General features: G+C 36.2%; 5 protein-coding genes and 1 pseudogene across 9 annotated transcripts; 3 read left to right on the top strand and 3 right to left on the bottom strand.

Annotated features, from left to right (window-relative positions):
- Positions 1–8,261: 8,261 nt before the first annotated feature.
- LOC144449226 (DNA repair protein RAD51 homolog 3-like) lies at positions 8,262–13,265 on the top strand. The gene is made up of 8 exons (XM_078139736.1): positions 8,262–8,379; positions 9,312–9,573; positions 10,066–10,232; positions 10,904–11,034; positions 11,149–11,280; positions 11,804–11,940; positions 12,524–12,584; positions 13,092–13,265. Exons 1-8 carry the CDS (start codon positions 8,262–8,264, stop codon positions 13,263–13,265), a joined length of 1,182 nt encoding a protein of 393 aa, XP_077995862.1.
- A 1,314-nt stretch (positions 13,266–14,579) lies between these two features.
- LOC144449225 (putative tRNA (uracil-O(2)-)-methyltransferase) lies at positions 14,580–21,753 on the bottom strand. The gene is made up of 9 exons (XM_078139735.1): positions 21,339–21,753; positions 20,613–20,742; positions 20,066–20,285; positions 19,194–19,370; positions 18,596–18,774; positions 16,706–16,889; positions 15,671–16,262; positions 15,132–15,248; positions 14,580–15,037 (listed from the first exon to the last, which is right to left on the bottom strand). Exons 1-9 carry the CDS (start codon positions 21,751–21,753, stop codon positions 14,778–14,780), a joined length of 2,274 nt encoding a protein of 757 aa, XP_077995861.1. The 3' UTR covers positions 14,580–14,777.
- A 664-nt stretch (positions 21,754–22,417) lies between these two features.
- On the bottom strand, positions 22,418–57,055 carry LOC144448808 (transcription elongation factor SPT6-like). 3 transcript variants are annotated; one of them, XM_078139112.1, is made up of 33 exons: positions 56,925–57,055; positions 55,012–55,150; positions 54,159–54,388; positions 53,052–53,189; positions 50,695–50,773; positions 49,992–50,073; positions 49,217–49,328; positions 45,971–46,150; positions 45,068–45,169; positions 44,043–44,168; positions 43,273–43,362; positions 42,013–42,403; positions 41,670–41,799; positions 40,074–40,224; positions 39,119–39,273; positions 38,524–38,710; positions 36,969–37,108; positions 36,537–36,731; positions 35,706–35,841; positions 35,130–35,267; positions 34,283–34,450; positions 33,017–33,144; positions 32,136–32,343; positions 31,340–31,636; positions 31,016–31,156; positions 30,261–30,456; positions 29,437–29,552; positions 28,958–29,080; positions 28,230–28,581; positions 28,012–28,092; positions 26,942–27,096; positions 26,327–26,538; positions 22,418–26,038 (listed from the first exon to the last, which is right to left on the bottom strand). In XM_078139112.1, exons 2-33 carry the CDS (start codon positions 55,097–55,099, stop codon positions 25,879–25,881), a joined length of 5,187 nt encoding a protein of 1,728 aa, XP_077995238.1. In that variant the 5' UTR covers positions 55,100–55,150; positions 56,925–57,055; the 3' UTR covers positions 22,418–25,878. The 3 variants fall into 3 exon arrangements, with proteins under 3 accessions (XP_077995238.1, XP_077995237.1, XP_077995239.1); XM_078139111.1 differs by having other exon boundaries at positions 55,012–55,158; positions 56,925–57,052; XM_078139113.1 differs by having other exon boundaries at positions 54,159–54,385; positions 55,012–55,158; positions 56,925–57,052.
- A 1,873-nt stretch (positions 57,056–58,928) lies between these two features.
- Positions 58,929–59,847, bottom strand: LOC144449315 (dynein light chain 2, cytoplasmic pseudogene; annotated as a pseudogene). Its single transcript, XR_013482159.1, has 2 exons — positions 59,698–59,847; positions 58,929–59,463 (listed from the first exon to the last, which is right to left on the bottom strand). The product of XR_013482159.1 is annotated as a dynein light chain 2, cytoplasmic pseudogene (transcript).
- A 10,774-nt stretch (positions 59,848–70,621) lies between these two features.
- LOC144449013 (uncharacterized) lies at positions 70,622–85,407 on the top strand. Its single transcript, XM_078139409.1, has 6 exons — positions 70,622–70,944; positions 73,120–74,254; positions 76,462–82,426; positions 83,381–83,474; positions 84,243–84,336; positions 84,938–85,407. Exons 2-6 carry the CDS (start codon positions 73,297–73,299, stop codon positions 85,000–85,002), a joined length of 7,176 nt encoding a protein of 2,391 aa, XP_077995535.1. The 5' UTR covers positions 70,622–70,944; positions 73,120–73,296; the 3' UTR covers positions 85,003–85,407.
- Positions 85,408–87,531: 2,124 nt separating this feature from the next.
- LOC144448928 (Golgi SNAP receptor complex member 1-like) lies at positions 87,532–110,870 on the top strand. 2 transcript variants are annotated; one of them, XM_078139300.1, is made up of 8 exons: positions 87,532–87,568; positions 93,527–93,685; positions 96,746–96,848; positions 98,946–99,033; positions 100,296–100,567; positions 104,220–104,249; positions 104,603–104,685; positions 105,308–110,870. In XM_078139300.1, exons 2-8 carry the CDS (start codon positions 93,562–93,564, stop codon positions 105,430–105,432), a joined length of 825 nt encoding a protein of 274 aa, XP_077995426.1. In that variant the 5' UTR covers positions 87,532–87,568; positions 93,527–93,561; the 3' UTR covers positions 105,433–110,870. The 2 variants fall into 2 exon arrangements, with proteins under 2 accessions (XP_077995426.1, XP_077995428.1); XM_078139302.1 differs by lacking the exon at positions 93,527–93,685 and having other exon boundaries at positions 87,545–87,568.
- Positions 110,871–112,500: the final 1,630 nt, after the last annotated feature.

The following is a 112,500-nucleotide window of genomic DNA, read 5'->3' as shown; positions in this document are numbered from 1 at the left end:
ACTTTAAAGTCCACGAATATCATTTAAGTGCTCACTTTGTCAGCGATTCAGTAACGAGGAGGAGTAACAAACCCAACCTAAGGGTGAAAAGGATATATATAAGAAGATCATCAAGAGGTGAGTTCAATCTAGCCAAATTTGTTTAAATTCAAAGTTGATTGGATCCCTCTAACAACCAAAATATGACTGTATGCTATATTTTTCACATTTAGCGATCAACGTGGTGATGACAAATAACAATTCTGACAAAAATGTTCGTCAAAACTGATAATTTCTCAACTCTCAAAAAGCGTCAAAAAATTACGGACAAAACGAATGATGTTGTGCTAGCTATATATGCGGAAAAAATTCTAACTCTAAAAACTATCATGGAAAGAACTATCAACGGACTTCACTCTTTGTAAAGTCCGTTAAAATTGTTATTTTATGTTGTCGAATTGATTTTATACGCCACCGTGGCATATTTTGTCCATAAATTTCGTTAAGATACGAAAAACGCATACAAATCGGACTAAAGCTAGATGAAAATATGTCACAATTATGGCCATTTTTGTTTGAAATTCTTGTTCTTAATTTCTTCAAATTTTGAAGGAAAGGACGATTACTGTCTTCAAAGTTTTAAGTTGTTGGTCAAGACGTTCAAGTTCATGTACCATTGCCAAGTTTTCAAAGTTTATGTCATTGTGTTTTACCGAATTGTTTCCTAATGTACACTTTACAGAATCTATAGTGATTTAACTGTAAGGTCCAATCCCGTTCGCGACATTTAGAGATTACATGAGTGCGAGGCCTAGGTGCCTTCCTAGGGGGGGGGGGGGCTTCTACAATATGTTACAACTCTATAGCGTGTCGTACGAGTAGGGATGCGAAATCTTGAAGACAAGTTCTAGAGAAACTGATTTGATAAAGAAAGGGACCTATTAGCATGCAAAGAATAGGTACAGCAAATGAATAAAACGATAACTAAGAGGTATGCTAAATGGCTTGTTTTACATTTCTAACGTTTAATAAACAAATACATTATTGTGACAAAACAGCATTCTATTGCAACAAAATGGGCGTGATTTGTTGTCTGTCGACAAACATTATATGTAAAACATTGTCAGTGTGATATTTATCACCTTAAATCAATAACGTTAATCCATTATATTCTAAAGTGTAAAACTAATTTGCAAACATCATAAGAAAACACGGCATGTGTACAGTGAACACATTCTATTCAACTGATCAAGTTGGGAAAACTTGATGGTAGAATGGAATATTATGTTTACACGTTTACATTTGAAATTAACAACCGACATACCTACACACTTTAAATTGAACGAACGAAGAAATACAAATGTAGTTAAATATTATTTTATTTATACTGTGAAAACAATTAAACAAGAATTATTAGACTTGTCTATATGGCAAGGTAGACAATACAGTGAAATAATATCTTTAAAATTGTATGTCCACTGCATGCAAATGTTCACCAGAAATCGCGACGCTGTGGGCGTGAATATATAGTGACGTTGTCACATGTTGTAGGCGTGGATTAGTGATGTTATTGCCATGGATTTGTCGTGTCATGAGCGAAAACATGTGACGTAATAGGCAGGAAGTTGTAATGGCCAAGTATGACATTTGATGACTTTGATGTATCTATCTATTTATGTAACTCTAACCAGTCACATTTACAGCTAGACACTCAAAGAAGGCAACATATTGATTGCACCATCGCCAAGAACTTTAACTATTTCCAAATTGTGGCGAGAAGTTTGTCAACTTTGCGTCGTTTCATGTTTATATTATTGGTTATCAAATTGTAACTTATTTATGTTATATATTTCTCTTCAGATGGATAGATTCATACTTTCAGCCGTTTTCCTCCTGGTGTGTTTTGTCGATGTAAACGTCGCTACTACATGCGGTAAGAATTTATACATTTAACGAGTCTTGATTTCATAATGAACCACACTAAAACCATAGATAATACCGACATATGAAACAGAGACACATATGACATTCAACTATATACGTCTTCTTGTATAAAAACTATTCCTACATATAGCTATAGGATTTAGTTGAATGTTGGGATATGTAAACCAAGAGTTATAAACTGATTACATTATCGTTAAAACGTAATACATGTTAACTTCGAGTTTTACGTTCAATGAAGTTGGGTATGTATTATTTGGACAAGGCGAATAGTTGATATGATATTTAAATTTTTAATATCATGCAAAGTTTCGTGATAAAAAATAACCGCGAAGAAAAAGATGTATGGTCGAGCCATTCATCGAATCATGGGCCGAATATTTCTTTAATTGCTAGGAAACGTATGCATATACGTTTTGACTTTTTTGTTAATAATTTATGATAATACATTATACTTTATCATAATTACGATTTTTTACAATATGTTGTCACAAACTTCTAAGTCAATACATCACGAATATTAATTCCCCCTCTTTTTTTTCTCTCTTTTTTTTTATATAGATCTATCGGTTCTGTCAGTGTCAATTTCCAACCCAGACCCTAACGATGGTGCAACATCATACGTGTCTGGTGTTGAAACATTCACAGAACTAACGGTGGCTGTATTCAATTTTGGAGGTGACACTTTACCGAGTAATTCGGATGGTAATTTTGATCTGGTTCTGAGTTTAGAACATTCTGATACTAACTTACAGTATGGTTACACCTTCAACTTAACATTCAGTGATAGTGATGAGGATAAGAAAGGGGCTTCACTGAATACAGCTGGTTCAGAAACCTTCTACCCTAATGCTACTATCACAGTACCAACCGAAGTATGTGGCAATTTGTCCTACGTGTGTGTCACACTAGAACAGAATAGTGACGCCAGTTATACTGATGACGATTCTACCAATGATTTTGCATGTATTGCGTTCGGTGATGGTTCAAGTGCAGCTGGTATCAAAGAGTGCACTGCAGGTATGTATGTATGTATGTATGTATGTATGTATGTATGTATGTATGTATGTATGTATGTATGTATGTATGTATGTATGTATGTATGTATGTATGTATGTATGTATGTATGTATGTATGTATGTGTGTGTGTGTGTGTGTGTGTGTGTGTGTGTGTGCATGCGTGCGTGCGTGCGTGCGTGTGTGTTCAATCTGTGTGAGTCTCACTTTTAGCTATGGCAACGTTATAATCTTCATCAAAATATACTAATTAGTTCACTCACACTGGGATGAACATGCTATATGCATAGCATCAAATCTTATTCTAAGTTATATACATCAAGTGATCGCCATCTAACGTGGACCACAGGGGCGTGTATTATTGCTTAGATTTCCGTTTTCTTAGGAAAATATCATACGAATCTTGCTGCTACAAATGTATCGATCTATAGTACTACGTATACTATAACCTCTCTTTCCCTATACAGGTAGGAATATATATTCAAAAGGTTGTTATATTTAGTCTGTAGACCTGGAAAACAACAATCTATGCAATATTACACGCCCCTGTGACGTGGACCATTGAGGATGCACCTCAAAACTAACAATATATTGGTTCTTATGTTTTCTTACTATAGATTTAAACCCCAACAACTTTACAATCACCGACCCAAGTAATAACTTCGCCTACAAAATCAACGGCGACAAGACAATTACTGTGGACCTCGAAGTATACAACATCGGTTCGGAAGCCATTAACGAGACTGACGATGGATCAACAAACTATGAATTCGCTGCCTACATCTCAGATAGTGACGATCTGGACGCATATAACGCCACCTTTGTTGAATTCTCAGTCGACACAAGTAGTGCATACAATCTATCATACGGAATTGCTGCTGGTGATAGCATGGTGATTTATAATTTAGAGACTGACATCAACTTTCCCATCGACGACTGCGATATATACGAGTATCTTTGTTTCAAAGTGACAGCGCCCTCTAACGTGGACTACACAGACGGTGACACCACCAACAACGAAGTGTGCATTCAGTTTGGGGACGTGGAAGATGGTTATGCCGGTAACTCACCATGCTCAGGTTTGTAGTAGCTTTGTTCTCTAGTATACAAATACATATACAATAAGTGATTTTATTTATGCATACTTTTGTTTATAGGCGTCCTTATTGGTCGAAAAGTTGTTGTTTTATGAATATTCAAATTCGATTATGCAATCCCATCAGAGAGAGAGAGAGAGAGAGAGAGAGAGAGAGAGAGAGAGAGAGAGAGAGAGAGAGAGAGAGAGAGAGAGAGAGAGAGAGAGAGAGAGAGAGAGAGAGAGAGAGAGAGAGAGAGCACAGTCAGATGGCATCCTCTAATTTCGACTGTTTTTGTTTCATTATATCCCACAGGATGTGCTTTGAAATTTAGTTTGGGTCTACTTTTGGCAACAATGATGACCACACTCTTCGGCTACATACATTAATGGATTGGAAATTAGAAGCCGTACCCGTACAGAAGATTGACTGGTCCTTATGTTCTTTAATCTTAGCATTTATCCAAGACAATCCTTTATTTCCTCTTCTATAAAGTAATCAAAGAGAAAATTTTGATGGAACGACACAAACAAGACTTATAATACAACATAGGTTATGGACAGTTCACCATGTAATCTTTAAACTTCACGTGACCATTTCTTTGTAATTAAACCGAAGTTGAGACTCATCAGTATGTCATGAAGTACTTACATAAAATTGTGAATTATTGAAAAAAATGCATTTTTTTGTATTCGCTTTGACTTTTTTTCCAACCTGAGTACAGCTACTGCCGTTGTCGTGTAATACACACGAAATTAAACGATGGATGTAAATGTTTAGGTTAGCTCTTTATTTGAAAATCGTATTATTTTTACAGCTTTTGGTGAATTGTAGGAATGTCTTAACGTTTTCCCAATGTATGATGGGTATTACATAGAGAGTACCTTTTTATCTTTCGTCATGATGACGTAATCGAGGTCAGAGTTAGTCTTGGTTACCCAGACTCTCACCGCTGGGGTTCTACTACGAGACCACCCAGACGAGATGGGTGGTATCATAGTAGAGCCCCAAGCTGAGGGGCAAGGAGTTTGTATCAACTACCAGAAATTGAGTAAAAACGTTTAGGTCCAAGTTGATATTACAATATTACTGAAAGATTACTGACAGCTATGACATTTTGTCTAAAACCGTTTTCATAATGATGGCATTACTGAATTTAATTCGGTATTGATTTGTTAGAAACATAACAAAGTGGAACATGTCAGCCATCCGAACGTAGAACAAATTTAGCAAATGGTTGTTCTAATCTAAGCCGATCTGCCTGCACATGATTCATGTGATTGAATATTTACACCTGAATACCTTTTGTTTCGTCATTGCCTTACAGTTACCATAGTTACCGTAGATTCAAAATATATTGCATACATAGAATATATAGAAATGACATCAAATGTACATACTTATGATTTGGACTTTGTTGCAGTCAATTCCGAGTCAGAACCGTTAGCAAGTGCAAGTCCAAATTGAAAGCGACGACTTTTAGAATGTGTTCGGATAACTTTAATTTAGCTGCATCGTTGGTGTGTTGTTTTTGATAGTTGTGTTTCTTGCATGGTAGATCTTGTACATTTTGGGAAAGATTTTTGAGCAGCTTTCTACTGCGTTTTGATGTAGGTGAAAAAATAGTGAATATATGCAAATTTGAAAATGTTTACATTTACATTTGCATATGATTTGAATATAATTTGCATGTACATATCCTATGACAGATGTGTTTCCCCTTGCATAGTTTCTTTTGTTCCAGTCCATGACTGATTGTAAGTTTTTAAGACTAAGAGACTCCCTAGCTTCTTATTTATGTGTTACTTGACGCGTTCATCGCATGGCAGATGCGTGTAAAACGTATTATGCTAGGGTGTTTCATTTATGATGGCGGCAAAAGATGAGATTCATTTTTGAAAAAAAAAGTTTCAGTATATGGCATTGCAGTCAGAAATTATACATAGTAGCAAATTTTTCCATCTGAAACTATTATTAGTTTTCAAAGGGGATTATTACAGCGAAGTACATGAGATGGTGTTGCCATGGTGACAACCTTAGAGTCGACAGATGTTAGTAATTTGAGACTATGTGTGTCTGACTTACAATCAAGAACGTATTCATTGGAGTAAAATATTATATTGGAGTAAAAGAAAGCAAGCGGTAACCATGGAAATCAAAGTTGATTCTGTACAACTAGTACTCATGATGTGTTGTTTGTTTGTGTGTAATTTATTTATTTAGTTTCTAACCGTTAAAATCAATATTGTGTATATTCAAAATGAAGGCAAATCACGGCAATAAAAATATCGAAACCACTAAATTTTGTTTATTCCATGTGTGTGTTTGTTTGTTTGTTTGTGTGTGTGTGTGTGTGTGTGTGTGTGCGTGCGTGTGTGTGTGTATGTGTGTGTGTTTATATATATACAATATATAATGTATGTATGTATGTTTGTGTGTTTATATATATATATATATATATATAATATATGTATGTATGTATGTATGTATGTATGTATGTATGTATGTATGTATGTATGTATGTATGTATGTATGTATGTATGTATGTATGTATGTATGTATGTATGTATGTATGTATGTATGTATGTATGTATGTATGTATGTATGTGATCGAATGTGTATGTATGTATGTGCGTTATCAGATCAGATAATTAAAAATCACAGCAAACTTGGACTTGTAAGGAAACATTTCACGATATGTCTAGCCGACACCTTCTAAGTTGTGAAAAATTGAAGATGAAAAGTGAGCAAAACAACCTCCATCAATAATTTCTTTCAAAACCTTCAAGTTGGAGATTATTGAATCACAAACGACTTAATTACAGCGTTTACGTGCATGTATAACTTTGTACTTGAGACGAATGAACCGTATGGGCTCACCGAAAAAATCTCGTGGAATTAAATGCAAACATGTTAAATATTTTAAAGATAGCAATGTGTTATTAAATTTTCTGTAAGGTGATCACTTCCTGTAAGTCAAATTGAATGAATTATTTCATCTTGATAGCGTAAAGATTTTACCACCTGGCCAAGCTGCCCATCGAAAACTGATCCGAGACAGCTCACACCCTTGCCGCGGCCGCCCGCGCCTACAGTCTGCACTGTGACACGAAAATCGGAAACGATTTTACCACTAGATGGCGATAGACATAATTTTACTAAACCGGAGAATCTCGGCTCTCCCGGTCACTTGGATCCTAATTGGAGTGATAAATATGTCGATGATCCTAACATTGCTATTTTTAGTCGTTGTAAAAAGATGGATACTTGTTTACTTGAAAATGAAATACTCGAATAAACAGAAAAAACAAACACACACACCTCAGCAAATTCTAATCGCACAAAAAGGATTCCAGGGTCACGGTGGTGGCTTTGTTGCTATGACGACTGCCTCGGTAATTACAGTATCCTTGCTTGTGATAAATTATTCGAATACCTTCTCAGCAATATTCGTACATATTTAGTCACAGTCCAAGAACAACGGGGATTGTTTTCATTTTGATAGCCTAGCCTAGCCGAGCCTCATTTTGCTAGCCTAGCCGAGCCTGGAAGGGGGGGGGGGGTACTCCCGCCTATTTGGTATACGTATATGTGCCACCCTTGGGGTGGGTTTTTCACCCTTTGGTCTAAAATGGTAATGTATTTAGATAAGGAGTCTAAAATGGGTTTTCTAAAAACTTGAATGGTCTAAAAAAAATAGGGTATTGGTTTTTGGTCAAAATGGGTCTAAAATTGGGTCTGGGGTTAATGACAGTGGCCGCACACCCCTGCCAAACCTGACCAGTGATACAGCACCCCCATCCCCACCCCACCCCCACCTCCGCCTAGCCCCACAGGGGCGTGTAATATTTCTTAGATTGTTGTTTTCCTGGTCCGCTACAGACTAAATATAACAACCTTTTGACTATATATTCCTACCTGTAAGGAAAAACACTAAATATTGTTTAATATTTCTACTAGTATAGAGATTGATACATTTGTAGCAGCAGGATTCGTACGATAATTTCCTAAGAAAACGGCAATCTAAGCAATAATACGTGCCCCACCCAGTGCATAGCCCATCTTGCCTTGTCAATGAATACCTAGTCTGGTAAGAGAATCCATATCGAAGCCCGCCCCCTTGCGGTTGGAAGACGAACCTAGTCTAGCCTATCGTTCAAACTTCAGAAACTTGTTATGGTGCTCCCTGGGTATTTTAGAAGGTCAAAGTTCAAGGGTTGCAGCCGGGCCAAACAAGATTTGTAAAATATGCAGCGAGATGTCGCCACTTTTCCTTTCCCACCTGATCAAAAACGAAAGCTACAGCAAGCAGGATTCCAGACAGTGGGTGATCTGTTGGAAGTCTCTCCTGTCGAATTGAGCAAAGGTTTGCGTCTGTCAATGATGGCGGGCTATTTGATTTGGTATTCACAGACTCTCTGCACTGTGTAGTTCACCTCAGGGTGTAAAGCAGGAGTGTGGGTTTCATTGGGGTTGGTTTTTTGTTATCAAAAACAGACTTCTTCTGGGTGGCTCCAACTTCAAGGATCAAAATGTCACATGATGAAGTTATTTTTCCACTTCACTCAATAACAAAACAACAACAACAACAACAACAAACATTTACTTAAAAACATTAACAGCATTTAAAAAAACAAAAACATTTTTGTAATCTTGGACTATCACTGGAAAGTATCTAGTCTAGGTCCTGACGACCGTAATTAATATGGTCCCTGTCAGGACCTAGATTAGGAAGTATCCAAAACAGTCCAGAACACATTGTCATTCACTGTTGTACTTATTCGTTGCCATGGATAACTCCTTTGTGTTCCTCGCTGAAAATCAGTAACTTTGGGGATGCAATTTTTTTCAATGAATTGAAAGTTTATTTGATTGTCTCGGCTTCAACACTTTTAATAGACTCTGTTTTAAACTGACATCCATAGATCAAAGTGATGATTACAACACCTGAACATATCTCAAACATTGTACTCCCAAACCCCTTCTGACATCAAAGCAAAATCATTCTCATTCTCGGTATAAAAGGTTTATATTTGTTTATTTCTTGAAGTGACAAGTTCGTTGTTAGTGTTAGCTGGATATAGCATTCTCACAAACCAGAGGGGTTATTTCTTCTGTGACACTGCAAAATAATGCACCTCTCTTGGCAGTGTGTCTTGGACGATGCCGTAAAAGAGGTTGTGGTTTACGAAGATGTGGAATGAATGAATAAGTGAGCGAGTAAATGAATGAATGAATGAATAGCTACATAAATTAATAAAAATATTAAACTACCACACATTTATTATTTTATCCCAGAACTTGATGTAAGTAAAGAGGAAGCATTAGAGATTTTACAATTGGTGAGAAGAGATGACAACTGTGTTGAAAATAAGAGTACTCATTCAAAGACCTTGACAAATAAATCAATGACCGCTTTAGAAAAACTGAAACAAGAGAAAAATTTGCCATGTATTATAACATTCTGTGAAGAGCTTGATGAAATCCTAGGTGGAGGTGTCCCACTTACTAAGATAACAGAATTCTGTGGAGCTCCTGGGATAGGTAAAACTCAACTTGGGTGAGTATGGCTGAGTCTGAAAACTTGGCATCAGAATCAGAATCACCATAAGATTCAAATGACTTAAAACTGAGTCTGGTGTAAGTATCGGATCAGAAGGATTCCAATAAATTCATGACGTACAACCAGTCAAACACAATAATACTGTTCCAAAAAAGTCCATACTCCTTGATATGCAAGGAATAAGTCTGCTAGTACCATGTTGCCCCTGACAAGCAATCCACGTAGGTTTGAGTGTCAATGTCGGTGTATATGTGAAAATAAGAGATGGCAATGTTGTATAATGAATATCAAGTCATCACCACAAAAGTAGCCGAACAGTAGGGCTTCTTTACAAGACTTCAAAGTCCAGTATGTTGTCAAGGTGCTATTTATCACCCCAAATCTTACGTTGATAGCAGTAAATCGAGACAGGACTTTTTCTTGACTCTACACTCACCTTTGCATTACTTTACTCCTACTCTAGTACCTTATATTTTCCTACAATTTCAGTATTCAGCTGTGTGTGGATGTACAAATACCATCACTATTTGCTGGTGTAGAGGGTGAAGCTGTTTACATTGATACTGAAGGTAGTTTTATGGTACAAAGAGTTATGGATATCGCTAAAGGCACAGTATCACATTGTCAGCATATCACACAACTGGAAAACACCCCAGGTAATCACTACTTCTTATCATATACAAAGTATAGACCACACATCGATTCCAGGTATTAATTTTCCATATCACACCCTTGCACACTTTCCCCAAATATGGTAAGTTGTGTACTTGTTGATATCTGTTCACTCAGTGATTTGTTTTTTATTTTTATCTCAATATCTTTACATTTTTGAGCATAAAATAATGTTTCCCTCTCAATTGTGGTTATGGGATATTTCTGTGTCACAACATAGAGTATATGATAACATCTTTACAGTCTGGATATAGGTTTTATAGACAAATAGTATGGCTTATTGGCCCTCCTAAAGTTGGACAGACCCTTCCACTGTATAACCTCGGTCCGTAAAACTCATCTGGGCCGTAAATATTAATATTGTCAGGCAAGTTTTCACATTGGATGATGCTTCATGAAGGGTAGAGTTCATACAGAACTGAAACTTTCATAGAAAATGAAATGACAACTCCAAAAGTGGGTTCCCTTTTCGTATGCATGTATAAATGTTGTATTTGGTTTAAACCATTTATGATTCTGATGGATAGAGGTGATTTATCATGTAATGGGGTGGGGTGCAGATGGGGGGTGGGGGGGGGGGTGGGAGTGAAATATAATATAATAAAAAGTTCAGAAAACTTTATTTTGAAATTTTTGCTTTCCTTTGTCATTTCAGAACAAAAAGAAGCCCAGAAAATGTTTACAGTGGAAAGTATACTGTCTGGTATCTATGTGTTTAGATGCAATGACTATATAGAGTTATTAGCTACCATCAATTTATTACCAGAGTTTGTACAACAACATAAGGTATGTGGTACAAGACATAGTCCATATAGAGTTGTTAGCTACCATCAATTCATCACCACAGTTTGTACAGCAACATATTACAACACATAATCTATCATGTTGTTTGTTTTGTAGATAAAACTGGTAGTGGTAGACAGCATTGCCTTCCATTTTAGACACAATTTTGATGACATGGCATTAAGGACAAGACTTCTGAATGGTTTGGCACAGAATTTGATACGAATGGCGTCACAGTACCAGTTAGCTGTAAGTATTGACATTGATATGTGTGGATGGAACTTTCCAATAAACAGTGCCCCCTAGAGACAGCTTACATGAAACTGATTTTACATAAATTGACCTTTACTATAAACAGTGCCCTCATAAGACATATCTTTGATGACATCCACAAGATATAACACTGCAGTCAAGACTTCAATGACATCCATGAGTTTATAAATGGACCTTTCTCATGAACACTGCCCTCTATAGTGATCATCAGTGTGTGAAATATAACAAAGTTCCCCAGGTATTTTCACCAGGCATACTTACCGAAATTAGAGTACAGAGTGTGAAATTCTATGTAAATTTCAATAGATTTCCATTCTCTGTTATTGGGGTCTTGAACCTACGCAAAACTTCTTGTTTTTGAAATGAATTGATAGTACATGGAATGTTAACAGATGAGTTGATAACACAATCAGTACTAAGTAGTAGTATACTTCCTGATGTCCTATTATGCCTCACACCAGACATTGTCCAAGGACATAATGCTTTCTTAAACTTGCAGGTTGTTCTGACCAATCAGATGACAACAAAGATAGCATCAGAGGGCAAAGGTCAATCCCATCTAGCACCTGCTTTGGGAGAGAGTTGGGGTCATGCTAGTACCATCAGAGTTGTCTTGTTCTGGCAAAACAACCAAAGGTTAGTAACAAATACAGTTACCGTAACATCTCCATACAAACTTTGATAATGTATACATGCTGTTCTAACAGACATGTCCCATGAAACCAAAGAACACATACCTCGCTATAATTAACTTCAAATGAAAATTTCTAGTCACAGTCAAATAATTTTTTGGAAGTGGCTCCCAAATTTTTGCTGACATATCAGGGGTTGACTACATATACAATGGGCTGTTATCACGTGTCTTGGAAGATGAACTTCTTTTACTGTTTAACATGCATCAGCTTGACTTGTGCAGGGTCTGACAAGAAATTTCATTCTTGCAAAATAATGAGATTGGATTAGTATAGAGAGAGTATTCCTGTACATAAAGTTGATCAGTCTTACAATAGCCTGAACAGATCTAAAACTAATAATTCTATGAATGTGTTGATTATTTGTATATACATTCTATATTTCAAAATTTTAGGCCATTTTTTTGCACTTGTGTATGTATACACCCACTATATTGTAATCTTTTTATTTACTGCACCTGAGTAAAAATTGCACCATATCATTTGAAACAGCACTGTGAAATCTTATTTTTGTCCTTTGTTTACAGGTATGCCAGATTATACAAATCACCAAGCAGAAAGGACGCCACTATACCTTATCAAATAACAGTATGTACATCTACCATTGGCAGATTCTTCCTGAATATGAACTTCTTTCAGAAGGAAAAGCCTTTAGCTCAATAGGATATGTGTTCATGTGTGTACTGGTGTGTATGTGTGTTTAACGAAGAGTTTACACATATCAGTGTGTGGATACAACTTTTACAATATATTTTTTTGTATTTGTCTGTGTGTGTTTTGCACAAATGCATTTTCTTTGTGTATGTGTATGTGTATGTGTATGTGTATGTGTATGTGCATGTGTATGTGTATGTGTATGTGTACAGATGTATGGGTATCTGTGTGACAGTACGTACCTATGTATGCAAGTGAATCTGGTTATACATGTAAAACTGCTGCTCAGGAGATCTACTTACCACATTGTCTGAAGTATAATTTGGAAGAATACCTGTCCTTAGTTTGATTTAGAAACCATTTTAAAAAAGATATCTGGTTACTCAAAGAATTTATGTTACTAGCAATTCAGAAAGTGTTCCTTTCATTTTGTGAATGCAGATGAATGGTATACGAAGTGCCTGTCTGGATCCAACACAGCAGAACATTACCACAGAACAACTACCAGTCACCACACAACATCTACCAACAGCACAGCAGTGCATTCAGCATGACAGAGATAATGAACTATCTTCAAGTTTTAACCCAAGGAAGCGACTAAGACCCGATGACTGAATCGATCACATATAACATGATGGGGTATGATTAGAACAGGACAGCACAATCATGAGATGATCTCGGTCTTAGAAACTAAACAAGAGAGTGAATTGGTGATGGTACATGCTATGTATGTGCGTAGACCCTCTACCAACATTGGTGGAGGGTCTATAGTATATGGTTGGATTTTGTGATAAACTCTGCCAGTGTGTTACATCTTTTATTTGTAAGAGATTGCTATCTGATCATGCAAGTATTCCCCAGTTTGTGAGAGAGTGGTATTGCTTTCTGACCATCCTACAATCTACCTCAGTAAGTGTAATGGAGACAACATGAATTAATAGAAAGACTTTCAACATCAGCAAAAATGTTGATATCAGAAAATTTTGAAAAAATAACCACAAAGAGTGATCCATATTCTTCAAATATGTTATGGACTTCTGTATCAACAATAGTGTGAACACACAAGCAGACCGAGTGATGTAATTACATACATTTTAAAACTCTCTGTTAGTCATTACAGTCTGTTTAACAATGACAACAGTTACCAATTCTACCATATGCCTGATAATCACTGTACATGATGCCCATGCTGGTATTTGCAGTGACCTTGTTCATGGCCAGGGTTTCAGTCCCATGTTGTGGTATTATACTACCAGTGGAGGCATAAGAATTACATGTATCCTACTTCTGTTCATGACAAACTTTTTTTATAGTTTTGCCAGAAAACTGTTTTTCTTACCTAACTTTCAATGTTAATCTGACTCTGGGCCTTCTAGAGTTGTTCTTGAAGTATTTTACAGACATACAACATACATTGAAAGTTCAAAATGCAAAGTTGACTTTTATTTCACAGAAGTATCAGAAAGGTCTTTGTAAATAATAAATATACATGATTTTTTTTTACAATTCTGGTATGACTTGATTATTTATTTATTTGTTGTTGCTGTGAGATCTGTTTGATGCAGTAGAACAATACTGAGAAAGTACCAATGAAGTGTACTTCAAATTACAGACTTCTCAATAAACTGGTAAGGACTAGCAAAGGGCACTGCAGAATAGGTAAACAACCGAGGCCCCCCCCCCCCCCCCCCATGATTATAACACATGTTCTATAATTTTTTGAGGGGGGGTTATGTAAATTTGGAAAGACTACCATTGTAGGCTAAAAAGTTGAAGTTGTGTATTAGTCTTTATGGTGCCAAGAAACTGATTTTTCATCAGCTGAAGACAATACATTATGTAAAATTTATAAAATATGAACTGACTGGAGTACACTTGTATTCTTGGAGGATTCCTACATGTACAGTGGAAGTGACAAGGTTTGTAAATACCTAGGTTTACAATCATAACCTAAATATATTTTGACATAATGTAATAAGAAATTGATTTTCATCAGCTGAAGACTGTAAATACATTATGTAAATTTGTATTGGCTGAAGGATTCCTATGGTACAAGTAACGAGGTTTGTCAACACCAGGAAAAAACTGACTTCGAGATATTACTACAGATGCAACCAGTATATCCTATTATTTGTCAAAGCTAGGTCTTTCTCTTAATTCGTTTTCACCATGTGCAAATTGACAGGTCTCAGCTGATCTAGGACAGCTGTCAGGATGATTTGAATAAAACCAACATAACTTTGTCTTGTGGAGTCGTACTGGGTCTTTTGCAACTGTACTGTGTGATTTCATTGGGTTATTGGTTTTTCCCTTCCCTGCCTTTGTTTTATGTTTCCTGATTGGTTCTTTTCTTGACCAATCACGTAGCTGGACCACACCACCAATGACTGCAAATGTAATAAGAGATATAATGAAGTATCTTGAACACTCGATGACTGTTGGAGAGTATCTGGGTGGACATACTTTGCACTGTAAACTTACCTTGGAACACTTGATGACTGTTTCTGAGTAATGTTTGCAGTCCACCACATTCATTCTTTAATTGTCCAAGTATAGAATGATCAAACATTGCTGCAACCTGTGGTAATGGTAGTTTACCTGGAAGTAGAAATAACAAATATACAATGTACACAAGTTACACAATTATTCTCATAAAGCCTGTATTTCAATTCCATGCCATGTGTTTATCATTGTAAAATTCTTGTTTGCAATTGTAGCTGTGAAGTAATTATTGAGCAACCCCCCCACCCCCACCCCAAGTGATTGGATATGTGATACAAAAATGAATGAATTGAAATTTTGATTTTGTTATCTTTGAAACCGTGCCTTAGGTACAACCCCAAAAGTAAGTGCTGCCTCAATTACAATCCAGTAATTTTGCCTTATATCTGGTAGAAACGCTTTCGGGAAAACGTGTCTTCAAGTGTGTCTACAACTCTAGATAATTAGTTACCAGTGGCTAAAGTCTAACCTTCCTTACAATGTGTATATATTAACATACTGTAGATTAATTCACATACCTCCTTTATTCCAGTATATTGTATTGCCATCTTCCCATTTCACTTCTATCTTGTCTTCTCTCCCTCGCAGCTCTATCAAAGTGTTGGCAATAGTATTGGTGATATGATCTCTCAAGGCATAGTCCACAGCTGAGCAGTTTCTAACTACTTCTGTCTGACTTCTTGGTTGAAAATTTTCCACCCAACTGGCAGTGGAGCTTGCACCCAATCCACTATCATTTGTTTGTTTTTGAATGCCCACTGTATCTAGAGATTCCATCTTGTCACAGAGTTTACTGACAACATCAATGTCACTTGATTCACTTGGACAATGTTCAGAATCATGCGTCACATGCCTATCAGGTGACATATCTTGGCAGTCGTGTGTCACATGATAATCAGGTGACACATCCTTGCAGTCTTCTCTACATCTGTTTTCCTGGCTGTCACATGATACATGACCAGGATGGCAATGTTTTGAACCAAGTGATTTCATCAGATGTGCTGATGATAGTCCCTGTTGACATCTCTGACTAATGAATTCCTGTATGCGACTTTCAACATGTCTGTGTTCTTCAATATTATATGTCCGTATAGAACCTATTTGACATACCTGTGTACACGATAGGGGAGGGGAGGGGCAGGCAGAGAAAGAATGAAATGTTAGAAAAATCAAGGTAATATACAGATAAAAAATATGAAATTCATTCTATAGTATATTATAACTATGGACATGTTTCTGTATTAATTCTGAACTCCAAGCATAAATAATTGATGTAATATATTCCAGCTAAATCACTCAGCCTCCTTCAGCTGTTATCATATTTCGCGTAGACTTATCATATGTCACATGTCATAGGTAAATCTGAGTTTGGAGCTAATATAAAGTATGATTCCAGAGCAAGGACACATTTTTGTTGTATGGACATGATCAGTACAGAAGGGGGCATCAAATACATAACAGTTTGATATGTATGTGTACCAAATCATATGGTCAGAGTGTCCAATAACCTTTCAACTATACAATTTTGTATTTGTTTCCACATGACAACTTACCCTTTTAGTGGATGGAATTCTCATAGTGTCTTCAATGACTTGAAATCCACACACCTTACCAATGTCCATAATGTAATTAAGATATGTTCTGTACTGAGGTAGTCCTGCATTTGTCCTTTTAAACTTGCCATTGAAGTCATGGAAACAGCACGGTAATACAAAGTAACGGTTGTTAAAACTGGATCTGAAACAAGAACAAGGGTGCAATCATAGTCTTTGCTTGTAGTATCATAAAACAGTATGCTACACTACCTACAAGATAGCCCAGTGGTATTACAATAGCTGGTATTACCACAAATAGTATGCTACACTACCTACAAGATAGCCCAGTGGCATTATAATAGCTGGTATTACCATAAATAGTATGCTACACTACCTACAAGATAGCCCAGTGGTATTATAATAGCTGGTATTACCACAAATAGTATGCTACACTACCTACAAGATAGCCCAGTGGCATTATAATAGCTGGTATTACCATAAATAGTATGCTACACTACCTTCAAGATAGCCCAGTGGCATTATAATAGCTGGTATTACCATAAATAGTGTGCTTCACTACCTACATGTACAAGATAGCCCAGTGGTATTATAATAGCTGGTATTACCATAAATAGTGTGCTTCACTACCTTCAAGATAGCCCAGTGGTATTATAATAGCTGGTATTACCACAAATAGTATGCTACACTACCTACAAGATAGCCCAGTGGTATTATAATAGCTGGTTTTACCATAAATAGTGTGCTACACTACCTACAAGATAGCCCAGTGGTATTATAATAGCTGGTATTACCACAAATAGTATGCTACACTACCTTCAAGATAGCCCAGTGGTATTATAATAGCTGGTTTTACCATAAATAGTATGCTACACTACCTTCAAGATAGCCCAGTGGTATTATAATAGCTGGTATTACCACAAATAGTATGCTACACTACCTTCAAGATAGCCCAGTGGCATTATAATAGCTGGTATTACCATAAATAGTATGCTACACTACCTTCAAGATAGCCCAGTGGCATTATAATAGCTGGTATTACCATAAATAGTGTGCTTCACTACCTACATGTACAAGATAGCCCAGTGGTATTATAATAGCTGGTATTACCATAAATAGTATGCTACACTACCTTCAAGATAGCCCAGTGGTATTATAATAGCTGGTATTACCATAAATAGTATGCTACACTACCTTCAAGATAGCCCAGTTGTATTACAATAGCTGGTTTTACCATAAATAGTGTGCTACACTACCTTCAAGATAGCCCAGTGGTATTATAATAGCTGGTATTACCATAAATAGTGTGCTTCACTACCTTCAAGATAGCCCAGTGGCATTATAATAGCTGGTATTACCATAAATAGTGTGCTTCACTACCTACATGTACAAGATAGCCCAGTGGTATTATAATAGCTGGTATTACCATAAATAGTATGCTACACTACCTTCAAGATAGCCCAGTTGTATTACAATAGCTGGTTTTACCATAAATAGTGTGCTACACTACCTACAAGATAGCCCAGTGGTATTATAATAGCTGGTATTACCACAAATAGTATGCTACACTACCTACAAGATAGCCCAGTGGTATTATAATAGCTGGTATTACCACAAATAGTATGCTACACTACCTTCAAGATAGCCCAGTGGTATTATAATAGCTGGTATTACAACAAATAGTATGCTACACTACCTTCAAGATAGCCCAGTGGTATTATAATAGGTGGTATTACCACAAATAGTATGCTACACTACCTTCAAGATAGCCCTGCTGCACTATCATAGTTTGTCATACTTACAGTGATCTACAAACGTAACTGATACATATTTAACTACTAGTATCTAATCAGCTCAGGCAATTTCACATGTGACCTTTAACCTCCTTACCTAGCAGCAATGACTGGTATCCATGGCGTTAGTTCATCAGAGTGGTTACCAATTAACCAATCATAGTCGGGGAATAATGATGTATCTGATGGAGTGATGGTGGTCTCTTCAAGATGTGTATTAGAGCCATATAAATCCCATATCTTTCTTTTCCTAACATCGATACCTTTACCAGGATGCTGCGCAAGACACAAACAAGCTGACACTTATGACCATAAACATGTCTATGCACCATAAAAATGTTAGTTAGTTTTTGCTAACAGCAATGTCTAACACTCATAACATTTTAATGAATATTTTTATTTCCTCCTTATGGATTGAATTCACCTATGTATCATGTATGTATGTGTATGTTTTTTTGTGTGTGATGAGTGTATGATGTTATGATATATGTCACGTGAGTGTACAAGATACATGTGTGTGTGTGTGTGTGTGTGTGTGTATGTGTGTGTGTGTGTGTGTGTGTGTGTGCATGTTATGTGGATATGCGTGCGTGTGTGTGTGTGTGTGTGTGTGTGTGTGTGTGTGTGTGTGTGTGGTGATGTGTGTGGTGATGTGTATATGTGATGTATGTGAGTGTGATATCACTGCTACTTACCCCTTCTGAGTTAAGTAAATGTACCAACAAACCATTGCCACAACCAAGATCTACAAAAGACTGCCTCTTGGAAAGCTGTTTCTCCTCTCGTTCTTGTTCCCATAGTAATAATAGGTATGTTGCTATGGCAATGTCCTCAAACACAAACTTTTGTGGATCAGTATTCTCTGGCCAAACCTTCAGAGTAAACGACAGAGAGGGAAAAATGATCAATGAACAAGTACTACAGTATGTTGATTTCATTTTCATCATTTTTGCTAGTCTGTTTTTTCCACTAAATATACTCATAGTGAAAACATTGCTTACTCAAAATACAATGCATAATTTAGGTCCAAAACAACTTATTTTTCTTTTCAGTGACTTTTCAATCCCTTGAAAAAATATTATTCAAATAGTAACCAAATCCACCCATTTTGAGCAATTCCTTATTTTAGAGGGAAGGTTACTGTACAATTATGAATTAGATTGATGGATACATCATTGTTTGTATGCCACGCAATGCTGTCACTTACACCAACCAACAGAAGTGTAGAGCGCCCTCAACGATGAATCCATCAGTCAGGTTGTCAGAGGCCAAGTGGTCAGCTCATATGCCTCTTACCATGGCAACCTTGGTTCAAACCCACCTGGTGCCAGCTGGGTTTGATTTAAAATTAACCAGGTCTGTACGTCAGAAGGGTGACCCTGCCAAACAATGCAGGTTTTCTCTGGGTACTCCAGTTCTTTCTATTTTTCAACACAAGAGCATTAGGGTGCTGCTCAGTGGTGACATTCAGACCATTCAACAAATGTCCAAATTTATTTGAATGAATAAAGATTATCATTATTATTATCATTTAGTCTAGTGTACAATGTACTTATGCCATACTTACTCTGATCATATCCGGGCCATATTTCTGTTTGAGTTGCTGGTACAGTGTAGTGTATTTCTCAATGTCTAATACTGACTTATTACTGACAGGCGTACTGGGATCGCTTACTTCCATCCAACGTACAAGTTTAGGAATAAGTTGCTGTAGAAGCCAACATGATGTAGGGTTGGTCACTCCATTGATAAACTCTTGTTTGTTGTCATGCACACATAGTTGCACTCTAGGAATTGAGGAAGACACTTTATTAGATTACTCAGGTATGTATCAGAATATGTCAGTATTATGTACAAACATAATACTGCCTGTCACCATCACTATTCAATTCTTTACCCATCCTGAGTAAAAATTATGTGATGTGAAATCATGAAATGACTTTTCAGAACCCAAAGTTGATGAAAATTTCCTGGAGTGGCGTTCCTCTTTAACCAATATTGAGAATTGGTGGTTTCAAGAAACTGATGATTAATTATTCAAATTGAAAGAGAATAAAGATGTACGAGCTAAAACACAAATATCAAATAAAAGATCAATATACATTGTTATTTACCTTGCACAGGAATTATCATCATCACTTTCAATAAATGATATCTTGTACGCATACACAATAGAAGGTATACTCTCCACATCAGGTTTTGACTTTTGAAAAGATAAAAACGTTGCAACTTTCAGAGTTTTGTCTAAAAAAGATATAAACCAACAAAATGAATTTTATTGAATTTTGTTAATGATTATCTGGAGTGATAAATTTCTTAACAAATATCTACACATATTTACCTCTGAGTTTAAAAGTTCTAGCCTACTTACTTTACATTTTCAGATAAAAGATTTTCAGAAACTTCCATCTCTAGATATAGTTCACATGAACTGCTTGCTGATGGAGTATGTTGGGACTAATTCTGACATCGCCCCTTTCCTTCTCTGGAGAAGTGGGTGGGCAATGGACATGCGCATGTATGCATAATGTCATTTGTACTATGTCAGAACTAAAGTCCTGACTTTTAGTAGCTCCATGCATGAAGTCATTTGTATGATGTCAGAACTAAAGTCCTGACTTTTAGTAGCTCCATGCATGAAGTCATTTGTACTATGTACATTTGTACTATATATATATATATATATATATATATATATATATATATAATCAAAATGGGCTTAGAGTCTGTAATAAAGTTTTAAAAAATAATAAAAATAATATTCAACATGTACACAAAAATATTTTTAAAAGCAATTCCTGAAATACTAAAAAGAGAAATAATTGCAGCTACATATTTACCTAAAATGACACACTCATTTATCGCTTGGTTTCTGTCCAACTGTTTTGGTAATAACTTTCTTATGCAAAATTCCACGTCTCGTCCATTGCCATGGTTACTACATGTTACATCATCATCGTTTTCTGATTGTTTTTGCCCGTCATAACTTCGAGGGCAAAGGAGATGGTTCGTCTCTAGGGATTCCTTGGTCAAACTTTCACAAACAAGAAGTATTCGCTCTTGTCGTAGAAACGTCAATGCAACTCCATATGGCAAAATTGTCCGATACAAAACTGCAGTGCCACAGAGTCGTCTGTTCACAACGTGTGGTTTTTGTAGCCAGATTTCGATCGCTTTCCAAAAGGACGCAGTTTTTCCTTTGCTTGTTATTGCACCAACTTCGTCCCATGCACTTTCATCAATAAAATCTTCCATAATAGACCACCAATTCACGTAAAACTAATTAAAATACAGTTGTACATGTACGCGTGTATCACGCCGTGCATGGATGTTTAAATGGAAGTCGCCATTTTCACCTTTGACATCAGCAGGATGTACAAATGCATTATGGTAGTACAAATAATGAAAATTAGTCAAATTTAATAGAATGCGTGGATCTCGTCTAAAAATTAGATCTACTTTCACTCCAAAGAATACTTTACAATGATTTTGATTTTATGGTCAACATTTCTATATCTTCCACTCCACATGCTGTATATAGGTAAAGGCGTGTGAGAATAAGTTGCCCTTCTTGTTCAAGTTTGACCTAGTGAGGTGAAATGCTATTAATTGCTAAATAGATATCACATGACTAATGTGGTTTTTCTGTTCGCTAATGTTTTGTCTTTTGTTAAATAACTGAATACAATCACTTCCTGTTCATCCATTTTACCTATTAAATAACCCCCTATACTCAGATTTGTTTCCAAATAAGTCTTGGCATGTATTGTGTATTTGCATTTTGTACGCAGATTTAGTCCAAATGGGGACCACAGTGCCATTTTTTTTCAACTATCCATGAAACTTTTACAATCATCTCAACTGCAATTAAATTAACACAACTACACAATCAGGAATAAAATCAATTGTTCTTTATTGTCTAAGATTATACAAAACAATACAAAGTAAAGGAATATTTGATGTCATTATTTTGAGAGTAACTATAGTCAGGCCTTACATCTCAAGGTCAAATCCAATATTACACAAATCCTCTGTTTGTGCAATATAGTGCAAATGACAACTGAACATGGCCTCTTGAACTGCCCATTTTTTCTTAGTCTAGGATAGTTCTCTTATTTCCAAACTTGAGGTGCACTCTTAAAAGAAAGCTCACTTTCCATCAACTTTCATGAAAATGTAGACTAAAGAAATGATTCTCCTCCATTGTCTACATAAATGTATCATTTCTTTAATCTTATAGCCAATAGGACTATACGACAGTCATTGTGAATAAAATCAACCATCTTGAATAGTCAGACACTTGATTACAGTCAGCCATTTTGAATAAAGTCAGCCATATTGAATCAAGAATATCTTCTGCTCTCTCCTAGACTTGCAAAGGATGATGACTCATATTTTCCAACTCTGGTACAAACTGTACATTGTCTTTCATAGTTTCACAAATTTCATTTGGTTTCATATTATATCTTATATGAGCACATTTCTATTTTGCACAAAATATTTATCGAAATTAAAGTAAAAAATTTTGATGTGGCAGAAAAAGCAGTAGGGTAACTGCAAAGCATGACTAGGTAAAAAGGTAGTTGAATGAACACAGTTTCATGTGATATCAGTCAATAATTCATGATGGAAAGCTCATGCATTTATTTGCTGAAAATTTGGCAGTTTTAATAGAGTATAGAAAATATTCCACAAATACAACTAACTAATGGAGTATACAACATTCAGAATACAAATATTTCATCATATTATCAAGGTTGAAATAACCAACAAGTGTACACGTCACACTATTGCCACCTTCTTTGCAGTTAAAGAAGAATAAATCGTGACTCTAATTTGACACTCTATGACAGAACAAATCTAATATTGCTCAACTACTCTGCCATGTGTGACCTTTGACCTATGATGTCATACACAAGAATCTGGTCACCGACATTCTAGTCCATAGAATTTAAAACAGATATACAGTATCATACTTCCAATAAAGTTCATCAATGTTGTACGTTAACAGCCAGATTTGCATTAAAGGGGCAACTCAGACAGGAGACTATAGGCAATTGCAGACTGCAAACAGGAAATTGAGAATACAGCGCCCTCACTCAAATTGGGGGTATCATCACCTCAGAGTACCATTTCTTAAGAGCTTTATCCCTTGGTATTCTGTAGAAGTGTAAATCAGGGATGTTTTTTGTATTGTTCAGACATCAAGGAACAGCAGTGCTCTATGATTAACCAAGTAACCTATACCATGTATACCCCCAAGGTACACACAGACAGGAAGTAGAGCGCCACCAAGGTACACACAGACAGGAAGTAGAGCACTACCAATGCAAATTTTGAAAAGGCCTAGTCAGGTGATATAAACATAAATACCAACTTAGTTTGACCCTATCAAACAACACAGGTTTTCTCCAAATACTCTGGTTTGACAGATACTCTGGTTTCCTCCTGCTTTTCAACACTAGGGTGCTGCTAAGTGGTGACCATTCAACAAATTTATGCATTTATTTGGATAGATAAATATTACTATTACTTGGCTAGTTGGGGTTATTCAAGTAAAAAGATTAAAACCAGTAGTACTCCATGTCACCACACAGTCAAGATGCTCCCATAGTTTTTAAGCTACCCCTTTAAATACATCCAAACTTTCTTCTCATTTCAAGGTTACAAGATTCTCATCTCATTTTGTGAAGTTTTGGAGTTTTTCTTCTCAAAATTACATCACAGTATCAATTTATCATAATGAAAACAAGAATTGGGGTTGTTTTTGTTTTTGGTGGTTTTTTGTTGTTTTTTTTTTTTGGGGGGGAGGTAAAATTGTACAGTTCACAACTTACAACATTAAGGATCATAATAACGTAGTCTACAGAAACCTGTACATAATTTTTTTCCATATAAAAGTTATCAAATGTGAAATAAAGTCAATCACAACATGGTGTCAATGTCACACTATCTCACTCGTGTTTGACATTTGTCTTACAAAAGGAGTGTATACATCACCATCATTATGTCACTTTGATCACATAAAGACTTTATGATCACAGACCATATAGACATATACAACAAGCTTCCACAGGTTGTTGTTTCATAGCCATTAATTCTGTACTGACAAAGATAATACACAACACTTTAGGTACTATTTGTATCTCATTGTACAAACATCAAATGCCATGAATATGTGGCAATCATGTCAAATCTTGTGTACAAATGTATTGAAATGTCTTGCATGTGTACACTGTCTGCATTCTGTATACAAGCATCAAATGCCATGAATATGTGGCAATCATGTCAAATCTTGTGTACAAATGTATTGAAATGTCTTGCATGTGTACACTGTCTGCATTCTGTATACAAGCAATAATAGTACTTGTTATGGGAGGAGCAAATACACATATGTTGGCATAGGTAAATTTTGGACAATGTATAGCTGCTATTTAGCATTGATCCAACAGGTCTTAAAAACTCATGGTTGTCCTTAAATCTAATGTCTATGGCTTATCAAAATTAACAAAACTAAAGTTTCTCCTATTTGTATATAGAAATAACTATTTCTTGCTAATTTCATCCAAATAACTAACTAGTGACAAAACCTAGTGCTAATTCCAATACATGTATATTGCAATAAAAGAAAGTCATTAGTGAACGACATTGAAATATACAAAGAATCATGGAATGGCAAATATGCCAGTCTTTGAAATAAATAAATTATGATAAACATTGCAGTCAAACTCACATGTCTGCCTTCAGAATATACAAGTATGACGACGCAATGTTTACAATGACAGCATTTAACATTTACTAATGTCAGATGCATCACATTCAAAATGTTGTCTCAGCTAACTAATCCATACTTTGTTTGTTTGTTTGTTTGTAATATTATACTAGTCACAAATGTGTTTAGTCTTTAAACTGCTCCATGGTTTGTATGTAAGTGTTCATCTTTGCAAACAATTCCACATTTGGTACATCATGCTTTACTAGTCAGACAGTGTTTGTCTTTACACATCTTGTATGAAATATCATACTAGTAGACACATGTTTGTCCTGGTAAACTTCACATTTATATGTAATATTACACTGGTCAGAAAAGTGTTTTGTCTCAGCAAACTACTCCACAGTATGAGTGCAATATTATACAGGTTAGAAAAGTGTTTCATCTCGGCAAACTACTTCATAGTTTGAGTGCAATATTATACTGGTCAGAAAAGTGTTTTGTCTCAGCAAACTACTCAACAGTTTGAGTGTAATATTGTACTAATCAGGAAAGTGTTTCATCTCAGCAAACAATTCTACATCCTGTATGCAGTTGTATACTAGTCAGAAAAGTGTTTTGTCTCAGCAAACATCCTGTATGTAGTTTTATACTGGTCAAAAAGGTGTTTATTTATCCTGTTCATCAATCAGTGGTGTTGCATCTCCAGCAGCTGGTGTACTTTCTATCATTGGACTAGGTTCAGTTTTCTCTTCTGCTCTCTTCTTGGCCCACTGTGCTGCTGCTTTAGCCCAGTCCATAGCTGGTGCTGCAGATGCAGGTGCAACCCTGGGTATACAGAAAATATAACATCTTGTAATGACACATTACTCACAAGTGATTATATATCGTAACACTTTCTTTTTCCCTAATACTGGTTGTCTTTGTGCAACATTTCTGTTGAAAAGGTCTGCCAAATGTGTATAATTGAAATATGACATACTCTTATTGAGAATAGTGAGTCAGAAATACTACATTGAGACAAGAGAGAAGGGGGATAGCACCTTTAAGTGCTGCATAGTTGGGGTTGGGTGGGTACAGGCTGTACATTGTAAGATAGAATACAATATATCTTACCTTTGTGGAGTACGTCTAGGTGCTGGTCTGGGTTGGGTGGGTACTGGTTGTACATTTTGTACAGTATTGGACGTACTAGCAGCTGATGACCAGTTTTGTCTTGGTGTGGGTTGGTACTGTGGTGTCTGTATTGGGTTGGTTTGTGGTGTTTGAATTGGGTAGGATGGTGTCAACAGTGGTGTCTGGATTGGATTCTGTGGTGTGGCAAATGGCTGAAATAGACAATAATACAATTTAGTTAAACTGTGTAATTGCCAGCACTACACATGGTAAACAGCCGATATAGACTTAGTCACTTTTTAAATTACACAGCATACATTTCTACATACAAGTGGTAGAACTAAAGGTGAGAAATGGATGAAAACACAATGTTACCATCTTTTTAACAGCACATACATTCTAACAAAGCCTCTAACACTGGATGACTTGTCTATATGAATTATTACTGTAACAATTCCATACTAATCACCCAGGGCTTCTAACTCCATTGCTAGTGTCCTGACATAACCATTGATTTATTGGACTCTCCTTGTATCTACCTAATCAGGTGCATAACTCTTGCCATCTGTTAAGCATCCAGTCAATAACACAGTGTCTTGATAACACACAACTTACCTGGTTTCTATATCCTGACACAGAGCCAAACTGACCACCAGCTACTAACTGTGGAGTAGCATTGGGATTCTGTTGTCCTGTCATGTTGGCAATGGCAGAGAAGACTTGAGATGGGAATGTACTGATAGCTTTCTGTAATAGACTGGTGTCCACGTCTATAAGACAAAATAACATAATTATAATTTAGAATCTCTCTTGTTTAACATGAATTATGATATATTCTGAACAGATCTGGGCGGGGACTCCCTTGGGTACCTCCCGAGATCTATAATATAAACTGTATACACAAAGATATTAACCCCTTCAATACTGAAAACATTCCCACCAAAATTATTTGAACAAAATTCTTGTTTTTATGTAAGTTTTTGGCATACATCAACTTCATTTTAGACCGAAATTAAAGAAATGTTATTTCGTAATAAAGTAATATTATTGTAATTATGAAAATATTTATATAAATTGGGTCCCCATATTATTTAAAACTCGTCTCTAGTCATGAAAGGGTTAAGATAATGGTTAAAGCCTTCAAGGTGATAACAATATCATACTAGATATGAACTCCTAGTATTTTGTCACATTGATTCTATATTGTAACATTCCTAACTATAATCATGTCCAAGTTACCATTCTTTCATCTGAGTTCTATAACATGCTATGGTACACAATACATACAACTGACCCAGTGTTTAGTCATCTTTGCTAGATCATCTTTACAACTGCAAACTGAACGATGTCTCCTCAAATGATGCAGCATACTTCAAGTTTCCTTTAAACTTTTTAACATGTGTATCTAATATTGTGTATGTCAATGAGAAGTGTTTATATTTTGTCAAGTAGAATAGAATAAAGTACTGGGTTTGTATTATGCTATAAACTGATGTGAGAACAGTTGTCAACATTATACATTGACTTTTGTAAAGACATCCGGGGTCTAATCAAAAAACATCTCATCTGGGTTATCACTGCACTACTTAGTAAGGTGGATGTACAGGAAACATTGTGTAATACTTAGATAGGATATAGCGTCTCTTTGATCTGTTAAAATGAATTCTCCACTTCTATGTACTTACTAGCGAGATTGAAACCTCTGCTACTACTTGGTGTATTCTCAGTATGTGATGACATAGGTGTGTGGTTTCTTGGTGTAGCTCCTGCAACAATAAAACGCACGGGAGATGATTACTTTCAAAATGGGTTTATTAGAAAGTTTTCAATAAAGTCTTTATTCATTTTGCACTTTAGAAATTACTACAATGACTTAAATAGATTATTTTAAATGTTTTCATACCTGGAATTGGGTCCCTGAAATGTTCTTTGAACCACCTAAGAAGTGAGTTCAATGATGGTTGCATTCTTTGTCTGTATCTGAACCCATCTGGTGTAACGGTTATATACTCATACCGTTGTTTTATTCTGGGTTGGTAGCCTAGCATAAACTTTCCAGGATAATCTTTACTAAGGCTCATAAAATAGGGAATCTTTGAAGGGGCTTTCTTCTTCTCCTCAGACAAAATCTTTTCCATGACTTCCCGTTTTCCACCCTGTGTATCCTTGTAGTATTTGTGGGAAAGTACATCTCGTACAAAGGAAGCCATGGGTTGAACGTGTCTGGCAATGATTTCATCCAGGTCTTCAAACTCCTGATAAAGATACGGATACAAATCAGACGAACATTTCTCAATGAAAACATGATACACAATGTACCTGATTTTCCTTCAGTGTCACGATGGGATAAAACGATTTGCAAGTCATCAGAATTTGTGCATTAGAATTCACCATTTTAGTTACAGGAAATACAAGACTTAGTGTAACTATTTTTTTAATGAACAAACATCACAGGTTTTAAAATATAGGAAAACAGTCAATTTGTATTTCGTGTTTCATAGATTTTATTTGAAATAGTGTCCATACAGAGGGCCAGCATATAACAAGTTTAAATGAACAGGATTAGTGAACTCAGTACATTGTGTGTTAAGTACAATCATCTTGCTTTACGAGTACATAAGGTAAACTGACCTCATTGGCAATCCAGAGAGACTGTCCAAGGCTGAACGCATTTTCTTTGCCTTCTTCCCTGACATCAATATGTTGATATATTCCATCATTTACTTTCCAGGTCACTGTTAAATGATTCTGACCCTGCAAGACAACATCATCAATTCAAAAGTTGAATTATGGAACTTGCAATCCGGACTGAGCATGCTCAGATGCAAAGGACTATGGGATTATCTGTGGTTATCGTATTACCTAATCTGGAGCTACCGAAAAAATAAACCTCCCACAATGGTCAGGGTAACTATGAATTGATCATTTGTGGTTGCAAACAATGTAACAGTATTGTTTACGATACCAATTCATTAGTATTTATTATCACATTTCCCATGATGCAACATTCAACATGGTGGGTTTCCAAGTTCCCTATTGGCCCCCTCAGATTGGGATCGAAATTTGGTTGAGAAAAACAGTTGTTATTGAAAAATACATCAAACACATACCTTGCTACTAGGCCTGACAACAACTTCTCCTTGTTCCATGTTTGTCATCATCTTTTCTGTTTCTTTGTAATTTATATTATGGAACGATGGATGTACTATAACTCTTTTGACATATGCTGGGGAAAAAAATTATCAAATATTTTAGTTGTTATTTGCAATGTATGTGAATGAAAAATAATTAAAACTACAGATGAAATATAAGAAATACATTAATCTTATGATCGGTAGTGCTACCATTCAATAGTTAAATAGTTTTTCCATTCAATATTTAGTTGAAGCTGCAGCACACACCTTGAGAAATTTATAATATTGAACCTTAAAATGTACCTTCTTTTCAGATCAAAATAAAATGATAAAATTGTAAATTTAATTTATTACTCCAAAAATTTGCTTGAATTAATTCTATATTAGTTTTGAACTTAGAGTGTTAATTTTTACTTAGATATGATTCCAGAGGAAGAAAACAATATTTTTGGTTGCAAGAATTAGTTTGATAGAAACCTAATTTTGTTATTTACTATTATTTGGGTAGTAGAAAGTATAATACTGACACCATACATTTGGTGACATATTCCTATCTCAGTCATTTTTCTGATAAACAATATCTGGGAGTCAGAAATAGTTGCTTTCATATCTGTTCCAGTCAGGATGTATGACTGCTGAGATTTGTTTTTATACAATTCACATCACTAATGAAAACGGTGGGAAAACATTGGATTGGAAAAATGTTTTGGAGAAAACTAACTTAAGGTAGATTTTCTATTCATGTAGTACTCAGTAAAATATGCTAAAGTCAGGAAGAAACTGAAGAGTTTATAACGTACTACTCCTGTTCTTTTTGCTTTTACTCTCTTCTTCAGCTCTCTTTTCTTTATATTCAGCTTCGTGATCATAGTAGTCATCTTTGGTGGGTAGCCATTCATTGTTTTTATCAGCTAAGTCTGATGATTTACAAGTCAGGTCAATCTGTATCTTTTCAATGTCTATCTTTGTGATTCTACAATGGAGTGACATTCCATGCTGTAAATAACGACACAATCTTAGTTGGTTATGGGTTTCAAAAGTCAATCAAGTACCATTTGTTTCTGAATGAGTAAAGTTCCTGGGCAAGATCTGAACTTTGACTGTGCCCCAATCAACCCTGCTGTATAAATGTGGACCTGGTAGGATAGTGGTTGCGATGTGAACGCCGTAATTGCATGAGCTTATAAGTTATAGAGGCTGTAATGGATTGTATGCTCCCCAGGGAGGTGTGCCAACATAGATCTGTGCCAGGGGAATAATTTTAAAACACTGAGAACAACATAGGAAGGCACAATATAAGAACTTACACTATCATTATTATGGTACTATTACATTTTATGTCACATACATAAACTTCAATGATGAGTATACAAAAATATCACTTGGCAGGTCTCGATATGAATTGTATTTATGATTAGTATACCCATATAAACATCTATTTCCTTTGACTTAACAAAGACAGTTTTTTAGGATAATCTTTCATGTTTCTGGTGAAGCAATAGTATTAAAACTGAGTGTCTTCACATCATTGTTGGTAGAACTAGATAATTCATACCTTGACTCTTTCTTCAGGGTTCTTCACATGTTTATCACTGATCATTTTAGTGGGTATGAAACCAGTGACTCCATTGTCAAGTCTTGTCTTCACACCTACAGCCTGGCCAGGACATTTGTTACCATCAAAATGACTCCATACCTGTATACATAAATGGGATACTACTAGTCAGTACACATTCCAACATCTTCCAACCACACACAGACAGGTTTGGATACGTGTCAAATGCATGAATATCAGATGTCAAATTTTAGAGACCAAATTTATCATTTCATTAGTAAAAATGAATAGCTAAGGAAAATACAAATGACTGTGAATACAAACCTCTGATAAGTCAGGGAAATCATCTTGCAGACAGAAAGGACACTGCCATAATCTTGTTTCACTGATCTGTACTGGATCAGCTTGGTCTAATTGGTCACCTCTAGGTCTCCTATGGGCAAACCCTGTCACTCTGCACATGATCATTTTACCAACATAGAAAGTTTCTGGGGTTTCTTTGGTCAGCATACCAAATCTCTCATCACTGGTAGGAGAGTGGAAAGGTACACGTAGATCCTTGTATCGGGAATTCAGTTCAGCACGTATGTCATACAAAGTAATGCCTTTGTTACCATAACCCTGTCAACAAAATATATTTGTGTGATGAGACAATGTGGACCAGTGGATCCTGTCATGTGTGCAGTAATGAAAAATATAACATCATTTTCATACAGCCTTCAGTGATTGGCTTAGATCATGTCACCAGATATCGACTATTGACCCATAGTGACCTCAATTTGCATAGCGAATGCACTTGTCATATCCTATTTTTCCTAGGACAATGATCATGTAGCAAAGGAATCCTATCAGTGATATGCTTTGACAATGGAAAAAAGTATGTGTCTGAGAATATGATGTGTTATAAAACACTTATTGCCTGGCTTTATTTGGGCACTAGTAGACATCATACTGCCCCTCATGTTGTTATGTACCAACTATTTCAGCCTTGGGGAAATAGTTGCAATGTAACAACCCTTAGGGTAATAGATGTCTACAAGTGCCCTCATAGTCAGGCAATAAGTCTCATAAAGTGTGTGGTAAATAGAGTAATCTTCAACCAAATAATTGATGGACCAACCTGTCTTTCCAACTCCTCAGCAAATGCATCTAAATCCAGATCTTTCAACTTATCTGGATTTTCTAAGATTTCATCCAAAGCACCAGCAGGGTTATTTTCTTCTGCCGCTTCATCATATTCCAGGGCATCAACTGCCATTTTACGAGCCCATTCATATGTCTCAGGGTGTACACGAGATCCATCTAACACTTCAATGTATGAATCAGTGCTGTAGCAATACATAAAATAAAACCAAGTGTTTTCATACTTATCATCTCATGGACTGACTGAGTCAGTCATACATACATACAGACACAAAATCATGACCTCTGCCAGGCTGAGTATCATGTCTGTATATATATATACAATGGTGATAGCTATCCAATACAAACAATATAGGTATTTATTAATTGCATCTTAAGAAACTTTTCCATGACACTTCTAAGTATTAGTATCAAATTCTGACACCTCCTGGAAGTATCACATGTCAGGATAATTTACTATGAAGGGGTCAGAATTGTTTTAAATTCATACAGACATTAATGACACTGCCCTTGCTCTTAGTCTTACCACAGGGTTTACATTACATCTCATAATTTGTCCTTGGACTCAAAGTAATATTTTGCAGCTGAGCCTGAACTGTGTGCAACAGATATGAAGATTTAACAATGTCTAAACAACAAACAGATTACATTGCTTCTATGGCTATAAAATATCAGTGATCTATTTTGCCAAGTCTGAGAAACCCCTATAACAGAGAGACAAGGCAATGTGGTACAACTGGCATACAAATTTGTACCATAATTTTGTTTGGAAACCATGGTTAAAATAACCAAGGAAATTGGTAGATTTTACAGTTATCACCTTAGCAGAAATGCTGAAATGTGTAAGCATAGCCTTACCTGTCACCCATAGCATTGGTATCTATTTTGATAAAGCCTGCACAGTTTATGAACACTTTAGGTCCCATGTTACATGCTGTCACCAGCTGAGTTCTGTTTTCAAGTCTCATGTTATTGGACTTTAATTGCTGTAAGAGAACATAGGACCATACCATTAATAACTACCATAAAAGAACACAAGACCAGACTATTAATAACTGCCATAAAAGAACACATGACCATTACACCATTACTAATACTGTAAAAGAACACATGACCATACCATTACTAATTGTTTTAGAATGGACATAGTTCAGAATATTGTGGTTTATATGTTATCTTAGTTCAAAATGGAAAGTGATTTATAATACTGTTCTCATCATTAAAAGTGTTCAATCATTGTTTGTTATTTCTATATCAGTTATGCTACCCCACCAAGAGTGTGACAATCAATTTTGAATGTCTATTTGTAGATTTCAATGGCAGAGTTAGTTTCTTTCTGTTAGTTTACTGTATGGAGAGTGCAAATTTTGGGGGAGCCCATTTAGTAATGACTAAAACAGTTTGAGTCAATTACCCGCACGGCATCCACAGGTGCTATGCATTGCCGAGCCCAGGTGACTGGGTTAGAGTTAGACTGGGTAAGTCTGTGGAAAGCCAGTCCCACCGCAATGCGATAGCAAGCATGTAACTTGTCACATAGTCCAAAACCTGAATGGAGTTCTGTACAAATGGGTGTATATATGTGTGTCTTAAAAGAAAAATTGATGGGAGCAATTCCAAGCACAAAAATATGTTACACCCAATCTGTGAAATTGCTCAATTCATGAAATGGGTAGGTAACTTTGCCCAGTTCATGAAATTGGCAATCATGTTGCCCAGGTTATGAAGTGGGTATGGTAAGATATGCCCAGTACATGAAATGAGCATCTTTTATAGGACACACACAAAAAAGTATAAGAATCAAACAACTTTATTATCCTGTATTTACAAACTCATCACTTCACAATTCTTATTTTATTATGATTCAGTGTAGCTTGTATTTTTAATAAAGTTTGATAATCAACACCCCAGTTCAAAACTATTGGCCCCAAAGTTTAATTTGGCCCCTTTTAGATCGTAATCTATACTCTCATTTGCATACGGTTGACCATTCCATGAACTGGGCAAAGTTACATGCACATTTCATAAATTGGGCAATTTCACGGATTGGGTGTAACATACATATTAAAAAAAATAAACATAAGCAATTAAAACGTTTACTGTAGCCATGGTAGAGGTACTCACCCTGATAAGATGTGTACCTTTTCTTGGTCCAAGTCCACAAACAAACTGTGCTAGCTGTGCAGTATGTGGATGATTGATAGCTTTACTGATATCCATGCCAACCTCACAAGTACGGTATACAAATTCTAAGTAGATATTATACAGGATGTCTTCCTTGGCAACGTGATCCTGAATAGAAAAAATGAAAATAAAGATATTGAAGTCCTGAGTGGAAAGATTAAAACATTGAGTCCTGAGTGGAAAACTTAGAACATGAATTTGATGACAGTAGACAAGACTATGAAATTGTCCATTGAAAAGCAGATGTAAATATTCACCATCACAATGAATTAGAGTTCATGAAAGTTACTTTGAACAGGGAACCTGGAAGAAAAGAAAACTGGATAACCTTTGCAATACTCGACACTACAAGCTCTGAATATCTGGCAAAATTTTTACTCTGTTCGTAGAACTTCATAACATCAATAAAGTGTTTTTAGTAAGGATAGCATGCAGGTAAAATCTACCTGCTTCCTTAATCCCTCGCCTCAACACAGACGAAGCCATGGTGGATACCTGGTGAAAGCTTTGGTAAGGGTAATTAAATTTTGGTGCAATACAAAGTTAAATCTATGAACTTTTGCACAGGTGAGCTTTCATCGCACTTTTGAAGAGAATCATTACCCTTCTTCTGCCATTAACGTTGCACATCTTACTTAACACAATGGGTATTGTGTATAGGAATATTTCTTACATGGATCATATTTCTCATATCAATCATATTTCTTTTCTTGTCAAGTTTGAAGGAGAAAAACTGAAAAATAATTATCAACATGTCTTAGACAGATAGAATTACTACACAACTAACCTGCAATGGGTGCATTCGTAAACACAGGATGTCTTCATCGGAATTACAGAGTCTGGAAAACTCAATCATTGGGTCTTGTAATCGACGTGCAATGGACACAGCTTGACGTAAATAAGTAGGGTATTCGCGGTACTCACTCTGCAATAAAGACAAAGTGTAAATTATTCAAAAAAATATCTAATATCAAACTTGCAAATCAACCATCTTGAATGGTGCATTATGGGAAATATGTCAGGTATTCACAGAACTCAATCTACAATAACAGCACAAAGTACAAATCATTCAAATAAAGTCTAATAGAAAACTTGCTAATTCATCCCATCTTGAATTATCTTGAATGGTGCATCATGGGAAATGTGGTATCATGTCATTGATAAATGTGAATTAATCAATTTGTAAACAAATCAGTCCTAGAATTTTACCACCTAGGAGCATCATCATAAGAATACCAATCACTGGATTTCTTGATTTATCAAAGACTTCCACTCAATATGACTAGTGGACTGCAGTGGGAACTAGGAGCATTTAGTGTAGAATACCTACTGAAAATACAGCTACTGGCCAGATATAACTCACCTCACACATCTTGGAGTTAGCATAGACCACAGCTAAACTGTTGTCTATTAACTCTACATTGATTGGCGCCATTTGTTCTTCAGATTCTAATTCTGCTACACAATTCTTGATATCTTCAATCACATTAATAGCATCTCTGTAGTAATGAAAGGTTAACATGAGTTCTACTTTGGAAAGGAATAAAGACAACTAGCTGTGAAATCAGAAATCTACATCCATCGATTCATAATCTCTATAGATTCATTTTATTACAGTGTAGAAGGGAATTGTCTATTCTCATTTATGCATAGTGTTTTTGCTACAGGCAATGAGTCGGCGAAATCTACCCAAGTTCCCCCATAACTTTTAATACCAAGTTTACCATCCAAATTATGGTATAATGTATGAAGAAATGATGTCATTTTCACATTATTTCTCACTTCCTGTTACAGGAGTTTTAAAACCTTTAACACACACTGTGTGCCATAATCATGGATATATCTGATTCCTCACCACAACACGAAATTGCACCCCCCCCCCCAATAAATTACAACTAATGCAAGAACTTGGGACATAATAATAGGCCTTTAAAAAATGTCACACATTTTGTTACTACTAGTTTTAACACAAGTTGTGCAGAGTCAATACAGATCTCTTTACATTTGCATCACTCATTTTAGTATTCTGAAGAGTATGTCTTGAGGTCTCGCAATAACTCAACAAATATAACTATCTCACAATACAAATGAAAGCTTGTACATTATACTAAATTATTACATTGGCAATAAAATAAGATGAATTGTATCAACTTGTAAAGAAAGACTACCATGATAAGTTTGAAGTGATACTTACCTAGACTCTGCACCTACAGCTACAACATGTGGTTTTTTCTTGGCAATGAAATTCTTTAATTTCTCCATGTCACCTTCTTTCAGCTCTCTTTCCCGTTTACGGTAACTGTTCCTTCGAAGCATGATGTTAGGAAGTCGTATGAAGTCCTGCACTTCCCCATCACCATCAATGATAACACCAAATGCTGGTGTGTTTCTGTTGAATCAATGTACAATATTTAGTAGTCTGGTAGTAGGTCTTTTACCTATTGTATTGCTACTAGGGCTGGTACAATTACGTTAGTCTCCAATATTCAGCAGGAAAATACTCATGACCTACGGGTTGTCCGTATGAGTCGCTAGATGAGTAGTGACAATGGCCCCTTAGGTTACTCATCTTTTCCTTGGCTGAAAGAAGAAAAATATTGGGGAATAATACCTAAGTAAGACTTACTTGTCATCACAGTATGCAACTCCTAACACCTTAAGACCAACTGGTCCTGGACCATCTAAGAATTCATCATCTTCATCCATTTGCTGGTCAGCTTGGTATGGTGCAATTTTTATCCAGTTGAACATCTTCCTTGATATGTTCTATAATTATAAATGAAATTAGTTTATTTTTTGTATTTCAAAGCTATCATCTCAAATGCATGAATGGGTGTGTGTTGATAAACATGAACTAATCACTGTTATAAACAATCTTCTCACATTGTCTGCAACTACAAATAATCTAGTCTTGGTTACCCAGACCCATGCCACTACAAATAATCTAGTCTTGGTTACCCAGACCCATGCAACTACAAATAATCTAGTCTTGGTTACCTAGACCTATGCCACTACAAATAATCTAGTCTTGGTTACCCAGACCCATGCCACTACAAATAACCTAGTCTTGGTTACCCAGACCCATGCCACTACAAATAATCTAGTCTTGGTTACCCAGACCCATGCCACTACAAATAATCTAGTCTTGGTTACCCAGACCCATGCCACTACAAATAATCTAGTCTTGGTTACCCAGACCCATGCCACTACAAATAATCTAGTCTTGGTTACCCAGACCCATGCCACTACAAATAATCTAGTCTTGGTTACCCAGACCTATGCCACTACAAATAATCTAGTCTTGGTTACCCAGACCCATGCCACTACAAATAATCTAGTCTTGGTTACCCAGACCCATGCTACTACAAATAATCTAGTCTTGGTTACCCAGACCCATGCAACTACAAATAATCTAGTCTTGGTTACCCAGACCCATGCCACTACAAATAATCTAGTCTTGGTTACCCAGACCCATGCCACTACAAATAATCTAGTCTTGGTTACCCAGACCCATGCAACTACAAATAATCTAGTCTTGGTTACCCAGACCCATGCCACTACAAATAATCTAGTCTTGGTTACCTAGACCCATGCCACTACAAATAATCTAGTCTTGGTTACCCAGACCTATGCCACTACAAATAATCTAGTCTTGGTTACCCAGACCCATGCCACTACAAATAATCTAGTCTTGGTTACCCAGACCCATGCAACTACAAATAATCTAGTCTTGGTTACCCAGACCCATGCCACTACAAATAATCTAGTCTTGGTTACCCAGACCCATGCCACTACAAATAATCTAGTCTTGGTTACCCTGACCCATGCCACTACAAATAATCTAGTCTTGGTTACCCTGACCCATGCCACTACAAATAATCTAGTCTTGGTTACCCTGACCCATGCAACTACAAATAATCTAGTCTTGGTTACCCAGACCCATGCCACTACTAATAATCTAGTCTTGGTTACCCAGACCCATGCAACTACAAATAATCTAGTCTTGGTTACCTAGACCCATGCAACTACAAATAATCTAGTCTTGGTTACCCAGACCCATGTTGGATAGGAGTGATCGCCTTCCAATCGATAATAGCACAACTACAAATACACAAAATCCACAGTACTGAGCATACTCAGCTAGCTACATTATGAATTGTTTACTGTGTCACATAACATACCCTGGCAATTCCTTCCTTGGATTCCTGTAACACTTTCCCTCTTAGCTCCTTCTCCATTTGTGGATATAGTATTTTGGTAAGTGCCATCTCAATGGCCTCAATACGTAACTTGTTCCACTCCTGTACTAGATGACTGAATTCATCTCTGTAGTACAACTGTTTGATTTCATCAAAGTAGGTTTGGTATCTATATACAAATAAAACAAACAGATAAGTTGTGGATAAAGAAGCTAATCCAATACTGCTGAGTAAACTACAATACGATGCTACCTAATTTTAGTCTCAAAACTTAATTTCCATACCTTGGATGGCAAGACAACTTCTGAAATTGAAGTTTTTTAGAGCTTCTGGATGTAATGAGGTGTAATCAAGAAATAAGATATTTGACATTTCAAGACTTGAAAAAATTCTCATGAGAATGATTCTCATTTACGTTTTATAACTAGTACTGAGAATAATAAGTAATAGCTCATGCACAGATGTGCATTCACACAGGCACAAAGACAGGCACATGGAGACAAAACATACTGACAGAGAGAGACAGACAGAGAGACAGAGATCTTACAATCATGTAACCTCCATGTAGCAAACTTACCCTGGGTGTTCATCCATATCAATGGCCATGGAACTCTTAAACAATCCTTCTTGCTCACACAGACTGATTTTCAAGTATTGTTCATTTTCAAGGTCTTTTACTGGTTTGTGTTTTAGATATTTCATAGCAAAACAGTAGTGATTCTCATCAATTTCCTGCAGACCAATCAAAATACATGTTCATTAACATAATGACTTCATTTGCATAATCAAACTGTCTGCCATATGTAATCCTATCAGCTTCAATAAGGGCACATTTTCAAAGCAATATCCACTGCATATAGCAATGCTATAACGAGCTGATTGTTAGGAAAGCTATCAGAGTTACACATCAGCACCACAGACTGGCAGCAAGACGTGATCTAGAATTTTCAGTCAAATTTGTTTTTGGGATGGTAGAATAAACCTGTGATTTTTCTGTTGTTTTCTTTCTTTCCAATGTTCATTGGTTTAATAAAGAATATCTTCCAGTCTTCTTTTTCAGCTGAAAATTCACTCTCTTTATTGATAGAATAAAGACACCTTGTCCATCTTTCCACAAATACCATATCCTATTATCTAACTGCCAACATGTTTGGTCTTACAATTACTAAGGTATGTTACTATGTTATCAGTGTCAACGCCTTTGGCACTTTGTGACCTGTGGTTGCTTTTAAAGTTAACAGAATTGCCTTTGGCACTTTGTGACATGTGGTTGATTTTAAAGTTAACAGAATTGCCTTTGGCACTTTGTGACCTGTGGTTGATTTTAAAGTTAACAGAATTGCCTTTGGCACTTTGTGACATGTGGTTGATTTTAAAGTTAACAGAATTGCCTTTGGCACTTTGTGACCTGTGGTTGATTTTAAAGTTAACAGAATTGCCTTTGGCACTTTGTGACATGTGGTTGATTTTAAAGTTAACAGAATTGTCTGAGGGTGTAGCACCTAGACTATAGGTGACAGTACCCAACTCACCTTCAATCCTTTCTTTGTTGGTTTCAGTGACAGTTTAGCTCTTTCACGATATGTCTCTCTAACACCCTGTCTGACTAGAGGGTCATGTGCTAACTGCATAGCTACCATGTAGCGTGCTCCTTGTAATACTGCTTCAGGGGTAGGAAATTGCCTGTGAAGTGAAAAAAAAATTAAATCTCACAACATGATTTCATAACATCTACCAGTATTCATAGTGGATACTGAAATACCACCAACTATGAAGCTCAAGAAATCAAGCCATTCTCCCCTACATATTGGCATACATAATCACTAGTTCAGGGCCTAAATCTTTGAAGTTGGCATCACAGTACTTCAGATTGATACAGTTGGAGGTAGGTAAGGGCACAATGACACAACATATCTACTAGGTAAATATCTGACATATGGATAGGAACGTCAGAGTTTACATTACACCTATAACCAGAGTAAATTTAGAGAAATGTAAATTTGTGTCTAACGAGTTAGTTTCATCTGTATCAGCCTTGTAGTTCGCATTTTCTCGGAGTTAACAACTGCCATACAAGGATAACTTATGGACACACATGCTCCTGTGCAAGTTTTCTAGGGGGTTCTATAAAATATAACTTATGGACACACATGCTCCTGTGCAAGTTTTCTAGGGGGTTCTATAAAATATAACTTACGGACACACATGCTCCTGTGCAAGTTTTCTAGGGGGTTCTATAAAATATAACTTACGGACACACATGCTCCTGTGCAAGTTTTCTAGGGGGTTCTATAAAATATAACTTACGGACACACATGCTCCTGTGCAAGTTTTCTAGGGGGTTCTATAAAATATAACTTACGGACACACATGCTCCTGTGCAAGTTTTCTAGGGGGTTCTATAAAATATAACTTACGGACACACATGCTCCTGTGCAAGTTTTCTAGGGGGTTCTATAAAATATAACTTACGGACACACATGCTCCTGTGCAAGTTTTCTAGGGGGTTCTATAAAATATAACTTACGGACACACATGCTCCTGTGCAAGTTCTAGGGGGTTCTATAAAATATAACTTACGGACACACATGCTCCTGTGCAAGTTTTCTAGGGGGTTCTATAAAATATAACTTACGGACACACATGCTCCTGTGCAAGTTTTCTAGGGGGTTCTATAAAATATAACTTACGGACACACATGCTCCTGTGCAAGTTTTCTAGGGGGTTCTATAAAATATAACTTACGGACACACATGCTCCTGTGCAAGTTTTCTAGGGGGTTCTATAAAATATAACTTACGGACACACATGCTCCTGTGCAAGTTCTAGGGGGTTCTATAAAATATAACTTACGGACACACATGCTCCTGTGCAAGTTTTCTAGGGGGTTCTATAAAATATAACTTACGGACACACATGCTCCTGTGCAAGTTTTCTAGGGGGTTCTATAAAATATAACTTACGGACACACATGCTCCTGTGCAAGTTTTCTAGGGGGTTCTATAAAATATAACTTACGGACACACATGCTCCTGTGCAAGTTTTCTAGGGGGTTCTATAAAATATAACTTACGGACACACATGCTCCTGTGCAAGTTTTCTAGGGGGTTCTATAAACTATAACTTACGGACACACATGCTCCTGTGCAAGTTCTAGAGGTTCTGCAGGATATTGTTCAGTGTCATGTCTTTGATAGTTGTCTCTGAGATTCTCTCCAAACTGTTCTGGTGTTAGACCAAACTTCTTGGAAATTCCATCTGAAAGTATGAAATCAAATAGTAATGAAATGATGTGTACATACTTGTTTGTGAGCTGTGTTTTGTGCATGCATGTATGCGTGAACACAAAACAAAACCAAAATTTCCATATGGTAAATACATTTGTATCTTTTCTAGGTACTTCAATATAAAAACTTACCTAATTCAGCCTGTTCACATAGCCCATACATCCCTTTCCATATCAAAACTTACCTAAACCAGCCTGTTCACACAGCCCATACATCCCTTTCCTAGCAGCTTGTTTAATCTCTCTACTTGTACCACTCAGATCTTCAGGCTGTTCTGTTTCACCACCTTCAACTCCTTCTCCACCTTCCCGTTTCTGTTTCTTTTTCTTTTCTCTCTCAGTATTCTGCATCTTTGGTATGTCTCTCCCATAGTACAACAGGAAATGCATGTAAACGTCTCTCAGTTCTTCATGTGTCTGTACGGCATCTAACTTTTCCATGTCTGATTCTGTCAATGGTCTGATATTCTCAGGCAGGCTTAGGTCAGCATCGTGTGGGATCAACTCAAACTGGTAATTTTGCATCTTTTCAAATAACCTTTTCAGATTCTGCTTACGAGTCCTCAATTGTGTCCACTATGAATTAATCAAATTGAATCATTTTATTTCAATGATTTCTACAGAGAATGTGCAAGCTATGAATTCAACTTTCAAGTGTCATACATAATTTTAGTGTTGTGTACCCGTGTATATTAACCAAACCAAACATATCTAATCCATATACAAAGGTAACAGTACAAGAAATTCCTTATCAAACATGTTTCAGATGGCCGAATATCCCTTACTAGGTGGTGACTTGCAAGAAAACCTTGTTTTTATCATTTTGACTCACAACAGAATGTGTTACATGTATAATGGGCAATGGACATGGATGGTAAGTTCTGTTTGATAAAGTGGCAGGGTTGTTTGTTGGTTGTGTACTTACAAAACCTGTTTATCAACACTACTGGAGTTCACTGTCCTTAAAATTCATCCTTTACATGCCAATTATACAACTTGCATGATATGGGAAAGTAGTACACGTCCACAAAACTTACTAAATTTGTTAAAGTGGCCATATGGATGAGAATTTGGTATTTATTTTGGATTTGTATTTGATAAAACAGCTTCACTATGTTTTTCTACTTGAAAAAAATAATGTGAAAGAACATTGACCAAGTCCGTGTTCATAACTCAATACATTGCAAAACGATGCACAAAGTGTAAAAAGTTTGTTATTGTACGTACAATAACAAACATTTTACACATTGTTTAATGTTTTGCAGTTTATTGAGTAGCGAACATGAACTTGGTATATGTTATTTCACATTATTTTTTCAAGTAGAAAAACATGGTGAAGCTGTTTTATCAAATACAAATCCAAAATAAATACCAAATTCTCATCCATATGGCCACTTTAAGCCTCATGTACTTTAGTCAAAAAAATTTTGATTATAAGAACTGACCTTCTCATCCCAGTGATAAATTTTCCATAGATCGTAAATATTCAATTCTGGTTCCACATATTCTTTGCGATAAAATGATATAAAGGGAACCTGCAAGATACGATACAAATCGATAAAATATTAATATTGAAATAAAAACAAACAAAAGATGGGTAAGTCTATGTATTGTCTGACTACAAGCTGACTAAAGAATTTTATTAACACAGTCTTAATTCTTGTTTCATCTGTCTTGTATCTTTGCTTTTGTAAATAAATAAATTTGTTAAATATAAAAAAAATGAGTGAAGAATTGGCAAATGTAGACATCTTCAAATAGTATCACCAAATACTATATACTTTGTTTGTACAAATCCTCATAGTTTTACTGTTTTTGAAAATATGTGTTAATCAAAACCAAGATATCTAATTCTTTTCTATCCAGAACATACCTAACAGACACTAACTATTTTCCTTCAATGAAAGCACTTATGACTGAAAAGCTGCAAAGAATATGATGCATAATTGAAACACACTAGAGGGTGGCTTCACTGAGGAATAATACTCAACACCTACAAATCATTTTACCTTACACTATAGGGTCAAAATAAAACAAGAAAGTAGACTTATTTTGATGTGTGCTTATTGTAATACATGTATATGTAGTTAGTGGAGCTGAAGTCATACAAATATTCAAATGTGATCTTTTTCAGGTAAGGACAGTTAGATGAGACAATGAAAGGGTGTTGTTTGGTACATTGCACAAAACATGGAGTATGTTTCTTGAAACTTACCTCAAACTGTTGATTTCTGATAAAATTCAGAGCCTCCTTTATCTTTCCGACAGTCTCTGGACTTTTATTGTTGTGTAGAGTGCCACCAACCTGACTGGCTTCAGAACTCAAAGGGTCTGACATGTCCTGTAAAAAACACAAAGAGAGTTTTAAAAATCTCGTCTATTTCTGACTTGCTATTGGCTACTTTGTACCAAGAATAATGTACATTATGGCAAGCTTATAATGAACAAGTTAGGGGGCACTAATTTGATTATGATCCAATTATCTACTTTGCCCTTGAAACAACCACATCAGTTTGACCACGTCACTGTCGTCAGTTTCAATAGGAGATTATCAACACACTATCACACTGGAGTACAACATCCTTATGGTGATATACACACTATCATACTGGAGTACAACATCCTTATGGTGATATACACACTATCACACTGGAGTACAACATCCTTATGGTGATATACACACTATCACACTGGAGTACAACATCCTTATGGTGATATACACACTATCACACTGGAGTACAACATCCTTATGGTGATATACACACTATCACACTGGAGTACAACATCCTTATGGTGATATACACACTATCACACTGGAGTACAACATCCTTACGGTGATATACAGACTATCACACTGGAGTACAACATCCTTACGGTGATATACACACTATCACACTGGAGTACAACATCCTTACGGTGATATACACACTATCACACTGGAGTACAACATCCTTACGGTGATATACACACTATCACACTGGAGTACAAGTATGGTGATATACACACTATCACACTGGAGTACAAGTATGGTGATATACACACTATCACACTGGAGTACAACATCCTTATGGTGATATACAGACAAAAGCCAACTTTATCTACTTTAAAGACACTTCAGTTGTAGAGTTTGCCAATGGACGAAGACGTGGTCAAGGGTATCGGTGTCATAAACATTTCAACCCAAAATGTCCGCTATGTATAAAAAAACTGGCATCATTAAAACTGTGACATAAATTTTACCTGTTGTGTAACTGGAAGTGTCACAAAAGCATGTTTATGGATCCATTCTGCTTCCTCATCTAATTCATATTCTTCAGTAGGTCTAACTGGTATGGCACGCAGCTGAAATATAAACAATGTTAAGGTCAGAATGGTCATGTAGCTGAAATGATTATCGGAATAATATTAAACTTTCAACTTGGTATGTTTATTCATAAAAGCTTATTCTTTTCGTATTCATTTTGGACTGAGGACATCTTATCTTACAGCTGAAGTACTCTAAATATATTAGGTACCTGGACTCTTTTTGGTGTACACAAAAAGCCATCAGTATGTCAAATGTATGTCATATTATCCATAATTCCATAAGTGTATGAAAACTTGAATCTACCAACATGATGGTTTACACATGACAAAAACATGATGGCTATTTTCAATCCTTTTGGACCGAGGATATTTTATCATTTTATCCTGAAAAACATTTTTATGGGTAGTATTATTACATATGTAGCAATGATTACTTGCACCAGTGCATACATACTAGTGGTATTTGTACTGTGCAATACCAAAAACATTACTATTGTATGCAAATGATATGCAAATGATATGCAAATGATATATAAAATAAGGACACAATATTTCCTTGCACATGAAATCATGTGATCACACAGTATGATTTTTATGGAAATTTGCTGTTTCAGATGAACATACCCGGTATGTAATATAATAACAGAGAATACTTGTGGAAAGTTCAACCCTAGAGAACACTGCAAGCGTTCAAGCAAATTCCCTTGAGTACATCATGGCACACTTGGACTCGTATGTCTTGGTGTTCTGTCCTACTAGTGCATGCATGATTCAACACAAACGAATTTGTCTGTTCTTTTGTAAAGCACAAAAGTAAAATACATAAACCACACTCACCTGAAACCTTTCTGGTATGTCAGCTGTTCTGATCTCATTGTCCAAATCTGTGAAATGTCCTCTCTCCAATTCACTTGGTTCAAACACTTCATAGATACTTTTTTTGGCTGCTTTCTTTTTGGCAGTCTTCTTGGCTTTGGGTTTAACCTCAGTTTCTCCTTCTTCTTCTACCTCTTCATACTAAGAGGGTAAAACATACAAATGGATTAAAATAAAAAATTTACTCTTACCATTTCATAAGACTACAATATACTCTTACCATTTCATAAGACTACAATATACTCTTACCATTTCATAAGACTACAATATACTCTTACCATTTGATAAGACTACAATATACTCTTACCATTTCATAAGACTACAATATACTCTTACCATTTCATAAGACTACAATATACTCTTACCATTTCATAAGACTACAATATACTCTTACCATTTGATAAGACTACAATATACCCTTACCATTTGGTAAGACTACAATATACTCTTACCATTTCATAAGACTACAATATACTCTTACCATTTCATAAGACTACAATATACTCTTACCATTTCATAAGACTACAATATACTCTTACCATTTCATAAGACTACAATATACTCTTACCATTTCATAAGACTACAATATACTCTTACCATTTGATAAGACTACAATATACCCTTACCATTTGGTAAGACTACAATATACTCTTACCATTTCATAAGACTACAATATACTCTTACCATTTCATAAGACTACAATATACTCTTACCATTTCATAAGACTACAATATACTCTTACCATTTGATAAGACTACAATATACCCTTACCATTTGGTAAGACTACAATATACTCTTACCATTTCATAAGACTACAATATACTCTTACCATTTCATAAGACTACAATATACTCTTACCATTTCATAAGACTACAATATACTCTTACCATTTGATAAGACTACAATATACCCTTACCATTTGGTAAGACTACAATATACTCTTACCATTTCATAAGACTACAATATACTCTTACCATTTCATAAGACTACAATATACTCTTACCATTTCATAAGACTACAATATACTCTTACCATTTGATAAGACTACAATATACCCTTACCATTTGGTAAGACTACAATATACTCTTACCATTTCATAAGACTACAATATACTCTTACCATTTCATAAGACTACAATATACTCTTACCATTTCATAAGACTACAATATACTCTTACCATTTCATAAGACTACAATATACTCTTACCATTTCATAAGACTACAATATACTCTTACCATTTGATAAGACTACAATATACCCTTACCATTTGGTAAGACTACAATATACTCTTACCATTTCATAAGACTACAATATACTCTTACCATTTCATAAGACTACAATATACTCTTACCATTTCATAAGACTACAATATACTCTTACCATTTGATAAGACTACAATATACCCTTACCATTTGGTAAGACTACAATATACTCTTACCATTTCATAAGACTACAATATACTCTTACCATTTCATAAGACTACAATATACTCTTACCATTTCATAAGACTACAATATACTCTTACCATTTGATAAGACTACAATATACCCTTACCATTTGGTAAGACTACAATATACTCTTACCATTTCATAAGACTACAATATACTCTTACCATTTCATAAGACTACAATATACTCTTACCATTTCATAAGACTACAATATACTCTTACCATTTCATAAGACTACAATATACTCTTACCATTTGATAAGACTACAATATACCCTTACCATTTGGTAAGACTACAATATACTCTTACCATTTCATAAGACTACAATATACTCTTACCATTTCATAAGACTACAATATACTCTTACCATTTCATAAGACTACAATATACTCTTACCATTTGATAAGACTACAATATACCCTTACCATTTGGTAAGACTACAATATACTCTTACCATTTCATAAGACTACAATATACTCTTACCATTTCATAAGACTACAATATACTCTTACCATTTCATAAGACTACAATATACTCTTACCATTTGATAAGACTACAATATACTCTTACCATTTGATAAGACTACAATATACTCTTACCATTTGATAAGACTACAATATACTCTTACCATTTCATAAGACTACAATATACTCTTACCATTTCATAAGACTACAATATACTCTTACCATTTCATAAGACTACAATATACTCTTACCATTTGATAAGACTACAATATACCCTTACCATTTGGTAAGACTACAATATACTCTTACCATTTTGTAAGACTACAATATACTCTTACCATTTCATAAGACTACAATATACTCTTACCATTTCATAAGACTACAATATACTCTTACCATTTGATAAGACTACAATATACCCTTACCATTTGATAAGACTACAATATACTCTTACCATTTCATAAGACTACAATATACTCTTACCATTTGATAAGACTACAATATACTCTTACCATTTGATAAGACTACAATATACTCTTACCATTTCATAAGACTACAATATACTCTTACCATTTCATAAGACTACAATATAATCTTACCATTTCATAAGACTACAATATAATCTTACCATTTGGTAAGACTACAATATACTCTTACCATTTCATAAGACTACAATATAATCTTACCATTTCATAAGACTACAATATACTCTTACCATTTGATAAGACTACAATATACTCTTACCATTTGATAAGACTACAATATACTCTTACCATTTCATAAGACTACAATATAATCTTACCATTTGGTAAGACTACAATATACTCTTACCATTTCATAAGACTACAATATACTCTTACCATTTGATAAGACTACAATATAATCTTACCATTTCATAAGACTACAATATACTCTTACCATTTCATAAGACTACAATATACTCTTACCATTTGGTAAGACTACAATATACTCTTACCATTTCATAAGACTACAATATACTCTTACCATTTGATAAGACTACAATATACTCTTACCATTTCATAAGACTACAATATAATCTTACCATTTGATAAGACTACAATATACTCTTACCATTTGATAAGACTACAATATAATCTTACCATTTCATAAGACTACAATATACTCTTACCATTTCATAAGACTACAATATACTCTTACCATTTGGTAAGACTACAATATACTCTTACCATTTGATAAGACTACAATATACTCTTACCATTTGATAAGACTACAATATACTCTTACCATTTGATAAGACTACAATATACTCTTACCATTTCATACATATCTTCCTCTTCCTCCTCATACTGATCTTCACCATACTTCTCAAATTCTCGAAAGTCAAAATCATCAAGTCCAAAGATATCTTGAGCTTCTTGCAATGCTCTGTAAACACAGAAAAACAAATTGTGGAGGAAAGGTTAATAATTTCAGTGCATTATAGATTGTACAGCACACTATGTAAGTGAATTCCTTGGCCTGAAATAACACTTACTGTCTATGTTAAGTTTTTGTAGAGCTAAACACATCATAGACCAAGACTTTTTGTGTATCAACTTATGTTGAACTTAGTACAAATATTACATCCACCGCCATTTTGCTTCCTCAAGTATGTACATATGTCATTGAATAATATTTACCCTTTGTTTTTCCTGATATTAACCCATATGATATCAAAGTCTAATGTAAGACCCACATGGTGTAAGGGTATATGGTAACCCATACGATATCAAAGTCTAACGTAAGACCCACATGGTATAAGGGTATATGATAACCCACACGATATCAAAGTCTAAAGTAAGACCCACATGGTGTAAGGGTATATGATAACCCATACGATATCAAAGTCTAACGTAAGACCCACATGGTGTAAGGGTATATGATAACCCATACGATATCAAAGTCTAACGTAAGACCCACATGGTGTAAGGGTATATGATAACCCATACGATATCAAAGTCTAACGTAAGACCCACATGGTGTAAGGGTATATGATAACCCGTACGATATCACTTTGTTTATAATCAGAATCATAAAATTTTTACTTACGAGTCTGTATATCTGAGTCTTCTTCTGTCTTTCTTCTTCCTAATAGGTTGCCCATCATCATCAACTATGAAATCATCGCCATCTATCAAAACAAGAAAATGTTCAGTGACAAACTATCCAAAATACCATGAAATAAACAATGTCATGATGTAATTTTGCTGGGCCATTGACATATCATTCCACCATAATTTTGTTTGAGTACTCTATTAAATTGACTGGGGAACCCAGTTAGATTTTACCTACTTACCACCCTTAGCAGAGACACTGGTAGGGAACCCTGGTAAATTAACTGGGGAACCCAGTTAGATCTTACCTACTTACCACCCTTAGCAGAGACACTGGTAGGGAACCCTGGTAAATTGACTGGGGAACCCAGTTAGATTTTACCTACTTACCACCCTTAGCAGAGACACTGGTAGGGAACCCTGGTAAATTGACTGGGGAACCCAGTTAGATTTTACCTACTTACCACTCTTAGCAGAGACACTGGTAGGGAACCCTGGTACAGTGACTGGGGACCTCAGGTAGATTTTACCTACACATGTACTTACCACCCTTAGCAGAGACACTGGCAGGGAACTCTGGTACAATGATTAGGAAACCCAGATAGATCTTAGCTACTTACCACCCTTAGCAGAGACACTGGTTGTTTCTGTGTTATCTATGTTGCAATAAATCTACATGTATAGGTAACACAACTAACCTGACTCTTCTTCACCTTCAGAGTCTAAATCACCATAAAGTTTATCATCTTCCTTGGCAGTGGTAGGTGCAATAGGAGTCTAGAGAATCAAGTGTACACATATGTGTTAGTAAAATAATTTGAGTAACATCCACCAGCTATATAGGATAGAATTCTTGGTACCCACAATAGCATTTCACTTCATGCTAGAGGGTCAAAATAGAACAAGAAGATTGACTTATTCTCAGTACCTGCATTACCTGCAACAGCATTTTACCTCATGCTAGTGGGTCAAAATAGAACAAGAAGGTTGACTTATTCTCACTACCTGCAATAGCATTTCACGTCATGCTGGAGGGTCAAAATAGAACAAGAAGGTCGACTTATTCTCAGTACCTGCAATAGCATTTCACTTCATGCTACAGGGTTAAAATAGAACAAGAAGGTTGACTCATTTTCACACACGACTATAGAAATGCATGTGAAGTGTGTGGAGTGGAAGTTATCGTGTCAACCATGAAATTGAATGTTCATTACTTTTATGATGTGCCAAGGCAGGTACCAAGAATTACATCCTTATTTCTAGTTCTCTCTCTCTCTCTCTCTCTTTTTTTTTTTTTTTTTTTTATAAATTACATGTTCTAGATTTCTGATAGCAAGGGACTTTGGCTAAGGTCTTAGACTACCAGTATTACATCTATCTTAGTAGTGCCATCAGAAGTATCGTAAGAATTGATGGTGTTTGTACCTCTCAGAGCTTACCATACTTGACTATGTTAGAACCCTTCTTGTCAGGACAAGGGGTCCATCCCATTTTTCCTGATCAAATTATGAATAGATCACATATGTGAGCATGGGCCAAACCCTGTATTGTGTTACAATTGCAATGGTTTGTCAAATAGTGTGAACAAATTGCTGGGGACACATGTTTATGAGTGAGGCAACATTATAAATAATAGGATATGAGATCTTTATCAAAGCTGACTGGTCATCCCCACTGAATGACACAATAACAGCACACATAGAACTACAGCCAAGCAAATAAAAATATGTGTCTCAGGAAAGTGTTCGTACTTTTTGGCAAACTGTTGTAATAAGGCCCATCATTTTCTCAGTATGATTACATAAATGCAGTTATCTATCTATACCTGGTTAATAATTTCGACAATTAATAAAATCTATAATGGTTTATATACACATTTATATACTATTATATGAGATAGAGAAACTGCAAACTTCAAGAAGACCTGTGCGAGTTGAAAGAGTGGGCAAAGAATCCACTGCTCCGATAACATTGCACCTCTGTATGTTTGTAGAGTTATGGGAAAGGAGTCTGCGTTGGGTCTATAAAGTCAGACCCCAGCCGTGTTGACAGATTTGAATCATTACATTCTGTATGTACATACATGATGTGTATGTATTATTACAAATGCATCTTGGGAAATATTAAACATACACATTACATACAAATGACAGTCTGGACCACATACTAAACAGACCCCCTCAATATCTACAGTTTACAATGCAATCCACAATATATAGGAACAAACATACATAAGACGAGGTTAATAAGAAAATGTATCACAGGTTTATACACAAATTGAACTATATTTTGCTAGCTTACAAGGTTAATAACAAACTTTATTACAGGTTCATACACAACTATATATTGCTAGCTACTATATTTCAGAGTAGTTGGATAGGACATTGTGTATATGTTAGGCAAAAAGTCTAGACATAGCACTGGGAAATAGCCTACAAATAATCGTTCTTATACTGAACATTACAGCGCTAGAAGCATGTGTTTACCACCTTGCTCCCATGGCATACATATTTTGGTGAGTCTGACATATTTGTACATGTAGCAGACGTTTACTTTTAGACTATACACACCATAGCCCGCTTACTGCTTGCCAAATCTTTGGTGTGTCTCCAGTTCTAATGCAGTTAAGAAGATTGAAGTTAGTGGGAAACATGTGGAAAATAAAGACAAAACAGAGAAGAAAACCTCAAACATAAAACATGATTAGTGTACAGAAGATAGAACAAACAAGAACATAGGATGTATTATAGCAAGATTATTGTAGTTAGCTTTGATGCATTTGTCAAACTCAACAGTTCTTACAGATCCCAACACCACGACTGAAAGTGTGCATACGTGTAATTTAATTAGAGAAGAATTGCGGCCAAGTTTGAAATCAATGATTCTAAGCAAACTGAAGTTGTAAACACATGTAGATGTGTCAGATGCTGAAAGACTACTTTCTTAGACAATATTCTTTAGATTAAGGCCATGAAATTGCTTCCATTCCTAAGGATGTTTAGAGATGTTCATTTTTTATTTGATATATACTGATAAACAGATTTACAGTACTTACCAATTCCTCTTCTTCATCAGCACCATCAAATAACTCGTTAGCAATTTGTTCTCTTTCATCTACAGGGACTGCTTCCTCTTTCTCTTCTGTTTCACTTTCTTCATCACTTGACAGCTGTTTCAACCTCCGGAATTTTTTCTGTGCAGAGAAACAAACAATAATCTTTTATTTATACTTTAGAGTTCAAACCCTGAATGGGTTCACACCCCGACTGCAGTGGTAAGAGGCAAGTCGTTTAACCACTCGGCCACCGACAACCCTGAATGGGTTCACACCCCGACTGCAGTGGTATGAGGCAAGTCGTTTTAATCACTCAGCCACCGACAACCCTGAATGGGTTCACAACCCGACTGCAGTGGTAAGAGGCAAGTCGTTTAACCACTCGGCCACCGACAACCCTGAATGGGTTCACACCCCGACTGCAGTGGTATGAGGCAAGTCGTTTTAATCACTCAGCCACCGACAACCCTGAATGGGTTCACAACCCGACTGCAGTGGTAAGAGGCAAGTCGTTTAACCACTCAGCCACCGACAACCCTGAATGGGTTCACACCCCGACTACAGTGGTAAGAGGCAAGTTGTTTAACCACTCGGCCACCTACAACCCTGAATGGGTTCACACCCCGACTGCAGTGGTATGAGGCAAGTCATTTTAATCACTCGGCCACCGACAACCCTGAATGGGTTCACATCCTGACTGCAGTGGTAAGAGGCAAGTCGTTTAACCACTCGGCCACCGACAACCCTGAATGGGTTCACACCCTGACTGCAGTGGTAAGAGGCAAGTCGTTTAACCACTCAGCCACCAACAACCCCAATGGCTATTTCCAAATTTCATACATTCTCATGGTCTTTTACACATGCATATATAGTAAATTATATACAATGCTCTCACTATTCTTTTCTCACAAGATGTCTTGGAGACTGGTACCATGGTAACACCTGTACTGTACATAACAGTCAGACATCAGGAAGGGAAAATCTGGGGTTTGGTGGCTGTTTTGATGATGTTTTTGAAAACTTACATGTACTGTTATTGTACATGGTTTGGGACATACCGTACTACTCAATAAATTAAGAGGACACCATAAACTTGTACAAACTTACCCTTTCAACTTTGACACCCAAGTTTTCTTCAATCAAATCATAATCATCATCTTCCAATCTATCATCAAAATCTCTTCTCCGCCTTTTCTTAGACACAACTTGTTCCTCATCATCATCATCATCATCGTCGTCATTGTCGTCTTCAGAATCAGAATCAGAACTGTCATCATCTTCCTCTTCATCTACTGGATTATCATCAATTAGATCTTCTAAGTTTTTATCATCATCTGCTTCATAACAAATCACACCAAGATATCAACTGTTAGACCATCCATACAATGTACTCTCATCATTATATGTACATGTATATATGTGTGCACACTACAAAAACTACAATACCATGCAAAAAGAACTTCAAGTTCTCATCATCACCTGTATTTGAGCACACCAATATTACTAAACTGATAATATACCAAATTATCATCTATTAGATACTCTAAAATTCTCCTCATCACCTATGTTGAAGCACACTGGATACTATTAGATAGTCAGCAATTACATTAGGTGTACAGCTTAAGTTAAACTGACCAAGATTTTCTATCTCATTCTTCACATTCAAGTCAAACATGTACATAGGAAACCAGTTAGTCTTACCACTAAAGTACAGTGCAGTGAAGTGAAGCACAGCACAGCACAGCTTGCAGAATCCCTTTCTGATTACAAGCCTAGCCTAGTGTTAATATTGGCATGGTGCAGGCATTAGTGCTATCACTGTTTGACTTTCGGTTGCTAACATGGGTTGGCAAGATGTTGTTGTTGGGTGATGCTAACCCAAAGCATAAAGGTATTCAGAAGCTGTACTATATCTATGTTACAGAGGTTCTGAGAAAGCTGAGAAAGAGTGTATGCCAACCTTCGTCATCTTCTTCATCACTGCTGGCTCTAAATTCTTCGCCTTCTGACACTTCAGCTTCTTCTTCAAAGTATGCATCAGCACTCATGCTGACTAGCTGTGACTTTCAATATATATATAACAGCTGTGATTTCACTACCTGTAAATCTAAAACAAGCATGTTGGTCAGCTGAAATTCTCTAATTAAAGAACACCTCTGTTTTCACTACCTGTAAATCTGAAATAAGCACACAATCTATATCATCACATTAGTGTAACAGAAGTTTACTACAGACTGAGATAAATGTGGACTACAAAAACAGCATATGCCAGTTATCCAGTATGAGTTGACTATGAGCACTGTTTAGAAGCAGCAACAATATTTAAACCAGAAGCAATTTCACAAATAGTTGAACCATAGACCCTACAAGAAACACTGTGGCATACAGTGCAACCAATTAATAATTCATGGTGTTTCACATTGCACTGTCATTCATAGATACATGTATGTCTCATTGATCATGTGATTTAGAATTACTTGGGATAAGGCCTTCTCTGTTGACGTTTTTAAAACTAAGATAAGGAACACTTTACGGAAGACTCAAAATGGCATATGTGACTAGCTGTGAGACTTAAAATGGCATATGTGACTAGCTGTGAGACTCAAAATGATATATGTGACTAGCTGTGAGACTCAAAATGATATATGTGACTAGCTGTGAGACTCAAAATGGCATATGTGACTAGCTGTGACACTCAAAATGGCATATGTGACTAGCTGTGAGACTCAAAATGGCATATGTGACTAGCTGTGAGACTCAAAATGGCATGTGACTAGCTGTGAGGTGACACAATCTCTTCAGTCACTATGTTCCTGGATTTAGCTACCTACAAACATTTTGTACTTCCAGAGAATATAGAAGTTGAGACTGAAACAAACTTGGCTAGGGGAACTCCTACAGTTCTGTCCTTCTTTTTGCCATGATTTAATATACAAGTAGTAAATACAATGTACATGTACAATCTTACCATGGCACTTACTTTTACATTTGTTGATGGAGACTATATTGTCCATAGTTCCAAGAGTCATTAGGTCAGTAAAATATACTTACTTTGGAGAGGTAAATTAGAAATTGAGACAGACATTTAACATTGAATAATTAAATCATTGGCATTATCAAGGTCTGTAGAGGATGGATCGAAATGTCACAATTAATTCAAATTTACCATACCAAAGTAACTTTATTATACTTTCCTTATTTCAATACTTGTTGATATTTTCAGCTTTAATGAGGTACATTGTATGATTGGCAGAAATATGTACGTCTCTCTAATCAATGTATGTTAAAAACATGAACACCAGTATAATGAATTGACTAACTGTTCAAAAGTGATATACCATAACCGTAGAGAGTGGTTTCTCATTGGTCTATGCAGACACATACAATTTACAAATCAAATACATCTTTACAGTCATTACATAGTCCATCACCAACCATATGATCATTGAATTATTAGAATTTCACATGAACAGAGTGACTCGTCTAGCACGAGTTCGAGTACCTGGCCTAGTAGGCTATACACATAGTCACCACGGTAAAAGTAAGGTGTATTCATACTCCATTTTCGTAAACGGTTCTCAGAAAGAAGAAGTGTCACCTATTGTTACTTCGCTAAAAGGACTTATTTTGATGGCGTGTTGGTAAATCGCCGACGCTGCTGAACAACTACACAAACACGTAGAGACTATATTTAGATGCAACCAAAAGATTATATTAATGACTCGTGTTTCCGATACGTTCAGCACGGTCACAACTTCGAAATTATTATTATATTACGACAGTCGGACAACGTGCTAGTCACTAGCGTCAACAACGAGCTTTAATTTGCGGTCTACATTCAACTCACAGAAATGAAGAAATCAGTGTACTCACCTTTTGACCAGGAAGAAACAGGAAGCTCTCGCTACCGTGTTTGGCCCAAGAACGCTAGTTAATTTATATCATTTAATGTTATATTCCAAATTCAGACAAAAATAGAAAGATGTAAAACCCCAACTTCAGCATAAAATGGCGTATGTCAAAGTGCGCATGCACGGAACATTTGTTAGGTTGAGTTGACGTAGATGGCGCTCTACTTTCCCCCAGGTACAGCGGGGTAGGACCAACTCGGCCCATTGCCAACTCGTCCCATCGCCAACTCGGCCCATTCACATGCCAACTCAGCACATTTACATGCCAACTCGGCCCATTTACATGCCAACTCGGCCCACGCACGTCATGACGAAAATGTTTCTGTCATTTTCAACGATTAATAAAAAAAGATCAACCCATTTTAGAGTGCATGTCGTGTCGAAGTGGGCGATACGTTAGTAATAAACGCAATCATTTATTTCAAAGTGTTTCGGTTTTGAAGTTACAATCACGTCGAGTTGTACATCTTGACTATTTACGAATTGACGAATAGCGGACTAAATATCTATAGTCAAGTTGGCAGAGAGTGGGCCGAGTTGGTGGGCCGAGTTGACAGAGAGAAGGCCGAGTTGGTGGGCCGAGTTGACAGACGGTGGGCCGAGTTGGTGGGCCGAGTTGGAAATGGGCCGAGTTGGACGTGCACCGGTACAGCGACTCGGATAAAGACTGACGCTCTGGACTGACGCATGTAATAGTGAATTTAAAAACGTTGTGCGAACAATTCCAAATTGTGAAGGAAGTTTTGCACCTTGAAGTTAACTATATTAGTCTGGCTCTAAACGTCTGTGTTTAATCATAACTTTAGTGACTGTTTTTACAAACCACTTCAAACAATTGTACAGTGTAATTTATACTCACCAATAAACGTACACGCTTACTAACCTTTTGTGTACGTACCGTCTTCCTTCAGTTCACTTTGCAGTATTTTACTTTATAATTCTGTCAACAGAAAATCTTATTTTTTTGACTGACTGACTGACTGACTGACTGACTGACTGACTGACTGACTGAATGAATGAATGAATGACACTCACTCATCACCCATCCCGACACTCTCCCTCTCTCACTCACCACTCCCATGCAGGCAGCCACGCACGCACGCATGCATGCATGCATAAATGCATACATACATACATACATACATACATACATACATACATACATACATACATACATACATACACACACACATACATACATACATACATACACACACACACACACACATACATACACATACATACATACATGTGTGTGTGTGTGTGTGTGTGTGTGTGTGTGTGTGTGCAATACCCTTACAAAATGACAATTCCATGGAACACGTGATTAAGAAGTAGTGCTCGGGCAGTTGCTACCAGTTGTAGCTAAGGGTCAACAGGTTAACCACAGACGGACATATAACTAAACAGTAATAAAGGGCGTCTTTCAACTACCGCTCAATAAACTTAGAAGGTACGGTGTTTGTCCCAGCAAAGTGACACACCCCAAGTAAACTACACGTCTTAAAAACTAGACTGTAACATTCAAATGACTTTGTATTTTGTTTCATGGATATACTTCCAATGTTCATTTCTGCAAACTCGAGAGTTAAAATGCATGATATTGTGAAAATACATAATAAACGATTGCCGACAAAATTGACAAAATGATTTCATTCAGAATAAAATTGAAAGCATTTCATATATTGCAAAGTAAACATGACACTATCATCTGGTAACGTACAAAACCACACTATTCTTCAACGACTACAGTTTTGCAATGGCCTTGCCAAGGGAGAGCAGTTCAAATGCGAACTGTGTTAGTTACTAGTATTTTGTGTCCGGTATCGCACTTGCCACCATGAATCGATCCAAAACCAATACAGTCATTCACCTTCTTATCAGGACAGGTGATATCACCCCAACCCCCACCCACCCCACGACATGTACCACCACAACCAAAAACATAGGAATGACAGAAGAGAAGTAATCAGACAAATCATTTTTAATAAGATAGTTGAGTAAAAGTACAAAAAAATATAAAGAAATATACAATAGGTACTTTGCCTGTAAATTGTTGGCAAAAAATCAAAGAGTCAACAATAGCTTGTATAGGATAAAAGCAAGGCTTGTAGTTTTATCAGCATCTTTCAAATGATCAGTTCAGGTTTAATAGTCCCTAACAATGTAGACCAAGTCGATCCGTAATCATCCTTGAAGACTGACAACATCAAATCTTATCCGGACTTAAAAAGAAGTACAGCAACTTGACCGAGGTAGAAGTAGATGAAATTTTTGGTCTCGTGTGTCACATAGCTACCAAAGTTACGACCAACAATACAATGCCAAGTTGGGTTATACTTCTTGTCGAATTCTTTCTTGATGTAGGCAGCGATGTCTTTCTCAATGTTGTATTTTTCCAGGGCCTGTGTTGCACAGTCCACGGCGTCTTGCTGCAAGTCCTCCGACATGTCAGCATTCTTGATGACGGCTTTTCTGTCAGACATCTTAATCGTTCAACCCTGTAGAACAATAATAATATGCATTTTTCAAACTTATTGTGTTATCATACAAAAATCTGACAAAATGTCACACAAATCGATTTGAATAACATCTACAGTGCACATTGGACCCACATATGAAACGTAAGAAAAACATATTCAACTAAACATGCGATTCTGTGTTAGTAGTCATATTATTCGACTATCATGCACAGTTGACATTATCGGGGCGTGCAGACGTAGACAGGTACTCACCTTTCGCTGAGCCAGACGAATAGATCTTGAGAAATTCGGTTGTTTTGCAGTAATCTGTCAACGATCTAATAATATGGTGCTGGTGACAAGTGTCTCTAAGTGTACTTACATTAGTATATATCTAATCAAAACATAATGTTCGAGAACGTCTTGTCCTAAACTCACTGATTTGTTCGCTAATGTTAAAGCGATGTTCTGATTGGCCAAAAGTTACTGTACTTCTTCGGCGTAATATATCGACCCTTGCCAACTTATAGTGAGCACGCACCTCCAAAGCTCTAAAGATGACATATGAATGGGAACGTCTACGTCAAAGAAAGTTATTGACCCATCATTGACACCTGCATACAAGAATTTAAAAGAAAACTTGAGTATACTTAGATTGAGCCACTGTATTAGATACAACTGTCATTTGTGTCCTTTGTTTTATATTTCAAACAATAAGTAGCACATTTTACACTAGATTTTAAAGTTGTCACCTGGTGGAAATAATGCGTTGGCCGATTTGTTTCACTATATAATGTAGAACCTATAGAAAGTATGCGTGGTATACACAGTTGAAAGTTCGTTCTGCGTGACCGATGTCTAAAGGCGACATCTTCCTGTAAACACACCAACCATATACAACACAACGTACAATACAATGCACAAAGAAAAACTAAAGAAAACACAACATGTAAGACCTTTACAACACAACACAACACAACACAACACAACACAACACAACACAACACAGCACAGCACAGCACAACACACCTCAATACAGCACAGCATAACACTACACTACACTACACTACACTACACTACACTACACTACACTACACTACACTACACTACACTACACTACACTACACTACACTACAGTACACTACACTACACTACACTACACTTCACTACACTACACTACACTTTACATCGCCAATATACTGACAATACATGTTGATCAGCAAATATCACTAAGCTTATCACATGATTTTAGGCAGTGAGGCAAGGGTCAGGTAAAGGACAAAACTGTATCTATGAACTCCTGCCAATGCAACATCTAGAGAGGGCGCTCTCAGTTGCCCGATAGAAGCTCCACAAGTTACATACATGTACCTTTTGTCGCATCTCCGTTTTACATGTCTTATATTCCATGTAGTGTCTACGAGTCAAATCGCACAATTTATATCAAGTAGTCGATTTCTGCATACTAGACAATTACATACTTGACATTTTTTGTTATTTATCTGTAATGCTATATTTTTGCTGCTGAAATTAATAGAATTAAACATGGTGCGCGTTGGACGTTCGATGAAGTCAAGACTGATTTAATATTATATTCATATGTGTTCGAATCTTAAGTGAGTAGTACACATTCTGTATCATATGTATAGAACAGAGAATGTGCACTGTGCAAGCTGATTATTATATCGCATGTTATGGGTTATATATGTGTACATAATTAGTAATAAATAAATAAATATTTCAGAAGGTTTTTTTTCAGGAATACGACAAAATATGACCCGTGTCTGAATACAGACTAGTGGACGAACTGTAGTCACTCCCCCTGTCAATAGACAGACTACAGATGCAGTCAGTAACTTGACTTTACAAATATAAATCATAAATCTATCCACTGCCGGTCACTACAATCTAATATCTAGATAGTCGTTTCTGTGAATTATGTCTTGAATAAATCCAGATTTTAATGCGGCATAGAAAATGTCTATTGAGTGAATTTTGAGTAAAATTTGAAAGGCGACGGAGTAATGCCCTGCCAGCATGAATGCTACTTCAACTCTCTGTCGAGTTCAATGTCGTATCGTGGCCCTTCGTAAAAACACTTTGAGTTGTCTTAGAAACGATTGTCATCAGAACACAATGCACATATCTTCAAGGTTATATTAGATATCGGTATCATCTCGGACCACTATAGATTCTTTATAGTGCGGGTCTGAGGTAAAATCACGTGAACGTGTAGTCCCTTGACATTATCATTACCATGTCCTCGACTTTGGCCATGAAAAGCGTCACGGTGAACTTTTTTATGGCTAAATGTACCGGACCTTGAACAACTTTATCATAGTATTGGTTTGTTTCAACATGGATGTATTAATGAAATACAATAAACCCATATGGTCTACATGCTCACAAACCAGAGAGACCTCAGAGCTGACATTTCTTCAGCGACACGTACCGCTTTACGGTGTGTCATTCATTTTTTAGAATGAATAAAATTCTCAAAGAATGAAAAGATGGCGAAAGTGGGCCATTCATTGTGTGTACACTGCAATAAAAGATATAAGACAATATGGCCACGGTATTACGCTCCTATAAAGTTATACATTCAAGTGTGAACCGTGAATGCAAATCGCCAGGAGGAGTTGAATGGAACGGTGTTTATTGTTGTTTATTGGACACGCAAGAGAGACGTCGATAAAACTTGGTGGCGTGGTTACTTTTCATTGAATATATATCACAACTAAGAATATTCACAGGCACTTTTAAACCCGCAATCTGAGTGATGCTTTTGAGTGTCATCACCCAGAATTGAAATGATGGTAAAGAGATCACACTTTTGGTTAAAAAATAAAACTGAAATTACAAGAATGACGATTTCCGGTGTATATCTAGACACCATAACCTAAAAAGTTTGTATATCACAACCTGTAAAATTGCTTTCTGGTTTCCTATCAAAGTTAACAAAATTGACCAAAGCGTTTTATTCACCTACCAATCAACAAACAGGACAAGAGGACACTCACTCAAGATTTTTAAACCAACTGTCAGACTGAATATCAGGAAACACGTCTTTTCTCAACGTGTTGTACTCCACTGGAACAATTTACCAGAACATGTCATTGGAGCAGAAACTGTTAAAGACTTTAAAATTGTCTTGGACCAGTACTGGAACACTACAGGGACTACATAGGCCTTTAAGGCTTTTCTCCCTTACTTGCCATGGATGGATGTTACCATGGCAATCATATTAAATCATATTAAATTAAATCAAAGTACAGCAAAGGTTGTGGCCTTAACACATAGCTGACTCTTTTCAATATACACTGTATATCATTTCAACAATCGTAGCACAGGTTTTAAAAATTGTCTTTTTTTTCAATCGTGTCCTTGTCCGTTATCCATTATTTTGATTTGATCAAAAAGACCCCAACTTCAAACCTTTAAAGGTAGACCAGATACAGTGGACTACGATGGGTCTATAAAACCCTAATTCCAAGACAAAACAATACTAATGATAGGCCTATACAAACAAGCAAGGTACATAGCACAAAGGCATCTCAATAACACAATACGTCTGTAGTCTACACTACGTGTATCTAGTCATGGCAAAGCGTGGTGACAATAAGGTTACAGTTAGTCAACAACGATGAAAATTAATACTCTAATCTCACAAAACACGAAGATATAAATAGGCGGGTGGGTGGTGAATGGCTAGATAGACAGACAGACAGACAGACAGACAGACAGACAGACAGACAGACGCAGGCAGGCAGGCAGGCAGGCTGACAGACAGACATACAGACAGACAGACAGACAGACAGACAGACAGAGATAAATAGATAGATAGATAGATAGATAGATAGATAGATAGATAGATAGATAGATAGATAGATAGATAGATAGATAGATAGATAGATAGATAGATAGATAGATAGATAGATAGATAGATAGATAGATAGATAGATAGATAGATAGATAGATAGATAGATAGATAGATAGATAGATAGATAGATAGATAGATAGATAGATAGATAGACTTAGACCGGAAATTGCCTGGAATCCAATGTTTATAATCACGACTGTAAAACAGGTGTTTACCTAAGGATAACCTGTCATACCAAAAGCCTTGGAAAGAATGGTACAATGTGTTTTTAAATCGACTATATAGTAAACACGGTAATGTCTGTAGTCAGTTCATATTGTATTAGAAGTTTGAATTATGTAACTGTCAAATATAAATATGAAACACGGAAGCAAGGTTTCATCTCACAACAGGTTGCCAGCGATACGTACATGCTATAAATAACGTTGACAACTCCCCTTCCCAGGTAACAATGGATCGATACTATCATAAGACAAACATTGATTATCAGCCCAGTGACAACTCAAACTTGGAGAAGAAACAATCAAATTTTCTAAATATTAATATTTATTTTAACACTATTTCTTGCATTATGGTAGAATTTCGGTTGATGCGAAAATTGTGACATGACAGAAACTCTGTTCTAGGATTATTTATCGACATTTTGGATAAAGTAGCAGAGGCCTTGCATCATTACTTCTAATTGCCTCACGTTGCATTATTGTGGTGAGTCACCCTTTGTTACCATGGCCATTGTAAACAAGACATGAACACATGGCGAAACACATGGTTATGTCATTTTTTTTCAATTAAATATGTCGAAAGGTTATTGAAGTGCTCAGTGTTTTATATGACAGCATAATGAGAAATCCTCATGCAATGGAAAAATCATGTTATTTTATCAAAAAAAAACACAACTGCCATACGGTGTATTTGAAAAATGGTCATTTTAAAACAGTTTGTACTTCTGCAGAACATGATTTCATTTGAAAATCAACACACCAAATTTTCCAGTATAGAAATAGATGTATCGCTTGGTTTGGTGAGTCAATTGACAACCAAAGCTACTTCCAACGATGCAAACCCAGGCTGGCTTGTACTTCTTGTCAAGTTCTCTCTTAATGTGGAAAGACATTTGGCGTTCGTCTTCATACGTTTCAATGGCTTTTAAAGTACACTCGATGACATAATCCTTCATTTCATTTGGCATGTCGACGTTACCAATAGTTACTTGTTTGTTTGCCATGTTGTAAGGATGGTGTTAGTCTTCTAGACGGTAGACGGTCTGAAGGACTTGTCGATGCTTGTTTGGACCGAAAGTGAGTCCCCGTTTATAAGGTGTAGTGTCACTGTAAATAAAAAGTATACAAACAAATAACAATGAAATATACATATGGAGGTTAATAAAACTCTCCAGAATTACAATAAGTATCATAAAGTAAAGGATTTTACACTCACCGATTGCTAAAAAAAACCACTTTGGTTGCCAATGTAAACGTTACATTTGACGGTAACACTTCGACAGACAACAGCCTGTAAATATAAGCTTAGTTGTGATGTATTGAAAAGCTGGTAACCACACCACCAGGTTTTATCGACGTCTCTCTTGCGTGTCCAATAAACAACAATAAACACCGTTCCAGTCAACTCCTCCTGGCGATTTGTATTCACGGTTCACACCTGATTGTATAACTTTAGTCGGAGCGTAAAGTGTACGTTGCCTTATATCTTTTATAACAGTGTACGCACAATGAATGACCCACTTTCGCTGTAATGAAAGAAAGGGGACTAGCTTGAATAATCAACACAACGAGCAAAAATCAGGAAAAAGAGGAAAACCAAAAAAGTGATCTTTTTCAACTTTATCATCATTTGAATTCTGGGTAAGGACACTCAAAATCATTACTCGGATCGCGGGTTCAGAACCTAAGAACGCACAGACTACAAAAGAACTCCCTTGTCCCTTTCATATACAATCTCTGTAGTAATCGTTGGATATTGAACTCAGAATGACCAGTCTTTAAAGTTGTGTGTACCAAAGGCTTTTCATACAGTCCGCTTTAACAAACACACACACACACACACACACACACACACACACACACACACACACACACACACACACACGCACGCGCGCGCGCACACGCACGCACGCACGCACGCACGCACACACACACACACACACACATACATACATACATACATACATACATACATACATACATACATACATACATACATACATACATACATACACACACACATACATATGTATACACACACACACACACACACACACACACACACACACACATATATATATATATATATATATATATATATATATATATATATATATATATATATATATATATATATATATATATATATATATATATAAAGACGTCTCTCTGGAGAAAACAGTGTTCAAGTAATGCAATAATATTAGTGCAGAGCAGAGCATAAAAGACTTAATCCAAGGAATTAGGAAGTCATAAGACATAACTTTAGAGGTTTGTGCTTTTGAGATCATCAGATAACTGAAATTATAGTTTCTCATCAGGGACGGTTCCTTTTCACGTAGAATTGAAGTCTATGACATCTGTCGTCTAGTTCAAGGCTTTAGTACGAAATAATAACAATGGCGTTTATCTTTTTCTTCCTTTGTGACCATTGGTGCTACCAAATGTATACAGAAAAGTGACGTTGGACAAAAGAGCTACTTGAATTGACTGACCCACGAATACACCCACCCTCCAGAAACAAACAAAGAGTGTACATTATCGTTGACACTATACCTATAAATACACCCCCCTGTAGTCAACACTACGTATATCTCGTCAAAAAAACCTGGCCTGTGAACTGCTATAAGGTCATGGACAGTCAACAGCAATGACAAATAACGTTCTCATTCACATTCACAAACACACAATATATACCTACGTATGTAGTAACACAGACAAGTAAGAAACCTGTTTACGACGCTAGTGGTACTCTCACACTACGAGAGGTTTTAGTGGTCTGAGCTACCACGTAGCGCCGTAAATAGGCTACATATTGTTGCATCCGAGTCAATCGAGATAAGGCGACGATATGTTGACGATATATGACCACAAGACCTGAAAATACCCCACTTAATATGTTGTTGAGCCCTAGTACGAGTTTCCACGACTTGTTGAATCTCTCCGTTCAACTATTTTCAACATAATATTATATTACATGTATAATGGCGATTAACAAAGCTACACAAACAGCTCAACTTAGTTACATGTAATAATATTGAGAGCTATAAGTTGACCTCCTTGTGTGTTATGATCTTTATAATTTAATCTACGTATACTAAGCTGATGGATCGTATTGGATAAAATGGTATGTTGTGTAATTAATCATTTGGCTAGAAATAGCAAAAGCTTTGCAACGAATTGTCAATTCTTTACAAACTCTTTACTTTGAATACCAGGTGATCAACGAGTACTTTTTACACCTATGGTCGTAAACATTATATCGTACCCACCCAACAACTGAACAGAAGCTCCTTTTTAGATCAGCCCAACGACAACTTGAAGGAGGTGATATTCATTTAAATTCTTTGACGTGTTCTATCACAGAGACTTGTCTGTTGTTCTATTGACATGTTAAAGATTTTCGCACAACAAAGTCCTCGTGTACTTTCTTTGTGTTTTTAATAAAACTTGTTCATATTCAAAACAGAAATATCATTTTTCGTAATTTCACTAATTAAATAATTAAATAAATCTGTCCATAAACTGCTTTCATTTCAATAAATTAGTTTGCGCTTAGAATGCAGAGGGTTAATTGTTGCATGATGTTAATTATCTAATGTGTCCCGAATGTCATGTTATACTGCGAGGGTACCTCATACACTGACCATTAAAGTACTGTATGTACTCGTCGTTGAATCAAAATAATTGTCACTTGAAAATCAATATACCGCGGTTGCCAATAAAAAAGTACATGTATCTCTTAGTGTGGTGTGTCAGGTAGCAGCCAAAACTTTTTCCAACGACACATGTCCATGCTGGCTTGTACTTCTTGTCAAACTGTCTCTTGATGTGGAAAGAAATTTCTCTTTCGTCTTGACCCGTTTCCATGGCCTCCAAAGCACATTGGATGGCATAATACTTCATTTCATCCGGCATGTCAACGTTACCGATGGTTACTTGTTTGTTCGCCATACCATAGGGCGATTTCTACGTTCTTGACGATAGAAGATCTGAGAGACTTGCTAACAGAGAAAGCAAGCGTCCGCTTCAACTCCAATAACTTTCTATTGGCGTGGTGCCAATGCTGTAAAAGTACATACAAATAAATACAAAATGTAACAATTAGCTATATGACGGTTAAAAAAACACATCTGAATTACAGTAACTATCATACAATAAAGGATATACACTTACCGATTTGCTCAAATACGCTTTGGTTGTCGAAGACAGGGAGGGACACTCTAAAAGCTGAACAGAAAACAGTCCGTACTAGAAAAAGCGATTCGTCGGTTATTGTATTGTGGTAACTACACGCGTATTGCTGCTTCTACCGCATGTCAAGTAACAACGTTAACAATATACCATCTTCGAATTCATTCCTCTGGACGTGTATCAAAGGTCTCACGTCCGAATGCGTGACTTTTCTATTGGAGCGTATACACCTTTTCACAAAGAGTAGCCTACTTCTGTTCCATCACAGCGCCCTCAAAGGCCAATTCTTTGTTTCGATGTTACAAATATGTATGTATACAAAGGTGTGGCCTGAAAATGACATGTGAAATCAACTCATACGGTAGCTTATGTCCTATCACTAGTTGTCATACCTATTGCAATTCCCAATACCGTTCATTCGATTCATAAACAGTTGGTTGCAAAATCAAATTTACGAATTTATCCCTCTCACCTGATCATTGCGTCCACCTCAATCTCCGAAGTATCTCGTAAGAGTTTATTACACTGTACAAACATTTCCAAGCCTGGCCATGGTAACGTTAGAAAGACTACATACTACGTACTTGGTGCTGACGTGACATGGTAGTACAGATAAAACGGTATAAGATATGCTCCGATCATCATACTGACTCATCTCCCTAATGAGTTTAACACAATTATAACTTTGTCCTGCATTACCTGCGCGCAATTGTGACATTAAAAAAAAATAACCAACGATCTATCCACTAGAAATTGGTCAATTACCAATAAAAACATTGTATCTGTTAATTAGTTATAAACACTATTTGTAGGTAGTACAGTGGTAAGTTTAACTCTTGAGCGAAAGCTCGGTTTTGAATCTGTCACCATGTTAAAACTGCTACAGTACCAGTTATAACTTGAGTATCGTGTTTCGACCTGACAACCACTGGAAATAATTAGACATTGTATACATGTTAATTCAATTCAGTGGTCGATATTATCCATAAGCAGTACAGAAACAGGTCGAAATCGTTTTTTGATTTTTGGGTGCGGACTCTGACCCCAAAATCACTTTGATTTTATTTATCATGTATACAGCTACTAAGAAAAAATACGTTTATAACCACAGGTGATGCAATACTGTCCTCGGTGTACGATATTACGAGTAAGTTATTGTACCTAAAAAAAATTTTAAACGTTCTGCAGCTGGAGCAGCATTAAAGTGAAGACCTCTTTTCCACTATTAGTTCAGTTTACAAGTACATTATTAATTCAGTGTACTAATTTTATGAAATGATAGAGTTGTACTTACACGTAACTCTGATGTTTAAAACAAAAACAAAAACATTGGTACGCCGATTATTTCATAACATATCCAAACTAACCAACTCACAAACAAACCCAAACTAATCAACTAACAAGCCAATTGTGAATTTTTCTCGTCACTTAAAATCAGTAAAATTTCGTTCCTTCATATTATTGTTCTTGTCAATTACAATGGTATTACGTCATTCATGATCATGACGTCATGTTGAAAAGAATGGATTTCTGTCCATCTTATGTTAGTACCCTTTCGAACACTCCCCAACGTGATTGACAATGTATTGTGTGTGTCTCAAACAAGGATTGTGTGTATCTCAAATAGCCAATTGCTAAGCTTTTATGACAAAGAGTGTATTTATGTTTTCAACTTTCGGACACGAACCTAAAACATTTTAAAAACTAAATACTATGTTGTTTAATAACTTTGGACCGTATAACACCATTTAGGTGACTGTGATAACACATTGTACACTTGGGATGGTATAATCTGGTGTAAACGCGATCTAACGCGCAGAATTGCATGATGGTAAAATCTCCTCTTAGAAAAAAAAATACATAACATAAAACATTACAACCGGTTGAATTAGATATGAAAGTAAATTAATAAAAACTAAATTGAAGTTACACATCGCTGATCTCCATCCATCCAATATTAAACATCGTTCCTCATCGCAATGTTCAGAGAAAGAGAAAAAAAATTATTAGGCGAGATTTTCAATTTTAATTTGCTCCATGTCACAGAAATCACCATTGTGGAAACATCTCTGGAATTAAAATACGTAATATGTATAGTGACTTTTAGACTATCGGAATGTAATTTCCTGTATTTTGAGTGTTTCACCATCACTGCTCATTTCAATTCATAATTGAAAACATTCTTAACATAACACCGCATGTAATATGTAACTTGAATCCCACTTGGGTGACACAATTGATCACAATGTGATAATTACAATATCACGTGACAAATCCTGATATAAAACTCTCAGCGCTCTAGACTAAGACTATGTGTTCGACCCTCACCCCACCCCTGAGTAGGCCTAATCTCTTTACAAATTCAAGTAAAATATCTGAGTGGTTTGCAGTAACGATTTATGTAAGACAGATTCTTTTAGTAACTATAAAAATAAATCAGTTTATTTCCAACGTATAAATGAGTCATAGCCGAGACATCTTATTACAGGAGAAAAGATTATTACTTTCAAAATTTATATATGCCGCGTACATGCCATTTCACCACAGGCACTTGTGAACTTGGATATAGATACGTTATTGATAATATCAATGTCGTTTATTGATAATCAAGGCATGCAAAGCTATGTAGACTAAAATCATTGGCCAATCGCAACCTGTCAAAGACGTCTACACAGTGATTATTTATTATAAGCATATACAAGATCACAAGCGCCTGTGTAATTTCTAGAGTTTCCAGACAAGTAATATATCAATATCTTTATCGTTCCCTTGGTACATTATCATATTAATACGTCTGTCCTATTATTACCAGTGCTGGCCATATTTTCATATCAATAATTAACATGTCTACATTTCCTCTTAAACATCGACAAGACATTAACATCTGCCATATAACATTTCATCGTCACGTTCCAGCAAATACATACCATTCACGGACTGTAGAGCACGTACATTGACGGAGCTATTAGTAGAAACCTAAACCCATCGTCAAACTTGCCCTAGCACAAGTATGCAAAGCATGTCTCGCTGATATGCATGCGCCGCGTTGAGAGGTTATCGGGGGACACGTGGGGTGATATGCTAGGGAAAGCGTCGAGACAGCCACAGCGTTGATGTCTGTGGCGATGACGCGCTCTAGCTGAATGTCATACAGCATTTCTGGCGGTTTGGTCGATCCTGTTACGGCATTTCAACTGTTCGTACAACGACACCATCACTTGTAAGGTAAGCCATTCTTCTCATCTCTACATGTCTATAATCTGCTTATCAAAAAAAATCATTTTTTAATTCCAGTATTATAAACTATAGAAGGTTTATTATTTAATTTTCCCCATGTATCTTGTGTGCTTATTTATTTAATAAAATCACATATATCACTAAACGCTTGCAAAAAATGTCTATTTGATATCATCGGTTAAATGCAATGCCACGTTTTTTCTCGTCTTAAGAGACCCATTTTTCACAATACGTAGAATGCTACAGAAAACGTTGGCAGTCTCAACCCTTCATATATTAACTCGGCTATGCTATGTAACGGTTTCATGAGATTGTAGACAATCCAAGTTGGCCATGATTCTCAATCAATTTAAAAGATTTACTCTCATAAAACTAATGATTATGAATCAATAAATGGAGCAATAATGATAAATTTGAGCTCGCAAATATTTGTAGTATTCGCCATGACGAACAGCTGTAGAATGCCAATGATGTCAGTCAGTACAGCGCCACCAAGAGGTCGGAAACGATGGCTAATACAATTAATCACAGCTGAGGGCTTAGACACCATGCATCACCTGCACTATACTAGTATACACATAGCAGGGGAGGGTTTGGGGGAATGTCGTCCGTCAAAACAGCTGTGTAATTCTGCACTACCCTATTAGATATCAACTGTACACGATTACCTCATAAAGTAAATCTTCCGATTGCAATTTCCTGGTTTCCCATAGGTATGTTTTCCTCTTTTCTTTTCAATTTCTCTTCTTTTTTTTTACCGAACTACAAAGAATGTCACAGTATATGTAAAACATACTGAAATTTAAGCATGTAGACGTATTTCATAGCCTCTTTAGCTTTCCCCCCGACCGTCGGTACAGACCCCTTCTGTTGAGGAGTAGAAACACACATATTTATATTGCTCATTGATCCTTTTAATACTAGTTTTCAAATTCAAATTTCCTATTTGTGTACCAAGACAAACGTAAAACCCGGAATGATATATCATAATTATATGTCATATATATATATATATATATATATATATATATATATATATATATATATATATATATATATATATATATATATATATATATATATATATATATATATATATATATATATATATATATATATATATAACTCGGTGAGTATCAATCTGCTAAGACAGTGCTCTATACCGCAGTGGCAGAGCGTAATAGTTTTGGTAGTACTGGAACTCTTTCTTGGTTGTAACTCGGAGTTTCACGCATGGCGCGATCATCAGACAACTTGTCTGATGATCGCGCCATGCGTGAAACTCCGAGTTACAACCAAGAAAGAGTTCCAGTACTACCAAAACTATATATATATATATATATATATAACTATATATATATAAATATATATATATATATATATATATATATATATATATATATATATATATATATATATATATATATATATATATATATATATATATATATATATATAAACACACGTTGAAATATTTGTGCTCGGTATTACAGGCCTTAATTTGTACACGCGTTAAACACGTGATGTCTGCTGCATTATCTTTCATACCGACAGCCTGAAAATATGCGACGTATGTTGTCAAATTGTTTTTCCAAACAATTAATTTTCTTATTAGTCCGCAACTTCATAATAATTCGTACCTACACAATATATTAGAGTTAATAACAATAAGTCAAACCCAAACAACAAAAATGATTATAAATTGCGAACCAAGTAGTGTGTATTCATAGTACATGTATTGTATTCAGTATTGGTGAGAATATCAATTTCCAACTATACCGAAGTAATGGCATTTTATACACTTTACTGAAGGTCATATGACCAGGAATCATATACGGCTCTTTAAAGTAGTACTGACAGATACAGTCATGCGTAACATTCCAGCACGTGATAAAATTGAATGTTGGTTTTCATAGCGTCTAGTCATAGTCCTTATCCTTGTCATCATTTTCGGAAGCCACAGTAATTTCTGCTTTAGCGAGAGTGTACTACCATTGCCGTAAAGAGAGCGTACTATCATTGCCGTAAAGAGGCTGGCAGTTTACTTTTGACTTTTACGACAAACGGCTTTCAGGCGAAAAAAATTTGACCGCCTTGCAATTGTATGCCCTGTAGAAAAGCTTCTGTGACTCCCTTCTAAAAGTTTTTTTTATTTCATTGCAGACATCGTTAGAGAACAAGTTCGATTTTACGTCTTCTAGTGGAATATTTGTACTTGTGAGTCTCGACAGAATTATTGATATTTGATCACTTTATCAAATATTATATATATGTACATATTGCAGTTTGGCGATTCATTTTGTAAAGGGGGAAAACGTAAAAAATTACTAAAATACAGATATGAGCAAAAATAGTAGCCAGGATACGTATGACACAAGTAGTGTGTCGAATACCGGTGATACTGACATGGGGTCAAAGTGTTGTGGTGCAAAGTCAAGCAAAGTTGAGCCGAATGTTGAAGAAATGGACAAACGGCCATCACCGTCAAAATTGATGGCACGAAACCGAGGACAAACATCAACGACAGATGATGTCGACGAAACTATTGAACTTGAAGATTTTGTGAGCGACCTAGACCCTGGAATTCAAAATGGCAATGATTATGCGGATACAGAGCACACTGGGCTTGAAAGTTTCCCACTTTTAGAACAAAATACGAGAAACTATAAACGACCAAGTGTAAATTCAGGATCCGATGTAGATAACGAATTAGCACCACTAATGTTACATGATGAGAGTTCGACAGTATTTGTCGAAAATGAAAATGCATTTGCGACGGAGGCTTTAATGAATACCTCACCTAAGGAAGGAGCAGTCGAACGCACTTATTTGACCACCACTCCCGCGATAAACGGTAAAGCAGCTACTGAAGAAAACGCGCCAACAAATCCAGTTCCAAGCGCCACATGTGGTGACTTCGAAAATTCGAATCTTGTGAACAGTACACTTCAAATGCAAAGTAGCACTAATTCTAGTATGAACTCGGATACTAATGGAAATGAACGGAACGCCATTCTTTGTGACACATATAGTGAAAAGTACCAAAAACGTGCTATACCTGTTACTATTAGTGGCGCAATTATAGGTCACACACTCGGAAAGCAGAAGAGCCCTGGAGAAATGATAAGCCAACCAAGTAAGGATTCTGGTATATTAGAAACAGGCTGTGGAGATGCAAGACTGACATCTGGAAACGAAATTACGCATGACAAGAAAGATATTAAAGGAGAAAAAGAAAATAGTGGAAAGGAACAACGAGATGAATCAGATTTAAGTTTTAGCACAAAAGTGGATATTGGTGAGTTCTATATTTATTATTCAGTTGTGCGTACAGCTTTTATGACCTAGTGACCTAGATTCCTTTTTTGCAAGTAAAACAACGTTTGTAGTTCATGTAACCGTTTAAAATTATGATACTCAGTGATCAAATACTGACTTTGCACCAAACATTTTACTAGGCCAATTGCACACAATTGTCAAATACTGACTTTGCACCAAACGTTTTACTAGGCCAATTGTACACAATTGTCAAATACTGACTTTGCACCAAACGTTTTACTAGGCCAATTGTACACAATTGTCAAATACTGACTTTGCACCAAACGTTTTACTAGGCCAATTGTACACAATTGTCAAATACTGACTTTGCACCAAACGTTTTACTAGGCCAATTGTACACAATTGTCAAATACTGACTTTGCACCAAACGTTTTACTAGGCCAGTTGTACACAATTGTCAAATACTGACTTTGCACCAAACGTTTTACTAGGCCAATTGTACACAATTGTCAAATACTGACTTTGCACCAAACGTTTTACTAGGCCAATTGTACACAATTGTCAAATACTGACTTTGCACCAAACGTTTTACTAGGCCAATTGTACACAATTGTCAAATACTGACTTTGCACCAAACGTTTTACTACTAGGCCAATTGTACACAATTGTCAAATACTGACTTTGCACCAAACGTTTTACTAGGCCAATTGTACACAATTGTCAAATACTGACATTGCACCAAACGTTTTACTAGGCCAGTTGTACACAATTGTCAAATACTGACTTTGCACCAAACGTTTTACTAGGCCAATTGTACACAATTGTCAAATACTGACTTTGCACCAAACGTTTTACTAGGCCAATTGTACACAATTGTCAAATACTGACTTTGCACCAAACGTTTTACTAGGCCAATTGTACACAATTGTCAAATACTGACTTTGCACCAAACGTTTTACTAGGCCAATTGTACACAATTGTCAAATACTGACTTTGCACAAAACGTTTTACTAGGCCAATTGTACACAATTGTCAAATACTGACTTTGCACCAAACGTTTTACTAGGCCAATTGTACACAATTGTCAAATACTGACTTTGCACCAAACGTTTTACTAGGCCAATTGTACACAATTGTCAAATACTGACTTTGCACCAAACGTTTTACTAGGCCAATTGTACACAATTGTCAAATACTGACTTTGCACAAAACGTTTTACTAGGCCAATTGTTCACACTTGTCAAATACTGACTTTGCACCAAACGTTTTACTAGGCCAATTGTACACAATTGTCAAATACTGACTTTGCACCAAACGTTTTACTAGGTCCAATTGTACACAATTGTCAAATACTGACTTTGCACCAAACGTTTTACTAGGTCCAATTGTACACAATTGTCAAATACTGACTTTGCACCAAACGTTTTACTAGGTCCAATTGTACACAATTGTCAAATACTGACTTTGCACCAAACGTTTTACTAGGCCAATTGTACACAATTGTCAAATACTGACTTTGCACCAAACGTTTTACTAGGCCAATTGTACACAATTGTCAAATACTGACTTTGCACCAAACGTTTTACTAGGCCAATTGTACACAATTGTCAAATACTGATTCAGAAGGTAATGAAGTTTCCTTCAATATGATCGACGATCGTCTACTGTAATATATTTACAAACTTTACCAACTACCATTCAGAACAGACATACCGTATTACACTCAGCAATGAATTTTTTACATGATAGATTTATAAATTACTTCTTTGTGTTGCAATAAGAAGATGTTGCGATGACTCAACTCGACCTGAATATTTTCATCATGGCCTTTTAGAAAACGCTACTTTCTATAAAACAGCCTTGATAACAATGCTTTGTACATTAACAAACTCGTGCAGTTTTTATTCAATAAAGTCCCTCCTTCATATCTCTTTGAAAATATTTCCAACTTCTTCGTTTAAGGGATAAGTAAGGGGTTTATTGCAGTCATCCGGTGACAGTTTTATGAATTAACGCATTTGACCTCTCCTAGCAGTATTTTAAAAATTCATGAAACTTGATTAAATACATCATTCGGAAAGACCTTATTTATATTGATGTTTGAAAGTAAACAATTTCATTGACGACCAATGTATATACTTGGCCAGCATACATATGTGACTGACTATAAGTTTAAAATATTTACTACCAATGCTTGTATATTGATTTTATAATTTGCTCTAACAGAACAACACGAAGAATCAACGAAATGTGTTATCAGTAGTGACAAAGGCGAGGCATCAGTTGCCAGGAATGATAATGTGGTAACCAATCAAAGTCTGCAATCTACTATAGAGTCAAAACCAGATCAAGATGTACAGTTTGAGAGTGGGTCACAGGGAAGAGGAAAGGTTGATGAGGACGACGAAGTAGATGAAGTAGATGACTTTGTTAACGCTATTTTGGCTAGGGTATCTGGAGAAGGCGAAAAGGCACAATCACAAGAAGAAAAGTTGGTTACACCATCCAATGAAAAGGGTCAAGAAGAAAAGGTGGCCCCGCCCCCGGTTCCGCCATCCAATCAAAAAGCCGAAGAAGAACAGTCGATTTCACCATCCAATCAAAAGGGCAAGGCACAACAGGTGATTCCACCATCATATCGCAATGAAGATGACGGTGTTCGTAGCACGCCTGATATGAAAGGCCAAGACTTCCAAGATAATGCAGAGAATAATGTAGAGATTTCGAAATCCGACAACACCATGGAGAAAACTGACACTGACCCCATACTCCATGCAGAAAATCAAGATGGTAATGACAATGACAGTAAAGTTTGCAAGAATGATAAATTTTCAAAAGAAAGTGGTATGAATTCTATACTTGTTGAAAACATGGTTAGTAGCGGTAATAACGTTGATCAAGGTACGGGAAACGAACGTATGTCTGCAGTGCCTACAGGTAGTGGTATCAGTGAATGCATAACTGTCAGTCATGAAACTGAAAACATCGGACAAGATATGACTGCCACTGATTTGGGATCACAACAATCCAGTGAAATTCCATCGCTGGATCCTGGAATTTACGAAGAGCCTATAAATGAGAGAAAAGTTGACGATGGCGTAGGTGAAGTTGTAGAAAAAGTTGGTGAGTTGATCAAACATATTAATGATGTGCAATCCAGTGCTGTTGTGCATGGTGATGAAAATATCAATGTCACCAAGGAGAACCGAAATACTTGTGTACATGTAATTTCAGCTGACGAAGATGAAACAAAAAATAGGAGTGAAATACCGAACGAAGATAAGCAAGCCGATGATACTCAATCTGATACAGTTAATCCAGGAATGACCGATATGGGATCGGAATTAGTATTGAATGAATCTTGCCAAGCGTCTACTGGTTGCGAACAACAGACGAACGTTCTTACTGCTCAACATAAGGACCACGAATCGTCAAATTCCGCTGCCTCCCTAGATTCAGCAAGACATACTATGTCTGAGATGGTGGTCGCGGACACGTCTGGTATTACTGGCATGCAAGAAGTGAATGAAAAACGGTCAACTCATAACGATGATACTGATGAAACAAACGATGTGGTTACTGAGTTTCCTACCACGTGTGATTCCCAGGAACCTAGGGCACTATCGCGAGAAAACACGGGAGTCGATGATGCAGATGATACTTCAAATGAAAATACAAGTTGTCAGGGGAACCAAGTACAAAAATGTGACACCGCAACTATCGATTCCAATAAGCCTGGTCTTACTGAAAGTAGCGGCACCAGTCATACAGTCGTTGAAGATTTGAACAACATGGCTAACAACAGTACCCAAGATATCATCAGCCCTGTAGGTTTTGATAATGAACAGAAGACGGCAACTGAATGTATAGAAACTACCACAGATAACAGAACTGAACAAGTAGAGATAAACCCGACAAAAAATAGAACTGAAAACGTTAACGAAGATGCCAAAGAGGGCTATAAAGAAACGCAGCTTGAGAAAGATCTGACGCAAAGTGTACGTGCAAAAGATGAAATAATAGGGATTATCAATATAACTAAAGATAACGAACATATGCATAAAGATATCGACGGTGAATTGAAGTGTGCATCTGTTGTTGGTGAGGTTACTGCGAAAAGAGAAACTGGTTCATGTGTTGAAGTCAATACTCCAAAAGCGTCAGCTGATCAACACGAGTCATCTAGTGAAACACAATGTGGCGATGAATCATTAACTGAAAATGTTGAAAGAGAATCGGCTGTGCAAGAAAAGCCTGGTAACTCCAAGTCCAGTCAAGTATTTGATGATGATAGTAATACGCAAATTGACCAGTCTGAGCGCAATGACGGGATGACCGAACCTCAGAATAGCCAGTTGCAAAGTCCTGAAGACGCTACACAGACAGAGACTGAACCAAATAAGTTTGAAGACAACATATCACAAGAAGTGAGCGACCTGTCACAGCCACCTGTTGAAGTGACTAGTAAACAAAATGAACCCATCGAGTCCAAAGACAGTGTCTCCAAAGAAGAGCGTTACGAGTCTCAATCCCCTGTAAAAGTGACCATTACAGATGACGAACCTACAAAGTTTGAAGAAGAAAGTGACCAGTCTCAGTCCCCTGTAAAAGTGGTCAGTTCAGAACGCGAACCAATTAAATCCGAAGACACGTTGTCTTCAGGAGAGGATGACCACTCTCAGTCCCCTACTAGAGACCAGTCCAATGAAGAAAGTGACCAGTTTCAGTCCCCAATTAAAGCGACCAGTACAGAAAACGAAGACAAGATTGAAGATAGTGTGCCTAAAGAAGAAAGTGACCAATGTAAGTCTCCTGTTAATGTGACCAACTCAGAAAACAAACCAACTAAGTCCGAAGACAATGTGTGTTCAGAAGAGAATGACGACGCTCAGTTCCTTGGTAAAGTGACCAGTATAGAAAACGAGCCTACACAGATTGATGACAGTGTGTCTAAAGAAGAAAGTGACCAGTCTCAAACATATGCAATAGTGATTAGTACAAATGAAGAACCAACTAAGTTAGCAGATAATATGCCTGAAGAAGAAAGTAGCCAGTTTCAAACCCCTGTAAAAGTGACCTGTTCAGAACACACACCCACTGTGGTTGAAGAAAGTGTATTTAAAGAAGAAAGTGGCCTGCCTCAACCCTTCATTGAAGTGGCCAGAACTGAAAACGAAGATAAGATCGAAGAAGAAGAAGAAAATGACCAGCCTCAGTCCCCTGTTAAAGTGACCAGTTCAAAAGACGAACCTAATGAGGTTGAAGACACTGTGTCTAAAGACGAAAATGTCCAGTCTCAGTCCCCAGTTGAAGTGACCAGAGCCGATGATGAAACCAAAGAGTCCAAAGATGCCGTGTCCAAAGACGGAAATGAGCCGACGCCATCTCTTGTTGAAGAACCTGTTGCAGAAATTGAACCAGGTAAATCTACAGATGGTGAGTATAATGAAGACAGTGGCCAGTCAAAACCCCTGGTTGCAGTGACCTGTACAGAAATTGAACCCAGTAAATTTGAAGAAACCATTAGTAGCAAAAAGTCACCTTTTCCTGAGCAAATTACCAGTGCCGATAATCAAGTTACCAGCGCCGATAATCAAATTAACAGCGCCGATAATCAAGTTAACAGTGCCGATAACAGTGTCGATAATCAAGTTAACAACTCTAAAGAGTCTGACGAAAAAAGCGGCAAACCAGAATGTCCAGTAGAAATGATCGATACAGAAAATGACCCTTCTAAGTCTGAACACCTGATATCCAAAGAAGAGTGTGGAGAAACTAAAGCCTCAACTCCGTGTAAAGATCAATCTGAGTCTAGCCCTGTTGTTGGTGATGGTGATCACCAGATTCTACCAACTGTCGAAGGTGAAACCGAAAACGAGAGAAGTGTCGCAACTAAATCAAATCCAACTGATAAAAGGACAGAAATTGAGCATTCTGAGAAGTCAAAACTAGAGAATGACTCTGACGTCATTCCAAACCAAAGTATGCAAATTGTTGAGAATGCAGCAACTAAGGATGATGACGCAACCATTGAGACTAAACCAACCAACAACAATGCGTCTGTTGCTCGTGTTCAAAACAAAGCAATAGAAATAGTAATATCCAAATGCAGTGATGACAACGAAACAACAACAGATAAAATTGGTGAAACCATAAACGAGACAGTCAAAACAGAAGAAAATGAAAATGACGTCACAATGAGGCAACATTATAATAATCCTCATCACGGCGAAAAGAGAAGGTCAATTGAAATCATCGAAGAGGGGTTTGTTATGGTGGTCACCGATGCTGACAAATTCGATGAGTTTGATCCAGTACGCAAAGGTGATATATTAAAACCAGTTCGACTGAAAAATACGCATGAAAGCACGCATATTCCACAATCAACTAAAGATGACAGTTTAGAAAGTGGGCTTACTAAGGTAATAGTTGGTGAAGAGGAAACTAAGAAAAACACAGAAAATCCACAAGAGAGCAAAATCAGAACTGATAAGAATATAGTCGAAAATCGGACAGTTGTAGTGCCGGCCAGCGACGATAAGAAATCAATACTTGATGAACCATACATTTCGACAGTCAGGAACCAAGAAGGTGATCAACTATCATCAGAAAATGCCTACCACAACACCACCAATCCTACAAAAACGGCGGCGAATGAACAAAAAGGTAGTAATGAAATAATATCTCATGAAAATGAACGTGAAGGCACAAATTCAAACCTCCAGGCTTTGTCAAGTCAAGACCAAGATCTACAAAGTGAAGACGATCACCCGCCTATATTTTTGGAATTTGAAATGATTACCATGGATAGAGTCGAAAATGAAGTACATGAAGAAAATCTAGAATTTTTTGAAGTTCCGGGGCAAAGGTCATCGAGACGAGAAGTTTCTGATAATCCTGAAACACTGTTGTATGGACCATCACCGTCTGGTTATGATAGCGACCGTGAAGAGTCCAGTCAACAGGAAGCATACGATGATACTCCGAAGAAACGTCGACGAAAACCTCGTAAAAAGAGAGAAAACAGTCGGGATAGGGAAGACACTGCACAAGGCATTGATTCAAAGGAAACCCCTCTTAACGCAAAACTCATCGCCCTCGAGACTGAAAAGTGGTTGCCTGTGAGAGAAAAGGCACCGTTAGATGGTGAAGAAACTGAAGAAATATGTCCTGAAAAGACCGAGATCATAGACGAAAAGGAACAGAAGTGTCAGTTAGGGGGCGCCATCAAGAGTTCAAAACGTGATGACGTCATCGAAAAGAAAATTGGAAAAGTTGATAACCCTTCGAGAAGTGTTAAGGGAAGTAAGGATACAGATAAAAGTAGCATCAGTAACCCAATGTCAGAAATAAAAGTCGATGAGAAAGAAAACCTGAAGAGTAAAGACGAAGTAGCTGATCCCTCAGAACCAAAACAAATGAGACCTAAGCTTATAGAAAAAACGGCCGGTGAAGGCAAAATGAACAATACAAAAAAGAAAATAAGCAAACAAGGGAAGCAAGGCAATCCTGAAGATAAAGCTGCGTCCTCCAAAGTAAGTTCAAAAGACTCTGGAGAAAAAGCAAGTAGTACTACCAAGGTCAGCACTGGAGAACCAAAATCACAAACAAGTACTTCCAAGACAAGTACAGTCAAGGAGGATACAGCAAAGACAGAGAAAAGTGACCCGAAGAGTGCCTCCGCTATACTAAAGAAAAAGAAGAAATCTAAGGCTGATGAAATGGCAAGAGTAGAAAAGGGCAAGAGTTTAGAGATGAAAGGTGATCCAAAACCTGCCAAAATAGGTGCAAGATTATCAAGAGAAACAAACGCTGTGAGAGCATTAGCCCAATTGCAAAGAGGTGTATCACCATCAGAAACCATCGAACAAGATCAATGCAACAACCCTGAAAATAAACTTCCAAAAGGTGCGAGGAAAAAGAAGAAAAAGAAAAGTACTGCGAAATCAGATACGTCAGCGACAGTGGCGAATCCTGAAGTTGGTAAAAAGGCGCCCTCAACGACAAATAAACAGCCTGTTGAAACAATGAGTGTCGGAGTGCAGGTTGGTGATGACTTGGCTGCTCTTTCTGCGAAAAGAGTGTCCGTCCGTAACAGTGCAGTGCAAGTGTCGATGGTCGATGACGATGATACTGTGTCAGAAATGAGTGAAGACAGAACAACTATTGACAGTGAAAAGACATTTGAAAGGTAATTGTCGAATTTCTTGCTTTCTCTCTGAACTTGTACTCTTCCCCAAAGAAAATTGTCTGAATAATTGTTGAAAATAATGTCACATTGCTCAGACTCGCTGACGTGTCAATGAAAGCTCCGGGACATTTTACCATTTTGGGCTGATAATATTTGAGACTTTTATAATTATGTAGTCGTATGGTGTGACATTACAGTAACTTGAAGCCGAAACCATTAAACATGGCCATCTCAAATGTGGTGTAAATTTACACCTATAATTACATACAATAGATTAGTCATTGAGTGTAATATATTCAATTTCAATATAAATCAGGTCGCAATGCATTATTCATAAAAGGGGCCCTCTACCAGAAAAAAAGTTTTCTTGCATCATGTTTTTTGGAAAGGAAAAACATTTTTTTTCCTTCGCTATGATAAAATGAATTTAAAAAACATTCAATATTTGTACGTAGTCCTAAGCTTGCTAACCTCAAAATTGCGAAAGACAACAGTTAAATATAGTGCGTGACGACAGCCACAGACTTTCATTTAGTTTCTACAAGATCCCGTGGAATGACCCTTCGCTCGTGTTGTCAAGGTTGATATGAAACCCGAGTCCTTCTAATTCTATCGGCTAAAATTGCAATGACAATAGAACAGAATGTAGCTGTAAGGATTCCAAGTATGCCGGTCAGGCCGTTCCGCATACTTTAACTACACAACTAGCAGACGACACACCATATTTGGAAATTGGTGACCGTAATCCCAACCACATGTCAAACAGCTGTGATGGGCATTGTCGTGCCACGAGTGAAAACAAATAAAATGAAAGTTGAAGACAATATTATACCTTTTTTTTACGCTCTGAATTATACCAAGTATATCTATTTTACATGTAATCGTCATCCGATATTCATTTTTTACACGGTTTTCGGATGCCAGGTCTTACATATTGGTATTTCTCATTCACAGCACTGATGCTTCAAAGGGACTACAGCAGAGTGGAAAGTACGTCACGGAATTTCCTTACCCAGCTAGAAGCATACCAAAACTGATTGGAAGAAAGGCAAGTCGTTCATGTCTATTTTTAACCTGGTGATTAATTCATGCATGGAGATCTTACCGACTGCACGCCGATTTTCGGTTATATACTGCTATAGCTTCATAAACGGGATCTGTAGCTACGTTTCTGTCATCGGTAAGACTAACGGACATCCAACATGAAAACAGATATTGTAAGTACAATGTAATGTAAAGAGATAAAGATAGAACACAAATAAATCCATTTTCATTCTGTTTGATACGTAGCTGCATTTATATTTTTTTTTTCAAAAGTAACATTATGGATCTCCCATCACCACTCAATCGCGTTACGTTACGATACGTTACGTTACGTTGCGTTGCGTTGCTTTGCTTTGTTTTGTTTTGTTTTGTTTGTTGGAAGTTCCCTATTTCGTTACATCAAGTATATTACTCTCTTCATAGTAAAGAAGGAACCAAATACCAGACGGTTATAAGTGGACATGTTAAGTACTAAAAGTGTCTTCTTTTTATCACAGATCATTTTATTCAATCTGAGATTGTTCTCGTGGTGCTATATACGGACCCCACTGGAAACAAGTCTTTGACTTTCGTGGGTTATCCAAGTAATTCAACAATTTGTACCAGTTTTTACTTGTATATCTGCACTGTCGATCTTGTTGTTTTACTGAAATAAACTAAACTAAACTATAGGTTTGTTTTCTTTAGCGTATAAGAAAAGAACACATTTTTACGCACCCATTCCTATAATTCGCTAAATTTCGTATTTTCCACCTTCTTGTGATTTTACTAGGGTAAGAATATCCGACAGATTGCTGGTCGAACTGGAACTATTATAACTAACAGACCAAGTGATATAAAAGAATTCCACATCGTACGTGTTGAAGGTATAGTAACATCCTTTATTCGGTATTTTGCCATTTTGTGATGTGTACAGAATCAGGGAATGCATTTATCACGTGTTTTATCTATGTTGGTTGTCTAGTCTACGGTTTTATTTATAGCTAGATTCTGGTGTGTGTTATATTACAACTTTATTTGTAGTTACGATTCTGGTGTGTTATATTAAAAACTTTATTTATTTATTGTTACGATTCTGGTAATTTTAAAGCGAACAATGCTAATGAATGTCCATTTTTATTAAAATGTTGAAAATTGCCATTTTGTTACAAATATGACGTCATTTACAACTAACACGTCATCTTTGAAGTATTGTCTATTTTGTACTTCATCTTATAAAAATCAACAAATGCAGACTGTTACATCATCATATATAAATTATCATTATCACATTATTATATGATATTTAGTTCTATATTTTCACTATCTTTGATTAAATAACGAATTAACAGTTAACTATAACAGGTTACCAAACCTACTACATCCCATCCAGACATCAAAATTTAATATTTTAATATTTACACAAACAGCTGATAAAGTAATGAACTTGAACGTCACATTAATTTACTTGTTTGTTTTTTTTTTCAGCTGAACACCCAAAGCAGTTATGGATAGCTATGTTGGCAATACAAAACAACCCAAGACGAGATTAAGAGACTCTGATCGATTACAGGATATACATTACCATACTGCATTAACATTGAAATGAAAAGGAAAAGAATGTAATATGCAGGCATTTGATTATATGTGTGACATTATAATGTTTAAAAAATCACATCTTTAGTGATTTTTTGTGAACTTTGGAAAAGGGTTCGATTTCTTGTCAAGGTCCAAGGTCACCCGGTTCTTCCAGGGCATTGACTTGACACATTTTTTCAGGCCATTAATAAGTTGACTGGCGTAAGCTTTAGTAAGTGAATCATTTCAGAGTCTCTCGCGACGACTGTTTTTGTGCGTTTCGGTGAAGCTTGCGTCTTTGCATATACAGATCATGTTGAATTGATTATCAAACAACGCATGCAGGAATAAAAATCGTCATTATTTTGCGAAAATGGACTTGCCGAATATTCGTGTGATTTTATGTGTGTCAGTTAGAATGAAATCGACTATTTTTGGTGGCCGAAGCAATGTCAAGTCAACACAATGATTTTTTTTTGTTTTCAAATGTTTGTTATATATGATCTTATATAAAACTTTAAAGAAATTCACACCATGCAATCAACTATGTAACATTGCCATAGAGGTATGCACTGGCAGTAACATTGTACTAGAAATATATTTCAATCGTCATTTTATGTACATATTTTAACTTGAGCTAAAACGCTTATCAACCACGTTTAATCCTGAGAATATATGATATCAGCTTCAATGTCTACCATCTATGTTCTTCCGTGTGATTCAGTATCGTCATCTTGTCTTAGAACTAGTCTATGAAACGGCTGATAGTATATATACGCGATACTCCCAGTAATTATGTGCTTACCATCTGAACTGTCTACATACTTAGGTTCCTCCTTATTTTCAAACTGGCAGATAGTATAATTTATGATACATTTTCTTTTTTCATTTTATTCTTTTCTATTCTATTCTATTCTATTCTATTCTGTTCTGTTCTGTTCTGTTCTGTTCTGTTCTGTTCTGTTCTGTTCTGTTCTATTCTATTCTATTCTATTCTATTCTATTCTATTCCATTCTATTCCATTCCATTCCATTCCATTCCACTCCTCCACTCTAATCTAATATGTTCTGTTCTGTTCTGTTCTGTTCTGTTCTGTTCTGTTCTGTTCTGTTCCGTTCCACTCCACTCCACTCCACTCCACTCCACTCCACTCCACTCCATTCCATTCCATTCCATTCCATTCCATTCTATTCTATTCTATTCTATTCTATTCTATTCTATTCTATTCTATTCTATTCTATTCTATTCTATTCTATTCTATTCTATTCTATTCTATTCTATTCTGTGTTACGAAACCGACCGACTGTGATTGATATCATGCTGGTGGTTCATGATAGTGATAGTGCGATCAATGCAATACTCAGCAGCACGTATTACTGTATCTAGTATCTCTACAATTGTAATTTTAGCTAGCAATGGAACATTGCCAAATTCTATAAATTCATCTGAATTCAATTGTATGGACTGTTTTCTAAAATGTTAGCAAACTTAGTCAGTAAATAATCAATGCATTTGCAGTCGGTTGTAAGAACGTTTGTTAGGCGTACGCGTTACAGTGATTATTTGCGTTAATATGTTACCTCGGACCACCAGAGATGTTACCTATGTATTTATTTACCATACCAAACACGAAGATCAAACAACCGTCACATGAATTGTTGAAAAATGTCGCCCTCTGTCGATGGTCTCCCTTTTTGTATGTTGACCATTCACCAATTTATTGTATAAATCATCTACACAATGCCCTCCAATCGATGTTTTTAAAAAATAGATATATAATAATAATTGTAATAATAATTGTAATTTCTATATAGCGCTTTCCCACACTGTACTCAAAGTGCTTTACAATTATTACCCCCGGCATGGATCTATAACGGCACAACGGCCCTTTATACTTCCTCAACTCGTCAGAGAGCGCATAATCAATTGCAGCCTCTATTAGTGTATAGGACTAAATCATGCACATTGCGACATCTATCCTACCAAGTCCCCCAATTATACAGCTCAGTGGGTTGACAGGCATAAAATTGTTTTACCCAAGGTATTTATAGAGAAGACGAAATATACTTATTCTTTACTTGTATCTTAGTAATGTATAATGAAAGTGATATGATAATGCAATAATATCGTAACACGTGTTGAATTGAATTATCAAGGTCTTTTTTTTTCATTCTGTTATCCCTTGTTTTAAAAATCTTTGATAATTCAAGAATATAATGTAATAAGCTTACTGTTTTTACACTAAAAAAAAAATTGTAAGTTTTATTTTCCGGTGTTCTTTACCTATCTATATCTATTAGCCTAAATTTGCAACCATAAAATAGTCACTGTAACATCTTGTCTCGTGGTCTCAGCTGTAACCATAGCAAATCGTAGCCCGACAGATAACCCACAGATCGCCTGTGTGACTACAGACCGACTACCACTGACGTGATGACTATTTAATTGAAGGCTGTTTCCGTTATAGCGCCCCCAAGAGTCAGGCTTAGAAGTAAACATGACGTCAATCCTCAAAATGGCGTCCTCAAATCAATGGGAAGGTAAGTGGGACACGTTGCAATTTTATGATTTTGTTACTTACTCCGACTGTCTTAACCTATTTACAAGTAGAAATATTTAAATATGGTATGGTCTTATCATTTAGATATTTTTAGTCCATGGGTAACCCGTTGTTTCTTGTAAATAATAATAATTTCCCCCGATCGTTCACCGGGTACATAATGTTGTCATATATACACTAACACGGGACAAATGTCGACTAACGACGGTGTCGATTACCACGTCGTACGTTACTATTTTGAAGCTAACACAAACACACAGTAAACGTGATGTCAACACATAGACGTTGAAAGTGTAACGTCCACTAACATCTACGTACATGTACAATGTAAGTTAGCATCATGATAGAATGGAACTTTGCAAACAGACTAAATTTCTGAACTATCATAGTGACGAATAGAAAACACATTTTATATAATACGTTGAAGTTTACATAATCGTAAATGTGGAAGTGAATTTTTTGCCTGCGTGGCATAACGTAGTTGTTGGACCATTTATAGTAATGACCAGTAAACATTGAAAGAAGGTGTATTTGTTGGCTTTATTTACAATACTGTTAGTGTTAAAAAGATATTGCAAGCTCACCAGTACTATTGTATTCACAATGTAATGTTAAACTATTTACTATTTAGTATTGTATTGAAAGACTACACATCGTTGACAATTTGTCAAGCAAAACAGTGGACAATACAATAGTCCAGTTTCACTTTCCAAAGATTTTGATGTGTAATGTTTCAATAGTTACAATTTCAATACAATCAGTAAACACCTGTACAATATATTTACTACCATGTATTAAAGTCTGGAGATTCAACCAGCACAAATTACCTACTTGGACTGTGACTGTCCATTCCTCTGATTTCTATTAGTCTGGATGGCAACGTGGTCTCTAACTAAACCATGTGAGTGGAGGTGTAAATCATAATGATACTGTATAGGGACTAGACTGTGAGTGGAGGTGTAAATCATAATGATACTGTATAGGAACTAGACTAGATTTCTATCTACCTTTACACTAAATGATAACTGTAAGTCAACATAAACAGATACTTTCTAACATATTTACTCTTACCTAAAAGACTACTTATAAACATTCAGTTGGTACTTACTTTAACTTTTAGTATTCACTTCAGACCTTGAAGTATAAATAAATTTACAGAATGCCATTATGTTGTCCATATACACCTCAAATCGGTGATTATATGTACTTTTATAGTGACAAGAATAAGTAAAATAGGAAGGAAAGAGAATCAATGTATGAAAAAACTTTTAAAAATTATAGGTGTCAAGGTTTGAAAGTGTGAATTTTACTCGTATGTGATATACATGTAATTGTCTGTTTGCAGTTTTATTTTATTGAAATATATCAATTTTTATCATACATATGATCTTGAAATAAAAGATGTAAATGTAGCAGTACATGATCTAGACTGTAAGATGTGCAGTGTTGTGACATGGCGCCCTCTTGTGTCGGTCAACTCTTGCAAAGTGTTGGTGGCAGATTGATGTCACGATACAGCTTGTCCTAAAAGTCTATATAAAACCAACCTATTTGTACAGTATAGTTTCAATTGTAAGATAGTCTTTGAAGGTACTCCAATGATCTATCCTGGATTATAGGAAGAGTACCACAACAGCAACTATATATTACATTCTATCTCAGTCCACTAACTCTAGTAGTGGTCTGAGATTCTATCCACAGTAGATTTACCTGTCATCACTTTGTGGTTGAAATACAATGTTGTTGTTGTTGTTGTTGTTGTTGTTGTTGTTGACAAATAGGTGCTACATTATCAAACTGTATACATATCCATTTTTTACAATTTTGAATATCAAATTACAGTCCGTGTGTGTGTGTGTGTGTGTGTGTGTGTGTGTGTGTGTGTGTGTGTGTGTGCACATGTATTTGTTTGTGTCAACATGCATGTACATAATATATATGTACCAGGTACGTGTACATTTTCTTTAGCAAGTACAGCTTATGTAGATAAAGATTAATCTTTATATCCCAAACTCTTGTTTGTAAACTAGTACAGGTTCTCTTTTGAGTTGACATTATAACCAGCCATATCCAGTTTTTACAATTTTGAAATATCAAATTACAGTCTACCATTTTGGTAATTCTTTAAATGATGAAAGTTTTTTACAAAATGGCTTATGGCTTCTATGTCTGTCAGAGTCTAATTGTGATATTTATGGAGTCCATACAAACACATGTTATGATATGATATTTAGTGTAATGCATCCATTTGCATCTACACAAGTGATGCATGCTCCAGGCACTTCAGTAAGGCTGATTTGATAAAGTTTAAAATTGTCATAGTCATCAATAGCATGGTAGTACATGAAATAGTCAACAAAATATGTTTAAAAGAACAGTGAGTAAAAGTCATTTTTTGCCACACGATAATTTCACTTTCTTATTTCTTATACTATATGCTTAATCCTTTTTCTACCAAGGGTGGGTGGGGGTGAGGGTGGGGGATGCTTGTTGGTACAGAAAACTACAAGTTGGGAAAACAGATTTAAAGCTCTAGTGATCACCCTGTAGTCATGTGCATTACATAGTTCACAAATGCTGAATGGGTCCTGACCCCATTCTTACTGGTGGCTGTGGTGGCTGTGGAAAAGAGTCAAGTACAACCTCAGTCCTCTTATATCCATTGCTGTTATTGGTCAGTACTGTCAATCAATCTGATTGGTCAAATATCAGATCTCATTGTAATGCTGTGACTTGATTTGATACCAGTATGACCATATTAGGTGAAGAATATGATTTTGTTGTGCTTGTGAGTTTATCTACCCCAACACTGTCTGTCTTATTTTTGTCTCTCTCCCATACTGCCAACAAAACAACCAAAAATGTGACAATTTGGTTAACTTTCACTACAGTTTTTGATTGCCTTCACCAGTATTTTGACAACACATTGGTTGATCAGGTGGATAAAATGTCCAATAATGTTGTGAAGCTGTGATGGAAATTAGTACAGCGCCACCAGTGGTAAGAATGGGTTAGGGAACTAGATGAGTGATCACACTTAAACTGGCCAGCATCATCCAAAGACTAATGTAGACAATTTACAGATGGTGAATTGCCACCATGGTAGTTATTATTCTAATTCCATTGCTGTGAATACTTATATTATTAGTTCATAAATAACTACTTCTGTCTGCTGAGTGGTTGTTTTTCATTATTGCCTTTTCATTTAAATCACACAAATTTCATTTTTATTCGAAAGTTTATGTAAAAGACACCATTTTAGTAAATTTGATATTTTCTATGTAGTTGTTTGTAACTTGGCAACAGCGATGTTTATTAATATGTGCTATTATTTTTCTTGCAAATATGTGAAAGTAAAAGAATTAAAATATTTTGTATCATTCCTTTGTTATTGATTGGCTGCTGATTTATGTGGTTTGCTGTTTGTAACTAATTTGAAGGTTAGTCTCATTTCATTGGCAAGTTGAGGGTGATATGTTGGTTTGAACTTGACATACGCCCTCTATCAGGATAAAGTGATGAGGGTGATGTTTTAGTTTGAACTTGACATGCGCCCTCTATCAGGATAAAGTGATGAGGGTGATGTTTTAGTTTGAACTTGACATGCGCCCTCTATCAGGATAAAGTGATGAGGGTGATGTTTTAGTTTGAACTTGACATACGCCCTCTATCAGGAGAAAGTGATGAGGGTGATGTTTTAGTTTGAACTTGACATGAGCCCTCTATCAGGATAAAGTGATGAGGGTGATGTTTTAGTTTGAACTTGACATACGCCCTCTATCAGGATAAAGTGATGAGGGTGATGTTTTAGTTTGAACTTGACATACACCCTCTATCAGGATAAAGTGATGAGGGTGATGTTTTAGTTTGAACTTGACATACGCCCTCTATCAGGATAAAGTGATGAGGGTGATGTTTTAGTTTGAACTTGACATACGCCCTCTATCAGGATAAAGTGATGAGGGTGATGTTTTAGTTTGAACTTGACATGCGCCCTCTATCAGGATAAAGTGATGAGGGTGATGTTTTAGTTTGAACTTGACATGCGCCCTCTATCAGCATGAATTTGTAGCATGAGGTAAATGGAATGGATATTTGTAGGACAGTGACAAGGTTGTCATAGTGAGAAATCTGAGTATAGGTGGGTAAATTAGAATGGTCAGAATAAATAAAGAGAGTTTGATCTGAATGCTGCTTGATAGTTTGTAAGATACAACATGTTGTACTATCCTACTAGCCATCATTCATTGAGAAAACTGATTGAATAACAGGATGTGTCTTACAGTCTAACTAACACTGTGATACAGTTCAACTATGTACATGACACCTATAGACACTCTCAATAAATTATTAGCTGTAACTGTGGTATTATTGTTTGCGACCAGACAACCAACATTATATTCACTCTGAAATTGTTTACATACTACTACTTAGTTAATGTACACACATCAATAAAAGGTCTATTTTATCTATAACTAGTATAAAAATACATTGAAATCATGATTTATAGGGGTGCTGATATTAGGTGCACACAAAAGAATCAATTTGTTTTACCCACAATCCTGTTCAGGGTATACTGTATTACATATTGAACAAAACGGTTTTACCCACAATCCTGTTCAGGGTATACTGTATTACATATTGAACAAAACAGTTTTACCCACAATCCTGTTCAGGGTATACAGTATTACATATTGAACAAAACAGTTTTACCCACAATCCTGTTCAGGGTATACTGTATTACATATTGAACAAAACAGTTTTACCCACAATCCTGTTCAGGGTATACAGTATTACATATTGAACAAAATAGTTTCAAAAACATATTCAAGTTGCAGCTAGTGCAGCTTTAACCCAAGGTATATTTCAGCCATCTTAGTGCAGATCAGTACTTTTCTAATTACTCATACTTTGTGTTAAGACATAAAGTAGTTTTGTGAGTGTAAAAAGTAGAGACCTTGCTTTCTAATTCTACGGCAATACAATGTTTACTTGCATCATTAGTTCTGTGGAACTCCACATACATTTATGATTACCGTAATTATCCTAAATTGTTCATAGATTGAGCTTGTGGAGGTATCATTACCAGAATATAATTTGTATGTGCATATAATTTGTAGTGTTTTGTTGTGTGGAACACAAGTTACGCAAATGAATTGTCAGTCACACTTGCATGTGTTCACACACAGACACACACACACACACACACACACACACACACACACACACACACATACACATATACTTAGATATGCACACACACATACATCAGAACAGAATACAATACAACACAGCGCAACACAGCGCAACACAACACACCACAACACAACACAACACAACACACCACAACACACCACACCACAACACAACTCAACACAACACAACACAACACACCACAACACACCACAACACAACACAACACAACACAACACCAACACAACACAACACACCACAACACAACACAACACAACACACCACAACACAACACCAACACAACACAACACAACACAACACAACACAACACAACACAACACAACACAACACAACACAACACAACACACTCAAAAGGAAGACAAGAATGTAAGTAGATAGCTACACATAACATCAATATAGAGAATGGAGGGTAATAATAATGGGAAAGTGATAGAGGGATTAAGGTTTTTGGCAGGAAATGTTTGGATTATGGTGAAGTTGGCAGGAAATGGTAGGATTATGGCAATAGCTGGCATATTGTGTTTGTATCAATGTTGTCTTGCCTTAGCTCATACCTCCTTAGCTTCAATAGTAGGGTAATATAAGTTGACTAAGTTATCATCACATTTCCTGATGGTGATTTAGTTAGGAGAGATGGGGTGATTTTGGGGTGGAGGGAAGTGACTTTTCACCAGATTGAAGTACTGTATAAGTTAGGAAGCTGTGGCCTTTTCAACTTTGGCAGGTTGGTTTGGACCCACATTGTAAAGTGTATCAAGTATGAGTGAGAAGGTACAAAGTGAGAAGAAAGAGGAGAAGTATAACACAAGCACTACATTGAAGACACAACAAATCAGCAAGAAACCTGAAGACACCATGGCCGCCTATGATGAGCAAATATATGGTGTGTTATGTTGATTTCTAGACAACATTGTGTTGCATGTACTCTTAATGTTGATGGCAACTTTGTACAGATTTCTGTGTAAATTTCAAGGGACGTAAAGTCCTGAGAGGGGATGGGGTGGGGTGGGGTGGGGTGGGAATGACTGGACATGTACTCTGTAGATATACCACCCATTTGAGTATGTTAGGTATGTCTTTCAGCCAGTGGAATCCACCTTATTAGATATTTTCAATTATTTTGTAATATTAGTCTAAACCATAGTATGCTTTCCTGAATCCCAATTTATCAAATATTTCTTGATCCTATTAAGACCAAAGTGTACATACATACATACATACATACATACATACATACATACATACATACATACATACATACACACATACATACATACATACATACATACATACACATGCACGCACGCTCGCACATGCACACGCACACGCACACGCACACACACATACATACATACATACATACATACATACATACATACATACATAGAGACACACAGACATAGGCAGACACAGCGTGTGTGTGTGTGTGTGTGTGTGTGTGTGTGTGTGTGTGTGTGTGTGTGTGTGTGTGTGTGTGTGTGTATGGGCACATGTATTTGTCTGTGTCTATGTACATAATGTGTATGTACCAGGTACGTGTATATTTTCTTAAGCAAGTACAGCTTATGTAGATAAAGATTAACCTTTATATCCCAAACTCTTGTTTGTAAACTAGTACAGGTTCTCTTTTGAGTTGACATTATAACCAGCTATGTGTGGGGTGTTCTATGATACCAATTAAATGTCATGTCCGGTAATTACTCTCCTGGGTCAGGAAATAGATGGAGAGAGTCCAATGTAGGAGGTCTGTTAGTAAATATATATGTATATCTTAATAATATGTAAGACAACAGACTTTCTCACAGTGTCTAATTTTGTTGAATATATCAGTTTGAAAATTTCTTGTAAACAGCAAGCCTCCTTGCCCTTAAAAATTACTAAAGGAAAGTAGCTACTTTTGCAGCAAGTAGGCTGTGGCTATTTATCGTTTGTCTTAAAGTAACCATGCAGCTGCTGGCATTTGCTTGTGTGATGGGTGTTTGTAATGACTAGCTTGAGATTATGCTGGTCTGACTAAGCTTCAACCTGACATATTTGATGCTTATTGCAAGTAATTGCAGCAAATCTTATTTAATTCAACAGGCAATTAATTTTGACACCACCTATGAATAATAACAGAAGGACAACATGCAATTAATTTCGACACCACCTATCAATAGTGACAGAAGGACAACATGCAATTAACATTGCATTTCTGCTATGATGAATCTAATTCAAAATAATTCAAGTTGTACGTCATGACAGTCATTAGCATTAGCATGGTGGCAAAGTCAAGATCATGCATCATTCTCATGTTGAAATCCCCACTTAGTTGGACTTTATGGTAGGTGACAGCCACAAATCCCCAACTACCTGGTCTCCACGCAAAGAATTGGTTTGAAGGTGTAATTTATATGGGTGACTATGCTAGATTTTAGTCTGTGATACTTCCATGGTCTTACAACACAATGAAATTTTACCCTTATTATGGATATTGCAATATCCAGTGTTTGTATATTTGATATATAGGATTGGTCGCCTGTGTCTAGAAAAACACCTAAGTAAACAGTGATTTCTAATTTCTTGTACCTGTAACCACCCTCACAGTTACTGTGTACAGAACAACAAATGCAATGTGATGACTTCTTGGAGGCTTATTTTACAATGAGTAACACTGAAGTAAAGCACTTTCTCTATGTGATACACTCATTTATAGCATTCATATCAAGTGTGAAAGTATACTGTTTCAATTGGTTTATTTACAAGCCTAGTATGTGGCCTTTCTAATGTGGTCAATTAGCAAATGAAACAGTATACTTTTTACACTTGAAATGGATGCTATAAACAATTGTGGTACATACAGAAAATGCTTTACTTTGGTGTTAAGGGTTGTAATGATACATGAATAGCTGTACCAGCATGTATAAGATAAAATCTACAGTCGTTTCCCTTTTATAATTATGTGTGTGATGTTCACTGATCTAATTAACCCTGTGTTGATTTAGCAGGTTGTACACAGTGGTATAGTCTGTAAGGTATGCCATGACTGGGCACCCTCACACATCATTTAACCCCCTCCTTGAGGTTGGCCGGTGAGGGCAGAACAACATAACATAGCTTACAGTCTAACCAGTAGCGCATGAAATAAATGTACATGTAACTTTACATTACAACATTCCGGCCTTATATTTGTCAATTATAGCTTGCACTCACTTTCGTGGATTCTGACCTCACCCAATGAGTTTTGTAGTTATTGCTGTGAAGGAGCATGGTGCACTTCAAATAGTATAGTAGGCAATTATATGTTGGGATAGTAGTAGTTGGGTGGCATTCAGGCAAATATGGTAATATTTTAACTGACCTTCCCACTGCAATCAAGTGAGACCTGGCTATTAGACTGTAAGATATGTCGGTTCGCTCCGTCCTCACCAGTCTCCTCTCTCCACAGAGGGGGGTTGACCGTTGTGTGAGGGTGCCCTGTCACAGCATACCTTACAGACTACCTGGCTTCAAGCTAGGAGTGAAAGACATCTACCTATCAGTATTTGTTAACCAGTACCAGTATGTATTTAGATATTATTCCCCAATATTTTTCTTCGTTCAGCTGAGAAAATTATGAGTGACCTAAGGGGCCTTGTCACCATGAGTCACTAAACTTGCAGTGATAACCCTTAGGTCATGAGTATTTTCCAGCTGAATGAAGAAAAATATTGGGGAATAACATAATTATACCATTGCCAGTAATATGAAAATAAATCTAGGAAAGTAATGGCAATTTTGAGTGTTTTGACTCCTATTTCAAACACAGCAGAACCAATGACGTAGCACGCAATGTCATGACATAGATCATGTGCTTTCGTGATGTGGAACGACCAGAGTATATATTCCATATTTTTTGTTCAACTTGGCTCATGCATGGTATAATAACTGTTAATCTTTATTGTTCTATTGTTCTCATTCACAGATCTGAGAAAACAAGCCAGGCAGTTAGAGAATGAGCTTGATTTGAAATTAGTTTCATTCAGTAAACTAGGGACAAGTTATAGTCACAAAGAATACATTGACAGGTAAGGGAGTTGTCATCTATAGGTATACAACTAGCAAAAAAATACCGATGTGTTTACTTGAAAGTGACAATGACAGGTAAGGGAGTTTTCATCTATAGGTATACAACTAGCAAAAAAATACTGATGTGTTTACTTGAAAGTGACAATGACAGGTAAGGGAGTTGTCATCTATAGGAATACAACTAGCAAAAAAATACCGATGTGTTTACTTGAAAGTGACAATGACAGGTAAGGGAGTTTTCATCTATAGGTATACAACTAGCAAAAAAATACTGATGTGTTTACTTGAAAGTGACAATGACAGGTAAGGGAGTTTTCATCTATAGGTATACAACTAGCAAAAAAATACCGATGTGTTTACTTGAAAGTGACAATGACAGGTAAGGGAGTTTTCATCTATAGGTATACAAATAGTAAATAAAAACTGATGTGTTTACTTGAAAGTGACAATGACAGGTAAGGGAGTTTTCATCTATAGGTATACAGCTAGCAAAAAAATACCAATGTGTTTACTTGAAAGTGACATTGACAGGTAAGGGAGTTGTCATCTATAGGTATACAACTAGCAAAAAAATACCGATGTGTTTACTTGAAAGTGACAATGACAGGTAAGGGAGTTGTCATCTATAGGTATACAACTAGCAAAAAAATACCGATGTGTTTACTTGAAAGTGACAATGACAGGTAAGGGAGTTTTCATCTATAGGTATACAACTAGCAAAAAAATACTGATGTGTTTACTTGAAAGTGACAATGACAGGTAAGGGAGTTTTCATCTATAGGTATACAGCTAGCAAAAAAATACTGATGTGTTTACTTGAAAGTGACATTGACAGGTAAGGGAGTTTTCATCTATAGGTATACAGCTAGCAAAAAAATACTGTTTACTTGAAAGTGACAATGACAGGTAAGGGAGTTTTCATCTATAGGTATACAGCTAGCAAAAAAATACTGATGTGTTTACTTGAAAGTGACAATGACAGGTAAGGGAGTTTTCATCTATAGGTATACAACTAGCAAAAAAATACTGATGTGTTTACTTGAAAGTGACAATGACAGGCAAGGGAGTTGTCATCTATAGGAATACAGCTAGCAAAAAAATACTGATGTGTTTACTTGAAAGTGACAATGACAGGTAAGGGAGTTTTCATCTATAGGTATACAAATAGTAAATAAAAACTGATGTGTTTGCTTGAAAGTATAGGAGTCAAAAAGTCAAAAACCATGGGGAAGATTATTTATGCCTAGTAACAAACCTAATGTTAGCCAGATACTAAAATAATGCTAGCCTGATACTAACCTATTGCTAGCCAGTGATACTCACCTAATGCTAGCCTGATACTAACCTAATGCTAGCCTGATACTAACCTAATGCTAGCCTGATACTAAAATAATGCTAGCCTGACACTAACCTATTGCTAGCCTGATACTCACCTAATGCTAGCCTGATACTCACCTAATGCTAGCCTGATACTAACCTAATGCTAGCCTGATACTAACCTAATGCTAGCCTGATACTAACCTAATGCTAGCCTGGCACTAACCTAATGCTAGCCTGATACTAACCTAATGCTAGCCTGATACTCACCTAATGCTAGCCTGATACTAACCTAATGCTAGCCTGATACTCACCTAATGCTAGCCTGATACTAACCTAATGCTAGCCTGATACTAACCTAATGCTAGCCTGACACTAACCTAATGCTAGCCTGACACTAACCTAATGCTAGCCTGACACTAACCTAATGCTAGCCTGATACTAACCTAATGCTAGCCTGATACTAACCTAATGCTAGCCTGATACTAACCTAATGCTAGCCTGATACTAACCTAATGCTAGCCTGGCACTAACCTAATGCTAGCCTGACACTAACCTAATGCTAGCCTGATACTAACCTAATGCTAGCCTGATACTAACCTAATGCTAGCCTGATACTCACCTAATGCTAGCCTGATACTAACCTACTAACTTGACTCATCTCTGGCAACAACAGTGGAGTTCATTGCCCTCAGCAAAATGTTGTAAACAGATATGGATTTCATGGCCATTGACATACAGTCGTGTCAGCTTAATGATCTGTTTATTTTGTTCCACAGTTCAGATACTTCACCTCTTCTAAGTTGTTCAAGTAGTGAACGGATGTTTGATACAATGGCAATGGAAATAGAACAACTTCTTGCAAAGGTAGGAACACAGTTCACAATGGTCATACACTCACACATTTCATGATGCTGAAATTGTGCATTCAATGGGGCTGTTACTATGGTAACAACATATAATATCTTCCATCTAGTACAGGAAGGAGGAGCAGGATGTAATTATTCGCCTATTTAGAAAATAATGGGCTATTTATTCCGTATTTGGAGGCCATTAGGAAACGACCTTCATTTTTAATTGTAACTGTTACCATGGCATCAGGATACGGCTTCTCATCTCGCGCAGTACTGTGGCCATGGTAACAGGATCAAATTTTGTTATGTGCAGTATCTGTTACAATGGCTAGGATGTAATTTTTTACTTTGCTTTTGTGAAAACGTTCTGTATTACAAATGAAAACTTCAATTTTGATGTTCACTAAAACTTTTCTCTGAAAGTGTTGGGCACACCAAGACATGCTGTAAACCTGGAAATTTTCACTCAAGACTTTATTTTTGCTTATTTCACTTAAAAACAAATACACAAAAATAAGTTGTGACCAAAATGCCTTCTTGTACATGAACACAGTGTACCAGTCTGGTAATTAATAAAAAATTAGTCTTCCAGAACTAGCTGAAAACTATAAAATAACAAAATTTTCTTGTAGCAAAACCATCTATGATCATGTTAAACTTTACAGTATAATTCATGGTGGCATGGAAATTCGTATTTTGGCTCTTGGCCAAACATTGTCAATATGTATAATTTATAGCAATATGATTGCAATTTACTCAGTATGTGTGCAATTATCACTGTGTGAGTCAATAGTAGATGTTTACTTATAGGTTATCAATCAATTAAATACTAAATATTACAAGAACATGTCAGAAGTGCCCTATATTGTAACCTCTCAGTGGTGAAAGACAAAAGGCTGTACTAAACTATCGACATCTCATTGCCACACTGATCTACACCAAATAATACAATATTGTAACCTCTCAGTGGTGAAAGACAAAAGGCTGTACTAAACTATCGACATCTCGTTGCCACACTGATCTACACCAAATAATACAATATTGTAACCTCTCAGTGGTGAAAGACAAAAGGCTGTACTAAACTATCGACATGTCATTGCCACACTGATCTACACCAAATAATACAATATTGTAACCTCTCAGTGATGAAAGACAAAAGGCTAAACTATCGACATCTCATTGCCACACTGATCTACACCAAATAATACAATATTTTACAAGAACTTTGAAATTTTCTAATGATACACTATCATTTCTCCTTCATACATGATTTAGTTGACAGCAGTGAATGACAAAATGGCAGACTACACAAGTTGTATGGCCTTATCGGCTCCCAGCGCTGCATTGATTCACACTCTACAAAGACACAGAGATATTCTACAAGATAACACTCATGAATTTCACAAAACTAAAGCCAATATCACCAAGTACAAAGAAAGAGAAGACTTACTTGGGTCTGTTAGACGAGAGATTGACACTTACAAAAGTTCCTCAGGCCTAAATAGAAGAACAGATCTTTATCTCAAAGAAAATGAACACATACGAAAGTAAGTCAGTCTTATTGCAATCATGTATAACACACATTTTGTATGCAATTAAGTTATTGTGTTAAAGCTGTATTTGCTGTAACTGGAATAGTTTTTTAAAAACCGTTTTGTAAGATATAATGACTTAATTGTTATATTGTACACTGTACAGTATAGAATCATCTGTGAGTAAACATATTTGTATAGCTGCTATGTACATATAGTATGATGCAATATATCTAATCAAATTGATTTTTTGGTCCGCACCCAAAAATCAGCACACCAATAAATCACAATTTCAACTTATTACTATACTACTTAGAGATAACATAGACCTCTAAGTGACATGTACAATGTCTTATTAAGGGTATTTTAAGAATATTTATTGAATATATTGTCGATTGTCTGATTGAAAACTTAATACCCTAATTATAGCTAGTGCAGGTTTAATCTTGTTGTATATGATTATACCTCATTTTTATTAAAAAATGATTTTCATTTTAGAATGATGTCATGAAATTTCATGACAGGAGTACATATTTTTTAAATAAACTAGTTCCTCGATATGTGTGATTGCCCTTTTTAGATGTGACAGTTAATGCTACCACACATGAGGATATTATATTATCTTAAAGAAGGGCAGATAATTTCTCTGTCCGATGGTGCAAAACCCTTGCATTCTTTCAAGCATGATACTCAATTGTTAAGATTTGAATAAATAAACTAGAAAGTAGAAACCCAGTCATTTATGTGACTGAAAGGTAAGAGTTGAGACGCCAATGAGAAAGATACAGATAAACATACTTAATTGCCTCTTGTCCAAACAAATATTCATGGGAAAGGTATAAATCGTACCGATACTGTTTAGGAACTAGACTAGTGAAAGTATAAATGGTAACGATACTGTATAGGAACTAGACTAGTGAGTGGAGGTGTAAATGGTAACGATGCTGTATAGGAACTAGACTATGTGAGTGGAGGTGTAAATGGTAACGATACTGTATAGGAACTAGACTAGTGAAGGTATAAATCGTAATGATACTGTATAGGAACTAGACTAGTGAAAGTATAAATGGTAACGATACTGTATAGGAACTAGACTAGTGAGTGGATGTGTAAATGGTAATGATACTGTAGAGGAACTAGACTAGTGAGTGGAGGTGTAAATGGTAATGATACTGTATAGGAACTAGACTATGTGAGTGGAGGTGTAAATGGTAATGATACTGTATAGGAACTAGACTGTGAGTGGAGGTGTAAATGGTAATGATACTGTATAGGAACTAGACTATGTGAGTGGAGGTGTAAATGGTAATGATACTGTATAGGAACTAGACTAGTGAGTGGAGGTGTAAATGGTAATGATACTGTATAGGAACTAGACTAGTGAGTGGAGGTGTAAATGGTGACGATACTGTATAGGAACTAGACTGTGAGTGGAGGTGTAAATGGTAATGATACTGTATAGGAACTAGACTAGTGAAGGTATAAATCGTACCGATACTGTTTAGGAACTAGACTACAAATTAGATGGCACAATGCATTTACATCTGGCATATTTTTGATATGAATTACACAAACAATATACAGGTAGTGATAGTATACAGGTACATGAAATATTACTGTTTTATCTCACTGTGAACACAAATAAACAGTTCTGTATTTGAATTGTCCTTTTTCATCCAAAAGTGATGTTGATTTGTATCAATAGTGGGATCAATCTTATCTGCTTGTAATTCTAATTGTGTGCTATAAGTGCCTGTATTCAATGTAATTTGCAGCAAAAATCCTTTTGTGAGATGTAAGAAACTTCAGTAGTCACTCTGGTTTTTCCAGTAAAATAAGCAAACAACATTACTTGTGAACAACAATTAATTACTGTGTGATGACTAATTAGGAATTGTGTGCCTCAACGGAAGTAATTTAACAACAGGTAAGAAATTCACAACAAAAGTCCAAGGATGACATCGGATTGCCATGACTACAAGATAATTAGTATTTTCAGTTTGGCTAGTAAACATGTATAGGGTTATTAGTTTCCATCACTATAAGTCTTGACAAACAATGCCTTTGAAATAAATGACTTAATGAAGGTTTGATGATAGCATGACCTATAATTAGGTTGGCAAGGCCTGTCATTTAAATTATTGCGGTAATGGATAACATTGACTCGTAATAGTAATGTCCATAGCATTACAAAGCTGTCGGCTATTGCCATGTCAGAAAATTACAAGTTCACTATTTCTTAATAATTATATAGAATTAATATACAATATCATTTTGCTTTATGTGTCATTTAATCTTATCACTCAGAGCTTAATAAAGATAAATGGATAAGTAAGTGTGTGTATGTGTGTGTTTGTGTTTGTCTGACTCAGACACAAACAGACTCACACACAGACAGACAGACATACATACAGACAGACAGACAGACATACATACATACATACATACATACATACATACATACATACATACATACATACATACATACATACAGACTTACATACATACATACATACATACATACAGACAGACAGACAGACAGACAGACAGACACTGTCTGTCGCAGATTCTGTGTCTGTGTGTCTGTGTGCTTGTGTGTAACTAACAAGGACATTGTTTGCCCAAAATTAATAGTAAATTTTATGACAGAGAATTATTAATTAAAAAATAACTTGCTTCAAAGTTCAGGAAATGTTATCACTGTACAATCTATGAAATGTGAGATTTATGTGATTTTACTGTACATGTACCTTATACACCATGTCATTCAACCCAAATCAGCTTTCAACTTCTAAATTCTAAGTCATATGCGACATAAAAAATCATCACATATTTCTATCAGCCTGAAATGATTACTATAGCAATCATTAACTCTTAATTGTGTCTTTAATAAAAAGAGTGTGAAGCAAAGTAATTCAGCAATAATTGTGCTTCATTACCATGGAAACAATGTTTTGATGAAAGTGAATTAGAACAAACATGTTTATATGTGGTAGGAGATGTTTTGTTGACCTTTCAAAATTCAGTATTGGATTAAGATTGTAAATTGAACTAAACATTGTGGTAAAGTTGTAGTTAGATGTTATTCCCAATATTTGTCTTCGTTCAGCCAAGGAAAATACAAGTAACCTAGGGGGTCTTTGTCACTACTTGTCTAGCAACTCATAGTGACAACCTTTCGGTCACGAGTATTTTCCAGCTGAATGAAGAAAAATATTTGAGAATAACATAATTATACAAGGGAAAGGGAAAGTAATGGCAGTTTTGAACGTTTTGACCCATATTTCGACCACAGCAGAACAATAATATAGACACACGTTGTCGTGACATTGTTGTCGTCTAACATATTAGTTGATTTGATTGGCTAGATTTGAAAGTCAACTCGAAGTCTCCAGACTAATATACATTTGATACTATCAGAAGAAAAAAAATTGGAAAGAAACTGTTAATGACATTTCAGTAACAAAGTGTTATTTGTGTTTTGGGGTATCAGCGTTACAAGCCATCTAATAGTGTACTCAATCAATATTTGATATTGTGGGTGTTTGTTTGTTTGGTAACAGAGTATGATTTTGAGAAATCTATAGTGTGTTTTTAGAGAAGGAAAAGTATCTTATTTATTATTGATGATACTGTAACCTAAATGACTCTCATCTTTCTATTGCAGTTCAGACAGACTAGCTGACGACACAATAAGGTAAGAATGACTTTCAGTTGTATTTCAATTTGTAACAACTCTAATTATGCAGTGTACAACCATCCCCCACATCATCAAGTTACCTCATTAACCCCCCCCCCCCCATCATTGCCTAAACCCCTCACCCACCCTTACACACCTCCCCCACACATTATTGTCTCAGTAACACCCTACTCACTCTTACACCCCATCCACCACATCACTGTGTTATTAACCTCCTTACCCACCCTCACTCAAGGAGTAACCCTCATAAAAGCTAACTAAAATCCTTATACTAATGAAAGGGTAAGAAATCTGTGATGTAAATAAATTTACCAAAATAACTTCTTTATGATTTTTCTTTTGATTGGTAGTGTTGCAATAGCTGCTAAAGAAAACCTCATGTCACAGAGGACTACATTAAAGAAGATATCAAGTGGTATGAGTAGTATACTCAGTATCCTTTCTACAACAATACATGGTTATATAACACTTTATACTTCTCAGATATCAAGAACACATGTTTGTATGACACACACACACATTATTCTCAGTTAAACACACACGCATATACATACATACATACATACATACATACATACATACATACACACACATTATTCTCAGTTAAACACACACGCATATACATACATACATACATACATACATACACACACATACATACATACATACATACATACATACATACATACATACATACATACACACACACACACATACATACATACATACATTACATACATACATACACACACATACATACATACATACATACATACATACATACACACATACACACACACACACACACACACACACACACACACACACACACACACAACATACATACACACATACACACAAAAGTTTAACATAGCCTTCCCTTACAGGAGGTAAAAAGTGTACATAATAAAGCATAGGTAGATGATAAATCTGTGACACTTCCAGCAAATTTATTCACTTATCTACTGTCATCATCTGAGTACTTGCAAACTTCATAAGAATAAGATGTTTTGTATGTGAGTTGTTTTAGGATTCCTTAACAAACTGTTTAACAGATCGCTTCCCTATCATCAACAGTCTTGTACAAAGAATAAACCTGCGTAAAAGAAGAGACTCAATAATTCTTGGTAGTGTCATAGCAGTTTGCATTATTCTTATTCTCCTGTATGCTTTGCATTAAGATTATATGACCTTTGACCCTTGACCCTTGACCTACGACCATGGCACCACGATGGACATGTCTTAGATTGTAAATCTGAGAACACATAGGATGTTTTATTCCTGGTGAAGCAGCTATAAAATCTAGCAGATTTTGTCAGTATATCTATTATGTAGAGATGATTATTATTGAGTTCAACTGGCTAAAATATGTCTACCTGCACAGTTGTCAGCTCTGTCACAAGATGTACTGGTGATCATTCTTTTGTATTTTTGAAAGTTTCATTAGCTTCAGGGAAGTTTAGGTTGATATTTTGTCCCTAAAAAATCTAATTTATCCTATCTTTTGTTTACACAAGCAGTTTTGTCTAGAGTAAAGGTATTTTATTTCCATAAATTTAATAGCACATAGTTTATAGGGATTTAGTACATGTTCACTGATATTAGCCCCCACCCCAAAGATTTCTGTACTTTGTGTTGCAAAGCTAAAGTAAGGGTTGTAATGTAAGGACTGTGGTATGTATATATAAGGTATATCAATTTACATAGTTCTGTCTTTGACAATACCAGGAAGTGTTTGGTGAGTTTAAGAGAGACATTTACCTTGAAGTGCCACAAAGACAGTACAGATGATCAACAGTATAAACTGCATGTTTTAGCCATATCTTTATATATTAAAGTGGCAAGTGGAAAAATTTGGTATAACAGAGGAGAGAAATCCAACTGTAAAAAACATAAAATGCATTGTTTGTTTCCTAAATGAAAAAAAACACACCATGTACATTTGATTTCTCTTCGGTTAGAATTCCAACCTGTCAATCTACCCTGACATGTTATGTTGGAAAGTTTGACACTTGGACTAGAAGTACACAGATTGATACCTCAGAATATAGATAATGGGTCTTGGGATGAGAAAGTGGACTTCAAACGGTGAATGATTGAAGGGTGTTGTAAAATAGAAAACATGGAGGTACATACTATCAACACATAATTCACTACTCACATAAGTAGATGTTATTCCTCAATATTTTTCTTCATACAAGTGACCTAAGGAGCCTTTGTCATTACTTGTTTAGCAACTCATAGAGACAACCCTTCGATCACGAGTATTTTCCGGCTGAATGAAGAAAAAATATTGGAGAATAACATAAATATACCAGTGCCAGTAATATCAAAGAAAAATCGGTGAAAGTAATGGCAATTTTGAATTTTTTGACTCATATTTTGAACACAGCTGAACCAGTGATGTAGACGTGTGTTATCATGACACAGATGCACACTGTTGTGACATAAAACAACCAGAATATATAGTCCATATTTTTATCTTATGCATGGTATAATGGTGTGTAAGTAACTGGTCAAAATAAGTTCACTTTAGCATATTTAGTAGATGATAACTTTCTTGTCATTTACATATTCAGATCAGTCAGCACAATTTCATTAAAGGTACCTGATAGATATTATTTGAGAACATCTGTCTATTCTTAAATATTTACCAAAGATCACTTGCATTAGTATGTGTGTGTGTATTATGAGTCTATGGTATTTATAATTGCACTCAGTGCAATACCAAAGAAATTATTGTATACTTGTGTACAAATGACATGTAAGCATTCCAAGCTAATCATGTAAATTAACTCTTTTAGTTATTACAAAAATTTGCTCTTTTGGATAAATGTATGCAATGATAACAGAACTCCATAATGCAAGAGTACCAGAGTGGGTATACAGTGTAACTTTAACTGCTTGTGCTGTTTTCTGGTGTATGTGTGTTTGTGAGAGTACAGCCACAGAGAAACACCATAAGTACTAATGCAAGTTTCATGAGTACGTACACTACACTGGCGTTCCTTCATCACTGGGTTCTGTTGTATTTTAGTCATGTGTGATGACATATGTTCTTTGCTAAAGTATTTGTTAATACTGGTAGGCCCAGGATTTGTAACAACATGTTAAAAACATTATTTTCTTGTGAATATACTGTCAGACCCATACCGTGAAATCACATTCATAAACAATTTTTCGCCAAATACAAAATAGAATTGTCCTTTGATTGTTTTGTGAGAATGTTCATCATTGGACTGAACTGTTGCCTGTTTTCACTAACTAAAGCTTGCTGTTAGAACTTAGCCTGGAAGGGAAACATCACAATCTAATTAAAACTTGGGAAACACCGTAGACAGATATAGATATGAAGAATTTGTAGTGATTACTGGCCCAGTATAAGGATTGGATTGTATAAATGTGTCAAATATGACAAAGATACATTACCAGCTGATCTGAAAATGCAAACATTGATAGGGGCTTTATACTGGTCTGGGAATTATGGTCTGGGACCCAAACATCCATTTTTGCCCAACCGTGCACTACCATCCACTGGATGTTTTTTTCATTGATTCTTTAACATTGAGACTCATAGATTATGAATCTGATTGATGCAGCTCTTGCATGCATTCTTGAGGGTTTTGAGATATTCAATATGGCGGCCAATATGGCAAAGCAATGGGGTCTTTATTTGCATCTACAATGGCACTGTTGACACTTTCACTTGTGTGTGTGTGTGTGTGTGTGGAGGGTGGGGTAGTAGACATATCTTATCATTTCAAACATTACTACTACATTTTAAAATTCCCTAATCAAGTTGGCAAAGAGAATTGCTGACATTATTGCCAAAATTGTTAACAAGAAAAGGAATTGTATCTCTGCATCTCATTTTTACTGACGTGATGATGCTCTGTTAACAGTCTGAAAACTAGCCTTTTTTGAAACCATATGCTAGTATACATGTATATATATCAACTTCTATATCGCCTGTCCAGCATAACACCACCACAGTTAATTTCTAAGGGTTTGAAAGAACATGTCACTGAACACGCAAACTTCTCGAATTGGTACTATTTATGGGGAAACATAAGTTTTAGTCTGTTGCATTGGCAATATTATCAGATAGCGGCAGATTTAATCCTAAAGTGTTATTACTCTTTCAATTTGTTCACAGCTTAAAGGATTTCATGTTTTTGTTTCCTGTCATTAGAAAAATAATGCCAGGTGTGTTTGCTACTAAGAATTAATCCCCAAAAGTGTGTTAGTGTAAACATAATTTCCAATTATTTCAACTCTTCCTGTAGATTGAGAAGTGTGTGGGTCTAGACAAATACATTCATATTCCTTGTTGATAAAAGGATATATACTTCATGAGACTGTACCAATGATTGTGACTTCAGATACTGATAAATTAATAATTACATATTTAGTGTGATAAACATGCTGATGTATGAATGTATGAACATATACAGTGTTTTTGCTAAGGTTGGGTAACCCTGGTACCAGAAAGGGGGAAAGAGGTAAAACTGGCATAGTTTCCCCATACATTCATAATTTTGTTTGGGAACCCTGGTAAAATTACTGGGGAACCTCGGTAGATTTTACCTGCTTACTGCTCTTAACAAAAACACTGAGATATAGGGGAACATAACTTTTAGTCTGCTACATCTGCAAATGTTATCATTCACCTTTACATCTATGATTTGTGGACTTCATATTCCCACTTGATATGCTCTCCATGATAGAAACTGTCAACCAGATGTATGTCGCCATTTTACCATCAGTGACTGTTGTGATAATTTTCTTATCAGGCCATAGGTGGTGTCAAATTTTTTAATGATAAAAAGAGATACAGGGTCATGAGAAATGTAAAAATAAAGAAAGGACTCCTGTGTATAAAGTTGATATACAGGACATATGAAGTAGTCTTGGTGTTTCACTCATGGTATATGATGTATTTAACGCAAAGATAGACACATTTCAAGTCCAGACTAACAATAACAGAGACACAACACACACAGCAGGAACCTTTACCCAGTCACATAGAAAAGTGATAAAGCATTGCTATTTTTTTACAGTGAAGTAGAAACAGGTTTCTGCAGAAAACTTTACACATGGACATGATTTTAATGGCTTCAATTTTTTACTCGACCAACTGATAATCAACATGGTAACGTGTCTACTTCTACCGTGTGTGGCAACTATATTGTTTTGGTTGCATTTGAAGTTGTCTGTATGTGTGTGTGTAAAAAAAAAAAATTGCGTCTCATGAGTGAAACACCAATACATCATCATTGTGCCTGTGAGTGTAGGATGGAATAATCAGAATAATGGATTCGTCATAGCCATACTACAGGGATAATTCAATGCATGTAATCGACACGTCCAATTTTACATAGAAATGAATCTCTGCATTTGAATATCATGTTGCTTCATGTCTGCTCTGCATGTATCTGTAATTGTCATAAATGCCTTCAATAATGACTAACGTTTCCACTCTTTTTCACAAGCAATTCATGTTTTTACCTTGTTCATAATCATGGGTTTTTTCATCATGAAAATCAAACTAGTGATTACTTTCAGTGGAAATATAACTTGGATAATATTACAGTTATAACATAGGATATTTTAGTTGCCTTCACAAACTTTACTAGGAATGATATGCCTCTGGTGTGTATTTTGCCAAAGTTGAACCCATCCTATAATTAGTGTTATTGTATTAATATCCTACCAGTAAGCACAGCACTGAAGTAGATCTGTGTTCAAATACGTGTTCATAAAAGGTACATCAGTTATACAACTGAAATTAAAAGTCTATTGCAGTAGAAAACAAAACATGAAAGTGGCACAGTGGTCGTTATTGACTCTAAACTGACAGTACAAAACGACTACTACACACCACAACTACAAACAGTCTAGTCTAGTCTTGGTTACCCAGACTCACACATGAGGGCTAACCTTCCAATCACGGCAGATTAGGTATTACCACAACTACAAATGATCTAGTCTTGGATACCCAAACCCTTATAGGAGGGATATTCTTCCAATCTCGGCAGATTAGGTATTACCACAACTACAAATAATCTAGTCTTGGCTACCCAGACCCACACTGGAAGGCCATCCTTCTAATCATCCCAGATTAGGTACGTATTACCACAACTACATACAATCCCACAGTCCTCTGATGTCCTACATCTGAGCATGCTCAGTTAGCTTGTCATTGACCATATTGCTCACACAATTACCCAAGTTGCTACTACTCAGTATTCACTTGGAATCTGAACAATTTATTATTGGCATGTGCATGAACAGAACACATATATTCATTGCATTTCCAGAAGAAGTGAAATATGTTGAATAGAAAGCTGGTTATTTTGGTTATTGGAGAGTCGGAAGTATACATATTGTAGAACCTTCACATTTCTAAGTAGATATTCAACACGAAATGTGTTTGTAACAATGCATTCTGTTTATACAAAATAAGTTAAATTTTTATTCTGTATTATTTATAAGCGAAATCTTGCATGATTTGTGTTGTTTAAGATTTCACATGTTGAAATCAGAATTTTGCTGTAATGGATTTAATGGTGTTAAGAGAACAAAACTTGTGAATAAAGTAATGTACAGAACATATAAATTAAGGGAACTGTTCTGACTGTAAAGTCTATTATTTATGGTGGATGAGGGGTACAATTTCCGTGCGGTCAATGACTGGGCATTTCAAAGCAATATCAGCGCTCTCAATGACAGAGTTCAAAGCAATATCAGCGCTCTCAATGACAGAGTTCAAAGCAATTTCAGCGCTCTCAATGATAGAGTTCAAAGCAATATCAGCGCTCTCAATGACAGAGTTCAAAGCAATTTCAGCACTCTCAATGACAGTGTTCAAAGCAATTTCAGTGCTCTCAATGACAGAGTTCAAAGCAATTTCAGCTGTCTCAATGACAGAGTTCAAAGCAATTTCAGCGCTCTCAATGACAGAGTTCAAAGCAATTTCAGCACTCTCAATGACAGAGTTCAAAGCAATTTCAGCACTCTCAATGACAGAGTTCAAAGCAATTTCCGCACTCTCAATGACAGAGTTCAAAGCAATTTCAGCACTCTCAATGATAGAGTTCAAAGCAATTTCAGCACTCTCAATGACAGAGTTCAAAGCAATTTCAGCACTCTCAATGATAGAGTTTAAAGCAATTTCAGCACTCTCAATGACAGAGTTCAAAGCAATTTCAGCGCCCTCAATGACTGGGCGTTTCAAAGCAATTTCAGCGCTCTCAATGACAGAGTTCAAAGCAATTTCAGCACTCTCAATGACAGAGTTCAAAGCAATTTCAGCACTCTCAATGACAGAGTTCAAAGCAATTTCAGCGCCCTCAATGACTGGGCGTTTCAAAGCAATTTCAGCACTCTCAATGATAGAGTTCAAAGCAATTTCAGCGCTCTCAATGACAGAGTTCAAAGCAATTTCAGCACTCTCAATGACAGTGTTCAAAGCAATTTCAGTGCTCTCAATGACAGAGTTCAAAGCAATTTCAGCTGTCTCAATGACAGAGTTCAAAGCAATTTCAGCGCTCTCAATGATAGAGTTCAAAGCAATTTCAGCGCTCTCAATGATAGAGTTCAAAGCAATTTCAGCTGTCTCAATGACAGAGTTCAAAGCAATTTCAGCGCTCTCAATGATAGAGTTCAAAGCAATTTCAGCGCTCTCAATGACAGAGTTCAAAGCAATTTCAGCGCTCTCAATGACAGAGTTCAAAGCAATTTCAGCGCTCTCAATGACAGAGTTCAAAGCAATTTCAGCACTCTCAATGACAGAGTTCAAAGCAATTTCCGCGCTCTCAATGATAGAGTTCAAAGCAATTTCAGCGCTCTCAATGACAGAGTTCAAAGCAATTTCAGCACTCTCAATGATAGAGTTCAAAGCAATTTCAGCGCTCTCAATGACAGAGTTCAAAGCAATTTCAGCACTCTCAATGACAGAGTTCAAAGCAATTTCAGCGCTCTCAATGACAGAGTTCAAAGCAATTTCAGCGCTCTCAATGACAGAGTTCAAAGCAATTTCAGCTCTCTCAATGACAGAGTTCAAAGCAATTTCAGCACTCTCAATGACAGAGTTCAAAGCAATTTCAGCACTCTCAATGACAGAGTTCAAAGCAATTTCAGCGCTCTCAATGACAGAGTTCAAAGCAATTTCAGCACTCTCAATGATAGAGTTCAAAGCAATTTCAGCGCTCTCAATGACAGAGTTCAAAGCAATTTCAGCACTCTC

This window comes from Glandiceps talaboti, chromosome 18 (assembly GCF_964340395.1).
Source record: "Glandiceps talaboti chromosome 18, keGlaTala1.1, whole genome shotgun sequence".
Classification (NCBI taxonomy): Eukaryota; Metazoa; Hemichordata; class Enteropneusta; family Spengelidae; genus Glandiceps; species Glandiceps talaboti.
Note: the sequence above shows the minus strand (reverse complement) of the source record. Positions and strands in the feature narration are given on the sequence as shown.

Coding starts and splice junctions, on each gene's coding strand:
- LOC144449013 (XM_078139409.1), top strand. CDS start 73,297: ATGAGCAAAAATAGTAGCCAGGATACGTATGACACAAGTAGTGTGTCG. Junction 83,475..84,242: donor CAAAACTGATTGGAAGAAAG/GCAAGTCGTTCA, acceptor TGATTTTACTAG/GGTAAGAATATCCGACAGAT. Junction 84,337..84,937: donor CCACATCGTACGTGTTGAAG/GTATAGTAACAT, acceptor TTTTTTTTTCAG/CTGAACACCCAAAGCAGTTA.
- LOC144448808 (XM_078139112.1), bottom strand. CDS start 55,099: ATGAGTGCTGATGCATACTTTGAAGAAGAAGCTGAAGTGTCAGAAGGC. Junction 43,363..44,042: donor TCAGAAATCAACAGTTTGAG/GTAAGTTTCAAG, acceptor CGTATCTTGCAG/GTTCCCTTTATATCATTTTA. Junction 29,081..29,436: donor TTGTCAGGCCTAGTAGCAAG/GTATGTGTTTGA, acceptor GTTGTCTTGCAG/GGTCAGAATCATTTAACAGT.
- LOC144448928 (XM_078139300.1), top strand. CDS start 93,562: ATGAGTGAGAAGGTACAAAGTGAGAAGAAAGAGGAGAAGTATAACACA. Junction 96,849..98,945: donor CACAAAGAATACATTGACAG/GTAAGGGAGTTG, acceptor TTTGTTCCACAG/TTCAGATACTTCACCTCTTC. Junction 99,034..100,295: donor TAGAACAACTTCTTGCAAAG/GTAGGAACACAG, acceptor TACATGATTTAG/TTGACAGCAGTGAATGACAA.
- LOC144449226 (XM_078139736.1), top strand. CDS start 8,262: ATGCAGCGAGATGTCGCCACTTTTCCTTTCCCACCTGATCAAAAACGA. Junction 11,281..11,803: donor CGTCACAGTACCAGTTAGCT/GTAAGTATTGAC, acceptor TTAAACTTGCAG/GTTGTTCTGACCAATCAGAT. Junction 11,941..12,523: donor TTCTGGCAAAACAACCAAAG/GTTAGTAACAAA, acceptor CTTTGTTTACAG/GTATGCCAGATTATACAAAT.
- LOC144449225 (XM_078139735.1), bottom strand. CDS start 21,753: ATGGAAGATTTTATTGATGAAAGTGCATGGGACGAAGTTGGTGCAATA. Junction 20,286..20,612: donor GATGATAATTCCTGTGCAAG/GTAAATAACAAT, acceptor CTCAATTCCTAG/AGTGCAACTATGTGTGCATG. Junction 16,890..18,595: donor ATACCAGTCATTGCTGCTAG/GTAAGGAGGTTA, acceptor TTCTTGTTTCAG/ATCCAGTTTTAACAACCGTT.